The sequence below is a fragment of the Planococcus citri genome, chromosome 4 (assembly GCF_950023065.1).
Source record: "Planococcus citri chromosome 4, ihPlaCitr1.1, whole genome shotgun sequence".
In the NCBI taxonomy this organism is placed as follows: Eukaryota; Metazoa; Arthropoda; class Insecta; order Hemiptera; family Pseudococcidae; genus Planococcus; species Planococcus citri.
This window is the reverse complement of record NC_088680.1, coordinates 20,883,614-21,027,792: the sequence shown is the minus strand read 5'-3', so window position 1 is coordinate 21,027,792 and position 144,179 is coordinate 20,883,614. Positions and strand designations below refer to the sequence as shown.

Genomic DNA, 144,179 nt, shown 5'->3' with positions numbered 1-144,179 from the left:
TTTATTCCCTCGTCTTTTTCGGAAAAATACACACTACACAACATTCGCTATCGATTGATGTCTGCGTGACGTCACTCGTGGGGTGTATTTTAACAATGGCGGGTAAAGAGAAAGTGGCAACAACACACGAAATTCAATTTTAAATCCGCTTTTATATTTCATATTGTTGGTTTTGTCCCTCACATCTGCTCTTTCTACTACACGTTGCACCCTCTCCCGGCGCGCTCGTCATCCGTCTCCGTCCGTCCATCCGACCATCCATCCATCCATCCATCGTCTTCTTTTTCTTCTTCTCGTCGTACTTGGCCGGCACCCCAAACTCTTGGCGTTTTTACACAAAAACCGCCGCCGCGCCGCAAATTTGCCGCCAGCTAGAACACCGTGCTATGTGGTCCGAGAACGATGCCCTTCTTTAAAAATCATCCTCCGTCGTCGTCGTACAGTTGTCGATGTCGTCGTCTTCGTCATCATCGTTGTTGTTGTTGTGGACCTTATAAACGAGTCAACGGCATTAAATAACAATTTTTGTATCATCGCGAAACGGAGAAAAAATGGTGAGAAAAAACGTTGGCGTGAGATGTTAGAGAATAAAGAAGATCGATTTTTTTGGTCGAGAAATTTGTTGAAAAAATTGTAAAAAATATTTGAGAAAGACGAGCGAATTTTTTTTACCAGAGAAAACGTATCTAATAACGTAAAAACAAATGAATCAGCTGAGCAGGCGAGTGCGATTTAGGTACTTCGTTTAGACTCACAAAGGAATCTTGGGTATTTTGGATTTACATTCTCCTATTTAAATGAAAAACCAAACTAGATCGAAAGAACATGTCCTAAAACCCTTGCAACCAAAACTTCAAGTGCTAAAGATCACATTTTGATTTTTGAAGAATTTTTTGAATATTAAAAAAAATAATTAAAAAACAGTTTCTGGACCATACTGGAGTCGGGGGCCCGCATAAGGATCTTTTGCACCCCCCCCCCCCACCACCACCACCACCACCACCACCGTCGATCCTCCGGGACAACTTTTTTCTTATTGGGAAGTCCTAAGGAACATTTCTAGTCCTTGTCCTTAAAAAAAAAAAAAGGTGGCACTACTTACAGAATGGCGGCCATTTTGATTGACAGGTCAGCAGAAATCGCAGATCTTGCGTTCATCCAACATCGAAATTCCCACAAAATTTCACCAAATAGAGTTGGAAATTTCAATACGCTACGAAGTCAATGGTAAATGGATTTTAAGTCGTTTTGGAGCCTCCAGCGACTTTTTTTAAATTACTGGAGCCTCCAGAAGATTTTTGAAACTTGAAATTTCCCCAAAATTTCATCAAATGGAGATGGAAAATTGAAATTCATTCTGCAATTTTGATAAAATGTTGTGGGAATTTCAAGTTTCAAAAATCTAGTGGAGACTTTAGTAATTTTCAAAAAGTCGCCGGAGGCTCCAAAATGACGCGAACCCACCTTAAGTCCTCTTCAGAGGATGTTAAAATTGGAGTGCAAAGTAAATTTCGGCTTTCCATCTCCGTTTGATGAAATTTTGGAGAAATTTCAAGTTTCAAAAATCTACTGGAGGCTCCAGTAATTTTCAAAAAGTCGCTGGAGGCTCCAAAACGATTTAAAATCCATCTGCAGTTGACTTCGTAGCGTATTTAAATTAGTTTTCAGAATGAATTTTCACTTTCCAACTCCATTTGGTGAAATTTTGTGGGAATTTCAAGTTTCAAAAATCTGCTGGAGGCTCCAGAACTGCTCAAAACAGTTTGAAACAGTTTCCAGCCGATTAGGCAGGTCGAAAATAGGGTATGATATAGTGAGGTTAGCAGGGCCGGACCCAAGACCATGTGGCCCACCGAGATATCCCATCTTAGCGCCCCTAATCTTGGCCCTTGGGCTCCTCAATTAATTGGCCAAATTTTTTTCTCCCAATTTTTAATGTGCAGGACACAGCATAAAAATTCATTCAGAAATTTTTTAATCGGCCCAGTTTTTACGTCATCAGCCCAAATATGTCCAGGCCCACCGAGATTTTCTCGGTAACTCGGTGGGTGGGTCTGGGCCTGGAGGTTAGGAATTATCATTGTAAGTGGGAATGAACTTTATTATTCCTACTGGATATGGGCAATAATTATTCCCTAAGAGGGGAATAATTACCTCTTACCTGAATAGCTCAAAAGGTGGTATGAGGTTGATAAAACCATCTTAACTAATCATAGCAGTATCCTAATAATAAGTAATAGCACACACTCGTAATGACTACTAAAATGTTTTTATAATTGATTACTTAGTTACATTAAAGAAGGTATGTAAAGTGCATAACAAATTACACAATCGATCATTATTGAAATGATCAGGCGAATTACCTGCCACTTACGACCTAGATAAATAATGATAATTCAGACCATTTGCATACTAAGTGACTACTTAGTACATAACTGATCAGAATAACGTCAATAATTGAGATGTAATTACAATTATTACAAATTAACTTGAACTTGATAGATAACTTCAATGTAATTTACCTATTTCAGCTAACTCCATTAATTAAAATAAAACTATAATTAATTGAGTGGACAACTAGACCCAAATAACTATTTCTCAATACTTACCAAAGACACTGTACACTTTACCTAACCTTCCAATTGTACTCACTCAAACCAGGTATGATGATAGAGGTATATAATACACAAAGTCCGATGTATTTGCAAGAAATGCTTTTGTTGCCTGTGTTGATCAAACTGCATCCAATTGAACCATGATGATTAAGCAGAATTAATTATCATGTTGAAGGAAACACACATCACCACGCTAAAAGTGGATCAAATATGAAAAGAAGGACATTGACTTAAGGCCAATGCGCTTAATGCTTATACATTTCCTTGTGCCGAAATAGTCAACACATCTACATTTTGACTTAGCTCCAGAGAGCTCGAGATTCCGATGCTAAGTGAAGAGCTTAGCTCGTGGTCTCACCGTCGATGCCTTTAGATCCACAAGCAGATAATCCCCCACGTTACCATACTTTCAGTAGAAGGAGATAGAGCGATGAACTTTAAAGAGAGCAAGTAACGAAGCTTCTCTCTAAGAATAGATCGACGAATATTTTGTACATAAGGGGAGCTACAATAATAACCGCTAGGCAGTTAAGGCCATCTTGCTACTCATGGGTAGGTATATTTCAAATTTCAGATTTCTCGGTCAATTTGGTAAAATTTTGATTTTTTCCCTCATTTTTGGCCTAAATTTGATTTTCAAAAATTTACCAAAAATCGAAAAAGGCACTTTGCCACAACTTCCGACTGTTCTGACCTTTTTACCAATTACAATACAAATTTTCAAAATAAATTTTCCATTTCCTCCAGTCCAATTAAGATTTTCCTGCAAAGATCAAAAGTGTTTTTGGAAAAAAAAAAACACAAGAGATTCACCTTTTACCGACGCATTAGCATAACAATCTGAACAATGTCGTTTGCTCAATTTTGGAAACCCTCCCCGTCTCTAAAAAAATCAATTGATTACAGTTTTCAGCATTAAGCTTTTTTTGAATTTTTCAACTTCCCAGAGCTCAAGAAAAATTCCATAAAAATATAGATTTTAGGAAAATTGTGTTTCAAATTAGATTTCTGGAAAATAAAAAAAATTGAAATCTCTAAATACTTACAATTGGATTTTGCATTTTGGAATTCTTCTGTTTTTAAGAAATCCATAAAAATGATCAAAATTTATTTCAGCATCTACAAACTTACGCTGGTTGACTGGTCACGCTCCCAAACCCTTTTACATTTTGAGATTTTAAAATCTTTTTTGAAAAAATCAATAGAATTTATATCAAAAATACAATTTTTTCAATTCGTTTCAAAAGTGGCTTTTAAAAAACATTGCAGGTAAATGGAAAATAACCTGTATAAACGATTTTAAAGAATTATAGCTGCTTAAAATTGCGCGTTTTAATATTTCGGATTTTTTTTTTTTTTTTTTAAATATGGTCATAAAATAACAGTTTTTTTGTTCATTTGAGATAATGAAATTGACCATCAAAACGTGTTCGTTTTTGAAAAATGTGAATGGATGAAACATTTTCTGAGTTTTTCCTGCCCAATTGCTCATTTTCATATTTCAGGGCATTTTTTTTTTCTTGAAAAATTAACAGTTTTTTCCCCAGTAAACTCTGAAGTGGGTCTCAAAACTTGTGTCTAACCAAACCAATCACACATTTTGAAGTTTTAGGGCATTTTTTAAAAACCTCTACTCATGTTAAAAAGATGTCTTCTAAATATAATTGTAATTAAAATGTGACCAGAAATGCGTTTACCGGAACAATCCCCTGCAATTTGATATTCTTCATCAATTTATGCTTTGGAAAATTTTGAGGGCTTATAAACTCTGTAAAACTCTAAATTTTTCATTTAGGCTCTTGAAATAGGTACCTAGACCTACAAATTTTGATTTCTTAAAAAAGTGTCAAAATTCTTTCAATTTTAATAACTTTTGCATTGTCATAAATTTTTTTTAGGTCCCTATTTTTTGAATGAATGAGTAGGTATCTTATTAAAAAATGCGTCGTTTCTCTCGAATATTCACCAATAATGATAAAATTCATTGGCATAAAAAAAACTCCAAAACACAAAATTCATCGACAACTTTTATCGAAGTAGAAATGGAAGAAAATTTCATCACACCCCAAAAACACAGCGGAGCCATCAAGACCACATCGCATTTACTTTCAAATAAAGTACCTAAAAAAAAAAACAACCTAAAGAGAAAAAATGAGGAAAAAAATCTATAACTCGAAAGTAAATTCGGACGGGGTTATTTTTCAACGTTACACTAATTCATTCATCATTTTGAGAACGAGTGGCAAACGACGCAGGGGTGGAGAAAATCTTCAAAATGCGTATCATATCGCGTCGAGCAACAAATAAAAACCTAGCTAGCCTACGTGTTTACGTCAGCTTCGACTCGGAGCAAATATTCTTGCGGCGTCGATACACGATGACATTTCGAACTAGCGTTTTTATATAAAAGAACATTGAATTCAGGTCTTCCGCTCAAATAAATAAAAGCATTGCATCTTACACAGTTATGTACTGTAGTCCTGGTCGCAACATTTGAACGATAAAGGCAGAGAAGGCAAGACGTGTAACAGGGTACTTCCTTCACTTCTGCTTGCACACAGTGCATATACTTTACAGTCTCGAATATTGTAGAGGCGTTGATAATCGATAACACGATGGAAAATTCGCGTACAATATAAATTTAAATCATATTAAAAAATGAGAACCATACCTATACACGTGAATCATATTAGTAAAAATTGAAACAAATCCTGCCTACGTTAGACTTCTCGGAAAGAAAATTACCAATTCGGATGAATCATCGAGATGAAAAAGCCTGCGAAAGTTGGCTGAAAGTTTAAAAATTTAAAACGATATCGAATTGTTTACATTCTTATACAAAGTTCCTCTGTGGTAGTATAAGATGAGAATCAAGACGCGAATTTCAAGGTTACAAAGGTGTAAATATACCCCCGCACCGCCTTCTCAATGCTCACCACTTCCTCGTCTCTTCTGTTATCCTATTTTAAATACGGATTCTTTAATCAAACTTTGAAAAATTGAATTTTGCGCCAGGCTAATTTTTTGTTGCGCTGAAAATCTCGCCTCGGTCGCACCCTTTGCTCGGCTCGGCTCGCCTCGCCTCACTCTGTCAAATATTTCTAGCGCAAAAAAGTTTTTCAAACCCGCCTTTTAAAAAGCGTTAAACATGTCTACAATGCGGAAATAATTTTCGCCCTTAACGGGCACACTGCTTACAACATTATCACCCGTACGAGAGAAAAAAAAAACTATCCTTTCGTTGTTGTATTTTTAAGAACGAATTTTCACGTTTTCAATTTTAACACTAGAAAAACGTGAATTTCTATGGAAAATCAATTTTTGAAATATTGATATTTTTTTCATCCTTATTGTTATCCGTATTAGAAGTAGGAAGTGCCTACGTAAAGTAAACGATTCTGACCCACCTGGGGTTTTCAAGTTTCTGTTACAAAATTGATTATCTTTGAACGTCTACAGGATATCAACTTTTTTCTGAATTAGGTACCTATTACCTACCTACCTACTAATAATAAATTACAATGCAAGATATTTTTATCATAATAAATGTAATGAAACAAAAGGATTTATCTAAATAATTAACAAAATACCAGGTTGCTTTTCTCCATCCCTAGGGAAGTAGATAAGTAACCAGGGGAAGGAAAAAGTACTGGTTACAAAGGAATTGCATAGAACCCCAAAATACACCACCAGCAAAATTTTCAATTTTTCTTCTTCTTCCTCCTTGCCCATATCCGGACATTGCGACTACAAAATCCCTGCAGCAACCAGTTCCCTCCAGGGTTGTGTCATCCGCGTATTGTAAGTTTCATGATGTCTTTCCTCCAATTCTGACTCCTTTTCCCCAATTCTCTAGGGCAGTTCTCATTAGTCATTACCCATTCTCCATATGCATTGAAGAGAATTGGACTGAGTTCATACAGACTCTCCATGAGACTGACAAGGTACTTCCACTTCAAATTGTCGAATGCCTTCTAGTAGTCAATGAAGCACATGTACATTGTACACTGGCTTGTTGAATTCTCTTGTCTTTTCAATCACTTGGCGTACATTTAGGATTTGTTCTCTTGTGCCTCTTTCTGGCACAAAACCTGCCTGTTCTGGTGGGATCTGTGGTGGTATGTATGCTTTGATACGCTCATGTGTGATTGCCAGTAGTACCTTGCTTGTGTGTGATATCAATGATATATTTCTATAGTTCGAGCATTCCATCTTTGAGCCTTTCTTATGCAGAGGTACATACACGGTTGTAGTCCAGTCTTTAGGCCATTTTCCCAGGGATGTCTAGCTAGCCAATAGCCATTAGCCATTAGCCAGCCAATCAACAAAAATTTTAGCCATTAGCCAGCTTTAGCTAATTGATTTTGGCTAAAAGTAAAAATGATTGGCTAAAATTGAAAATAAATAGGCGAGTAAATGGGTTTCCTATGGGTAAAAAAAATAAAAATAAAAATTTGAAAATTCGTAATAAAATCAAAAGCTAAAGACCAAAAAAGTAGTTTGAAATTGGCGGTTCCGGGGATCTTTTTCTCAATTTTTTCAACGATCGTTGTTTTTCTATGTGTAGAAAATGAATGAGAAATCAGTTTATATGTCTCATGAATATAATCAAATAATGCGTGAATGCGAATAATTGTGATTCACGTTTGTGAAATGATAATTATTTCCTAAAACTAGAAATAATATCTATAAAAATGGGCAAAAACAGCAAAATGGGAATGCTCTCATTTAGAGGAGTATTTAGAGGGGTCACTCGATTTTTGAAAAATTAGCCAGCTAATAGCCAGCCAATAGCAAGCCAATGAAGAGACACTAGCCAATAGCCGTTAGTTTAGCCAAAGCCCTAAATTTTTCTAGCTTTAGCCGTTAGCTTTAGCCAATCCCATTGGCTAGACATCCCTGCATTTTCCCTCTTCCCAGACCTTGTTGCAAATTCTGTGCAGCACTGTTATGCTTTCCTCTTCTGCTGCTGCTATGATTTCAGCCACAATTCCATCTGTTCCTGCCGATTTGCCTTTTTTAAACTTTTTAATGGCTGCTTCGACTTCCACTCGTAGTATGACAGGTTCCAGCTCGCAATTTGGCTCTGATTTGCCTTGGTCAACCAGATTGTGAGAGTCAGCTGCCATTAATTTTTTGCAATATTCTCGCCATCTTTCTTTCACTTCCTCCTTGTTTGTTAGCACTTTACCTTCTTGATTCTTGACTGACAAAAATTTGGCAAAAAACAAGACTTTTTAGGATAATTTTGGCAAAATCAAGAATTTTTGCCAATTTTGGCAACAGGGTTTTTTATAAACATTTGGCAAAAAGTAGGAGTTTTTTTTGGCAATTCTTACAAAAGTTAGGAACTTTTTATAATTTTGACAAAAAAGAAACTTCTTTACAATTTTGGAGATTTTCCTGACATTTTTGACAAAAACAGAACTTTGCAGACAATTCTGGCAAAAAAACATAACAAGGACTTCTAAGGGTAGGTAATTTTGGAAAAAGCAGGAATTTTTACCAATTTTGGCTGCTAACAAAGATTTTTAGTCATTTCTGTAAAAAATATTGGGACTTTTTTGATAACATCAAAAAAAAGTATTTTTCGACATTTTTGGCAAAAAGCAGGACTTTTTTTGGCAATTTTGACAAAAGTTGGTATTTTTCAATAATTTTTTCAAAAAATGAACTTCTGTACAATTTTGGCAAAAATGAGACTTTTTTGACAGTTAATTCTGGCGATAAGATTTTTTGAACATTTCGTCAAAAAACATGTGCTTTTTTGGCAATTTTGCAAAAAAGTTGAAATTTTTTGATAATTTTGGCAAAAATAGGAATTTTAGAAATTTTGGCCAACAACATGTTTTTTTTGTTCATTTGGAACAGGGCCATTTCACCTATTTTACCTGGGAATGCTCTTTCAGATGCTGAAATTATTCATTTTTTAATTTTTGGCGAAATGAATAAAAATCATAATTTGATCAAATTGACATTAAAAGCCACGCGTTGATTGGAAATGATTTAGAGTCGTTATAGAGCGTTTTTGAACCCCCCCCCCAGTCACCAATTTTTAAAAAATAAATGAAATTCGGCACCTACAAATATGGATTTACTACCTTTGTGAATCCTTCGGTCAATTTAGGCACAGATTTTCAATATTTTTTTGTGCTAATCCAAAAAAATCCAAAATTTTTTTCAATGTTTATAAAGAAAAAACACATTTTACATTATTGGCGAAAATTTGGTACAAAATGTTAAAAATTAATTCGTGATTGTTTCGGTGAAAGTTCCTATAAAACTAAAATGGCAGTTCAAACCCTTAAAATAATTCATTCATTCAGTAAAAAAAAAAAATCTTGCGCAGCACGCAAGATCAACCGACTTTTCCCTATCGTACGGACCAAAAATTAGTAGAAAATTTTGGAAATGAACAAGTAACGTTAAATTTGTTTAAATAAATTTTTAATTTCTGTATTTTCAGAAATTCAACTGTTGATGACAGAAAACTGATTTAAAAAAAAAAAATTGAAAACGAGTTGGACGCGTGCCTGTGTACTAAGGCAGTACCTAAGTGAGAGCAAGGGAGTGGGGTAAAATACAACAAAGTACCATCAATTCAACGCCACTGTCACCATAGAACTATTTTTTAGAAATTTTCGGTTATCTAATGGCAACTCCTTAGGTCGTAACATGCCAATTAATTGTATGTTGTACATATTTACACTCACATACAATATACGTACATACGTGTTACGTAAATGTCACAACTTACTGAAATCTTGCAATAAGACAATTCAAATTTTACTTATTCAAATTTACCAAAAAAATTTACCAATTTATCAAATTACCAAAATTTACCAAACTACCAGAATTTACCAATTTATCAAAATTTACCAAATTACCAAAATTTACCCATTTGCCGAATTTTACCATACTACCAAAATTTACCCATTTACTGAAATTTACTCATTTACCAAAATTTACCCACCCAGAAATTTACCCATTTACAAAATTTACCCACCTATTTACAGAAATTTACCCATTTACCAAAATTTACCAAATTACCAAAATTTACACATTTACCAAAATTTACCCATTTACCGAAATCAGAAATTTACCCATTTACGGAAATCAAAAATTTACCCATTTACAGAAATTCATTTACCTATTTACAGAAATTTACCCACCCATTTACAGAAATTTACAAATTACCAAAAATTTACCAATTTACCAAAATTTACCAAATTACCAAAATTTACCAAATTACTGAAATTTACCCATTTACTAAATTTTAACAAATTACCGAAATGTACCCATTTACCAAAATTTACCCATTTACCAAAATTTACCCACCCATTACCAAAATTTACCCATTTACCGAAATTCACCCAATTACCATAATTTACGCACCCATTTACCAAAATTTACCCATTTACCGAAATTTACCCACCCACAAAAACCAAATTACTGAAATTTACACATTTACCGAATTTTACCAAATTACCGAAATTCACCCATTTACCAAAGTTTACCAAATTACCAAAATTTACACATTTACCAAAATTTACCCATTTACCGAAATCAAAAATTTACCCATTTACCGAAATTCATTTACCTATTTACAGAAATTTACCCATTTACCCACCCATTTACAGAAATTTACAAATTACCAAAAATTTACCAATTTACCAAAATTTACCAAATTACCAAAATTTACCAAATTACCAAAATTTACCAAATTACTAAATTTTACCAAATTACCGAAATGTACCCATTTACCAAAATTTACCCATTTACCAAAATTTACCCACCCATTACCGAAATTTACCCACCCATTACCGAAATTTACCCATTTACCGAAATTCACCCAATTACCATAATTTACCCACCCATTTACCAAAATTTACCCATTTACCGAAATTTACCCACCCACAAAAACCAAATTACTGAAATTTACCCATTTACCAAATTTTACCAAATTACCGAAATTCACCCATTTACCAAAATTTACCCACCCATTACCAAAATTTACCCATTTACCGAAATTCACCCAGTTACCATAATTTACCCACCCATTTACCAAAATTTACCCATTTACCCAGCCATTTACCAAAATTTACCCATTTACCGAAATTTACCCACCCACCATAAATTTCGTCACTAATACCAAAAATTTTGTCTAACTAAGAAATTTAAAAATTTAAATAAAATTGGAAGAATGAAATTAACAATAAAAATAATAAAAATTGGTAAAAAAAATTTCGTCACTAAAAATAACTATTAATTAGCGATACCAAAAATTTTGTCTAACTAAGAAATTTAAAAATTTAATTTAAATAATAAAATTGTAAGAATGAAATTATAAATAAAAATAAAAAAGTCTGTAAAAAAAAATTGGTAAAAATAATTTTCGTTTGTTGACTCACGCGGGATTCGAACACCCGACCTCCGGCGTACCAATCTATAACCTACACACCCTAACCATCCCATCTGTTTGTTGAGGGTAAACCATTTGCGAGATATAAGGGTTTACACATATTTTAGCTTATCCATAACGTTAAAATACACTTAAACGTTCATATCTCAAAAACGGCTGAATCGATTTCAACCAAATTAAAAATTTCTCTAGTTCAGTATCAAAGCAATATTTTGCCATCATCAGTTTGGACTTAAAGTTCGGAGCTTTTGAGTTCAGCGTGACACAAATTTGTACATAAATTGATATATAAATAAATACATACATACATACATACATATGTATATAAACTTATCTCGTTTGGTGCCATACGTCTTATCGTGATCAGCACACTCCAAAACGTCAAGAAAACCCACCCCCACCCAAATCCTGAACCTTCATGACAAATACAATACCTGACTTTCCGTGGAAAAGTCGGTAAAAATCCGAAGAAAAAAATTTGGGTCAGAATCAGATATTTTACATCGGTACCTATAACATACCTACCCAACGTTGCACGTCCAAGTCCACGTACCTTCAAAAAAAGGGGTAAACGATTCTCTTCGCCTTTCGTCGTCATTATTACCGTTTGTACTGAAAGAAAATTCACGTTCGACTTTTTCCCTTGTTTTATTTCGTGCATTGACTCCTTTTTAATAGCATCTTTTTTACGACTAAATTTCTGTTCTTTATCTGAAAAAAAAAAGAAAAGAAACTCTGTAATATTAAAAATCGTCGAATAGTTATACTTTTTTAAAACAATAATTAACGTTGTTGAAAAGTTGCACATAATGTACATAAAATCATCTAATGTTTTTGTATTTTAAAAGGATAAATTTTTAAACTGGACTTATACTCGAACATTTGCCACGATAAATATCTTAGTCATTACACTTCACTTCACGAAACAATATTAAACGATTTTCTTTTTCTTTTTTTATGATTTAACGTTGAAAATATAATTTAACAGACATTAATCCTTTTGATAAATTTACGAGATATGAGAAATATAATGTGCTATACTTAAGTGGTTTTCAGGTATATAGCTGAAAGTGTTTCAATCTTTGCAAAATGTAAAGGTCAATCGTCGACCAGACTTAGGTACCTATTCGTTCTTTTGTTATTATTACCTTATGGTCATTGGTCAATTTGATATTGATCGAGCATTTTGATAAGCACCCCTGGTTAATTTGAAAAATTTAAGCACATTTCGGAATAATTATACCACACTTGAAAAAAATCCAAGTAAAACAGCATTATCTACTCAAAATTTCACTCATATGATAACTTTGCAAGTTTTTTTTTTTTTTTCATTCTCATTTAATTCCTTCAAGGCAAAATATAAGTATATGGCCATTTTGTAAACCATCCGAACGTCAAATTTAATCAACTCGAGCTTTCGTCATAAATCTCGCAAAGTTAATAAATTTAAAAGAATGCATTACCTGTTCGATGAATGTAATTACAAAATGTATACGCTTTTCCTTAAAACTTTTCGTCTCGCAAAAATCCATCATTAATAAACGCTATATAACAAGAACTGCTCAAGATTAATGAACTGAATGAAATTCCGTTTTACCGAAAACGTGTGATTCTGAAATATCATTAATAATTTTATAATGATTTGTGAAAAAAAAAATTGCTATAGTATACGACGAGGTACCTACCTGTACCTATCTTGTACAACTTGTACATATATAACGCCTATTAATACGCGAACGCTCGCAATAACAAAAGCAGAAAAAAATCGACTTCCTTTTTTTTAAAAAATATTTTCGGTTTTTTTTGTAAAAAAGAGAAAAAATGTCGTTTTTAATTTAAATCCGATGCGAATAATAAACGTAATAACCGGAATTTAAATTAAATAGGGCGAAAAAAGTAACAAACTTTTTCTATATCATATAAAACACAGCTTGAAATATTAATGAGTTGAAATTTTTTCTCTTCAACTTTATAATATGCAAAATTTTCTCCGTTCTTTTCAACCGCGAAAAATATCTAGAAAAATTTAATAACGTAAATTAACGTTATTTTTTCAATTTTTTTACTATACTAACGAGCTTTTTGCATGGAAAATGATACAATGTTTGAGTAATTTTTTTTCGAAAATTTTTTAATTGGAATAAGACGTAAGTAGGTACTTAGTTGAAACGATGTAGAAATAAATATAGGTAAAGAATGGTGATTTGTTGGTTGACTTCGAATGGAAATTGAGAAGTTGAAGTTTCGTTTGTATAAAAAATATGTATAAATGAATATTTATAGGTAGCCTGTGAGCTTACCAAGCAACCTACCTGCCTATATATGAGTTTGTTGGAAATGTATTGGAATAAGCTCACATTTGATTATTCTTCGAGATATTTTACAACAATAGTAGGTTTTTTTTCTCTTGTCCAGTCGGCAATACTATCTAAATTCCCTTCTTGTCCCAATATTCGAGGAACTTCATCCCCTAGTCATCAATTGGTTGGTCCAATTTGTCTGTGTCGAAGTCACCATATAATCGACACCTGAAAAGGTGTCTTGTCATCTTGTAGCTTGCCACATTTGCATAGATCGTCATCAGCCAAGTGCCATCTGTATAGGTTGGATTTCGAGCGTGTTGTTCTGCTTCTAATTCTATTCAGCGTTTTCCAGAGGCTGTACTTCAGTTGGTGAGTGATCTAAATTTAATTCCTAATTTTTTTTATATTTCCTTTTTGATTTATTAATAATTTTTTTATTTTTAACTTAAATAATAATATAAATATTTTTTTTATAAATTTAACTCCTAAAAATACTCCTTTATTATTAATTCCATTAATTAATTTAATTGAATTAATGCAGTGTCACTCCTAGATATTTGGGCATATACAATTTCGGCACAAGATTAGTAAGCACACCAGGGGGTCAGTAATGACACATACAAACTCTGCACATAAGAAAAAAAGAACGAAAGTAACACATACAAATTCGGCACATTAAAATGAGCGAACGAAATCGAAATGATCACATACAAATTCGGCACATTAGAAAAAATGAACAAAATCGCAAAGAGGACATACTAATTCGACGATCTGGAAAATAATCAAATGGGTAAAATAGATAGAGCATGTATCCACACATTATGTTCTCAATAGATTTCATCCAAGATGTAAAGATGTACATACTTATCAAAAAAGTAGGTAAGTACATACTCTGCTAATTCATGTACTTACAATATGTACTTACAAGGGAGGTGCCTCAGGTGACATTCACCGATTTCAACGATTTTTGCACCATTGGATAGAGGACATCGGACATAGAGCCTACCCCCAAATTTTCAGCTGCTGAAGTTGATATTTCAGCAATCCCGGAAGATTTTTCGATTTCCACATGACAATTTTGAAAAATTGTCCAGAAATAGTCGGCCCAGGTCGCATACGAAATCCTCTCATATTATTTGGGCATTTTAATACATATGATGAGACTAGTCCGTGGTGAAATTTTCAGCTGCTGAAGTTGATATTTCAGCAGTCTAGGGCGATTTTTAGATTTTTGACCAATTTTTATTTCAAAATTGCAATGTGAAAATCAAAAAATCGCCCTGCACGGCCGAAATATCAACTTCAGCAGCAGAAAATTCCACTGTGGGTTAGTCTCATTATAAATGTATTAAAATTCCCCAATAGGTAATATGGAAGTTTTCGATATGCGACCTGCGCCGACTATTTTTGATCAATTTTTCAAAATTGCTACTCGTATTTATACTTATGTGAAAATCGAAAAATCGTAATATCAACTTCAGCACCTGAAAATCAATTGTGGTTAGGCTACATTCGATGTCCTCTATCTATAATGGTGCAAGAATCATTGGAATCGGTGAATGTCACCTGGGGCACCTCCCTTGTTAGGTACATGGAATTAAACTTACATCCATCCCTATTATCCGTATCAGAGTACGTACGTAGCTAAACTAGGTACCTACTTGCGTATTTATGCGTAGGTTAGGTGCGACAAATTTTTTACATTCAAGTTTTTAAATACATAAAAGTTTTAAATGCGAGGTTCATTCTTTCCTATGTGCCAAATTTGTATGTGTTACTTTCGTTCTTTTTTTCCTTATGTGCCGAGTTTGTATGTGCCGAATTTGTATGTGTCATTAGAGAGCAATTTCTAGCATTGTGCCGAGTTTGTATGCAAGAAGTGAGAATGTGCCGAATTTGTATATGCCCAGATATTTGGTGTGGTCATTATGATTCAGTGCAGTGTTTCCCCATTGGATGTTGAGCTGTCTCTTGGCCTCTAAGTTTCACAGGTGGAATGAACAGGTTTCTGTCTTGGATGGATTTGGCCTAAGGTGGTTGGCTTTATAGTATAAGTCGAGTTCTTCTATTGCCTTATTCAGTGTGTCTTCCACCTCTATACAAATGTGTCACACTGTGCTGTGAGTGCCAAGTCATCTGGATAAAGGAAGCAACGTGCAGTACCTCCAATTGGTTGGTTTGCCTTCTCCAAGTGCTATTCTTTCCATCTAAAGTCACATAGAACCTCGAGTCTTTAAGCAGTGTCTTGATGATTTCTGTAAATTTGTAGTCTCTAGTCAGTTCATAAATCTTGTACTGAAGTATCTGATGACACACTGTGTCAAACACTGCAGTGAGGTCCACAAACACAGCACAGTTGACCTTGCACTGTTCAAAACCATCCTCTATGTGCTGTGTTAAACTCAGGACCTGACCAGTACCAGATTTCCCAGGTCTGAAACCTGCCTGCTGACTAATTATAGTCCGTTTAATGTAAGACGTGCAAGCTGCAACCACGCAATGCAGCAAGAGGCGTGATGTCTGGGGAACTGACAGGGAGGTAGACAACACTAAGCAGCAATGAATGGCAAACCAGTTATCCATTTTGTTAGTTTAGCATAGTGCTCGACCTTACTTGTTTGTATGGACTATAGACACTGGACCTGCGGAGTAAGACAACCAACTGCAGGCTGAGGGGAACGGAAATGGTAAAGGAAGTTTGTGTAGGGAAAATTTATCCCGATGAGTGCTTTTGGCTGCGCTGTACTTCAATCTGCAGGCAACGGGGGAAAGGGACGGTAGTGATATTTTGTGTAGAGCCAATTTCTTCCGCTGAGTGCTCTTGGCTGCGCTGTATTTTGCATGTAGTTTGTTTAAGAAATCGACAGCAGCGCAACCAAGATCACTCTGTGGGAGAAATTTTCCCTACACATGTTTTTTTGGCAAGATGGCTGCCAGTTGGTTGTCTTACTCCGCAGGTCCAGTGTCCAGTGTCTATAGTATGGACCCTATGTTTTGCTCCTTAAAAAAGTTTGCACTTCTTAGGTGAGACGGAATATAGGTTCTTGTCAATATGCTCAGCTACTCAATTTAGGACCACCCTCTCAAATATCTTATACAGATGGCATAGTAACGACATAGGGTGGTAACTTTTAGGGTCATCTGGGTCTTTGCCTGGGTTCTGGATAGCAATGATGTGGGCCTGCCTCCATGACTGAGGTATTCTTGATGTTTCTACACAGGTGTTGTACAATTCCTGGATCTAGATAACAGTTTTTGGCCCGAAATGTTTCATCTGCTCCACATACATTTGTGTCATTCCGCAGGTAAAGGGCCCATTTGGTCGATATTGAGTTAGGGGTGGGGGGGGGGTAAAGTAGACCTCCGGAGCAATCATATGAGCTGGATAGAAGCCCAAAAAGTGCAATAAAAACCTCCAAAAAAAATCCAGAACTAAAAATTTGAAAAACTCAACTTTTGAGAAAATTGCCTTCAAAGTTTTTTTTCTGAAAAAAGCTGAAATTTCATGTAACCCGAAAACCTTCATACCTAAAATTGAAGATAATTGTTTCTGATGTCAAATATTACTACCCACCTGCAATAGCGATTTTTTTACTCAATATTTTCATGTTTATGAGTATTTTAAGCCTGAAAAACAATGATTAATAAATTTAAATTTTGCATAAAAATTCATTACTCTGTTCAAAAGCAGAAAAAAATGATTAAATTACCTACATTTTCTGTCAAAATTCAACTTGTAAAAATAAAAATCATGAAAAAAAATTTTCAAAAAATTTGTTCCCCGGGCAGGATTCGAACCCAGTCCTCCTGCTCCGCAGTCCATTATCAGTGTCACACGGCTAACACTGCACCAACATAAGTTTTGTTTTTGAATGGTATACATGTTGCCAACAACTAATTACTAGAGACTAAGGATACTTTTCGGCATCGTGCACTGTCGAGTGCTTTCGGCTACGCTCGTTTGACTTTGATGATTCAAGTTTCAAGTTCCCTGTTCCATGTTGAGCTTGAGATTTTTAATTTTAATTTAATTATAAATTTATATCTGATTCGATTTTTTCGACATTGACTTTTTGACTGATGTGATATCATATCAATCTTCTTTTGAAAAACATTCCAAGTTCTAAATGTTTGTACAATTAACAATTGTACAATAACATCACTTCTGTTAAGGGTTTTACATTTCTTCAAATTGATTTCAAAAGAATAGTATCATCACAGTCACAGCTGTTTTTTCTTTATATTTATTTGGTAATGTTTGGATCGGAAACCAAGTTGTCTAACAAGTAACAAGAGTACAAGACTGCCGACGAAATTATGAAACAGATCAACATTCAAAAGAAACAGGACTAACACGAGTTTTATCGTTAAAATACTTATGTACTTATAATATTCGTATGAATATGAAATAATATAAAGAAAGTTTTGAAATTTGAACGAAAAGGAAACAGGAGTTTCATCTTTGATAAGGAAAATATTTCACTTTCATGGAGACAAGTCAAACGAGTGTAGCCGAAAGCACTCGACAGTGCACGATGCCGAAAAGTATCCTTAGTCTCTAGTAATTAGTTTGCCAACATGTTGCCACTGGCAACTAGGTGCAGTATAACTTGTAGGGTATTTTTTTGGAAGCGAATTTACTGCTAAAAAGCAAAAACGACCAAATGGGCCCTTTATAGAAAAACTTTAGTTCCGTTTTTCTCTGCTTGGGGCGCACCTGCGGCCTTGATACTTCGACAGGAGATAGTCGGATATGTTCTACATAGAAATCCATCAAAACCTTGATTTTTGATTTTTTCAACTGTTTCACTAAAAACACAATTATCTCGATAAATAAAAACGACCAAATGGGCCCTTTACCTACGGAATGACACATTTTATCAACACCTGCTGCTTTTTGATTTTTGGCTGAACGTATAGCTGCTGTGAACTCAGAGTACGGTGAATGGTGATGAAAAGTTATTCACTTCCTCTGCATGGTTACGATTAATTTTCTTGCTTTCAACACTACCAGTTGTCTTTCCATTTATGAGCAGCTGGTGAGAAATCTGGTTTGCTGTTGTCTAAGTGAAACTGCTTGATGTTGCTTAACTTTTTTCTCCATTCAGTCTTTTGAGCAGATGCCATGCTCTTTGACTGTCCTTGCCAAAAATGAGATCTTCCACCAGTCCCTGCCAGTTCTCCTGCCTTGAATGAGCTATATACAGTAGTAGGGTGATTTTATTTCACTTTTTAAACTTGAATATAGTTTTGGACAGGAACATGACATGACCAATCTATTTTGCAAATTGAACAGACTGATTCTTGGGAGCCCAAATGTGAATGTTTAAATTTTAAAACAAAAAACAAATTGGCCAGAGCAAAGCTAGGATGAAAGTTTTTGATAATTTGATTTTGAGAGACCTAAAAAAGATGTTTTTTTTTTTAGGAAGTCGATTTTGAGAGAAAAAACAAGCCGGAGTGAAGTGAGGGAAAACTTCTGAGTACCTATTTTAAATAAACTGAGCAGCAGAATTGCATTTAATTTTTTTTTTTTTAAAACACAAAACATAAAAATTGATGATCTGAAATTCAATTACTAATTCCCTCCTCTTCACCGTTTCGTAGGCTTAAAAATTCAAAGTGCTAAAATTTTTTTGAAAAATTGAAAAAAATTACCTAAGTGTAGGTATACCTACTCATTGTAATCTTACAAGGGAGGTGCCCCAGGTGACATGCACCGATTTCAATGATTCTTGCGTCATTGGATAGAGGACATCGAAAATAGTCTACCACGAAATTTTCAGCTGCTGAGGTTGATATTTCAGCTTTCCAAGGCGATTTTTCGATTTTCACATAATATGGCAATTTTGAAAAATTGGCCAAAAATAGTGGGTGGAGGTCGCATACCGAAACCTTTCACATTATTTGGACATTTCAATACATATGATGAGACTAGCCCACGGTGAAATTTTTAGCTGCTGAAGTTGATATTTCAGCATTCCAGGGCGATTTTTCGATTTTTTCAATTTCAATGTGAAAATCGAAAAATCGCCCTGGAAGGCTGAAATATCAACTTCAGCAGCTGAAAATTTGGGGTTAGACTATGATCGATGTCCTCTATCCAATGATGCAAGAATCATTGAAATCGGTGAATGTCATCTCGGGCACCTCCCTTGTTAGTTCAATTTGATTACATAAAATCATTCAGAAAAATTTCAACAAAATGACAAAAGAAGGGATTTTCTACTTTGAAAAATTCTATCAGTAATGAGATACCCAATTTTTCTCTCAATTTAAAAAAAAAACTCCCCCAATTTGGTCCCTATAATCCGTTTTGAATCGTGACAATTCATTATAAATACTTTCAGCAAACTATTTATGTATACCTACCTAGCTGCAGTGTTTGATAGAATCTCTAGTAATAATCTCACATCCACCCATGTGATTTTTTTCGTAGTTTAATCCTTTTCCACCCAACCTTATATTTTACACTTTCACACCAAAAAATGTTTCATTATATTTTCGAAAAAATATCGATTTTGACTTATTTACCAAAAAAAAAAAAACATAATATCCTTTCATCGTAAAAGGGTGAAATAACACAAAAGATGTATTTTTCAACAAAACTGTGAAAAAAAAGAAGAAAAATACAAATAATTTTGTAAATATTACCAAGGGCTGATTTTCATTTTTTTTTCAAACTTAATGCATTATTCAAAGGGATAAAATGACAAACGGCCGTTTATTGGATTTGCAGGTTATCGAATAAAATATGTGCAGATTATCGGAAATCATGCATATGGATTTCTAACGCTAGAAGCAAACAGTGCCTAACATTAGGGGTAGGTACTATACTTACCTAACAGCTATTGTTGCGAGTGTGATGCAATATATGTATAGGGACTCTCCTGGAACTCGTAACTTCGTAAGTAGGTAGTTAGTAAGTGATTATGAAAGCACAATGTATTGATAAAATTTTACTTTTGTGTTGCATTTTGCAATTTTTATGATGTGAAAAATCACTTTTTTTGAAGATTTTTGTAACCTTATTTTTCCTGTTTTAGAAGTAGATAATTTTGTTACGATGAACAGTCTGTGAAATATGTATTACATATTTCAAGTTTGAAATGCAGTTGTGCAATGTGCAATATGTACCTACTCGTATTTAAAAAAAAAAAAAAAAAAAAAAAAAAAAAATGTGACTATAAAAAGATGCAATCTCTTCTCTCATTCGTATCATCGCGAAGTAATCAACAAAACAATATTAAAATTATTGAAAACCCATTTCTTCCGAATTAAAATTTTCAACTCAACGATGCAATTTTATACTCAGTACCTACCCACGTTGGTACCTATATATTTGTAAGAAACGACAGAAAGAGAGAAAAAAGAGATATAGAGAAGGAAAGAAAATCGAATTGAGCTCTGTAGTATAACACAATTTATCCAGAGAAAATCAAAACGAACGTATCTATCGTCAGAACAGAGCAGAGCGACGATACAGTTCAATTTGAAACTTTGCAAAATAACGTATACTTCAATAAAGCCTGATTATCTCCGTCGTTGCATTTTCACATTCATATAATATATGAGCATTGGTGAGATTAAGTTTTCACGCAAGATTTATACGTATGTATATATGGTACATATCTGCGATTGTGAGATGCGCAGTCTCTCCATAATAATATGTTAAATGTTGTGCGAAACGTCTTTAAAAATGCATTCGAGAAGTTATTTAAGTTGCTTTAGAGAGAGACAAATTGGTAATGCTGTATAATGAGTGTGTATGAAGCTTTTCATAATGTTCACATTGTGGATGATTATTGATTTTATTGTCTTTGTATTTACTTATTTTGCTGTGAGCAAGTCTCATTTAGCTTATCAATCAATTTTTTTTATTGAAAAAAAAAAATACCTACCTAATCTAAATTATACGATGATTTAAATAAAACCGAATTAGAATTAAAATTAAAAAATTATTTATTGGGTCATTCCATGCCAAATCGGCGGATTTTTGCACGAGGGGTCTTCGATTTTTTTCAAAATCAGATCATTTGTAGAGGTCATCAAACGATGACGAATGACGCAAACCGGACATTTTTTCGATTTTTTTTGACGGAGCTGTGGCGCTTCAAAGTTCTCCAAAATGGCCGAAAATGGAAAATTTCAGTTGCAAATTGCTCCGGTTGTACGTGGTATAGAATTTTGAACTTTTTTTCAAATTGTAGTACTTTGAGAGGGTAATCGACGAGTGATGTCAAAATCAGTGTTGCCACTTTCAAAAACCTAAAAAAATCGATTTTAAAACTTATAATTTAAATATAACCACGATCTCGGCGAGTAAAAAATCTGAAAAAATTCTCAGTTTTAGTCCTTTTTATGTAGAATAACATATCAAAAAATTAGACTGGCATCTTTTTTCATTTTCGAGAAAAAAAAATTACAAGTTTTACAATTGCTGCAAAAGTACCATCCGAAACCTAAAAAATGAAAATTTTTGCATTTTTGAAATATTTGACCAATGTGTAGACGATAATGTGAAAAAAAACCCCTCCCCCCATTTTTCAACGAATTGCAATTTTTCGTGCTATAAATTTTTATTTCAAGAGTGAAATTAATGCATTTTTCGTCAATTTGTCGACAAATTGGGGGGAGGGGGATTTTTTTCACATTATCGTCTACACATTGGTCAAATATTTCAAAAATGCAAAAATTTTCATTTTTTAGGTTTCGGATGGTACTTTTGCAGCAATTGTAAAACTTGTAATTTTTTTTTCTCGAAAATGAAAAAAGATGCCAGTCTAATTTTTTGATATGTTATTCTACATAAAAAGGACTAAAACTGAGAATTTTTTCAGATTTTTTACTCGCCGAGATCGTGGTTATATTTAAATTATAAGTTTTAAAATCGATTTTTTTAGGTTTTTGAAAGTGGCAACACTGATTTTGACATCACTCGTCGATTACCCTCTCAAAGTACTACAATTTGAAAAAAAGTTCAAAATTCTATACCACGTACAACCGGAGCAATTTGCAACTGAAATTTTCCATTTTCGGCCATTTTGGAGAACTTTGAAGCGCCACAGCTCCGTCAAAAAAAATCGAAAAAATGTCCGGTTTGCGTCATTCGTCATCGTTTGATGACCTCTACAAATGATCTGATTTTGAAAAAAATCGAAGACCCCTCGTGCAAAAATCCGCCGATTTGGCATGGAATGACCCATTGCAATTTCAGTAAATTATTTAGAAAATTATTTGGAATTGAATATTATTTTTATTTTAATGCTATCAATCTCAAATAAATCAATCAAAAATTCTTCCCACATAAATTTAAATTCCGATTATACCTTCTCGACTCTCGTGTAATAACTTCACATAAAACAAACCTCAATAATCTGACAAAATTCTCAGAAAAATAATTACCATACCATTTAGGTACGAAAACCAGGTCACCTACCTACGATTCGAAATTCAAAAAAATTCCTCGTACGTGGCGTTTATCACAAACGAATAAATTGTATTTTTAGTTACCGTCAAAAGCATATTTACTTTTCTTCTGTTGACAAGGAACAAATAATTTCTTCATCTTCTCTATTTTTTTGATATCATAAAGTTATTCGTTTCGGAAATACGAAATAGTTTTTACATAAGAAAATTGAAAATTGCAAAACGCTGCGATTTTAATGTTAGATATTAGGAAAGTTTTTTCTTATCAATGCATGAGATATGAGATGAGAATTTCAACGATAGATATTATTATACAAGCGGAAATTTCTTTCGAATGTTGAAAAGACTTGTTTTAGAAATCACTACGTACAACGATGAGACTTTGGAAATATGAAGTTCTCGATTGAAAAATTAATGCGAATTACTGTAATATAACTTTGTGAGAGAAATAATGAGGAAAAATGTAATTGGTGAATGTGAAAATATCTTCGGATCAGGTTGGAATTGTTTCAATATTGATAAGTTTTAATAAGAAATTATATATCGTTGGTATAAGTTCATCTTGAATACCTATATCTTGGAGAATATGAGAGTAAAACAAATACCGTAGGTAGGTACTTAATATCTATTTTATTCTAGTAGATAAGGTGAACAAAACGTTTAAAATTATTGACATGAACATGAACAAATTTGAGCTAATTTTTGTGAAATTATTAATTTAAAAAAAAAAAAAAAAAAAAAAATACCTACCAACTCTAAATTACATTAAATTTTATATTAGTTCGTTCTTCGATCACTCTAACGTGTATATTGGAAACGTACAGAAGAGGAAAAATGACCGCAAAAATTCATTCGAGAAAAGAAAAGTACACGACGTTTAAATTTTGTTTCGAAAGTTCGAGACAGCATTATTTAATTTGCCATAAACGCGAATAGAGAAAAGGCATTGGATTCAGAAAAGGAAGCTTATAATTTCATCACCCGAAGCCGAGCAAGAGAGCTCGGGTCTTTCTAAACGAACAACCAGCATGTACAGACATGAAACAATAAAAAGAAAGAGGTGAAAGAAACAGGTACCTCGTTCGTGAAAAAAAAATGTCAAAAAAGATGCCCAGCACGGTAAAGGGGAAACCCCTAAAAAAAAAAAGCAAGCTAAATGATAGGAATAAATAGATGGGCTTAATGCTAATAGAACAAGACTATCGTGGTCGTATATTCGTACAGTTAAAGTGGAAACGATAACGAAAGGGGACAAATTGAATCTTATTACGTGGTGGAAATTAAATTGTCAACAAGCATCGAGTTTCATGTTTAATTCCTTATGAAAACATTGGTAATATTTTCTGATAGAAACACCTTCGTTTCGATTTTACTCGAACGTGCGCACTTTTTGTTGCTGGCTATTTATATAAAATTATTTATGGGGAAATATTTTTTGCACGACGAAAAAGGGCGTCATCGCGACGAGCATTTTTTCGTTCATAAAAGATGAATGAACGACGAAAAATGATGAAGTTCCACGCCAGAAAACGCCCGACAATAAAGTATTTATGAACGACTACGATTTAATAACGAGATAAGCAGTATTCACGACAAAATAATTTCATACACGACAGAACATTATCAGTTCAATTACAATTATACTTTGTACAAATTTTGACAAATGATCAACTGAGGGTTTCTTTCAAAACAATTTGAGTGAAATTGTAACTCAGTAGAAGAGAACCAAATTGGCCAAAGCGAAGCGAGTGCTAAAGCTTGGGGGAAAAATGAGAATTTTGAGTATAGATCGGCGATTTTGTCGGTAAATGAACAATAATTAAATACATGACTGTAAAAAATTTGAATTTTTGAAAACAGAAACTAAAATATTGTTGGAATTTTTGTATTTTTTCTTTTTTCAACTTTCTTGAATTTCTCACAATTTCCCAAGTTTTTCCTGCTTTCGCGAAACCGAAGGGGGGCAAACTGTCTCCCCTTGGCCCCCTTTCGGTCCGTCCCTGAGGTCAAAAGAGGAAGAGGGGTCCGCCCATCAAAGTCCACAAAACATTACTTCTATAAACAGCTTTTTTTTACGTACCTACTTCGTTTTTTTGGTATCATTTTAATATTTTTTAAACGTTTATTTCTGTCGGTGAAATGCCTGTTTTTGATGGAAAAATTTTGTCGTGCATTGCCTTATATAGGAGTTGAAAGTAATAAAATATCGTGAATTTTTTAATTCGTAGTTTGATACATTATTTTGTCGTTGGAGTACCTTTTATGTCGGGGTAAGCTCTTTATTGTCGGGAATTTCCCATTTAGTCGTGGTTAAGATTTTTCTGGCGTGAAAGTGCCTATGCTTGTCGTGCTGACGCCCTTTTTTGTCGTGGTATTAAATCACACCCATTATTTATCACTTATTGTCATTGTTCGCAATTTTTCTCGTAGAGTAAAAAATGTGCGCGAAAAATTACTCACGCTGTGTTCCATGCGAATAACGATATGAAGGAAATTGCCAAATGAAACGAAACACCTGCGCATGTCTTAATTTTCATCCCTTCGCGTTGTATCCTGCGCTTCCTGTAGCACGTGTTCATCTTTATCCTTCATCAACGCATCCTTTTCCACTATTAATAATAATAGTGGTCAATGGAGAACCCGAATTTACGATTTTCTTCGAACGAAATCCCGAATCAGCGTCTTAACGTCCTAAGAAGAGGGGCGAAAAAAATAAAGACCAAGATTAGTAAAATTAATTTCAAGTTTTTAAAAAAGTTAATCGACTGTTTGAAAAGTATAGTTGAAAAAAATATAAAAAATACGAACAGGGTGCGCGGCGATTGCTCTTTTATTAATTAGCTATTTTATAAAGAAAGCGTATTTATAATTATTATTTTGAAAAAATAATAAAATCACGAGCTTATTCGTATTTCGGTAGTGTAAAGAAATAACTCCCCTGTGCGTTCAAAAGAATTAGGTATCTTTCACATAAATGACCTGTTATTATTTTTTTTTTTCAGTAAATGATGATTTTCGAGTTCGACCATCGCATCGTGGTACTAGTTACTCCCTATGTTGTGCAGGAGTGCAATTCCCCCGATTTTTTTTTTTTATAAGTACGTATATTTTTATACGCTAAATCAAATTAACAACGGTCTTCTTTATTTTCGTATCTTTTCAAATCCATATTCCATTCTGAGCATTATGATTGGCGTTCATTTTCCTTGTTCTTTTAACTGTAAATGACAGCACGTCCCTCGTGATTCATTAGTATTCTGTCTTTTCATCCCATTTTACACTCATTTTTATCAGAAAAAAAAATAACAATGAGTGAGGGCGCTGTGCTGCTTAACGTACCTAAATGTTCAATTGCTTATTTCTTATTTTTGTACGTCGTCAAAGTGATAATAATTTGTAATTTTTTCTCAGCGAACAATCACAAAAGCCGATTAGGTAGGTATTTAAGCGAGTAAGTGGCTTTGGAAATTTATTTTTTCAGGATGGAAAAAAACGAAGATGAAAATATTCAATCAATCGTCAAAGTTGTTGGAATTTTTTTTTTTTAGTACGTAGGTAAATATTGATGGGAAGAATTTTTTTTCGAATCAAAATACCCACACTGAAATTTTAAACAACCCACACGTCTCTCGTTCCTGAATTAGGAACATCTTACTTATTAAATATAAAATACCCACTCGTTGAAAAAAAAACGTACTTAAATTTAATAGGTCGAATTGAAAACTGATTAAACACTTTGAAGTTTGAATACATTTTTACGACAAAAATATCCAAACATAAAATTATTTATTGTTTTTCATGATATCAAAGATTTCCCTTTACGGTGAGAGCAACAAATGCATGAAGATAGCATTTTTTTTATTAAGTATATCTTAGATGAAAACATTTGAGTAAGATTTTTAAGTATTACTTCGGAAATAAAATTCAACGTTTAGGATTTACTTACTCGAGCTTTTTTTTATGGTTTTATAAAAAATTTAGCGGACGAAGGAAGTTCTAAAAAACGAAGAATATGCTATCGAATGAACTTGGAAAACGCAAGGAGATAACCGCATTACCTGATAACAATTCCGGTTTGCTTACAAAGGTTTTGAGAGCGATTATGGAACATCTAAATTTTTAAATAGGTAGGTAGTTTTGTTGAATGGTTTATTTTTCATTCATAAGACGAAAATTTCCAGAATTTAAATTAGATGTTTTTGAGATTATCTGACGTATTTTTCCTCATCGTAGTACAGTTTCTATAATAAGTACTTAATCGGATTCGAAATATTCAGATAGCTGCTAGATTACATAAAACACTAAGTGGGTGCATTGCATATGAATTGTCTCACTCTTTAAAAAAAATTGATAGTGTAGAATGACCGAAGTAAATGGATGCTTAGTGCATGCCTACATAAGCGACAACGTTCAACTCCAAACTCTCAACTCTCAACCAATTCAAAATATTTTGTTCTGGTTGGACGTTGAGTGTTTAGGTTGACGATTCCAGCCAATAACCGAGCATCTTCTTCCGGTTGAGCGTTGAACGTTGAACGTTGAGGCTTATGTAGGCGTGCACTTAAGCTCCTTCTCATGTTGTGCATTACTTAGTTAAAGAATATGAAAGAAAGTTTGATGTTTGAAAACGAATTTGGGAAAAAATAGATAGCGATTCGTATTCGAGTAACAATAAATTTGGTTATTCAATTTCAGTCTGTTTTCAACTTGATTTCTTCGAAAAATTCGAATGCAGCAAATCGAAGGCTCGGTATTATTAATTAATTTTAGGTAAAATAAACTTCACAAAGCCAAGCCAACAATTTAAATTTTAAAAACATTCTTGAGATAGAAGAAACTGAAAAAAAAGGTAAAACTCGAAAATTATTCAATTTGTGTTCGTTTTCCGTTTCTGTATCACTCAAAGTTGAAGCTCTTTTCTTAGTTCCTCTGTTATCTTTTCTTCTCCTATTTCAAGTTCTTACTACAGTTTTTGCTTCGTTTTGGTTAGTTTTCATCTCCCTGAACCCTGCATGTTTGAGAAGCAAAACACTAATATAAAAATAATAGGAAAATTAAAGTTATTGTCCTCTGGTTATAGATATTTATGTAGTTTCATTTCTATTAATTTCGTAATTCGTTTCATCAATAATAGAGAAATTTAGATTTATTTTCTTTCGGTTATAACTCACAGTTTCATTAATCATATTTTTCATTAATGCCGTATTTTCGAATTTCGTTTCATCAAAGTTGAACTTAAGTTAGTGAAGTTCTTTTAAAAAAATAAAAAATAAAAAATAAAAAATCTCGATGACGTCATTGACGTCACATTATAGTTCAATAATATCTACTACGGAGCGCTAACGGTGTTTTTACAATTACATTTTGCAAAAAATTTGCAGAATTTGTGATTTTGTGAGTTGTGAGTTGTGACTCATCTCATGATCAGTGATGATCTCTGAATTCTGATTCTAATCAAGTGTCATTCTTGTTTCTTCAAATGGTGAACTCTGAATTTTCATCTTTGATGATTTCAGTTTCGGCAGCCATTTAGAATTTGCACGTCCGTTCATTTTGTCCTATGTCCTATGCGTTTTCCATTTCGGTTTTGGTTTTAATTTATTGGCAAGTTTTAATCGTGAGTACTAACCTCTAATTAACAACTATCATTTGCGACGAAGCCTGAATCGCATTGATTACTTCCATCATTAATTTCGGTAACCGGTGGAGAATGGAGATTCCAACGAAGTGGAAGTAAGTTACGATTTATTCTGTAGATATTTGCATATTCATGAGCATTGAATTCGTTGGATTTTGTGAGAGTAAATAATAAATTGAATAGGTAGGTATTTTGTTCAGATCTGTATTGAAATGTGTTTTCTGTTTTCTATTTTTTCTAAACAGCGACTTGCACCGTACCATGGATCACTTTGTTCAGTTTCATTATGTGAAAGGTGAAAAACCCAACATGGAAATTGAAAACATCAGTGAATGAATACTGTATTGAACTTACCTATAGTCTACCTGAGATTTCGGTGCGTAGATTTCATTTAATTATGGAATAGTTTTCGATGAGTGTACTTATTGGTTTTATTACGTTCGGATTTGGGAATTATGTGTGTATCGTTTGTGCGTAATTTCATTAGTTACAAGTAGGTAGATATCTTAGTGAGTAATTGCTGTCGCCTTCGACAGTGAAAGAGATGAAAGAGCATGATTTTTCCAAGCCTATTTTAGTCTTCAAAGTAGATACACAGCGCCTTACTTCAATTGCACTCATTTTGTGAAGAAATCATTTACGTAAACTTTGAATCAATTATTTATTTCACCCACCGCCTTGCATCATTTCTTCGTTGAAGAACGCAGGATTTTCTTGTTAGTAATTTTGTATCCTCTTCAAACTTTGTTTCTCCTTCTCGATGGAAAATTGCATGGTGTACTCACTCTTATCTAATCTAGTTCTAAATGTTCCGAAGTTGGAGAAAATATCATTTTTTTCATCCCATCGCAGAATTTCTCGTAGTCCTGAAAAGTAATGGTACATAGATAGGTACAGTGGTACACTCAACTCGAGTATAATTTGAAAATTCTACGCTGGATATCTATCGTAAAGTGATGAATATTGAAAATCATTACCGATGATGATAATTTCATGATTTCTCTGAGCACCTTTATTTCTTCTCCGGAAATCGAACCATTTTCAATATTTTTCTCGATTAATTCTACTAAGGTCTCGTCGGAATATCTGACAGCTATATTCATCAATTCTATTGAAAATGGAATAGATCGTATTAAGTACCTACTCAAAAGATATGTGCATGATGAGCAAGGTGGTTACGAAACGAAATCGTGAGAATCAATTAACTAATTTATATAATTCGAGAGAATTGATAGGAAGCTAGTTATAGTTACCGAAAATATTTTCTGCGGTTATATTTATTACTCCGCTGTACAAGTACAGCAAAAAGTCTCTGAAGGAATCATAACTGTATCCTCTTATTTTCAATACTCTGTACAGAGAGAATGAAATATTATCATAAGTCAGATATTATGTATTAGATTTTAGATTAACTGTGTTATAAGTTTGAAATAAAAAAGCTAGGTGGATAATAGAGATAAGCCAATACCTTTTATCGTTTCCTTTCCACTGGTTTGTGAACATTTCATGAAAATGTTTAGACTTCGCTTTCAGAATTACTTTATGGGCAAAAATTTCCTTCTCTTCAATAACAATCGTCAAATCGCTATCAACCTGGAAATTTAAATGGAGTTACCTAGGTAGTGTTTGTACTTGAATAAGATCAAAAAAAGATAGAAATTATTCAAGAAGTAATCCAGTATAACGTCAATATCTGATACCTAGATGAGCATAATACGAATTTCAATTAACAATCGAGATTCAAAATTGTAGAAAGCCAAATTCCGAAACATTAGAATTTATGGTGTTACCTGTGAATCGAAAATTGATTCGAGAGTACGAGTTGATGGAATAGATGTGATTCGATCTGACTTTTCATTAGTTACTGAGCCATATGACAAACTTGGACATGAAAGATTTGTGAAAACTTCGTCAAATGACGTGAATGACGTCAAAATTGGATTGAAGAACGATTCTCCTGTAACAAAATTGAAATTTTATTTAATTTTATTACCTATGTTGATTTGCATGTAAATTCGAACAATTATCGGTTGTATTGTACATTTTTTTGAACTGTGTTGACGACTTAGACCTCTACTTGCCCTCCAACTCAATTAAGTAGGTATTCCTTTTTCCCAGGAATAAACCGAGTGACTGAGGATGAGGAAAGATGATTCGTTTAAAAAAAAAAGTCATCGAGTTCGCATCAGTTTTTGAAACTAGTTTCAGTCAGTGGCCAGTTATACTTAGTGTTTTCGAGGAAAGAATCTGTGTGCCATGACTGGGTACATCTACATATTATTTGTACATGGTTTTTGTGTGTGTGAGTGTTTAAAGCTGCTCTTGATGAAAAGTCAACTTTGGAACTAAAAAATTACCAATAATTTAGTAACATTTTTGAATTCCAAAAACTTTTTAAATTTTAGAGAAAGAAAAAAAATGATCATAACAATTTTTTTTTTCATTTTTGACGTAAAATTCATTTTCGCATTCATTTTTTTCATCGTGATTTTTTTAAATTAAAAATCATTTGTAGCCCCTTCAAATTTGCAAGTTGGACAAAAAGTCACGATAGGTAATTTTGTTCATTTTTCAAAGCACTACCGACCCCCCCCCCCTCCAGGGTTAAATTCGGATTTTGGCTCTTGGATTTTGAAACAGTGTTTTGCTCCTTCAATTTTCAAAATAGGCAACTCATCTTACGTTTTATTTTATTCGTGCCCTGTTGTATCCAAATCTGAACTTTGTACCACCATTCCCCGGACATCCTGTACACGAGTCGATGGTTTTGAAAAAATATACTCTTCTCCCCCCCCCCCTCCCCACTCTGACAAAACGTACAATTCAAATTTCTCCAATCATTTATGTTGATTTATTCCAATCACAAGAACCTATTTTTAGAAAAAATGTTCGATTCAATTCATGAATTGGATTCATTTTTTGAAAAAATGTTAAAATCTTTTTTTGGGGGGTGGGGGGTGTTTATAATAAATTAACAGATTATTACACCCTACGTCAGATTATATTGAATTTGCCAGGTTGTGTTTTTTAACAAGAGTAATAAATTTTTATACTTCGGCGGGGCTGTCAGGAATGGAGAGAAAGTTTTCATATACATATTTGAAGAGATGATCGATCTTGGTGTTATTGGGACAAGAGAATGGTAGGTGTTGAACAGATATGGGTTCAGAAGAGCAAAATTGACATGAGAGCTTGGGGGCTTTTAGATTAATTTGGCTGATCGTTAAACAGAAATGTTTGTGGGCAAATTAGCCTTCTAGTGATGGTCTAGCTATGGTGAGATACTTTGATGAAATAGGCAGGGACGGTGGTTCAATAGCTCTCAAATTTTTTTTAGACGCTCTTGAAACGCTGCATAATCCTTGTGAAAATTTTGGGATATTTAAACCTCGGCCTTTTCCTCTCTCGTCAATCGCCAACAGGTTCCAATCCAAATGTTTCTAGCTTTCTACTGATAAAATAGTCAAATCAGACGAATTTTCCTCGTTTTCAAAAATGAAGTATATGTAGGTACCTACATAATCATGTGACACATTTTTGTATTTTCAGAGTATATACCCCTCCCCCCCCCGGTCCATCTCATGATATATGTATTGCATATACAAATGTCTCACCAAGTCCTGCTTTTTTCAGAATTTTTTAATCAAGCATACCTATTCATGACGATTTATTAAAATTCGTTGCTGATGTTTGAAAAAATCCAACTTTCCCCTCTCCCTTCCCCTTCGCTATTTTTCTGTAGTCGATATTTTAAGACTTTGAAAATTGAAAAAATCAGTCTGAAAAAACAGGAAAAGTCGAGAAAAAAATCACTTCCCATGAAAGACCAAACATCTTGATCTTAGTTTTTCCTTGTTATTTAATTTGTCCTTGAAGCATAAAAATAACCAATCAACTACTCTACGTGGACGTGCATGGTCTTACCTTGTAATCCACCCCACGCATAAATTCTTGAACATACGGTCATAGCTGCAGATATATCACTGTACGAATTGGCAGCTATATCTGTAATCCTGTACAATAAATAGGTATGTACATCAAACCCACAGCTTTTGCAATCACCAATCAAATTCAGTATTTTGAAATTCATTCAATGATGTGTGGCTTACTTTTCATTAATGCTTGAAAACTTTACAGGAGACATTTGATAGGGCTTTTGATCTGCTAACTGGCCGCATTCGTTATTTCCCCAAACGAACACGGTGCCATCGTTATCAAGAGCCATAACGTGATGTTTTCCACCAATTATTTTCTTGATGTTATTCAAACAGACGATTTTTCTGTATCCAGGCACGAATAGAAATCTTTCGTTGTTTCCGTCCCCGATACATGAGATATTCATTTCGCTGATAACATCGAACCAGTAGAAAAGTGTACCTTGTCCATACACCTGTTCAAAATGACAAAAATTCAAGCCTCAAGCTTAACATTTTTTTCAGAGGACAATTTATAATTCTGATACAATGCTCTTGATTTGCTTTGCTTACTTCTCCATCTTCTGTCAAGTAAAACGATGCAGATGCAGTACATGTGATCCCTGTTCCATTTCTCGCCACTAGTTCTGGAGTGTGATTGGGGAAATTGGAACAATCTCGCCACGAATACACCTAGGTATTATGGAATTGCACAAGCGTATAAAAAGATGGACTTGTCATATTTTTGAAAGCATTCATCACAACATTAGACCCCCTGTTGACCCATTTCCAAAAAAAGTTAATCTAATCAAACCTGATGATTGCTGCACAATACTATGGCGTGATTGGGTCCACAAGCGACATCAATTACTTCTACTTGGGATAGTGAAGGAATTAAAGTAGGCACAGAAAAAACAATACTCCAGCCGAACACTTCGCCTTTTTCCGTTAAAGCCATAAAGAATTCATCACCCAGAAAGAATTCTGAAACGATGACCAAATTTCAATAGACAAGATATCTAGTTAATTAAATACCTACATTGAATTGAAAAAATCAGGGGTAATTTATGTATTTGAATACCTCCTACGAAATGTTCGTACTTTTTACTTTCTTGCGGTGCAATTCGAGAATCGGGCATAGTTCAAAAACATCATAGCAGCTTTGAGATTTCGTCAACCGTCCGTAAACTTCATCTGACTTTGTAAGGATTAATATCTTGAGACCTATAGAACACACGAGGAGAGCAAAAAAATCATTTTACCTCTGAAAGTAGGGCACCTCTACCAACATCGGAATTCAAAAGAGAAGCATTTTTATAATTTTTATCGCATTGAAATTGTATGTAATATTTTTACCTGAGAAGCACACCGTTTTAATTTCTTTGATGAAGTCTCTTTCTAAAAATCCACTAAAAGGTAAATGAGTAGAATTCATTTTTTAAAATATTTAGTTCCCGAATTCACACAACTAGGTAAAAATGATGCCACAAGATGAAGGAATGTTATACTGTAATCTGTATCTACTTGAGGAAAATGTTATGGTATCAATGTGGTTCACCAATTGCTCAAAACGTGAGATGAAGATAACTCATCGATAAGTTTTTATCTGTATCAAGAAATTTCACTCGAATACCAATGTAATCTTATTAATTCTCTTCATTCCTCCTCTCTTCATCACCGCCAGGATTTCTTGATGTTAATTAGTTAATTACCGTAGAGGCTCAGCTTTAGGTACATTATCGCTTAGTGATTAACTCCACAGGCTTAGTTGATTTGGCATTGATTAATTGCTTCATGATGATGAACGATGCCTACCTCTTTCCCTTCTGAAGTACTTTCAAAAACGAAATTGATCATGGAAATCCAAAATTTGGTTCATCTTATCCTATTTTTTGATCCACCGAAGCGATTGGAAACGGTTTCGAACCTTTTTTAAGTGTTTTAAAAGCTGAGATTTCCATAAAATTTTACATCAAATGAATTTTGGATAATATGACTCGATGGTGTTGTGGACGAAGGGCCAATCTGCATTTTTCACGATTTTTCTCTCTCGGGGGAACACTGCTCTAACAGCTGAAGTTGGAAACATAAAAGGGCCAAACTGTCTCACAGCTAAAGTAAAGTGAATGATACAGCTTGAGAAAAAAAATCGTGAAAAATGCGGTTTGGCCCTTCCACAACACCATCGAATGTCAATAATCATTTTTACGGAGTGAATATACATATATTTTTTTGATAAGGTATCCTGTAAATCGTCCAAAATGGCCAATTTTGAATTTTCAAAAATTTTCCAAAAGTTGAAAACTCAAATTTAGATGACTAAAATTTTGATTATCGGAGTTTCAGACCATGCTCTCCTCGAAAATCGTGATTGCATTCAAATCGATGGTTGTCTCATTTTCTTTCAAAGTACATAATAGAGAAGGTGTTTTGATTCGAATAACGATTCAAATCGAAAATGTCATGATTTGATTCATGATTCAAATCATTTTTTTAGAGTAATTCGTGACCCGTGATTCGAATCTTTTTTTTTAACCTTTGATTCAATTGGTTGATTGATTTTGAATCTGCAACAAAAATAAAAAATAAAAAATCAACAGGAAAACTAATTGTGAGAGGGATAGTTTTAGTAGGTTTTGAGGTTCAAAAAATTACGTAGGATTGCGACCCTTCCGTCTTGATTTTTTTTTCAAAATTCTAAAATTTTGCTTTTTGTCAGAACGTTTTGATTTTTTTGCAAAATACCTAAGTGAAGAAGTGTTGCTTTCAAGTCAAACAGTTACATTTTTTTACCAAAATGACGAAAAAGGTCAGGATTTTTTAAACGAAATTGTCAAAAACAAAGAACTGTATGGTTTTTGCTAAAATATCTTGATTTTCAGTTTTAAAAAAGTCAAAAAGTCTTACCTACTTTTTGTAAAAATTTTCAATTTTTTGCCAGAATGTCAAAAAGTCACGTCATATACGTGTTCAGCTTCACCAAAAACATACAATTCGATGTATCGCATGCCCTAGATTTTTTTTTGAAAGTTTTGCCCTTTGGAGGATGTGGTGCTCCCTCTCCATTAAAAGATCCCATCTCGAAAATTAAGTATTTCAAAAAAGCATCAAAAAGGTACATGTATGGAAATTTTTTCAGAATTTTAAATGGTAGCTCCCACTTACATTGTCATTTTGAAAGTTCAACTTTCAGCTTTTGAAAATTTCAAAATACTTGAAAAGTTTAAAATGCAATGCCCTTTTGAACTGTGAAATCAGTTTTGATTAAAGTATCATAGCTTTGGAGGTATGCGCTTCTAAAGCCCCCCAACCACCCCCTGAGGGGGCTGGGACCAAGCTGATTACGGTTTTCTTACTTATTGGGTGGGTAGACATTGTAAAGAAAAAAATTAGGTAAGGAATTTTGTGGAAATTTCAAGTTTTAAAAATCTAATTGAGGGTTCAGTAATTCTCAAAAAATTGCCGGAGGCTCCAAATCGACTTGGAATTCATCTGCAGTCTGCTTCATAGCGTATTGAAATTAGTTTGCAGAATGAATTTCGGCTTTTCAACTCCATTGATGAAATTTTGCTGGAATCCCAAGTTGAAAAAATGTACTGGAGGCTCCAGAAATGCTCAAAACGGATTGAAACAGCTTCCGATCGATTTGGCAGGTCGAAAATAGGGTATATCCTAAATTTCAGCTTTCCAGGTCAATTTGGTAAAATTTTGATTTTTTCCCCTAATTTGATTTTCAAAAATTCACCAAAAATCGAGAAAGGCACTGTAACAGTGAGAGTGGGAAGGACTGCTAGGAGAAGGAATTATGATAATTTTCTCCTAAGGTGGTTTTCTGAGAAATATTCCATTGAAAAGGAACATTTTCCAAATAAATACCTGGCTAGCTCTAGAATAGGCAATCCTTTCTACCTCAATGTACACAGTGAGAAGTTACTATACTATAAATAAAGAAAGCCTTCTCGTACCAATTACTTATGGTTTTTATTTACAGATGTTAGTGTAAAACAAGTAATTGAGCATATTATACCAACTAATTACAAGTAAACTTATAATTAATCTGTGTGTGAGATAGGTACTGATATATAAAACTACCTATCTTCTAACTCTCTGAGTAGGTGACTTAAAATACACATGGGCACCGCCCAAGAATCAACAATTAAGTGAGTATAATAGGAAAGAATGCGATGTAGTTGCATCCTTTCTATATCAAATGCTGAAGTGATTAACACATCGTCACCTAGCATTCGTTATAATGAGTTAAATAAAAGCAAGGTAAACAATGCACAAGTGCATCTGTACACTTTACCTGCCTCTCCTGTGCTGACCCCAAATATTAGTCGCATTGGCAGGACTCGTCCAAGACCCATTTTTGTAGAGACAAAGGCTCAAGTGTCCGGAGTAACCTGGCCAGTGACTAAGAAAGTACCGCGAACTTACGCAGGATTTAACGAAGTAAGCGTTATAGAAAAGAAATCAAAAAGAACTATCCATAGATAGGTATATCGCGAATCGCAAGCTGTATCAGCCTTATACATTTTTACCGAGAGCGACATTGATCTGGAGAGCTCGAGTGTCCTGGACGGAGTGATTTTTCTAGCATCACAATCGTAGCAGCGAGGCTCGGATCGCAAGTACATTAGTGGCTTATGGCTCCTCCCACAGGATTTATTAGCATAAGCCACACTCATGAAAAGATTATACGAATAACTACATAGGCGAGCAGGGCATATCCGCTCATCACAGCACTTTAGCACTTGAAATGTTGACAGGTTTTGAACGATTTAAAAAATTTCGTGCAAGTCCTATGTTGGAACGTAAAATCTGCTCTTTCGGCTGACCTGTCAATCAAAATGGCCGCCATTTTGTGAGTAGGGCTACTTTTTTTGAGGACAAGGGCTAGAAATGTTCCTTAGGACTCCTCCTTTAAGAGAAAAGTTGTCCCAGAGGATCGACGGGGAGAGGGGGTACAGTAGATACTAATTATGAGAGGAGTTTTAAAGTTCAAATAATTATATAAATTGATTGCGACTTTTCAGTCCTGATTTTTTTTTTCAAAATTGTAAAATTTTGATATTTGTCAGAATGTTTTGATTTTTCTGCAAAATACTTAAGTAAAAAAGTGTTGCTTCCAATTGTATCTCAAGTCAAAAAGTTACAAGTTTTTAATTTTTACCAAAATGACAAAAAAATGAGAACTTTTTTTCAGCGAAAATGTCAAAAACAAAGAACTGCTTTTCGCTAAAATTTCTTGATTTTTTGTGTTAAAAAAGTCAAAAAATCTTGCTTTTTGTACCTAATAATTTCTATTTTTTTGCCAAAATGTCAAAAAGTCACAATTTATCACTAAAATTGCAAAAAAAAATGTTTTTTGTTAAAATATGCCAGTATTGTAATTGTTTTACTCAAAATTTTGTAAAGTCTTGATTTTTGGCCAAATAGGTAATCATAAAATTCTATATTTTGACCAAAATTGTCGAAAGTCTTGCTTTTTGTCGAAATTTCTCATTTTTAGCGGAAATGATCTAAAAGATCATTTTTTGACTCAATTGTCAAGAACTACTGTTTTTTTTTTTTTACCAAAATGATTTCATTTTTTGCTGAAGTACTTAGTCAGCACATGTTGCTTTTTTCACAAATGCAAAAATTGTTTCCTAATATTTATTTTGATTATGTTGATTCCTTTTCAGAATTTGTTCATTCCATTTTTATCCAAAATTATGAAATTTCTTTGATTTTCCGGCAAAATTGTCAAAAAGCTCTGCATTTTTTCAAAATTGCTAAACAGTCTTAATTTTTTTCCAAATTTTCAAAAAATCTTGTTTTTTTGTCAAAACATTTTTTTTACAAAAGTTATCACAAAAGTCTTGATTTTTTTCGAAAATAGTTTCGCCAAAATTGTCAAAATAAAAAACGTTTCTTTATCAAATTATCTTTATTTTTTGCAGAAATGTTCAAAAAGTATCGGTTTTTGAAAATGAAATTGCCACATTTTCGCTTTTTGAAGAAACGTTTGCAATTGCTAAAGATTTTCATTTTTTTTTTTTCAAAAATGATGCAAAATCCTGCCTCTTGTTAGTTGCCAAAAACACGAAACTGTAGGCGGCGGCTATATATGTACATGTACATACATTGGAAAACATATTCGTATTCTCTAAGCCATTCACCTTTGATGTTCAACAGGTATTGGTGGTAAAGTAAAGAGAAGAGGGCACCGATAGACGTGGTTTTCGTTCTTCGATGTATATTAGTGTATAACTGTATACCTGGGTACTGGGTAGGTAGCAGGTACCTGAAAAAGTGTCGTGTATGGTTTAGAATGTGAATCCTACGTGTAACTTAATGAGTAAAATCGTTTTGAACATTGAAAAATCGTAAAAATTTCTAATATCTACGTACGATGGTATCTTATAAAGTGAAAAAAATCGTGTATTTTAATCGGCTAAATGTGAAAATGGAGAAATTATCGATAATGCTGACCACGAGTTTAATATATTTATTCGCTTTGATGGAACTGTCAACAGCAGAGAATTGTATGTTTAGTCAATACACGGCGTATAGAGGAGACAAAAACGTCCAGAGTGGTTTCTAGAGCCAAAACCAGGTCCTGATGCAGTGTGGATCCTAAGAGTACACTTCACTACATGGACATCGAATGGTACGTTTTTTGTGAATGATTTCTACGTCCACCCAAAACCTGAGTTTGAGAACAACAACACTATTTTGACTAAAGAAAAAAACGTAACGGCGGTGTTCCGAGTGAAAATTAAGGAGTTTATGTGGGGATCGTTAGAGATTCACCACGTGGTACCAGGGTTTAACTTCATTTTGGATACGGCTGACATTGATTTTCATCGTGTTCGTCAAAGAAATGACCCAGAACAAGATGCTGTTCTGGCAGTAGTATCTTCCCAATCGGCAGCAGATCCTTTCTCGGAAACCGTACGTGGCATCTGTTATGCCCACAAATGCAAGTTACGTCCGTATTATGTGGACCATGAGTATGAATATAGTATGCACATACATTGTGATAGAGTTCAGTCTGCATACCCTTAAGAAAATTAGAGTGTCCTTTATTCCGGAAAATATGGAAAATTCAGGAAATTTGATCAGTTTGGAAAAGTCTGCCGAATTTTTAGCATTTTTTGCTCAAAAGTCAGGGAATTTTGTGAAAAAGCAGGAGGTATTTTTTTTTTTCAGGTGTGCTGCATTCAAAAATCCGAATTTTTTTTCATTGTCACCCTAAATATTTAAGAATGATAAATTCATAAATTTTGAGATTGTTTGTACCACGTTTAATTTCTTATTTTGTACCTTGCCTTAGTACTCGTAGTTCAATAAATTTAATTTCATTATCATGTTTTATAATTCGGTTATTTTTGTACGAATGTATCTTTTTTCGTCGCAAGTGTATGTATGTGTAAATCACGAAGAAAGCTTTAGGAATACAACTTGTCAGCTCCGATTATGCTGAAATTAGGATTTGGATTGGCCAAAAAAATACAGATTTTCTAGAAATTTTAACCAAAAGAAAAAAAATTCATGGCAATTTTGACAAAAAACAGTGGTCATTTTTGTATTTTTTTTTTTTTTTTTTTTTTTTAGATTTTGACAAAACATTAAGGGTTATTTTTACTGTTTGCACTCTTTGCAAAACAAACTACAAATTTTCAGTAATTTTGGTAAAAACGTAAGTATAGATACTTATTTTTTTTACAATTTTGACAAAAAAAGTTTTTTTTTTAACAACAAGCAGACTTCCTGTGAATTTTGGCCAGAAAAAAGCGTTTTCTGCAATTTTGAAAAAAACATGGCTTTTTGACAATTTTGATTGAAACAAAAAAAAAAGTAGTATTTTGATAATTTTTAGTTTTTTACAAACAGGTTTTTCTACGCAGTTTTGAATTTTGATTTGAAAATGAAGGATTTTTTTGCAATTTAGTCAAAAAAATTAGGGCTTTTTAGAAACCAACGATTTCCAATCAACGAATTAAACTCTGATCAAAATTCACCAACAAAATTGGAATTCAGAATTTTTATTGAAATAAAAAAATGAAAATAATTATGGTCTGTCATTTTTGGAATTATTTTGTCTTCTTAAGAAAACTATTGAAAATTCAATGAATTAAACTCCGATCAAAATTAACTGAAAAAAAAATTAAAATTCAGAATTCTTATTGGAAAAAAAATGAAAATATGTAAATTATGGTCTGTCATCTTTGGAATTATTTTTTTTTTTTCTAAAAAAACTATTAAAAATTCAATGAATTGAACACGAGGCTCCTTTTTTACTTTTTCAAAATAAACTAAATTCAAGTTTTTTTTCATTTTGTTTCTTGTTTTAAAATAATTCAAAACAACCAAAAGGTTAAGTACTGTGATTAAATTCAATTTTTTACATTTTGATTAAAAATACAGAAATTTTCTTTCAAATGGTCTCAGAAATTCGCGATTTTTGCCATGAAATTTTTCGATTTTTTGTTTTTTGTAAAATTTAATTTAATTTTTCACGTTTTGATCAAAAATCATATTTGATTGTCCAAAATTTAATAACTCTAGATTATTACATAAAATTTCTCGTAATCAAAATCCTTTTTTAGAAAATAATTATTGTGAACTACTTAAATTTATTCGAGATATTAAGTACAATGATTTAATTTAAGATGTATATTTACTGATATCAAGTCACTTATGTATCTAATACCTTGTGACTGTTTAAACAATATATTAAAAAAAAAAAAAAATTCAGATATTTTTTTCCAAATATAAAAGTTATGAAAATTTTTGATTTTTTTGCAAAAAATTTTATGATTTTGACGGAGTTTTTTTTCTAAATTTTGAAAAATTGTCCAAACATTTCAATGAAAGTTTAAATCGACTAAATAAGACAAAAATGTAAAATGTTGAATTTCGTTATAATTGACTAGTTGGATTATGTATTTTGACAAAATATGGCGCTGGAAATGGAAAACTAATGTTTTCCTAGTAAATATTATTAAATCGTCGGAATTTTGAGTACATTTTTCATCAGAATGTTTGTTTCAACTGTGATTTAAAAATACAATGAAGCATTTGCACCGAGGAGGATGAATTTGATGATTGAATATTGTCGATAAACCACAAACGTTGCTATTTAGGTGCTCGTGAAAAGCCAAAGCTGAGGAAGTGTTTGTAAAACTTGAGAATAAAGGTAAGTAAGGGTTGCCTACGAACTGATGTACCATTACATATAGCTTCATAATATAGGGTAAAAAATTCCAAATACCCTTTGATTTTTGGAAGTTCCTGATGATAAATCTGAAAGGTAAGTTTGGATTTAAGAGCTAAATGATCAACAAAATATGTGGGAAATAGATAATTCTATTTTATAAGCGAACTCCCACCTTGAGTTTCATCATAATTGGCCCTCATTTGACCAAAAATGTTGGAAACCTTGGAAAATTGAGAATTTTCATTACATTTGCAATACATTAAGAAATTTGAGGTGAAATCGCCGTTCTAAGTTCACATTTCGTTTTTTTTTCAACTTCGAATGAACTTTAGTTCGATTCAATTCGCTTTTAAAATCATTTTGAAATAATTAAAATGAAGAATATAAAGATTTCAGAAAAACCATTCAAATAATTAGCGACCTCAAATCACTACGAAACCTTGTCAACGAGTAATAATAGCATAAAAATCGTGATCAGCGACTTCAAATCAGTATAAATACGCTGATTTTTTAAAAATCCGCGCAAAATAATCGAAATAATGAATTTTTGTTTAAAAATACTCCTGCAAAAATCTCGATAGGCTACCAACAAAACTATGACTAAAAGTAGCGAAAATTTCAACCGATACTAGCGCTACCTATCGAAATAAAACGGAAACTTTGTTCTGTTTTATTACAGGATTGAAAGTATTGCAAATTTCAATCGACACTACCGCTACCTATAAAAATATGATAGAAACTTTGTTCTGTTTTTAAATTGAGTTTAAAATATTGTGAAATGAGAGCTAGATATGCGCGTGGCGCTATCTATCGGAATATTTCGGAACTACGTCAAGAAGAATCTGTTTGAAACGGGTTTTTCGATGTTCTTTCTGGTGTAGTTCAGAAATATTCCGATAGATAGCGCCACGCGCATATCTAGCTCTCATTTCACGATATTTTCAACCTCAATTTAAAAACAGAACAAAGTTTCTATTATATTTCTATAGATAGCGCTGGTGTCGGTTGAATTTTTTCAAAATCCGTATATTTGTACCAATTTGAGGTCGCTGATTACGATTTTGATGATGATATTGCATTTTTAACAAGGTTTTAATATATATAGTTTTAATTATCACCAAAATGGGCCTCCACCTTCCAAGGAAAAGAGGCCAAATCTGAAAATAACCTATCACAATTCACAATCAATGAAAAAAACCATTCGAATAAATTTTAAAATTTTTTAATCATGTTTAAAGCAAGAAACAATTATACATATCTAGACCATTTATCTCATACAAAATATTACCATCTCTTATTTTTTAATGACAACATGATAAAAGTGTACAAAAAAATTCTCTAATAAAAATTATCAACTGTTGAAAAAAAAAAGAAATCTTAACCTTACAAAACAAATGAAAAGGAAAAAACGAAAAAAAAATTCCACATTTATACTGAATATGAAAGTAAAATACCACAAAACAAAAGAAAAAAAAATCGAACAAAACAGGAAAAAAAATCAAAAAAACAAACAAAAAAAATCTCTACACTTGCGTATAAAATTTACTAAAATTATCAAGAATCCTATCATAATAATAATAATAATTCCAAACAGTAAATTCTCTAAGACGACGACAAAAGAAAAATAATGTAAAAGGAAAAAATTAGGTACAATACATGAAATTCGTTCAAAATTAACTATTATGAAGAATTTATCTTTGCAACATTAACAAAAAAATTATTCTCTAAGCAAAAAACTGCCATTAGTGGTAACCGTTACTCTATAAAATGGGTCATTAAATTAAAAACTGGAATATATCCTTGGTATAGTTCACATAACATATTGAGCATTAGGGTAATAAAAAAAAATAGTACACAGAAAGTTAATTAGCGCTGCTAATTTAAAGCGATTTTTTTTAAAAACAAAAACAGAAAAAATTTCTAGCTTAAATTTATTTCATTCAAAAATAGGTACAATTTTTCTAAAACTTTTTTTTATCAAAAAAACACGTTATCAAAAAATGTAAAACATCAGGAAAAAAACAATGATTCGTCGTTTCGTAAAATTTTCTCAATATTTACGAACGATACGAACAACAAAGAAAAAAGGAGTAAAACACAAGACCGAAAACAATACAATAAAATAAATTTAAATTAGGAATGTAAAAATGGACAATGACCTATTTACCTATCGAGACATTCCCCTCAAAAACCAAAATTCCAAACGATTTTCGTACAAAATTTTCCATTACATATTTTTATCTAAAAAAAAAACAAAAAAACCACAAAATCGTTTATACATATTTTAACATGTTCTAGACAATATTTTGATAACTCCCATTCACGTACAGAATTTTTCATTGAAAAAAAAAAGAAGACTAAAATCATCGAGAGAAAAAAGAGGTGTACAACATGTTAATAAAGATAACAGTAACAACAGCGTAATTTAATAATACTAAAATTTAATAATACTAATAACGATAAAAATAGCCTAAATACAGGAAAAAACACTCGTTAAAAAACGTTACATTTTACAAACGCAAGCCGTTATTTCGCGAGTAAAAGCGAATCAATTATCAATTCCTTAAATGCTTAAAACCAGGCCCTTGCCAAAAAATTCAATACCACTGGTACAAAAAGAAGAAAAAAACGAAGCACAGCACGTAAAAATGTAACATTTTTTACACCAACGATATATACGAAAAAAAGGAGAAATAATAACGCAGCAACAGAAGAAGAGAAAAAAGAATAAATAAATCTGTCCTAATTTTAGTCAATAATTCGAAACATTTTACAAAATAAGTTATAAAATTGCATTGCAAATTTTTTAAACGAAGAAATAAATTAATTATCGTTTTTTTTTTCATCTTTTTTTCTCGTTTTTTATAATAAGTTATTTTTAGACGATTCGAAGTTTTTAAATAAAAAGTTCAAACAACGATGGACCGTCTTTGATAAAAGTATTAATTATTATTATTATTAAAAGAGGAACTGCTGGCTTTTTCGAAGTCGATCTGAGCGTAAGTCAATTTCGATTTCTCTGATAACTTAGCATTGGACGACGATTCGGAATCTTCTTTGTTGGAATTATCGTCTGGTTCGGCCGGTGGAAGATCCAACGTGGCGTAGGTGATTTTTTCTCTGTAATTAAAAAAAAATAAAAAAATTAGATTCTCGAGTAATTATTGGATTTGTAATTACGCATTAATTTATTAAAACAAAAAAATAGGGCTCATGCTCAATTAAAAAAAAAAAAAAAAAAAAAGTTGAATAAACTAAGAAGTGATAAAAATAGAACCAAAAAAAGTCACAAAACGTGAGCGAAATATGTATTTAAATGCAGAAAAAAAATCACACAAAAAAGTGAATGATTTTTTTCGGTAAGTAATTGTTGACAAAAAAAAAGGGAGATTTGGCTATTTTTGTCCAAAACTAAGACTTTGAATAATTTTAGAAAAAGGCAGGTCTTTTGACAAATTTTCAAGAAAAAATCAGACTTTTGAGGTAATTTTTGAATTTTGTTGTGAAATAACACTTTTGGGAAGTTTTTGAAAAAAAGGAGACTTTACTAGAAATTTTTGGGCGAAAGCAAGACTTCGAGAATTTTAGCAAAAGACAGCGCTATTTGGCGATTTTTAGGGGGGGGGGAGGGGAGGACAAGACTTGAAAGAGTGAGCTTTTTTTGCAACTTTTATGGAAAAAACTGAAACTTTTTAGTAATTTTAAGCAAAAAGTAAAACTTTTGGGCAATTCTGGCAAAAAATGAAACTTTTTGAAATTTTTTGTAAAGAATTGAAAATGAGCAGTCATTATTGACATTTTAGCAATTACACTGATCATTTTAGCACAAAAAGGGCCTTTTTGACAATTTCAGAGGGGAAAAAAATATCTGAGCAATTTTCAAAAAAGATGAAACTTATAGGAAATTTTTGGAACTTTTTGTTATTTTTTGCAAAAAAATAAAAATAATAAAAGCTTAAAAGTAGTTTATGACAAAATAAGAATTTTGGAAATTTTTAGCCAAAAGCAAAACGTTGATAATATTAACAACAAGCAACAGTATTTAACAATTTGATGAAAAAAAAACTGTACTTTTGAGCAACCTTTTTAAAAATAAAACTGACACGTTTTGGTATTTTTTAGCTAAAAGCAAAATTTTAATAATTTCAGGAAAATGCAGGTCTTCTTGAAAAATTTGCGTTAAAACCCGAAACTTTCGGATAATTTTATTTTAAAAATGTGATTTTTTGTTATTTTTTACAAAAAAAAGTGAAACTTTGGAGAAGTTTTTGGCAGAAAAACATTTTGTAAATTGGTAAATCTTCAGAACAATCTTTGGCAGAAAACGAGACTTTTTTGGAAATTTTAGGCCCCAAAGCAAGACTTTGATAATTTTGGCAAAAGGCAGCTCTTTTTAGCAAATTCTGAGGGGAAGAGGAAACGAGACTTTTGAAAACATGAAACAAAACTATTTTCAATTTGTTTTTTGGGGGAGGGAGGAATGAGACTTTTGAACAATTTTGGGCAAAAAGTGTAACTTTAGGACAATTCTCAGGAAAAATAAGAGACTTGTTGATTTTTTTGTAAAAAAGAGAGAAAAGTTTGAGCAGTTTTTTGGCGAAAATAGACATTACGGCAATTTTTATTTTTTGGGCAGAAGCAAGACTTTGATAATTTTATAAAAAAGCAGCTCTCTGGACAAATTTGGGGAAAAGTGAAAAATGAAAATTTTAAGCAGTTTTTGGCAGAAATAATGAAATTTTTTTAGAAAAAATGAGATTTTTCGGAATTTTTTTTCTGCAAAACAATGACAATTCTGAGCAGTTTTTGACAGAAATTATGAAATTATTTTTCAGAAAAAATGAGATTTTTCAGAATTTTTCTTCTGCAAAAAAAATTACAATTTTGAGCAGTTTTTGATAGAAATAATTATGAAATTGTTTTTTAGAAAAAATGAGATTTCTTCTGCAGAAAAACGAAAATTTTGAGCAGTTTTTGGCAGAAATTATGAATTTTCTTTTTAGAAAAAATGAGATTTTTGGAATTTTTCTTCTGCAAAAAAATGAAAATTTTGAGCAGTTTTCGGCAAAAATTATAAAATTTATTTAGAAAAAGAGATTTTTTGAAATTTTAAAAATGAAAATTTTGAGCAGTTTTTGACAGAAATTATGAAATTTTTTTTTAGAAAAATAAGATTTTTTAGAACTTTCTTTCTACAAAAAAATGAAAATTTTGAGCAGTTTTTGGCAGAAATTATGAATTTTTTTTGGAATTTTACTTATGAAAAAATGAAAATTTTGAGCAGTTTTTGCCAGAAACTGTGAAATTTTTCTAGAAAAAATGAGATTTTTTGGAATTTTTCTTCTGCAAAAAAATGAAAATGTTGAGCATTTTTTGGGCGTTTTTGGGCAGAAATTGACATTGTGGCAATTTTTGGCCGAAAGCAAGACTTTCATAATTTTAGAAAAAGGCAGATCTCTGGAAAAATTTGGGGAATAGTGAGACTTTTTTCTTTTTGAAAATTTCTTGGGAGAAGCAAAATTTTTTTAGGCAATTTTTGAAGAAAAAAACCGACCATCGAATTTTTTGTAAACTAATAAATTTTTTTTTCATCGTCAGAAATTTGACTTTATGACAATTTTAGCAAAAAAGTGGCGCTTTTCTAGCAATTTTTTTGCCAAAAAAATAAAAAAATTCCAGCAATTTTCAGCAAAAAAGTTTGGTACTAGACTTCGACGATTTTTTTTTCAAGTGAGACTTCAATTTAAAACTAGCCAAACTTCGAATTCGATTTTGCACCGAGAATCTCCAAAAAAACAAATCCAAACTAATCGAAACTCACCTCATCCTGACGGCAGACAAATCGCTGGCGGAAGCTTTAGGAACATCGACTAGGTTTAGTTTCGCTTCACACGACGACGACGACGAAGACGAGCCGACCGTCACATCTACATCCATTCTTTGGCTGGTTTCGCATTCGTTGGTAAGAGTGCGACTGCTGGAACCGCTGATATCAGATCTATCGTCCATCTCCTCCCTATGACAGCATTCTTTGCGCGAACACAGCTCCGAAAACGAGGGACTACGATTTTTAATATTCGATATGGCCGCAGGTACGGAGGTACTTCGATGTAAACTTTTGCTATTCTGTAGCAGCTGCTGGTGTTGTTGTTGCTGGTGCTGCTGATGCGAATGATATTTGGCGGATCCGATCGCAGGCGATCTCGAGTTGGTAATATAATGATGATTCAAGCAGGCTGGTTCGGAGGTCTTCCTTTGGAGTAATCCGATACCCGGTGTCATGATCGCGTACGCGGAATGTTCGTCATCTTCTGCAGCTGCTGAGGAACCTCGTTGGTGATCCCAGTTGTTCGCCATTAGGTCGACTCTTTCGCACGATCGTATCTCGTAATCGCCACCAGTCAGCTTGATACTTTCGCCGGATGCGCTAATCGCGCATTTTGAGTTCGGATCGTAGTCTAGCGAAGGTGTCCGGTCGGGACTGAGTGGAAACATGATACCGCTATTCGATCCGGCCGGCGATTCTATTTTATCGGCTTTTTTACTACTCGACGACAACGCGGCGGCTGTTTTCTTGCTTTTACGTCCCAGCGAGGCGAACGTCGTAGGAATGGAGAGGCCTAAAGGCAGGAAATTCGGTTTTGTAGACGTGCTGTTCGTCTCGTCGACGCTCTGTTTACGTCGAAAGAACCCCGAGCTGTTGCTTCGTTTGCATTTATTTTGCTGGATGGCGATCGGTTTGGAGGACTGGCGAGGATCGACCACCATCTGGTTCTCTTTGCCGCTACAGCAAGAGGCGTTGCTATGATGATTTTTGGTATCTGCGGATGACTTGTTCGAGTGACGAGACGATACCGGCGTCGTCGTCGTCATCGTCGAATTGCTATCGACCAGATTCTTGCGACCGCCTTTGAACGACATATCTACGTATCCGTCGGGCGTCTTATCCGGTATCCGAGGTATCGATTTGGTCGGCTGTTGTCGACTTTTGAACGTCATATCCATGTATCCCTCCGGAGTACCGGTGGCGACACCTAAGCTGGCGCTGGTCGGCGTCGAGATGCTGTTGTTTCTGAACTGTTTACCTTCGGTATCGATGAGCGGTTGTTTGATATGAGGCAGCGTTGTACAGGTGGCCGGAGCCGAACGACAAATACTCGGATCCAGTATCGTGAAACTTTCTTTACGAGCGTGCAAATCGGTAGCGGTAGCGATGACAGGAGTAGTGACTTTGGGAGCGACGACGACGCTGCCGCCGACATTATCGGGCACATCGCACACGCCCGGTTTCATATCCATGTACGAGCTTTCATCGTCGGACAGGCGCAGCTTCGATGACGAATTACTACTCTGCGACGATTCGGTCTCGATGACTTTCTCCAGAGCGCCGGAACCGCTGGCCGAAGGTGAGCCTTTAACGTACACCTGTTTACTCGAGTATCCGACGCTGATCGGCGCCGATCTACCCATCAGGTGTTTAGTCAGTCTTGGAGGCGATACGTTCGCCGAATCGGATGAACAATGAAGACGCGAATCGCACAAAGAAGACGACGATTCCAGCTTCGGTGACGATTTCGGCGACATATCCATGTAGTCAGTCGACGACGAGAAAGCGGCCGCGTTATGCGGCACGGTTAGTTTTTCGTTGCTCGTGTGCACGATTCCGTTGCTGCCATTGCTGCCGTTGCCGCCATTGCCCAGGCTGCCTTGGTGTCTCAGATGTGTACGCGTTCGCAAATGCTGCCGGTGACGTAGTTTATTCGCGCTAAAATCGATCTCCATCAGATCGTCGCAAGGTTCGATACTCGATGTGCTGGTCGATGCGGGCGTTCGTCGCGGAGTCGGTGGCATATTGTGGCCCACGTATCGGCTGCCTACTGAAAATGCTCGTACGCGTAGACCGTCCGCTGAATCGCATCTGTGAAATGAAAAAGAAAAATATTTAGAAATTAAAATCGTTTTCGAGGTGTACTGTACATTGAACAGGGAGAGAATGAGGAGAACTTCGCATCGAACTAGCGAGTGATTCGGTAACTAATCAATTTCCCTCATTCGAGACTATCAACATCAACAAACTGAAAAATAGCTGCATGAACAGAACTGCCCATGAACTGAACTCAGAACACCAGAAAAAAAAATTTAAAATATAGAAACATAACAACTGAAAGTGCGAACTTGAAAATTAACACTCAAGCGTAAAAAGTGAAATATGAACACAAAATTCTCCAAAATATCAACCTTAATACCAAAAAAATAGAATTGGAAAAACCAAATAACAACAAAACGTATTTTTATAAAAACGAAAACCAAAAAATCTAAAAACAAAAACTGAAAATCAGAAAACCAAAAACAGAAGTCAAAAAGTTTCGTTTTTCTTTGAAATTTCAACATGGTTTTCGTTCACATGTTCTAATCACACGATAGTGGCAAACTCACAAAAACAAAAAAATAAATGAATACAAATAAATTCAAAAAGAAAAAAAAACTGAAAAATTCAACAGCAAAAATTTCAAAATTGTTACAGGTTAAATTGAAAAAAAACACCTTGAAAATGAACCAAATAAGCCAAAATGTAAAAATGAGAAATGAAAACAAAAACTGAAGTCGTAAACAGGAAATCTCAAAAAACGAAATAAAAAACCAGAAACAGAACTGCAAAATCATAAAAACAAAAAAATAAATATAAAAATAAATTTTAAAAAAATTGAAAAATTCAAAAGCAAAAATCCCAAGTTGTTTCAACAAGGTTGATTGAAAAAAAAATACAAAAATGAGAAATGAAAACACAAAACCGAAGTCTTAAACAGGATATCTCAAAAAACAAAATAGAAAACCAGAAACAAAACTGCAAAATTTTTAAAAAATTGAAAAATTCAACAGTAAAAAGTTCAAGTTGTACATAAGGTAGAATTTGAAAAACAAAAAAAAAATTAAAATAAAACTTTAGAAAATGAACTGCATAAATACACTAAAATACAAAAATGACAAATGAAAACAAAAACAGAAGTCGTAAACAGAAAATCTCAAAAAAAAAACAAGATAGAAAACCAGAAACAAAACTGAAACACAAAACTGAAAATCAAAAAACAGAAATTGAAAACCCAAAAAAACCAAAATGGAAAAACAATTTTTTAAAAAATTGCTGTTCCTTTTTTTTGAATAATTTATACTTGAAACCCAAAATACTTGAACATTGAAAAACAAACAAAAATTAAGCTTTGAAAAAGTTGAAACACATAATGAGAAATAAAAATGGAAAATGAAAACAAAAAACTTCGAAAAGCTACACTAAAAACTGAGAACCAAATTGTAAATCGCTGAAAACCATAAACAAAAACCCAAAAAACTGCAAAAAATTAAAAAATAAAATGGAAAATTGAAAAAAAAAACACAATTCTAACAAGAGTTTTGAGTTTTGAATGATTGCAACAATTACAGAGTGTCTAACAAATCCAAAAATAAAAAAACACAAAATTTCGTTCATTTTTTGTACGACATACATATTTTTAATATTTATTTCTGAACACCTACAAATCATGAACCCGCAATAATATTCACTTTTCTTTGGTAGAAAAAAATCAATGTGCAAAAATTTTTCAAACACGATTTTTCTTCACTCGATTTTTTTTTTTCATTTTAAAAATTCTTTTCAAGATTTTGTACGAATTTCTAAAATTGTCGACGAATTTTTGTACTTTTTTAGCTTTTTTTCCAATTTTGTATTTCTTTTTCTTGTAAATTCGTAGTTTTTTCGGCCGGTGGACTCCTCGCAATAGCAATTCACAATCAGTTTTATGAAAATTTGGAACAGAATTATTCAAATTGAAAAAACAATATGAAAAATTAAAAAAAAAAAAAAACAGAAACAATATTGGAATCAAAACTTTTGAAAAATGAAAACAATAATTAAAAAAGAAAACGAGAACTGGAACTGGAAATGAAAAATAAATCTCCCTGAAACTTCACCAAAAACAAACGATGATTCCTTCAAAGGGAAAACCCAGCTACCGAACTCTCAACATTGGACTCCATTCATTTGAAAAATATTCAACATACCTGACAAATTTATTTTGATTAACATCCGGCTTCGAGCCTGTAGAGTATGCTCTAGTTGGTCGAACATTGAATATGATATCATCGTCAGAAGGAGTCAAATACGAGGATACTTTATCGAGATGGAATTCGGATAATCTGGCATCCGTTGAAGGTGTACCGGATGTGATTGAGCAGCTGCTTAGTCCAGGAGATATATCACCTGAGAAAAAAAAAACAACCAATTAAACATTTATACTCAAAATTAATAATGAATAAATAATTCCTCAATCTGTGACATTGAATATTTTTGTGGCACACATACCTGGTTTTCGACTACTCTGATCCATGCTTAAATAGCCAGTATCGACGGATAAAGGAGCCATCGGCACGTAGCCTTCAGTCAAGTCTTCGTGAATACTGCTCTCTCGACTATGATTAACCGAATCGTACGATCTGTTCAATTGCTGCCGCGTACGATTCTCAGCTACCGACTCGGGACTCATGGGAAGATATCCAGCTGCATCTAGAGGTGACGAACTGCACGGACTACAAGAGCTCTGCACGCGAAACAATACACGGGAAATTAATCCACATTCTCGATACTTATTCTCTAATCGATTCAACGGTATTCCAATCTTACACTTACTTGGGAATTAGAACTGGAGTGATGACAAATGGATTTAATACTTCTACACGAGTTATTCGTATAAGGAATGTTTTCAGCTAAGAAATTCTTATTTTGATTGCCTCCCCATTGCACGTAGTCTTCGGAATTCTCTTCCAGTATGATCTTCCTCATATACGTGCTGCTTTCCATCTCGGACCAATTTTCACTATCACCGTCCACCGATAGAGATGATCCGGCTGAATCAGTCGAGTAAGTGGCTGACATAGGACTATAAAAAACAAACACGCGGTTAATTATTGAATGCTGAAAAATACAACCAATATGGTCAAACAGGATTCCCAAAATGCTTACCTAGTAGGATGCGAACATCCCGAAGGTGAGAGAACACCTCTGGTGTACATCGAATGAGGTCTACCGCTGACAGGCGTCAAATGAGACACAGTGTTCCCACTTCTAGCGTGCGACAATGTATCTAAAGTCATTCTAGGCCTCGTTGGTAAACTATCGCAACGTTCTCGACCAGTATCTATGGGGAAAAAATTCACATTAGTTGGCTATTCGAGTTTCTCGAGAAATAATAAAAATATAAAATAATTTGAATTGAAAAAAATAAAGTGATAGAAAAAAGGTGATTCTATAAGCGCAAGTGTTCCCTCATTTGAAAAAAAATTTAAAAATATGCTTTTGTACATCTTTAACCTAGATCTAGGTAGTAACCATCAAGTACAGGTAATTTTGTTAATTAAGTACACAAAACGTGAAGAGTTGAAAAATACAGTAAAAAGTGCAAAGTCAGAAAAAAAAATAGGAAAAGCAAAGCATACATGCATACTCTATAGATAATATATTTTCAGCTATTACAAAGCTCCCTACCTATACCTATAGTGTCGTGGATCAATTAACGAATTGAATAAAATTTTGAAATGAACAAATGTAGCCAAATTAATGGATATTTTTGTATACTTGAAAATCAAAATTTTAGAATTTATTAGTTTTTTTTTTTAAATAATTTTGATTGAAATAAAAGAATATTTTGAATACAAATTTTCTTATTTCAATTTTTTTTGAAAATTTTGATTTTGTTAATTTTTTGGGGTGTGGAGGCGGGGGGCGGGCGGGTCGAGTGAGTGGAGAGCTTTCTGAAAATTTGGTTGAAAAAAATAGTGATTTTTTTTTCAACAAAAAAATTTAATCAGATACCATGATATGTACATTGAATGATTTCATCCCAATATTTTTTATGCTTACCCACCCCCCCCCATTTTTTTCGTTTTCCATCAAAAATTTACATCAATTTGACAGCAGTAAATTTCCTTTTCCAAAAGCCAACTTCAATGAGCATTCCAATATTATTCATGCAACAAATAAGCACAGCTGAGGCCAGCAAAAATATTTCAATTCAGGTTTTTCAAGGATGGGGACAAGGAAACGAACGTGTACCAACAGGGTGACTCGTAAATGAATGGAAATTACCATAGAATGTAATAACTTCTTGAAAAAAAAAATTAAATGAACATTGGTCATCTGTTTAGTCGAAGTGGCAAATGACTATTGAAAAAGAAAACATCTCAAACATGGTTTTGACCATAAAAATGAATGACCAGAGTAGTTATTTTTCCCCAGACCTGTTGTAATGAATTTTTTCAGATTTTCTTGAACAATTTTTAAAAAATTGTTATGCATTTAAAAAAAAGGAGTTGAATAAGAATACAGCAAAATTTTCAACCTTTCCCTCGAGTTAACGAAGAGTCTTTTTCTTACATAAAATTTAAAGGCTACCTACATTTAAAAAAAAAAAACTTTTTTAGGTAATATTCTTTAGGATGTCTACCAAAATTTGATATTCGAAAATCGCGACTTTTCGCGATCTTTTTTTCGCGACTTTTTCTTCAGTACCCCCCCCCCCCTTCCTCTCATTTTCAACGAAAAAATGAAGAAATAAAAAAAATTGAATTCAAAGTGGGACGATTTGTGGCAACTTTTTGGTGATTTTTGGTAAGAATCGCGACCTTTTCCATGACTTTCGCGACCTTTTCCACGACTTTCGCGATCTGTTTTCAAGACTTTCGCGACTTCAGCGACCTGGTAGACATTCTATTTCTTTCACATTTTGGGAACCATTAATTTTGTCCCCATCACACGATGGCATGTGATAATTGAATTCTCATCTGTTCAAAATTCACCCTCCCCCTCGCTTATCAAATAAGCATTATTCAAGAATTTTTCGATGTACACCAAAATTGAAGGAGTCAAATAATAACATTGGACTTGCTTTCATTTCACAAAATTATATTGCATTTCTTTTTCAAATCCCTCTCTTACCACTTCAATTCGATAAATAGGCAACGTGTTCAGTTCATTTAATGTTTTTTCTCAATTATAATCCATTTTTCCAGACTCGAAAGCCACTTACCAGATACCCTGTCTGTACACAAAGATTTGTAAATCATATGAAAATATTATGTACATATTTACAAAAATTTTAAAAGATGAACGAAAAATGGAAAAAGATAGAACCAGAAGGAAATTGGATCATTTCATGATAATATTGTCATCGAAGTCGAACTATAATCGCACCTATCTAATTACATTTAATTTAGCAAAAAAATAAAAAATATTCTCCCAAACATAAGTCGAACCTCCTCCCTTTAACGAACAAAACCCATCACCACAAATAATGAGACAAGCTTCCACCATCACATGAAACCTAGACCAAATCGCAGTCCTAAACTACACTCGCGTTTATAGAACCTCCCTTTCAAATTTCTCGAGTTGTAAAAAAAAATAAAAAATAAATAAAAATAAAAAAATACCATCACCGTTAAAACAATATACACAAAATAAAAAAAAAAAGCCCAATCGAATGATCGAGAGTGAGAGAGAACAAAAAAAAACATACAAGATGAATTTGTTCTGGCAGCAGATGACAACAATGCAGCCGGACCAGGAGTCAAAGTCACTGGTCTTGTTCCAGTACTAGCCCTTCTGATGGGAGGATAAGGCGAGAATGGGACAGACGTAAGATTATGATGATGGTGATGATGATGAATTCCGTCTGCCATCGACGAAACTGCGTATCAAAAGAAAGAAAAAAAAAACACATACATCACTCAAAAGCGTAAAAGGCAACAATTTTTTCTTTCAAATCATCTCGTCATCATACATTTATATGTAATGTACGTATTGAATTGATAAATCATATTATATACAAATTTATTAATACTCATGCGATATTCTCAGCTCATTGCAAAATATCAGCGATATTGTAGGTAAAAAAAAATAAACGAATAAATTCAAAAAAAAAAAAGCAAAGTCGTAAAAATTTATCGGATTTGTAGTCTCTCGAAATAGTACCCCGAACGAGCGAAAAAATTTCAACGTTCGCGGTTCGTTAACCATTTACGAGTACATTGATAGGGCATAGCATGGCATAGCCAGCAGAGAAAAAATGAACAGAAACGGACCATTTAATACGCGTAAACGATAAATATGTACGTTGCGAAGCCCAACGTGTAATTTTTTCTCAATTTTTATACATTATAATATCGTGTACCTCTCTAGCTATTCGTACATATTTCGGTAAAAGGTCGGCATAGGTGCTAAAAATATAACCGTCTCGTTTACTTTTTCGTCTTTCGCACGAACCAATCAATTCTCACTTCAATTCTGTACGATGATGAGGCGTTAGTCTCGGCTCGACAACAATGTTCTTTCTTTCATCTACAAATAGGTATAAGCTATCTCTATCTAGACCTGGCTACAATGTAGGATAAAGTTCAACAAATTGTACAATTTTTTCGCTTCTTTTCAATAATAACGCGCACATTTTTAACGCCTCTCTCGTACTTACACAGTTCAACACTTTGTAACGAGGTAAATAAATTTTCCACCAACGATGTCGGCTCGGCGCGGTGTAGCTCTCTCAGTTCGACCACTTCGTGGCATAAATCAGTCGCGACATGCCATAAATTAGGCAATTAGTCGCTCCTCGATGCCCGGACGTACTTTGAACTTCACAATGGAGCTTTAGAGAGAAGAAGATGTGTCGCGGAGACGATCCTAAAACTCATACTCTGAATTATGGCAAAAACGAGCCGACGTTAATTGAGAATTTTAGCAATTTACGAGCAACATTTTAACACCCTACGTCCACGAATTTGCCCTCTCCTCAATTGATAAACGGTTCTTCAAAGTTCAATCTTGAAAGAATTTGAAAAAGTTCATCAGACGACTCCCAAAATCCAATGTTCAGATGCCAAATTAGTCCCCTTCTTTCTAAAAAAAATCCAATATTCTCAATTTCGAAGCATTTTTTTGTTCAATTGCCCCCCTCTCACTTTCATTTTTGGAGCAGATCAAAATCGAAATTCCCCTCGAGGCCACGATGATTTCCAAATTTTACACCCTCCTCCCACCCTGCTTGAAAAAATGCGTTCTGAATTTCGAAGTGTTTTTTTTCAATTGCCCCTCCCCCCCATCACCCCGAAACAGATAATCTCAGATCGAACTTCCCTTCTCAAGTCTTCAGAATATCTCAAAAATGAGGAAATTGAACGAAGAACGAGGGGCCAAGCAGGGGGTTCAATTTCAAACATTTTTACCACAGAAGGACAAGGTTTCGAATTTTTAACGATTTTATGGTATCCTACGGATTTTTTTTTGAAAAAAATCACTACTTTTTTCATTACATTTTTCCATCCAAATTTTCAGAATGCTCTCCACTTGGCCCTCCCCCCTTCCCCCTCCTACACAAAAAAAAATAGTAAAGTCGAATTTTTCACAGGGAAATTTTTAAAAAAAGTGAAATTGGAAGAAAATTTGTATTTAGAAAGTATTTTTTAATTTCATCAAAAATAATTTGAGGGTTTTAGTTGATAGTTGGAATTTTTTCATTCTTTTACTACCTTTTTGACTGAATTCACTACTTTTTCTCTAGTTTCACTACCCATTTTTGATATCACTACTTCTTCACCACTTTCACTACCTGTTAGATACCCTACATTTATTGAATTTTCAAAAATCATAGCATCAAACAAAACTCGGATCTGAGTTGGAGCACAATTTTGCTCACATTATACTCCTTCCTCCACCCTCCATATTTTTGTGATGGTTCTTCAAGCCTGGTTTACCAAATTGAGCTTTTTTGCAGCTTTTTGAGCATCAAACTCTCAATTATTCATAGTCTAAAATAATGAATCGAGAGGTGGAGACGAAAGGGAATGAATTTTTCAATTCCTTTGGAAGCCAAATGCTAATGCAGACATTTTCATCATTTTTTCGTTTTTTGGTGTCATTTTATCGAATTCATGACCTTTTTTTTTACTTGTAGGACTTCAAGGACTCATTAGACGTCCTCAAATTCCAAAAAATACGAGTATTGTAGAATAAACTACAAAAACTGAAAATCCGAAGGAAGGGGGTTCAATATTTATGTAAAATCAATCTAAGATAGGTACCTTCAAATTCGGGGTCAGAATCAATAGGTTTCTTCGAGAGAATGATTTCAATCTTTCTTTCTTGGACGATAGGTTCCAAAATCAAACAATTCTTGAAAGGGAGAGGGGAAAGGGAGGCTGAATGATGTATGGAATCAATTCGATGAGTTAGAAAACATTTACTATCTCCAATACGGACGAAGCAAAGGGCTCAAAATTAGATTAATCAATTAGCTAGGCACCAAAAAAATGAGTAAACCAAATTTTAAGCATGGGGGGGGGAGAGAGACTATTGACAAAAATTCAAACGCAGGACGAAAAGAACGGGGTAATCCTCTGTGTATTTTTCAACAAAAGCCAAAAAAAAGAAATAAAATTTCAGATTAGATATCAATTCGACTTTCTCTGTCCTTCAAGCAATGACCTTGGAAATCTTGAGCCAACTCCTACAGTCTGTTTGTAAAATAAAATCAGGAAAATTATGAATATTTGTGTAGGGGGACTCTAGTTCAGGTTTCAATAGCCCAGCCTTTTATAAATCCCCTTTCCTTCGCATTCAAAAAAGCTTGATAATTGAAAATTTCGTACCAATTTAAATTTTTGAGTTATTATTTTGAAACTCGTTAAATTCAACCGAAGAAACTTGAAAAAATTTGAATTTTGAAACTCGATGACTAAAATCATCCTTAACTTCTATTCCACACAAGTTTTCATTTTTGAACCAAATTTTAAATATTTTCTATCCCTTCCCCTCCTTTCACAGCAGAAACTTCGGTTACTTAAATGATTAATTCAGAGCCAAGAAAAATAGTACATACAAGAAACAAAAAAAAAAAAAAAAATATGAAGGCTAAAAATTGAGAATTTTTTTTTGAGAATTAATAGTTCTCGAGAAGTTTTAGTGCTCAAAACAATTTTTTTCTACTCTGATAAATCTGAAAAATTGAAGATTTTTCCTGACGCCTGAAATGAATGGTAGGTACATTTCTAAAGGTTTAAATTTCATCTGAATTCATTTCAATTTTCTCAAAACTTGATTCTTCTCATGTGAGTGATCATTTACCGAGATGGAGGGAGGGGGAGGGGGTTACAGTCATCTTCTCATAAAAAATGGTTACACAGAACACAGATCGTTCTAGTAAAACTTGAAATCCCAACACAGATCATCCCACGAACAAAAATTTGACCAATAAATCGCACAATCGTCTCTCAATTTTGCCACAAAACGATCTCAATCTCAACTCGACACCCCCACCTCCCCTCATAACTCCTCTATAGACGATTTTCCATCAATTTCCTGCGATTAAATTACATTACGCCACGAAAAATCAGAATCACACAAAACCAGAAACCCTAACGATAATGAGACGAGAAAATTCGGCTAAACAATTACCAGCCAGCCAGCCAGTCAGTCAGCCGCAGCTATACACATATTTCCATTGATTCGCGATCAGCCCACGCGAGTAAACACGTATCTCGTATTACATCATTAATCTGATACCGTAGTCCGCTCACTCGTACGATATCGAAAACAAAAATCCGATAAATTTTAATCGTCGAAAGTTTCCCCTCCCCCCTCCCCCTTCTAGCGCACAAATAAAGCGTTATATTATACACATGTAATCTCTGCAACTACGTCAAGCTTTTTCGTTACATATTAAAATCAGCACAGTAACACACGTATCGATCTACCAATCATAACTCTACGTTATGGTAAAGAAATGGATATATCGAACAGCGGCGGCTATAATTTTACAAAAAAAAAGTAGTATGATACGTAACGTAATAAGAGACACAGGCGTTTTGAAAAAGGAAAAAAATAAATAAATTTAAAAACAGAAAAAAAATAATTAAATAAGAACAAGGCACGCGGTGTGAGAGAAAAAATATACTATAGTTTATAGCGATTGCTAGAAAAAAAAAGAAATAAACCCAGAGACTCTGAGAGACAACATCATTTTTTTTTTTACCTGACACTGAATGGCGACGTCTTTTTAAAGAACGTATACTGTGAAATAACGAATGAGGACTGATACCATTTAGAGGGAAGCTACACGCCATCGTTAACACTGAAAAAAATACTAGACGTCAATTTCTTTTTTCATTTTTTAATTGGTCGGATGCCCAGACCTGTACTTATTATTTTTTTGCTTGGAAAATTTCTCCAAAAAATTTGATATTTTTCCGCTATTGATTCGATTTAAAAATTTTTTTCATCGATTTTTTGTATAATTATAGCAAGCTTGTTAACAGTATAGCGAGGAAGAGCTAACGATCGCATATACGTATAGGCGATCAACAAAATACGATCGCCATAGAACAAAAAAAATACTTAATGTTTACAAATCAAATCAAAATACAGTAAATTTCAATTTCGCATCGGTATAGGTGAATACATCGTCGTATACACGTACTCAGCAGTGTATCGGTACGTAAAATAAACAACAACAACGACAAAATTTTACGCGTATACGACCGTTTAAATACGAGTAAATAGTATATACGTAGAGAGGTATGTACTGTAATGTAAATCGTAATAAAAAAAAATATGTACACACGCGCACACATATGCGAAAAATTACATTCACCGTAATAATAATTATATCGAAAGAAAAAAACAACAACGTCAAAGCCATCAATGAAATCAGTATCAAAATAATGTTCTTTTTTTCGTAATAAGTGAAAAAAAACCGTAATGTAGCGTAAGGTAAGGGGGCAAGGGGCATGAAAAAATATCAGAAACTTACCAGAATGGCTGACAGAATTCGGACTGAGGGTTTGATGCTCCGAATGGCATTGCATTTTCGATTGAGATAATATCGACAGAGTGTCATCTACATATCCAACAAATAATTACCGAGTAATTAGTGGTCGTCGAGTGAGAACTAATCAGAAATAATATATTTATGTCTATGTATAATATCATGGGAACTTAACGAGAGAGAATACGTCGCCGTTGTTCAGTCATCGCTGAAGATCAACAGTCAATTAATGAGGAGACGACGAGACTTTGTCTGATTTAAAAAAATTAATACGCGTACGAGGTGAATGAAACAATCGAAAGAAAAATCCTCAGGGTTTAAGAGGGAAAGCTAGGGTGTTTTGGTCTTCTTGAATTGACTGAACTTCGAAGAAGGACGATTTCCGACTGGGACAATACACAGATGTGCAAAAATAATGAGTTAATTGCTGGAGTGTCCAGGACGTCATTTTGGCTGGCGAAAAGCTTTGCCCTGGTTAAGGAAATTCGTGAATTTTTCCTCTCTTCATATACATATATTTTTTTAAAAATGAAAACAGAATTATCCATATTTATTAATTTCATTGTTGAATAAAATACCATATTTCAAATTTTTTGTTCAAAATATTAAATTTTTTCAATATTAAAAAAAAATTATTTCATTTCACTGAATTACGAATATGATAGGTATTGGGGGGGGGGAGGGGTTGGATTTGGTTTATGAGGTTGGTGTTCTTTACATATTAGGGAGATGAATTTTGGATTGTTCAACGTATTTGTGAGCATACATATTTGTATCATTCTTGTACCAACTCCCTCAGCCCGTTTACTCTATGTAGGTAAGTTTTTTTTCTAATTTCCATTTCAAGAAGTGAGGAGATCAATTGTCTGTAGAAAAAAAAACTTTTACACACATCACAGAATCCAATGCCTTCGAATTCTTATTGATGTATTAAAAATAGAAGTTTCCGAACTAATTGAAAAAAAAAACATTCAGCAGTTGAAACTTTACAGCTGATGTTTTTGATTCGGTCACATTGCCATTTTAATTTTATTTTATCTGGTTTTAAGAAATCCTATCTGCAAGAATATTTCATTTGAAAAAAAAACAGGAAACAAAAAAACAACCATGAAGATGAAAAAATCATTTTTTTAAAACAGTGAAAAAAAAATTAAAAACCTGAAAACTCAAAAATTAAAAAATGTTAAAAAATCGAAGTATTTTTCTCACTTTGAAGCATTGAAAAAACTTAAAAATACAATTTTGTTTTCAAAAATAAAAAAAAGAACAATACAAAAAAAAATAGTTGAAGAAATAATAAAAATTGAAAATTTAGTTATCATTTTTTTTTTTTTGAAACAGGAAAAAAAGTTTTAAAAGTGAGAAGCCTGAAAAAACAAAAAAATAAAAAACCCAAAAAAATGAAATTTTACAAAAAAAAACAAAAACATAAAAAATTGATAAAATTCTAATTTGATTTCTTGCAGGGCATCCACTCTTCGAGCAGAACAATTTCCCTGGTTTTTACCAGTTTTTCAGAACGATTTTTTTTCCAGTTTACTAAAGAAACTGTGAGTGGCCTTGGGAGGGGAGACGAAGAGAGATCCATATCTACCTAACTTGTAATGAAACGAATTAAAAACTGCATAAGAATAAATCAAAATATCCGCCAAATTTTCAAAATTACTCGAATTTTTCTCGAACTTTCCTCTCTAAAATTTCAGTTCTGCAGCCCCATACTCCCTTGCTCCCTCCTTCACAAAAAAATCACTCGAATTTTTTACGGGGGAAAACATGAATCGTGACATACTCATTTATAAAATTACACAATTTTTTGAAAATTGTAAGTTTAAAAACCTAACTACCTACTTCCAACTTTTTGGCACAAAAAAACGCCCTCTTCAAATATTTTGGAACTATTTCTCAACTTTAGACAGAATTTTGAACAGATTTATGGATTTTTTTTCACCCGAAAAATTTTTACAAGAAATTAAATAAAAACTGCAAAATTTTCTGACATTTCATCCTGACTTTTCCAGATGGGGAAATTTTTCTTGATTCTCCACAGAATGGGCTCCTTATTTAGAATGCCTCCCCTTCCCCCTCTCCCTCTCTAAAAAAACGGTTTCAATTTATTTCGTCAATTTCACTTCGAATATTTTCTCAAGAAAAAAAATCCATACTAGTAAAAATCATACCTAGTTTTACCTACAAAAAATAATAGAATATTTTGTGAAAGATTTCAAAAATTAAAAGGATTTCCTGCCTGATGGAAAAATTGAGAAAAAAAATGAAAATAAAACAACAAACAATTTACAAAATATTAAATACTTATGCAAAATTCAAAAAAAAATTTAAAAATCTCAACACGAAAAATGTCAAGAATTTAAGAGGGGTTTAAATTCTATTAGCCAAATATTCAGGTTGATTTGAGAAATATTTGGAGATCCATCAAAATACTCAACAGACCCATTTACACGAGGTTTCTGAGACAATGAGAGTAAGTTCGAAGGAACAGTATAGGGGTAAGGGGAATCGTTCCACATATAAAATGAAATTTAAGATCCTACCGAAATACTTAACGTATAACCATTCCCTCGCAGACCTCTGGCTTATGAGAAGATTGGTACATTTTTTATCTTCAAAACTGCATACGAGAGAATGAGAGCAGCTTCGATGCAACATTGTCGCGAAAATCTCTCCCACCCTCTATAGCCTCTTTCCCCACATCCCATATGGTAAATCAGCTAGAACAAAGTTTCTTACCTCCGTTACTGGGCCATCTGCGAGGTTTGGACGCCTCATTAGCGGACGACGAACGACTTCTCGATTTCGGCCCAAGTTCTTTCTTCGGGCAATTGGTACAGGCGCTGAAACGAACGCAGAGAGAAAAACCTTCGTTAATTATCGCCGTCTTCTCGATTACATCACAATACGTACATAAGTATAAGTAAGTAAAGTACGATGAGTATAATAAGAACGTTACGTCTACGTCCGTCGTCGCCGCAACGCTACCGCCCGCCGCCGTCGTCGTTGTGCCGGACGTCTAACACGTCCGTGTTTGCGACCGTGAGGTACGAGTACGTCGATTAGGCTCTATTGCCAAAAAAAATTTCGTCCGAAACCGCACACTCACACTAGCACAAATATCGGCGGCGCGGCGCTGGCGCTTATCTAAAAATACTCGTCGTCGTCCCATTCCTCCAAGCAGCTTCGCACTCACACACACACGCAGACAAAAAACAAACCAACGTCATCGTCGTATACACCTATTATGTAGTAGGTACCAGTCGACATAATAATATAATATTATCTACACACGTACACTGTACAGTACAACATTGTAGGTAGGTAGATAGAAAAGTACACGTAAACCAATACTCACTTCATGATAATCGTATGCATATGTTGAGCTGTGTTCGAATCTTCAGCCTGCATCCATAAATTACCGGCGCCCAGACTAGACGCTTGTCCTAATTCCATATAGACGAACGAATCTAAATTACCGCATCTTCGAATACTTTGTAACTGCAGTCCCGCAAAAAGTAGAAAAAAAGGAAAACAGCAACGAAAACAAAAAGACAAAAAAATACACGTTAGACAAACCGCAATGTGGTTCGGAGAAAAACAGAATTTGATATCTACTTATTTACAACTACCATGTTCAAAATATACACACATTTATAAAGACCTCAATACAAAATGTACTCGTAAGAATACAAATCAACTAGAATATAATGTGCAGGCGTTATCGATAGGGGTAATAAATTTCAAATACTTGGATGCATCGCGTAAATTACGATAGATAAAGTGTATACTCGTGAAATGAAATGAGTCGATACGTTGAGAATCTGCTCACATAGACTTTAAAACGAGCATCGTCGCATCTTTTGACGAAAAGAGCATTTGAAAATCACCTGCAATGCACATCGTTGGAGACCCAACACTTCCCCTCCCCCTCCACAAACCACTTGGAAACTTCTCGAAATTGGACTGAGCCAGCTACACAAGCTTTTTCTCATCATCTAGAAGAATCGAGTTTTTGAAAATTGAAAAATGCAAAACTTGACTGCTGCACGATTTTAGAACTTGCCAAATCATTCAAAGGGTTTCTAGATTAGACAAAAAAATGAGTGAATTCGATTTAAATTTGGCTAATTCGAAGTTGACGACCAAATTAACGTCCACTGGAAGTTAAATTTCCAATTTTGAATTTTTTTCATCAGATACAGGGTCAATAGAAGAACATAGGGTTACGTAAAATCAAGCGAAAAAATAATTTTTTTACGGAATTGTTTTGAAGACGAAACCCAGCATGAATAATTTTTTTGAGAAGGAATCATCCAGCGTGAAATTTATTAATTAACTCAGGTTGTCTAATAAAATCTCAAAAAAAAATCCTAAAAAGTGCTTCAGAAAGACATTTTTAGAATGAAAAATTGGCCCACTACTTGCCTCCGCCCTTTAACCCCCCCTCCCCCACCCAAAAATATCATCTTCACAAAATCACATGGGGAAATGTTTCAAAAAATTAAAATTATTTGAAAATTCGGGGAAAATGACTTTTTCCTGACCTTTTTGACAGAGAAAAAACATCGACCAAGAAACAGTACTTTTCCTTCCTCAACATGGGCACAAATCACAAAAAATATAAAACTTATGCGACTATTACCTAATTTTCCTATTTGTTTTACAACTTTTCATTCAAATTTTGACACGAGCTTAATTCACCTTTCTTCGCCTGTCAGACTTTTGTAGGTTTGAACTTCAATCAGAATTTTGGAAAAATTTGAAAATGAACTTCCTGGCTTTTCCATTTCTGGTTAAAAAATTCACAGAGGGAGGTGGGATTAAAAATTACCACCCCAAAAATCAGTAACTCGCACAACGGATAATTATTGAAGTGCAGGGTGTCTAACAAAACTCCCAAACAAAAATTCACGACTTTTTCAATAACAATTTTTCACATTTTTACCGCACGAAAATGCCCCCCTCCCACCTAAAAATATCCAAACAAATGAATAAGTAAATAACTTAAAACTTCGAGAAAATCGAACAGGGCTGCCATTTTTTACAGATCAGAAATTAGGTACCTATTTCAGTTTTTTCATTTTTATGATTTCTTGAAAACAAGTCTTTCATTTTTTGAGCAAAATTCATGACTTTTCATGACCTATTTTTCACATTTTTACTCCATGAGAATACCTCTCCTCTCCCTCCCTCCCTCCCTCCCCCCCAAAAAAGATTAAATAACTTGAGACTTTGAGGAAATTGAACAGGGTTGCCATTTTTCACAGGATCAAAAATTAGGCATTTCAATTTTTCATTTTTATGATTTTTTGAGTTTTTTTTCATTTTAACGGCTTTTTAAAAAATTTTCAAGTGTTTTGAGCAAAATTCATGACTTTTTCATGACCTATTTTTCAAATTTTTACTGCATGAAAATACCCCTCCCCCCCTAAAAAATTAAATAACTTGAAACTTTGAGAAAATTGAACAGGGTTGCCATTTTTTACAGGATCAAAAATTAGGTATTTCAATTTTTTCATTTTTATGATTTTTTGAACAAGTCTTTCATTTTTTTGAGGTTTTTTTTCATTTTATGGACTTTTTAAAAAACTTTCGAGTATGTTTTGAGTAAAATTCATGACTTTTTCTTGACCTATTTTTCAAATTTTTACTGCATGAAAATACTTCCCCCCCCCCCAAAAAAAAATATTAAATAACTTGAAGCTTTGAGGAAATTGAACAGAGTGTTGCTATTTTTTACAGGATCAAAAATTAGGCATTTCAGTTTTTCAATTTTTATGATTTTTTGAACTTTTTTATTTCTTGATTTCTTTTTTCATTTTATGGGATTTTTAAAAAAATTTCAAGTGTGTTTCGAGCAAACTTCATGACTTTTTGATGACTTTCATGACCGTTTAACATCCTGAAGTATTTCATGGTGTTTTCGTATCTTTTCCGTTTTTTTTTTCATTTTTTAGAGCCCCCCTCCCAAAAAAATTCAATTTCTGATTCTTCTTTAGTCATAAAACGAATTCCCAATCTTTCTTAACGCATTTTTTCGAAGCCAAATCACAGCCCCTTTCCTCGCCTATCTCCTATCATTCGGTATTTCATTCATTTCGCATTTGTTAATTTTTTTTCGAAACTCAAAAAATGCATTATCCAACGATTGATTACAAAAAATTCATACTTTTTTGACCCCTATTTACAAATTTTCGTACTTTTCGAACATATTTTGTTCACACACCTTTCACTACTCGAGTTGAGTTTCACGTTTCTCAGCTTAATTTTCCAATTTTCGACTCATTTCGCACCAACGAACACCCTTTCTTTACACTTTGCGAACAAATAAACATCCTCGCTTTATTCCGTCTAAAATAATCAACCCCTACGCATAAATAGTAGCTTATGTACGGAAAAAACCTCGAAATACGAACCGAAAACTCGTAATATTTCGTTTCTTGTTCTTCTTCGGTGGCGTTTTTCACTAAAGAAATCGTACAATCGGTCAAGCAGAGCAGAAACACTCCGTGTAGATTATGCTTGATGGCTAGTTCTTTCTTCTGCATGGTAATTCTCCATACGTGTTCTGTAAAACGAGAAAAACAAAAAGAAACCAAATAAGTATCGAGTACTCGTATAATGGGCTACAGTCATAAGCAGACAGACAGACGAATAAAAAAAAAACACATACATACATACATACGTATATAAGTAAACAATTTCTTAATTCTCATTACACATTATCCCGCACCCCTTTACCTTATAGGTGCATTAAGTAGATACTATTAACATAAGGAGCTATACCGGGAAATCTTGTCGCGTCAGCGTTACTGACGCGACAGACATTACGTAACGTATTTTGTTTACTAATGGCGTGGGATGTGTTATTGAACGCCAGTGTGATTTGATAAAAAAAAAACGGCAGAGAGAGGAATGGAAAAAGCGTGACAACAATCTCATTTTCGAGCCGAAAACTCGAAATACGCCGCAAAAATCAGGCCCGGAAAACCGCACCGTCGTCTTTGATCGTTATCGTCGTCGTCGCCGAGCTGTATGGTACAAAACTTTCACATTCGATAAACCGGTCTCAACAGTTGGAGCCGATTCGCGTACGTAAAATTTTTCGAAATCTCGATCGACCTTCAATTTGGATAAAATATGAATGTATATCAAATAAAACACATAAGTAGGAAAAAAAGGTTGCTCTTTTACGATCTTTTTTTCATATCGAGATAATAAACACAGCACCTTGTATAGAATTTCACAGACAATATAAACAACCTGAATTCGATGTTCATAATCGATTCGAAACAGAAAACGATGATCGATAATGATTTTTCAACTTCGATCGAAACTGATCACTACACTGATGGGAAAAGTTCAATTTTACGAAAATTTCCTCAATTCATTCAATTTCTCGATATCGAAATAAAATCGATAATCGATATTTCGAAATATTGATAATCGATAGTTGCAAATTTCGATTAAAATCGATAATTTCTCGAGTGGGAAGGACAACAATGGAAACTGACACCATATCACTGGAAAATTCATCAAGTTTCAGAAAAACCGATTATCGAAATTTATCGAAATCGAACAAAATCGATCATTTTTTGGATCGATAACACATTACTGACATCATGAAACGTGCTGATAATCAAATAACTCAAAAATTGTCAAATGTTAGCAAAAATATCGATAGTTGAATGAATTATTTAAATCGATTTTTGAATCGATGTCCAAATGAAAGGTCAACCATCGCATTTGGGGAACAGGTGCGATGTCTGACCTTATATCTGAATCAATTTCGACGATCGATACGCGAATTCAATTCAACATTCAGGTTCGTTTTCAGTTCCCTTCAACACCTTTATTTTCAATCAACTTTTTTATTGTTTTTTCATCACTCAAAGTACGTTAACCTTGATTTACTCATTTTCAAAATATTCGAAGAAATTTTGCAAAAAATGTTTTAATGAATATCGACTCGATACAGGTATTTCACGTAACGCGGCCATTCGAGGTAATTTTTCACCTTTCTCCCTTTCTTAAAAGAGGCATGAGAAATATTATCAATAATCAGCTGCTGTTTTTCTTCTTACTACAGCAAAACTGAATTTGAGAGATAGAACTGCAATTTCAATATCTTTTCTTTGACCACAGTCTTTTCAGGCAAACTCTGTCAAATTTTACAAACCAGAAAAATAAAGAATTTGTTGATTTTCTAAAGTGAAAAATTTGATAACTCACAATAAATTCTGCTTCTTTCCGATTTTGAAAATTTTCAAATTTTTTATACAATTTTTGAAAAAAAAAACTATGAATTTGGTTTTAAAAAATGAAAAGGAGCAATATTGTAAATGATTAAATTTTCCACCAACCGAACACGATTTTTACTCAAAAGGATCATTTCTGAGAAATTTCAAGTAAATATCCGAAAACTCAACATGATTGAGAAACTTCAGACACGGGATGGGACACCCTATCCATACATCCAGGTCGCTATCATACCACAAAAAATCAGTTCACCTCTGTAAGTTCCAAAATTTTAAAAAAAACCTCACCCCCTCCCTTCTGCTTCGATTTCCCTCAAATCGAGAAAAAAAACTAGGCCAACGAAATAATCACTTCTTCGACCTGATAAATGGTTATCAAAAGACTAAATTGGTTCATAGATAGCACAAACTCTCTCAGTTCCTTTCAAAGTGGATTTAGAAAAAAAAGATCTACACTGGACCATCTTTTTAGCCTACAAAATGAAATTAACACTGCTTTTGAAAATAAAGAATATGTACTTTCAGTGTTCTTTGACCTTGAAAAAGCATTTGATAAAGCTTGGCGTTATAAAATTCTCAGAAAATTACACTCCTTTGGAATTCGTGGACACTTGGCATACTTTATTCAAAACTTTCTAACAAATCGTTCTTTCAGAGTCCGCCTAGATAACACTTACTCAAAATCCTTTGAAATTGAAAATGGAGTTCCTCAAGGTTCTGTTCTTAGTGCAATCTTGTTTCTGATACAAATTGATGACATTTGTGATGTTATAACTAAACCACTCTCTTTGAGAATTTTTGCAGATGACTTAAACATCTCTCTTAGATCTAAAAACCTCAACCTTATTGTAGAAAAAATTCAGGAAACCCTAAACCAAATTGAAAAATGGGCTGAAACAAACGGGTTAAGTTTTTCAGAATCCAAAACACATTGTGTACTTTTTTCTAGAAAAAATCAAATCAACCCAAAACCCACTCTAAAATTTAAAGGTCGCTCCTTGGAGTTCAAATCTTCTACCAAATTTCTCGGACTTACGTTTGATGAAAAACTAACTTGGACCCCCCATTTTCTAAACGTAAAATCAGAACTCTTGAAACGTATCAATTTATTAAAAATAATAAAAAATCCTAAATATAACCCTTCACGTAAATTATTAATCCATCTATATAAATCTCTCATACGCAGCAAAATTGACTATGGCAGTCCATGCTTTACAAAAATTTCCAATAAAACCGCCAATATCTTAAAAACTATTCAAAATTCTTCTTTACGAATTTGCATTGGAGCTCTTTACTCCTCACCCATAGATAGCATCTACTGTGAAGCTGCGGAACTACCCTCAGATTTCAGAAAATCACTAGTAACAAATAAATTCATTACATCAGCCTCAGCTAATCCATCACATCCCCTCCAAAATCTTATCTCAATATTCAGCTTACATCATTTCCAACAAAATGACAACCCACTTGCTAAGTTCATCTCAGAAATAAAAAACCTTGAAATTGATCTCAAAAATCTCATCCAAAAACCCATAACATACCCTCCTTGGCTATTAAAACCCTTACAAATTGATTTTCAACTGAGAAATTATCCTAAAAGAAACCATTCCCCATTAGAAATCAAAAGCCACTATCTTGAAATCATATCAAACTACACAGAATTCAATTTATGCTTTACTGATGGTTCCAAAATCTCTAACCTACATACAGGATATGCTTTTTCAATAAATGAAAAAATTTTCAATTTTAAAATTCATGAGGTCTCTTCAATATTTACTGCCGAACTTCTTACAATTTATCATTGTCTTTTGAACATATCCACCACTCAGCTTGAAAACAAAAACTTTTTAATACAAAGTGACTCTCTTAGTTCCTTGATATCCATACAAAACATTTTTTCAGATCACCCTATTGTTCAAAATATTCACAAAATTCTGCTAGATCTCCAAAATTCAAACCACACCATCCATCTTATGTATACTCCTGGTCATGTCGGCATTGAAGGAAATGAAATTGTTGACACCTATGCAAAATCAGCCACTATCCCCCCTCCCTTCACCATTCTCATCCCTGACGATATAAAATCCTTCTTCAAACAAAATACTCACTCTAAATGGCAAAATTTCTGGTCATCACAGACATCAAACAAACTCTTTCAACACAAAAAAACAATCTACCCCTGGAAAAATCTTGATCACCTAAACAGAAGAGAAGAAATAATTATAACCCGTCTAAGAATAGGCCACTCTAAAATCACACACAATCATCTCTATCAAAAAATTCCGAAACCCCCCTGTCAATTCTGTGAAAATGAACCTATATCCATCCAACATTTACTATTCACCTGTCCTAAATTACAGCAAACAAGACTATCTCTCCAAATAGACCCAAATTCAATGACCATTCCGGATAACCCTTCTGAAATCCAAAAATTTATAACCCTACTTAAAAGCACCAACCTAATAAACCAAATCTAAACCCTTCTAGCCACGGGTGTAATAATCGCGTAATTATAAACACCCAAAACAAAAAAAAAAAAAAAAAAAAAAAAAAAACTTCGAACCGTGTTCTCCACTTCCCTTATCATATTTCAGCCACCATACCCCTCTCACCGCTCCTTCTGTCCATTGTAAATAAAACTTTCACGACACTTGCGGGGAAAAAAACAAAACCGCGTGGTTAAGCTCGAAAATAGCGCAAGGACGTTGAGAAAAAAACACTCGTACATGTATTTTTCATAATGAATTCACCTCGACAACAAATAATCACAACGCACGGTACCTACAATCGCAACGATGCACAACACACACATATACGGTACGTAGACGACGTTTACACCGTGTACCTCGCCCCTTTCCTTTCCAACCCCTCTTCCACTCTTCACACGTCTTCTCACCTCCGAAGAAAAGTAATAATAAATACAAACTGTAAACGTATACCACACATAATAATAGTCGTAAGGTATGTACGAGTACATAAGTAGATGTGCACAGCAGCGTGCTTACATTAGAGAGAAGAGACATCGTGTTGTTTTGTTTTAGTACGTAGGTACTGTGCAGTATGTGTACTCCAACTTCCGCCCTGTTCCCTCGACCCCACCTCGACCCTTTCTTATTCCTTCTCCTTTGGCGGCGACCTTTCGACATACTAAGGAACTAAATACCAGGTATGGAAATACGCCATCTTTGGATATAGAAAAAAAATTTTAAGGACTCAATTTATTAATAATACCGCCAATTTACATTATTTTTTTACTTCATATTCATTTTAATACACAAAATAAACATTTTCCCACCATTTTTTTGATTTCATTTCTTTATATGACTGAAATGAAAAAATCACATCACCGTCAAAACTACGAAATCTATATCCAAAGATGGCGTATTTCCATACCTGGTATTTAGTTCCTTAGACATACTGCACTTGATTAAGTGCATGGCGTAGTATTTGGTCGCCTGTGAAACGACATCGATGACGATGTTTACGACCACTACCACTACCACCACCGCCATCATCATAATCATCATCATCATCATGAGAAAGCTTTCGACTCACACATCGAGAAAATAATACACTATACTTTGTACAATGTACATGATAAATACAACAAATATGTAACGTATGTACTCAAGACTTCGATATTATGCACGATAGTTTATTACCACAACAACAACACTATGTATGTAGGAAGTGCACACTACACATACACACACACTCAATTGCACACACTTTCGTATCGAAAATATTGTACGACATAAAATACTGCGTACAAAATATAATTCTAAAGCGTAAATACGCGCGTATTTTGAAATCGTCAATCATCGTAGTCGACATCGTCGATCGATTGATCGATATAGCCCTTTACATACATACGTACGTAACTACGTAGTACGTACATATGTGTGTCAATATTGTGGTTCGCTTACGTTCTATTCGTCTATATTTTACTATTTTTTCGTCGTATTTTTTTCTTAATATTTTTCTTCGACACCCCCCCCCCCCAATACATTGCTACCTAACAAATATCGAGACGAATTTTCGTCAATGTCCGAAAAAAAATGAATCCTATTTTACACTTTCTCGATGACTCACACGAAGACCACAACCAAACAACTTTTCAAAATGATCATATCGTATAATTTTCATGAAAATTTATTGCTCTATTCTCTTCAAAACATGCATAAACAAATTCGAATAATTTTTTTCAGTAAGTTTCAATTCATCTAATACGAGTACGAGGGAGGACTGAAAAAATATTCTACGAGGAAAAAAAGAATAGCTGAAGTGATCAATCACCTAATTGATGTTGCAAGGAAAAAAAATTGGAAAATTATCGAAGAAGTATGAGCATAATCTATTAATGGATAAAACGTGTAAAATGGGAAAATCCAAAATCGATCGTAGAAGCTGAAAAATTGACGTACTGACTGCTCAATCAACCGTACATGAGAATAGAAAAATATTGAAAAATTACCAACAATTGACTGATTCATCAAATACTAGATAAACATCCTGTTATTGTGGTAAAATCCAAACTGCACCCTTTCTTGAAAACCCAGAGAACCTCAAACCGAAAATATTTGATCAACTATGACTGTGCTGAGAATAGAATAATCAAAGATTCCATATAACAATTTTGAAACAAATGATCGACTAATCGACGAATACAGGACACGAGAAAATCAAAAAATTGACTACATCGTAAAAATCGAGAAAAACCTCACTCCTCTCTTTATACTGCACTTGCTTTCAGAATACTCAGATCAGATCTTTAGACATTTGCACTCTGATTCCAGTACAAGTTCTTGATTATTTGCAGGTCTTTGTCATCGACATTGTATTTCTTCAGGATTTTCAACATTTTTTCATGGTTGACACGATCGAATGCATTTTCATAATCTACAAAGCATGTCAAAATTTCCCTGTTGACATTCAGTGCCCTTTGGGCAACTACTTTTAGCAAGGTGATTGCATCTCTAGATTCAATTTTGACACAAAGTTGCACTGGGTTTCACTCAGATTCAAACAAAAGAATAAAACATGCGAAATGATCACGTAGTTCCTTCCTTCCTTCATTCATTCCTTCCTTCCTCCCTCCCTCCCTCCTAAAAAATAGAGGATTTGTTCGCAGAAAAAATTGATCTTTTTTAGAAAACTAGAAAAATCTGAGCACCAAAAAAAAAAACCGAAGTCTCCATCACATTTTCCCCACTTCTCTCCAAAAATACTTCCACTTGTTCATGAGCCAACCACTTTCTCACAATCACCATTCTGCGTCAAAAAGCTACCCACAAGCACAAGTCATCAATATAAACTCGTCACTTTTCGGAAATGAAATGAAAAATTCTTCGAAGCATTATTAGTATAACGAAACAAGAAAACCGAAAGCTTTCTTAGAAGTTCAGCTACATACATTGCCTAGAGCACGTGATCACAACGCATTGCGCAATAAGTATCATCATAGTAGGTAGCCACTTGAAGACTTTCGACAAATGATGAAAAAACGAAATAACTTCCTCGCCATTAGAAAACAGCTATGTACAAGGAAGGGTTATTTTGACCGAGTTTCACCAACATATGTAACCTAAATGAAAACCTACATCTGTCAATTACCTTCGTTTTTTTTTTGGCGTCGATTTCGATTCCGATTCCTCAAACCACCGAAAACTACTGTCTTTTCATCCCACCTGCATTACTTTCCAACCACTAGATTCTACATTTAATCACATGCTATACACCAGTTCTAAAAAAAAAAGGCGAGTAAAAAGGGGATAATTAACCTACGACTGACGTGACGTTGACCGAAGGATCAGTCAAAAAAAAGTACACCAGTGCACCTTACCTTACGCTGGCAATACCACACCGTATAAATTTTCGTTCATTTCACGACAAAGTACCTCATAAAATTATAATTACCACTCACGTCCGTCAATTAAATACTTGACACGTACACCGCATCATCGAAAAACCATCACCACACAATGAACTTTTCTCCAAACGACACCCCAAAGTTTCCTCCATTTTTCACCCTTTTCCAAGCTCTTATTTCTAAATTCTAACCTCTTTAATTACACCGATAGAAATTTTCCAACCAATAAACATATTGTTTTTGTAATCGAAATTGAGAGCAAACACACGAGTCGAAAGAGGGAGAGAAAAAAACCACAACAACTCGATCGATACCTACATTTCTATAATAAGAATTTGGTTATTAATAAATTGACGACCATTTGGCACTGTTTTGCGGCGCATCACCGACAAAATACGAGCAACATCGCAATATATTACCTCACCATCGGTGACGGACCGAACATAGATGAGCACAATATGAGGAGGAGGAGGAGGAAAGGAAGGAAAGAAAAAGGAAAATCAATTTCCGCTTTATACTTATACGTTCAAATATCGTAGTACACCTACAATATACGTACAACTTTTAGCGGAGGTGTATCAGAGTATAATGTGTACTTAGAGGAAGAGAGAGACCGGTAAGGAGAGAAAAGCACTCAGCAAATATTCCAGATTAACGGTAAGACCACGCGATACGGAGAATTAATTTCATTCGTATCGAACTTTCTTCGCGTACTTAAATACTTATAGAATGCTTACATTGTGCAAAATGTACACACTATGCATCTGCTTACAGACTACAGCAGAAAGGTGGTAAAGGTATATCCAACTCTTCTCGTATACGTAGGTACTTCTTCCCGTTGTTTCGTTATACAATTCGTAAATGTACGAGTATTATATAAAACAAAGCTTATAATACGGAAAGCTTCGTATTAACATATGAAAAAGCGAGCATATAATCTCATCGTTATAATACGTATACAACTTTAGATACACCACTCCACACAAACGACTCTATTGCGAAGTTCAATAATCTTGTATTCTGGAAATTTCGATAAAAAATTATACCGATGTTGTCGTAAAAGGATCATTTGTTTTGAGATTCGAAATGAAAGCAATGAAAATAATGTAGCAACTAGCAAACTTGAAGAATCCAAAAAGGGGTGGGTGGGGGATGTTGATGTACATCAAGTAAAATCAAAGTAAAAAAGAGTTGTTGAAAAAAAAACCTTTCGAGGTCAGATTTTCTCCAGGGTCGTTCCAAGATTTACAAACATAGTTAATTTTGGATTTTAAAAAAATTCACTAAAAATCGAAAAATGAATTTGGGCAGCTCTGTGAGTTTTCAGCAGCCTTTTTTAGCACGAAAATTGAATCATGTTTACAACACAGACAGTAAATTACTAGATAAGAATGAATTCTCATCGAATTATTGATTTTAAAAAATTCAGGATTTTTGATCTTATCTACAAAACTTTTTCAATTTACTTCACCACTTCGCCGAATTCATTTCAATATTTCGAGTTTCAAAAAAGTTTCCAAATTCGAATATTTTGAACCTCTGAGGCTCTTTCAACAGATGGAAAATTCAAACCAAAAATTCAAAATCTCTTCTACTTTTCTCTGTCATTATCTCGTCAATTTTTTTCAGAATTACCCTTCAAATCCCCCCCCCCTTTCGTCCCCAGGGAATAAATTTCCATTGAATTCTTGATTTTTAAAAATGCAGGATTTTTCATCCTAACACCTATGTATAAAACTTCTTCAATTTACTTCACCACTTCACCAAATTCAATACTTCAAGTTCCAAAAAATTTCCAAATTTGAATATTTCGAACCCCCGAGGCCCTTTTAACAGCTGGAAAGTTCGAATCAAAAATCCAAAATTTCTTCTACCTTTTTCTGTCACCATCTCGCCAATTTTGTTCAAAATTACCCTTCAACTCCTCCTCCCCCCTCCCCTCAAAAAATCTTCAAACAATCCAACTGCCATACGCTAGTTATTAATATTATCCATGTACCTGAAACTTGAAATTAAATCGCGAAAATTATGGTGCAATAGACGCAGCCGACTAGTATGAGAGACTGTGAGGACCGACGAGGACACGAAATACGCGAGCATAGCTGAGGCATGGCGGATGGAGGTGGCGTTTCGCGTATACTTTTTATACATTGGTGTTGCATCCGGTGATGATGTCATTTTAAAATGTTTGTTTACTAAATTAAAACGTGTTTACCGTTTGTTTTTTTCCCTCTATACCTGTGTAGACCACGCGATTCATTGCCATATAAGAAAGTACGAGCCGACACGACGACCGACGACGTGTCTCTCAAGTCTCCAGATCTACGACGAGTACTACCTTCTCTCTAAATTCTCTAATATGTACCTAACCTACGTGTACGTGAACGCGTACGAGCTACATATAGAGGCGTATGTACGTATTCTGATCTATTTGTCGAGCTCGAGGTATTTTCCTTGCATTCTTCGTCGCGTCCTCTTCTTCATCCACCACTCGTAGTTCGTGGCCACAATCCACATTCTCTCTATACGTGAACTGCTGACTGCTGTCTGCTCTTCTGCGTACATACGTAGTATGGTCGTTGAGAAAAATTAAATTAGCGTTGGTTGCAAACTTCTCAGCTTGGAGAGGTGTTTTTTCCTCTTATTTTTGATACGTACGATACGGGTACTCGCGAGAGGTGGGCGAATTGTTTTCGTAGTGGGTTTTTAACCTCGCGTCAAACATACCGAATTCGAATCAACGAGGTAGAATGCAGGGTTTCCGAATTCGTCGAAGTATTTTTTTTTACATACAGGTTGTTGAGCTCGTGTCAACTTCGTCGCCTCGCCCACTGGTGCTTCTCTATTTTCAAAATAGTCCTTCAACCCCCCCCCCTCCCCCCACTCTCGTACACTTTAAACTCCGAAATAATCGAACCAAAATTCAATATGATTTTTTGAGTTCTGTCTATTTTCACAGTCAAAAACTAGCTCGAAATTGGTAACTATTCGCAGTGGTCAATGGTCATTTACATTTTCAACTACAGAAACGAATAAAAAGCCCAATTGCTCACCAAATATCCCAATTTCCTAGCTGTAAATACATTCAGCAGACACTCCGGACTACAATTCTCGAATTTATGGATAGCAAGAGAGCAGCTGACATACGAAAACGTGATGTTATTATTACAAATCCAGACGAAAAAAAAAGAAAGAAAAAAAAACACGGTCCATACGCCAAGATTTCATCTCCCTGCTCCTCTTGCTCGTTACATCTTCAGCAGCCGTCGTCGTGTCTGGCCACCGTATGCTCAGATATGTCGCATTTATCGAGATCAAGTATAAGCACATAATGAACACTGCGTACCCATAGATCGATGTTCACCTGGTCTTTTCCTTCAGTTCGTATACGTATTTCTTTCTCCTTCACACGTCTGGGGGCCTCTTATACGAGTATGTAGTACGATCAAAAGAAAAACATATAATACCATTTAAAGGTACATTAAACCGGGTCTTACGAGCACGCGTACGCCATCGCCACCAGCACCGCGCCGTGCCATCTTGATTTGAAATATAGTCTACGTTAGCTGGCTTGTTTACGATATAAAAATATACGACGACGACGACGAGTACGTAAGACATCACGAGCATCGTTCTGACCAACACACCTGTCCATATACCCGCGTCTTTCCGTATACTTATACCTGCTTTTCGGGACTACCTTTGGAAAAAAAAGAGCCGCCGAACTACATGAAAGACAGCACGACTACCATCATCTCGTTGCTGTGTGCGCCTTCTGTGTACCTTGTTTTCTTGCTCATGTCTACCTAATCTTACAAAAACACAGGTGATAATCGAAACACCTTGATTTTCTTCCCCTTCGAAGGCCTTCTGTTCTTTCAACTCTATATACCATTTTTTTTTTTTTGCTTTTTCTCTCGCTTAGGTACCTATTCTCATCTAGTTATATCGAGCACGAGATCATTTCAAAATATCGAGGTATAGGTACTAACTTTCCTGTGAGAAAAAGTCTCTTCTGATCCTTCGGGGTACCAAAGATTTAAGTTACCCAAACCCAATTTTGTAGACGGTGTACTTGGCTATTCAGAGAGGGATGAGAAAGGGAGAGGGTGGATTTATCAACCCAGAAAAAGCATTATTGCTATATCGATCACACATGGTAACATTAACACTTTCATTGCGTCGATGAGAATTTATCCAGATGTGATTTACCCATCTATTATGTACCAAAAAAGTACCACAGGTGAAGGTGTGGTAAGTACCTTTGAACGAGTGATGGTTCCTCAGCACTTGTGGGAAAATAATATTCTATCATCCACAAAATGGAGGAGATTAGTTCGTACATCATTTTTCTTCGAAAGTTGACGAATGACGACCCCCAGTGCAGCAAAAATCACTTTCAGACATCAAAACAGCAAGTTCTAATTCTTTGACTCAATACTCAACAGAACTAACTATAGATCATGATTGAATTGGAAAAATTGACTACATTTTTTCAAAAATAATTCATCTGAATTTTCCCAAATTTTTATGACTAATTTTGAAGAAATTCAATAAAATTAATGCATGAGAATTTTTCAACTAACAAAAATTCCATCTTCAGGTGCAACAAAAAAATATCAAATTTTTTCAATTTTCCTCCCATTTTTCAAAAAAATCTTGAAACTTGGATCATTCAAATTTCATTATTTGACGTGTTGTTGAAAACACAAAAGAACGGTTTTCAGCATTCTTCGAGTCAATTCCAGTGAGTATCAATATCGATCAGAACATTTCAGAAAAGAGCTTGCCCTAGCCCTCCTTCTTCCTGAAGTTGTCTAACTATAAGGAAATCGACCGATTTTTTTCTCATTTTCTCTAATTACTCCATAGTGTTTGCCCCCCCCCTTCTAAAATTGGTCGGAGTTTCAATTTTTTCAAAAAAAGTTCTTTATTCGAATAAAAAGTCAACTAGACGTGGATTTTTCTTGATTCGATTTTTTATACAACTAGACATGTTAGACTTTTGCATTTTCCATTTGTGTGATGGTGGGGGGGGGGGGGGGGTTGCGGAGAAAAATAGTATGGAGTGCATGAAAGATATTCAATTCTCTTCGTTTCATTTCAATCTTCGAAATGGTGGTAATTTTCAAAAAATATTCGTATAAGGTTCACTTTTATAAAAAAATTTTCAAAAAAATTCGATTTTTTACAATTTTGAGAATATTGTAATTAGAGCAGTAGTTTTCAGCCACAAATACAACTTTTTATCGATGCAAAAACAAAAAACAGTTTCTTCAATGTGTTTGACTAGTTACATATTGGTACATAAAATTTCAAAATTCAAATCTTGAAAATTTCCCAAAAAAATGTTGCTTTTTTCTATGTAAGAATTCTTTTCTTCCTTTAAAAAAATTAAAAACCCGTAAAGAAAGAGTGAGAGAAAATTTTTAGAACACAAATTCTCCATTATCCCAAAAGGGGTAAATTTTCCAAAATTTATCACTTCCTCATTCGCAATTTCGTCAATTTCGCAATAATCTCGTTCCCTATCACAACACACCGCATATTTTATCGTCCAATCACCGACCAAAAATAAGAAACCGACTCTTCATTTTTCTGAAAACAAACCTCTCCAAAAATCGACATTATCATTTCCCAACAAATTCTCTTATCTCATCTAAGCCATGTTAGTCGTACGTATTTACAACGTAATAATTCGGCCTTAAACTATCATACTTAGTCTCTTTTACGCGATCAACAAATCTCAATCGTCATTTCTCATAATAAACAAACCGGCATGGCGGCGACCACCTAGTAGTACGCCTTTCTTTATCTATCTATGTGTGTGCTGTGTACTCATTGCCGCACTCAAACGACCCTCGAACCGGTCTCAAAATATCGTAAAATTCCACGAAAAAAACATACGCTTTCTCACAGCTTCGTGTACCTAATGCTCTCAAATCTTCTACTTCTGACCATATAGTAGCCTAATACACACATGATAATATACGTACAAACGTGTGTGCAGAACAATAACATTGTAACTTATACGCCGCCACTGCCTATCAGCTTATCGTGATGGAAAATCCTTCATTTTAAAAGCTTAAACATCCTCGAACCGTTCCACCAATTTCTACACATAAACGTATCTAATCTATACGAATATTTTTTATACCTCCAAAACTTCATTTTTCGAGAGTCAATATCGCCAAATTCGATATGACGACAAGTACGATACATGTAGGTAGTCTTAGCCTGATGTAAATACATCATAGGTACACTACACTCCAACTACTATGTATATAACATATGTACAATGTAGGTGTACGTAAAGTACACGTATGTGTACAGTTTACATAATCCTCGTCGACTCGTAAACATAATTAGCAATTTCCCATATGGTTTTACACACATATTTACAATGTAAGTAAATTTACAAAAACATGCATCCAAAATCTAAATACAGTAGACTTCCGCTTATCCGAACTAACTGGGGAATTTGGATGTCCGGATAAGCAAAAATCCGGATAATACGGATTAATATGTTTTTGGTTGAATTTTTGGCCAAAAATGGCTGTTTTTTTATGATATTGGTAAATTTTTGTAATTTTAAATGAAAAGTGCAAAAGATGAATTTTATTTCTTTACAAAATAGAGAAAAACAAACCAAAAACAAAGATTACAAAAATTTTTGAGTATATATTCGTATGTAATTCATGTATACTTGTCCGGATAGTACGGATTTTGTCCGGATGATCGAAAAGTCCGGATAATAAGGAGAATTTCTTTTCGTCCGGATAATACGGCTGTTCGGATAAGCGGAAGCCGGATAAGCGGAAGTCTACTGTACTCACACAAGCACACGACCTCATCATCACATAAACGCCGAAAAACAAAACCCAAAGTCGTCCATTCGAACCGGTTTCCCTGAAATTCGATGTAATGTACAATTTTTCAATCACTCGAGTTCGCTCGCTCAAGAGGGAAAAAACCTCTCATACGGTTTTATAAACATCCCCCTCCCCCTCCCTCCCTCTCATCAACACCAGCACCGCCCGTGCCACGTACTCGTAATATGCACATTACACTCTGTATAAAAAAAAAATGTAATATGTGCATATAAAAACAATACTCGATAATTGGCCTTCGCAAAAACATCCGACAATTAAAACTCGCCGCGACTAATAAATTTTTCTTATTAAGTTGGGCCTGCTTCGAGTATACGTACAGTATACAGTACATTTAAACGCGTACAAGTGTTATACCGCGAACACATTCTCTCTCTCGGCTCTAAAAAGACCAAAGAGCCGAAAAATCCATAAAATGCAAACGAGGTTAGCATCGTATTAGGGGGCAAGAGGGGAGGAAGGGGAACGGTCGTATGGAAAAATTAAACTCTTTGCAATGGTGTGCGTGTTTTTTTTTGTTGCAAAAACCGATCGAAACCAGTTCAATTAAGGTTGGAAAAAAAATTTCTTACGAGGCTGGCGAGACGCGACCGTCTACATACATATTTTAAGGAGGAAACGTACGCATTCCTTTCGTCGTAGGTCGTTTTTCTCTTCGATTCATCGTCGTCGTCATCTATTGTTCTCGGAATAATATACTACTTAATTTGTTTATGCAACCGAAAAACAAAAAAAAATATACTCAATACTGTTTTGTTTACTGAACTCGCGTGTAGTAGTAGTAGTACGTTCTCAAAATCGATAATATTTATCAACGGGTATCACCGCGCCAGACTTGGTAAACAATTCTAGTAATTCATGGAATTATATAAACGCGCGCGCGGTTTACGTGTCTGCACGTCTTTCTCTTTCGATACCTTTGCCAGATTAATACCTGCTGCACTCTTCATTATATATGCTACATACGATGATGAATATATTATACATGAAGTTATAGGCACAATGAGCGGTATTTCGAACAGAAACTTTTCATTTCATTGAAATATTACTTCGTAGAAACAGATCCGATCTGCTCTATTCTTTACATTGGCTCAAAACCGAATCATCAAATTCCTTGCACAGAAATGGGAGAAAAACGAATAACATGGTTTCTAAATGAATCATTTATTCAATTTTCACAATCATTTTTCAACCTTTTAGATCAAAATTAGCCCCCTCTCTTCCCTCTCCCAGAGTAAATGATAGTTTCGCAATGAAAAATTTCCAATTTTTACGATCAATTCAACCATTGAGATCAAATTTAGCTCTCCTCTCAGCCAGAATTGGAAATCGAGGTAAACAACGAACATTTCCTCTCATTCTTCATCCCTCCTCTCTCATCTGTTCAAAAGACAACCCCAACAATGGGCAATTTTCAGCAAAAAAAAATTGAAATTCAGTTTCAACTCAAATTTGTGACAAGCCTAATCGGCCATCAAATTTCAAAAAAAAAATCCCCCTCACCCCCACCCCTTCCTCCAACAAAACTCGAACAATTTTCAGCAAATAAAAAATTGCAACTCATCCTACATTCAACTAGCAAACACTGAACTCGATCTCAACCAAAACAGAACACTTGACCTACATTTACATAGAGAAAAATCTGTCGTCTCGATTCGATCATTTCCATCGCAAAAAATTCGCATCCACCCACGAAACCGTGGCACTTCCGCCGTCTACCACCTACGAGCATCTTTACGCCAGGCTGGATATGCGACGATAACGTACATCATACGATAAACGTACCGGAAAAAACATCTCTCCTCTTCTACATATTTTTCGACTACGAAAATACTCGTACATCTGCACCAGCCACATCTCTGATTACATCATTCCTCTCGGTGAATATGACTAAACCTTTGGAATTCCACAATCTACATCGACGGTCTCGATGAGGCACATTTTCCGATACCTTATCTGCAGGAGACCACATTTTTACGCGATAAATAGGCTTATTTTCGGCCCACGTTCGAAGATAAGGCGCGTAATCGTTACCATATCGCTCGTCTTCATCTATCTCAATCCGAATGCAATAACAAACAAAGTACCGTATGGTGTGGCATATGGTTTCATCTCACAATCAGGCAGACCAGAGAATCTGGCCGAGTTGTTGAGCAAGCCGCAATAGTGACGACCGAAGGCGACGACATCCGTCGTCGTGGCAAAACCAATCATCATCATCATCATCATCATGAACGGCAGCAGGCGCTGAGTTGTGTGAGCTGGTGCACTTGACCACCGCGTCGTCGTACGCCATGCCAAGCCAAGCCAAGAGGTACGACACAACGAGATCGCGAATACCATAAACAACAACAACAACAACAACATCAACATCGTGTATAATCAACGATCCGATCATATTTTACTACGCCTCCGTTATGTAGTAATAAAAATCTCGTAGCTGCGATTCCGGAACACATCGTTTCTCAACACACTCGCCTCTGCCTTCTCACACACAGTACACATATAATAAGTCAATTAATGACAACGTTAAAGAGATATAGATACATAGAAGGATACAGAAAGGTAGGTACATACGAGACGAAGCGAGCAGCATAACTTGAGATCTGTGGCCACCGCCCCACAGCCCCAATCCCATCCCAGCCCTGCAATACTAGCCGAAGAATACGTGTACAGTCTGTATGTGTATGCTGTCGCATGCACATATGTAAAAGTATGTAATGTACGAGTACGTATAGAGAGAGACGTACGAGTAATTCATTATTTAGGACAGTGATTCTCAAGTTAACCAACATTCCAACGGTAAAGTCGCTCGTACGAATGGAAATGATGGGCGAAGTGGAGGGTCGCGGGTACTTGAACGAGAGAAAAAAAATTACGCTCATTATCGACACCGTATAGTCCGTAGTCGTCGTCGTCGTCGTCGAGTAAGTAAACATGTCCTCCGTCGCACCTCGCCAATCGTCTGGTTATGACCGCCAGAGCAACGATTACTAAATTAGTCGTACGTATGTGTGTAGTATATGGCATTAGTCATTATATGCTACAAAGACAACTCTCAGTGATATCTTTCTCTTTTTATCGAACGCGAACACGGCCGTACGTACTGTACGTGTGTACCTAGACCTACACAAACGAATGTATACGAAATATTGTTTCTCTATCTCTTTCTATCGCCATTTATTTCAACGTAACGTATGTGTAGGTCTAGGTAGAGGTGCTACATTACATAGTATGCAGACGTACAATGTACATACACATACATTTGTACACGTCCATATAGTGAAACCTACTCTCTAAAAACTCGAACCAGCGCGGATCGCTGATGAAATAGTCAAAATTGAGGTACCCAACAGTCGAAGAAGTTTCACTGTCAATCCGATGAGAAAATCGATTTGAAAAAAAATCAGCCATACAAAATCACTGGATCGCAATAAAAACCTCCACCAATTAATCAATGTAAGAGCTAATAAGGCAAAAACGCTGGAAAAATGTTGAAGGAAAACATGAATCAAATTGGATTAGACACTCGCCAAAACCGGTTCAACGATTCACACCTGAATAAAAATATGAACCCCCTACCCCCTCATGTCATGGCCTCATCTCAAAAAAAAAAAAAAATACACTCCTACAAAAACGATTACCTCTTTAATATTGACAGAAATCTCAAATTTTACTATACATTTTTATGCCTTGAAAACCTGTTGAAACCGGTTCAAAAAATTGGCAATTTTGATAAAAATTACTTTGAAAGCACAATTTTTGAGACAATTTATTTCCTTGCAAGAGTAACTTCGAGAAATATTTGTAGTTCCAACCATAATAATTATCCAAAACCGGTTTCAAGAGTCGATAAACCGGTTTCCTGAAATTCTAAGCAGGCAGAAACTGGTTGAAGCCATTTAAACCGGTTTTCAAACATTACAATGAATTCAAAACCAAGTTTTGTGAATTTGACGCCAATTTGAAATTGTAATTTTTTGAAACTGGTTCTGATGCCAAATGAAAACTGGTTGCCGAAAATGCTTTCAAAATTGAACTGTGAAACCCATATTGGATGAAAAAAAATAATCATCTAATTCTTAATCAGTGTAATTTGGAGCACTCAAGCACTCATCAGCATCATCCCCCCACCCCAAAAAATGCTAGAAACTGGTTTTAAATCATTAAAACCGGTTTCAAGACCTCCAAGTAGACTGAAATCACTTTCTGATGCATAATTAATTATAGACTAATTTTGTCCATAAGATGAAATGAAAAATAGTTTCAACGAGTCGTTTTCCAGAACTGGTTCCACTGCAGACCAGTTTCAACTGGTTCTCAATTGACAACCAGTTAGCCAGCATAATAAACTAGAAAATGAGCAATCGTGTGGTACTTTTCGGAGTTGAACAGTCTCCTCAAAACCTACAATTTGAGGTATTTAACGAATTTTTTAAAAATGGGAAACCAGTTTCAACCGGTTCTAAATTGGTGATCTGTCCTCAAAACTCCCTCAAAAATGAATAATCACGGGCACATTTTTGAGAAAAAAATGTGCCCCCTCAAAAAAGCTTTCATTTGAAATATTTTATCAACTATAAAATTGGAAAAACCAGTTTCAAGCCATTGAAAACCAATTTCAACCGGTTCTAAATTGGTGATCTGTCCTCAAAACTCCCTCAAAAATGAATAATCACGGGCACATTTTTGAGAAAAAAATGTGCCCCCTCAAAAAAGCTTTCATTTGAAATATTTTATCAACTATAAAATTGGAAAAACCAGTTTCAAGCCATTGAAAACCAATTTCAACTGGTTCCAAATTGGTGATCTGTCCTTAAAACTCCCTCAAAAATGAATAAGTAATCATCGGTACGTTTTTGAGCAAAAAATTGTACCCCTGAAAACAGTTTTTATTTGAGGTATTTGCCAACCATAAAATTTGGGAAAACTAGTTTCAAGACATGGAAAACCAATTTCAACCAGTTTCCACATAACATTTGATCAATAAAGATCCTTCAAAAAAGTAGTAATCGTGAGAAACATTTCTGAGGGGAAAAGCTTCAAAAACTTCATTTGAGGCAGTTGACAAAATATATATATAAACCAGGGAAACCAGTTTCGAGCCATTGAGAACCAGTTTCAAAAATCCACCCGCTTACATAATGTAAAATTTCAGCTAATTTCATGACCTATACTGAACTGAATGAATGAAACATTTGAAAACATCTTAGTGAAAATGAAATGCTCAGAAACCGGTTCATGATTCATCAACCAGTTCTCAAAACTCTTCATAAGAACAAAATACATACGATCCATAACAAAAATTTTAAAAAAAGTTCAATTTTCAGCTCCGACTAGCTCAAGAGAAACATCATCTGAAAATTGATACAAATTCTATTTTTTTGCAAAGTTGTTTTTTAGGAAGACATTGGCAACCGATTTGAACCAGATTCAAGAAATACCATCAAAATCGCTTCTAAAATTGGCACATCAGCTGTCAATACGTTTCGGAACACTCTACTCCACTTGAAATCAAAACTTTCAACACCGATCACTCTGTTTAGTCTACATCGAGTCACAGACATATCCTCTGCGCAGTATGCACCTTGTAACTTTGACTACACCGCACTTGCACTTCACATACCAGCAAGTCGAAAATCACAATAGTAAATTTCCTTTGTTTTCGGATGTTTATTTACATTTGGGAATTCCGACAAGCTACCATCTTCTTTGTAAAATTTTCGGCAGCGGTAACACGATCGCGTAATCATCGCCGACAAATACATATCTACATACAGTCGGTACATGCATATTTGTACATATTATTACTTCACGAGCATCTAGAGACCTAAACAGTGAGACGTAAAGAGAGAACCATAAGAAAGAACCCGTTGCAAACGCACAATCACACATAATATTACAAACAAACAAACAACCAGGGAAACCTTGAACGAGGCGTAAGTTCTCGCCGTGTACTCTCTTATAGACTCGAGTCTCCTAAAAATTTTTATCCGATAAAGATTTTTTTCCCTCCATAAACATTACAAAAAATATTTAATCTTCTAGTCTTTATTCTCTAATTGCGATATTACATAGAGTACACAGCTAATTAGGACGAACGCCACTGACAAGGGGCATAAACTCGCCAAGAAGAAAGAGATTACCGACCAATAAATCCTCTCTATACTGTACGAAACACGCCTTAGTCGAGTGAATCGTTTATAGCTCTTTAAGGCTATACGTACAACCATCGATACAAAGTATCGTTAACTTACTAATTTGTAAAGTACTACTTATTCTTTGACCTGCTAAAAATAATACCTTTTACCGAGAAAAATTCTTATTTTTTACACGCCAACTGCTACCTCTTTCCCCGTCGTTGTCGTTTCTTCATACCAAATCATCCACCTATCTTATACTAGATACCTTGAAAGCGCCACACCATAACTAGTAATAATATTGCGAAGATTGTATACCTATTACCTACCTAAAAGTCCCACATGCTCGCTCGCATTAACACACATAACCTACCTATCTCTAGACACACGCACCTTGCAGCTAAATCAATGCGTTTCTTTTCTGTCTGTCTCCGTGTCTCCCCCCTCACCCCCTGACAGACTGCTCAAGGAGTACGACAAACGACCCATTATAATTGTTATTGTTTTCTTTAAATTGTCAGCTCGTTTTTTTTTTATTCTTTTATTTACACTTTTTATCTTTCTCTCTCTCTGTTCGCGTCTTTCTTTTCTTTTCTTTTTACGAGTAATAAAACTAAACGAGGAGAAGAAAATTATGTCTTTTGGTCTTTGATGTAATAAATAATGTATCCTATGCGAGAAGTCCAAGAAAGCACCTTGATCTTCTCTTCGGTTAAGCCGAAGCCGAAGCCGAGCACGCGATGAATGAGTGGAGAGTTTACGAACCTTCTTATTTTACGAGGAATTTCTTCTGCTAACATTTCAGTTAGCCGAAAAAAATACCCATAATTTTGTTTATTTATTCACATTTTGATGACCAGGTTCGACGAAAAAAACATTCGAACACCAGATGATTCATTCATTGTCGTATTTCGCGCCATTTTTTTCATTACGTTCGACTGTTTCTTTCATCGTTCAAATAACAAGCTCACGTGTTGTATGGTCCTTTTCATTTCCGGTACTAATGGAATAATTTTGAATTTTTTTGATAGGGGCAGAGAATTTCGAACAACTTGAAAAGTGAACAATCAATTTTCGATCGTGGAATGAAAATTTGGAAATTGGAGGAAGAGGAGAAGAAAAAGAAAGAGAAATATACTGAACAGGGTGTCCACTCATTTCTGGAAATGATTTTCCCTGACTTTTCCAGGTTTTCCAGACCAATTTTTCTATTTTTCCAGACCATTTTTCTCAATTTTCTATGCTCACCCCATACTTTAATTAAACATTTTTTTTTTTGGGGGGGGGGGGGTAATTTTTTTCATAAGCTTCTCTTCGAACTGGATACTTCTTCGGATATAAAAAACAGCGTAACTTTGATTATCAACTTTTCTAATAATTAAAAATGCATCAAGTTTGGCCAATTGATAAAATACATGTATTCATAATAACTTATGAAAATTTTTCTTTTTTTTTCTGATTTTTGAAGGCCTCGAAATGTGAAATTTGTTCATTTTAAAATGAGAGGCAACTTGACCCGAGCGAAGCGAGGGCGAGAACTTTCGAAAATTTGCATTTCAAAATGCCTGAAAACGAGTTTTTTTTTTGAATGCAAAGAGTGTTTATTTTTTGGTTTTTTTAAATTTTAATATTGGAATGGATGTTTTTTTGAAGGAAGTTTACTCTTGAAAAAGAAAAGAGAACAGGCTCGAGCGAAGCGAGGGCGGAAGCCTCTGAGAATTTGAGTTTCGAGAGGCATAAAAACGAGGTTTTTTTTATGTGAGGACGAGTAGTTTTTTTTGGCTTTTAAAATTTTAGAATAATATTTGAATTACGAGTATGTTTGGTTTTTTTTAGTGAGGACGAGTAGCTTTTTTTGGCTTTTAAAATTTTAGAATATTTGAATTATGTTTTTTTTTTTTTTTTGAAAAAAGTTGATTTTGAAAAAGAAAACAGAACAGGCCCAAGCGAGGGCGAAAGCTCTTGTAAATTTGTATGTACATTCGAAATGCTTAAAAACGATGTTTTTTTCGTGAGGAGTTCATTTTTTGGCATAAAAACTTGATTTTTATAATCTAGAAATATTTCATGTTGTCTTTGAAAGAGAAACGAAAACAAGCCCGAGCGAAGCGAGGGCAAAAGCTTTTGAAAATTTGCGTTTCGAGAAGTGAAAAACAGTGTTTTCCTTTCATCACAGGTCCTTATTCAAAATTTTCAATTGCTTCGTTTTTTAAAAATTCCAGGGATTTTACGTGAAAATTACGAAATTCCCTGACTTTTCCCTGACTTTTCCAGACCGACCAAATTCCCTGACTTTTCCAGGTTTTCCAGGTTTTCCAGACCTGTGGACACCCTGGAGAAATATACTGAAAAACATGAGAAAAGTTGAGAAAAATTGCAGTAAAAAATTCCAACAAAAATTCTAAAAATTCATTACACTAAAAAAAATGTGATAAAAATTGGAAAAAAACTAATGAAAAAAAATAACAGAAAGAAAAACAAATTAAAAAATGAATAAAATGAAATTTTTCAAGAAATGACAAAATCGTCGACGAAAATAATATTGAAAAAAAAAGTCTTCAAATTGAAAAAGTAAACAAAAATAACGAGACAAAAAATTGATTAAAAATCCACAAAAAAATCAACGAATCCAATCCACAGATTTCAAAATGGAAAAAAAATTAATAAATTAGAATACGTGAATAATAATTTCTCAAGAAAATGAAAAAAAAAAACGTCCTACACGCATCAATAACCACATCTCAAGGCAATAAAATGCAACACAATAATTAGAAATTTCTCAAAAATAATAATTCAACATTCGATGGAAAAATCCGACTATAAAACACTGAACCAGTAGGTAGTAGGTACATATCGTTAGAAAAACATGTTACGACTATGAAATTTTGAACATAAACCTACTTCGAAGAAACACTAAGTACAATATTACAAGCCGAAGGAAAAATCAGGAAATACATAGTTAAGTGTAGAGGTCATGCGGGGGAGCACCGGAGAGGAGGTGTTAACATTGCATTTAATTTCAAAACGCCGATGCAGAAATTAATACAGGAGAAAGAGACGGTCTTATTAATATCTTCGACTATGTATAAGCTTCAGGATGTAACGAAAAAACAATCTACCTACTTAGTTGATGCCAATAATATGTGTAAGGTTGGGCAAAACTATGTCAGACGAAGAGAAAGGGATTAATTCGCCAAAAATGAAGAAAACCAAGAGCCAAGTGCATCAAATTCGCAAATGTTCACCCCCTCCCTCTTCTTGGTTCCCAATTTTTTGAAATGAATTATAGCTCGAAATGACGTATTGTGAAAAAATCAACGTAGAACGACGAATTTCAAAGCTTTATCGCCATTCAGCTGACAACCTTTCATTAGCTTATCCACTGGACTGACTATTGGCAGGTATGGAGGTCATCAACATGGTTTCTAGAGCCACTAGCGTCGATGGAAGTAATCCCTATATCAAATTCTGAAATCGTTTACCATTGTCAAAATGTCAAAAAATGCACTTTTCACATCAATTTTCAACTTCCAGAAGTCTACGAAAACATTCCCACGTTCAATTAGCACGTGTTTTGTTCGGTAAAGGGTTCAAAAAACTGGCCCCCTTCGGTTTGCGATCAAATTCCATCCCAATTTCTGGTACATTTCCATTCATCCGAATTCAGCATTACTCGCAAACACGCCGTTTTCCTTTCTATTTGCAGTACCTACAAACAAACTCTCGAATTTCCACTCGACACGGACGCACCTCCGGTGGCGGTAGGAGAAAGTCGCCGAGGTATTTTTACGGATCAACACAAGTCGATGGAACCCGTTACAATTGAATTTTGATCGTAAAATGCATTACTATACTCTTGGTCAACAAACACGATCGCGATCACGTCCACATCCCAAGAAATGCACGTTTCGGTGCAACAGACAAACCGCCCTCGCCCCCGCCCTCCCAGCTCCAAACTTCGATCCTTATACGACTACAACGACTTCTTCAACTCTTTCATTAAAATCTGGGAATAAAACCACCAGACAAACGAAAAAAAAAACCTAACAAAAACCAATACAACGATGAAAAAAACAAATCGAAGATGTTATAAATGTCGACCAGATCCGTTATGTAGGTACTGAACACGACGAGCAAAGCGTCTATATATTCGAGCTTCGAGGTTTTTGAGACGATGATGATGAATGGTTAAAAACCTAAGTAAATCAGCTCCACGACACGTAAATGATCAACAACCCGATGGCAGACTTCACGTGAACTGTATTTGGCTTTGGATCGTCGTCATCGATTGGTACCCTACTCTATAAAAATCTTCAACTTGCAAAATAAAAAGAGTCGTGCGGAAAAATTTTTTCCTTTCGTCGATTAACCGGATTAAAATAACAATAAAATCTCTCCCGCGTTATCGACGATGACGACGACGTGTTGTATAAACGATAAATATACCACTTTAGAAAAAAAAAATACCTAGGTACACTCGAGTCGAGTCGACTCGAGACCTATACGTAAGCGAGCTGAAACTGTCGATCGGTAATTTTTTTTTTTTGCTCATTTTACCTTCACTTTTTACACACGTTGAATATTCCTCGTTTAAATTATGATTACCTAAACGCTCGAGCTGCTTTTTCCATTTCTTTCAACGAGCCAATAATACGTACAATGAAACGATCAAAATAAGACTCTCAAGTTCTGGAAGCTCGTACTCGTAAAATCAGAAACAGATCCAGCGACTCTCCAGAAACCGAAACGGAATCCAAAACATGGTCGTGGTCGCGCGCAGAAAAAAAACAAAACAAGACCATAACAACATGTCCAAGTACGAACGTCTTCTCGAAGGTCGACGACCTAATAACAATTTTTCCAAGTACCCCCGACTCATCCTGATCCATCGTACGATAAAATCTGATCTGGAATTTCTTCTCTCGACCACGCGTTATAATTTTTTTTTCTTCTTCTCCATCTTTAAATAGTCGTTATCGTATATACGCGTTACTTATAGGTTTATAAGTAGATTTGTCGCCGCGACAATCGTCGTCGTCCAAATGAGGATGTGAACTTCGAATAGTAGTTTTTTTCCATCCCAGTTAGTGTGTAGAGTAGAGATTCTCTTCAATGAACGGTATAAACGAGCGTGATTTGATGATGTAATTTTTCTCCTTCTTTCTCACTCGGTCGCCGCCGCGCCGCCTCCTCTTCCTCTGCATCTCGCTGTTAGCTGCCCAAGCCCATACGAGCAGAGAGCAGAGAGCTACATTCAACGAAAGCCGAAGCCGAGTCGACAGTCGATCCGTTTCAACATTTTTTCCTTTCTTCACTCGACTAACGTCATAATTCTTCATCATTAATGAACAATTTAATCTGTTTACAAGCTCGTAATCACGTGTTCGTCGCGTACCAGCGTATAGCACCAACGCATCCGACTCAGAGACTCGACAAAAAAAGCAAAACAACTCGCGCCTTCGATAACAATAACTACTCTCGTGTGTTAACTTTGCTGCATTCGTAGTCCGTACTGAAAATTGAAGAGCTATTTAGAGAAACCGAATCAATTTCAAAAACAAAATTTGTAAAATTCTGATGACAAACTTGAGGTTCGAAAATTTAAGAACTGGACATCGGTTCGAAAAAAATCCTATGAAAACTGTAAAAAGTTTGGGAACCCTTGCGAAAAATTCTAATTTAGGATGATTTTTGACCACTATAGCTCCTCCAAGATCAAGTCAAGGGTTTCCAATGTTTTGGAATTCTCCAACTTAAATTTCGTTAGAATCTGCTTGCACGACCTCACTCTTCCTTCAGCACAAAAATCGTTTCAATAGACCTCCTACTAACAGAGAAATTGAAAGAAAATACCCACGAAGAGGTAAAAACGAAGCAGACCTACATCTCTCTCACTCGAAAAATGATATTTTACACGTATTTCGAGACGTTTCAAGTTACATACTTAATGAGATGATTTATTCGCTTATTAAAGGCTTGAAAATATTCTGATCACTCACCATAAAATGGCTTTATGACACCGCAATCCATCATATCTTCTCCTTGCTGATACATCAGAAATAATTTCAGCCAATCGAGCAGATCTTCTTCGCAATCGAAAACGATTCCGAAATAATCGTTACCGGTGAACAGAGCGATAACGTGTTTATGTTTCGTATCCGTTCGGCGATTGATGTTGAAACAATTCCGTAAAATAATTCTCCTGAGGAAAATAAAACGTACAAAAAAAGATTAGTAATCGATAATCAGGTAAAAATTCTTTTCAAATTTATTGGTTTCGGGATTAACGCGAACTGCTCGAAATATTTTAAAATTCAAATATCATAATCGTAAGTAATTATATTATCACGAGAGACTACCTCTAAATGAGAAGTGAGAGGAGACGAGGGGAAACTAAGGAGAGCGTCAACACATTAATAGCAATATTGGGGAGCGGAGAGAGGAGGGGGAGGGGAGTGATCCAGACAGATTAGATTGAAAAAATTCAGGAAAATTTGAACTCACAGCCGAAAAATTAGCAACAATCGATATGGCAATGGCACTTGATTATTATCAACATTTGTTTTAATTTTAATCAAAACAAGGGAAGAAACCCCCCCCCCCGCCTCCTCAATGTTATGATCTCATTTTGAAAATTAACTTATTGAAATGATGGTAAATAGAAGGTTTTCGCTACAATTCTTTCAAATCAGCAAATAGTTGCTTTCACAAGATGCCTATAGGAATTTGTTTACCGAAAATCACAACCTCTTCACTACTTTTTCATTATACCTTTCAAAAAAAATCACTACCTTCTAAAATATTTTTAACCCCCTTACCCCCTTTCCACTCAGATCGGTTTTTTAATTTTTTAATTTGGATTTTGTAATTTTTTAGATTAGAGTAGGACGTTTTCATCAAATTGAAATCAATTCAATGATTATAAAACCATCGCTAAATTTATTCAAGTTGTTACAATTTCTCATCATTATGTGATGTACTTACTTACTTACGTATTAAAAATACAAAACTAAGTTGAACGAACTCGAAAAATAAACAAAATAAAAATACGTAGAACCATTCAAAAAAATATACATAACAATGAATCAATGACAAATTGGCAAAAAAATGAGGATCTTTTTGACGATTTTGACCAGAAAAGTGAGGCTCGAGGGCAATTTTGGCCAAAAAAACAGCATTTTTCTCAGTACCTAATTTTGGTAAAAAATCAGAACTTTTATAAATTTTGACCGACCAAACAGAAACTTTTGTAAATTTTGACAAAAAAGTAGACATTTTTGTCAATTTTCTCAAAAACAAAAAAAAACAAGATTTACTCGTTTATTTTGACAAATAGGCTTTTCAGAGAAAGGAAGAGGAGGAAGAGTCGTCGATTTTTTGAGAATTTTTTTATTCGTGAAAGTATCATTCGGGAAAATTTTCAGGAACTCCAGTCGACTAGGAATGGTTTTAAGCCAATTTGAAGGCTTCGGATTTTTTTTGGAAATTTTAGTTTTCCAAAATGTTTTATCAAGAACTGTTCAAATAAACTTCGGCACTTATTTTTTCAAATTATCAATCGACTGGAGTGTTTTCAATTTTTTCATTTTTCACTTCTTTTGAAGCGAAATTGCCGAAAATCACAACTTGAGCTTCGAATTTTGATGATCGATTTTGAATCTTCTGTTTAAGCTTCGAGTTAAACGGTTTCGTGATATGGACCTCTTAAAGTTGAAAAGTCGCAAATGCGTGAAAATCTCTCCCTTCACACTCAGGATTGGAACTCAAACGTTGGGTGACGATATTATTTATTATACTAGTTCAGCAAGCGAAAATTGCGTTGAAAATTGAGAAAAATTCAAGTAGCTGACTTGATTTCAAGTTCGAGTTGAATAGAATAACTCAAAAGCATTTTGAGAAGGAAATGAGTGGCTAAAATATCCCCTCTTTCTCCAATAAGTAGATTACTGGTGTTGAACACTGCTTTGGGATTCATTTTTGTGTTTGACCAAAAAAAAAACTCAAAAAATCGAATTTGGTTTTCGCAGAAATTTTAACCCATTTTAATGAGTCTCATGAGACGATTTTCAGAAACCCCGAAAAAATAATGATCCAGTTTTGGGATGAAAATTCTTCAGAAGTGCTAAAAAAAAGTTTTCATAAAATGCTTTCAGAAACCCCGAAAATCATTCATGATTGTGATCCAATTTTGGGATCAAAATTCTCCAAAAAAAGTTTGATGGAAATTTTTGGTTTTCTGCCGAAATTTCAACTTATTTTAATAGGTCTTTTATTACCTTCTGCAAAAAATCTTGAAAATTATCACCAAATTTTGGCTCAAAAGTTTTAAAAAAATGCAAAAACTCTATTTTCGTCGAAATATTAGAATTTCTCACGAGATTTTATTCTATTTTGATAGGTCGCAAGGTAACTTTTAAATAATTTCATAACAGTTCATTTTCACTCGAAAATGGGTGAAGAGAGGGGGGAGGGGAATGCAACTTGGACCTGGAAGAAGCTTTTTTTTATGAAATTGATAAGAATTTTTTTTGGGTCCTAACTTTATGAAACCTGTGTATGAGTGTGTAATCATTTTGGTCCTGAATTTCCCTAAAAATCACACCACTATTGAAATTTTTTTCCTTCTTGGTTTCACTCTCTTGTACAACATTGAAAATTCCAAATAAGTCATTTCTGACACTCTATACCTACATCTACAAAAAGCCAACTGAATTTTTTGACTGCAAAAATTTCACATTAAAATAACGTGAATTGAATGAACTTTGAAGTAAAAATTTCGATCAGGAAAAATACTCAAAATAGAGCACTCGATTCCAAAATGAAAATGAAAAGAAAAAATGAACATAAAAATCGAGTAACAGTATCAAACAAATCATTTTGTTTCAAAAACAATTTTCCTTCGCTTCATCAAAATTCTGATTTCCAGACCAATTTTTTCAACATACCAATAATAGAAAACATTTTCACTCAAAAAATTCAGTAAAATCCCATCACTGAACCAAACAACCAGCACAACTCGCACGATTTTTTGAAAACCTCCTCTTCCTCCGTTTCTTCGAAGCCAAAACTACCCAAATGATCTTCTCCCAATCACTCAAGGTGAAAAAAAAAACACCACGTCTGGTGTAAACCACCATAAACCACTCCATTCAATTACACACCACGCCAGCGAAGTTATTTTTCCAAGAAGTGATCATCGTTGCAACGAGTTTAATTAGTTTTAGGAAATTACGGCGTTTCAATTTTCAACATTTGCGAAAACACATTTGACATTAGAGAGACTCGTACGGTCGAAGAAGAAATTTCCACCGACAACACGACACGAACAGTGAACAGTCAACGGCGACATCGATGAATTGCGACAAGTTGAAGTTTAGTAAATTTTAAACGACGACGAAAAAATACCACCCAACGTAATAATTTTTCTACTTCGGAAACCAAAACAACGTGCAAAAAAAACCACACACCATGTGTTCGATATATTCAGTTACACTTTCCTCCGATTAATCTCTCATCGACCCAGAAATGAAAAAAAAAATTAGTTAGTTGGGAAAAACAACGAAAAAATATAATAGAGAATAGTATGACTATATAGTATACTACTACGAGCGAGGCAGCAGCAAGGTCGCAATACGAATATTGTTTTTCACGCCAAATAATTATTTTCGCTTTATTTCGCTTCAGCAGCGGTATGATTACATTATTGTTTTCATTTTCACAGTCGAGTAAATTTCGATATACGTATGTTATAAATATAGGGGAAGAAATTCGATCGAGTGAGTCAACAAACTACTGGTCCATTTGCATAGATACCTAAATGAGATAGCAAAAATCAATCGTAGTATCAACCAAAAAAAACACACACTCATATTGTGAGATGATACAACTCGACCAATCGATTAATCACATTAAAATTATCAATTTTTTCACAACATTTCAGAGCCATACAGCATAATAATGTAAATAGCCAGTTGGAAAAAAATATATCGAGACGAAAGAAACATTCGCGAACCCATAATTTGCTTCGCGATGTTGTTAACATCGTCGACGAATAAATTATGGAAAAAGACGGAAAAACATTAAGAAACAATTACAAACGATGTTAACGAGGCACGAGAAATACATACGAATACGAATTCGTCGAAAACGAGCAGCGTAATCTCGCGTAATGACAATTCTAAAAATTGTTTACCTTTTAGGAGGATTATTATTTTTCCATTTTTTGCCCGAATCGTAGTATTCTAAACACGCCTGAGTATTCGACGAGTCTGCTCGTAAAACGAAGAATTTCTTTTTCATAGTCTGCAAAAAAAACAACAACAAAATACATAATTAATATCGATGCGAATTTTTTCGATATGGTTGACTCATTCTGAGATAAAATCGTTCTAGAAATTTCATTTTTTTAAAAAATAATATCACGTGCTAACATTTGAAAAAAAAAAAAAAAATTTGAAAACAATTTTAAATTTAAATGATAATTATTGAACATTATTTTACAGCTGTAACTCACGTGGAGAAATACCTCAAGTTTAGGAACTTGAAAAACCACTCGAAATAGATAAAATTAGCAGCTCGAGAGAAATTTAAGTACACTCAAAGTGGAAACATTTCTTCCCATGTATTTCAGGAAAATATTCGTTGAAAATAATTTGGGAAAAATTAACATAAAATGAGTATTATCGTCGCATAAAAAAATGCAGCAAATTAATCAAAAATGTCTCCTCGTTAAAAACGAATTTTTTACAGAATATATTCTGAGAAATACACTTCTTCACTCATTTTGATTTGTTTGTGAGAACTTCGTATAGCTTCACATTACTTTACAGCACATTTCACCAGTTTACCAGCTCTTGAAACCCATTCCCTTATCTAGAGTAAACGTAAAGCTCGTAAATTGAGTAAAAAGATGCAGCTAAACTGGCGAAAAATAAGCAAACACGAATGCAACCTAATCGAACAACACAAAAAAATCAACGATCAAGTATCTCAAAACGATAAGTCGACCACAGTGGAGCTTGAATTTCATCGTACAAAATGGAATATTTTTCTGGATAAAATTTTTCATTACTTTTAATTTTTTCAGGTATCCAGTCTTGACGATTTCTCCGATTCTGCTAGAGTTGCTGCTTTCGCTACCTTCACTTCCGACTGACGACATCGTGACGTTGGCTTTTCTAATACGTATCAACTGTAACAACAAAATATACGAACACAAATTGGTAAACAAATTCGAAAAAAAAAATTATTTTCCATCGTTATTATCACTACATAATACACTGAGGATGTTCGTATATAACGTTGGTCGTTCATTACACACACTACACACAGTTTAAACATTCGCCAAATTTACAACGATAAGGCATTTTAACCTGATAAGTTATCGTTACGCGTTAATTTTTTCATACTTTGGTACGTCACGATTTAAAAAAAAAAAAATCTCCGACCGTAAAATTATCAACTCGACGAAATGAATTTTTCATCGAATGAAAATTTTTTCACAAATGACTCGAAAAAATAAAATACTTAGTAGAAAATCGAAGAGTGTAAAAAAAAGCAAACTGATAACGTAGACTGGTTATTCGATAACAGAATGGTTTTCGTGTAATTAGAAGGAAAAAAATACACAGACAGGCAGCAAGCAAAATTCCAACGTATTTCATTTCACATATTTTCACTCGATGAATGGAATGAATGCATTTCCAATACGCGTAACCTATTTACAGCCAGCGAATTCATCATTGAGAGAATCAAAACAAATACAACGTAAACAAGGCGAACGTTACATCGACGGTGGAGTATTTTCACTCGAATAACATTGTAACTTGTAGGTTGTTTGCGAATAATAATAAATGTAGAAAGGTTTATTCGATGTAAAAAATAATATATTAATAAGGAACTGGTATTAGAGAAGATGAAGATGTTTACCAAATGCAATGTTGAACATCAGCATGTCCTATGTGAAAACTCTAAACTAGGCGTTGCACCACGAGTTCACACACATTAATACACACATCGCGTGTTATTCGATTAAACTACATTTATTACTTTTAACTAAAATATTGGAAAATATTAAAACACATGGTAACTGCGAAACACGAGGACGAAATAACTAAGAATAATGATAAAATTCGCGAGAAAAAAAACAACAACGACCAAGAATTATCTATATCAAAACAATGCGTAATAAACGCGTATACGAAGGAAACGATATCGCGTGGACGAAAAACGTTATATTGGCGACATCGACACTCTCGTATTTTAATACACAATTCGCGAAATTAAAAATTGAATAACTAAATAATTATCTAAAACGTTAAAACAGATAGTCACGTTGTGAAGTTCTGCACAATAATAAATGTTCCCATAACAACTGAAACGTATTTGAAATTGTTATTTTCATAGCGCGCACTTTGATAAAACTACGAAAATATGTAACCATCTTGGAAAAGGTCATGTGAGAATTGTACACAAGACGTCAAAAGTTGTAAACAATTTTCGCGCATGCGCATTCCGTACTGACGCGACGAATACAGCGCTGCCGATCAACGTTCGTACGATGAACGAGGTTACGCCACGGAGAAGAATAGGTAGGTGGTTTTGAACTCGCCCGTCGGCTGATGTGACGTCACCTGAAGGAAGTTGGTAAGTACGAAAGTAGGTAAGCCATGTTTTCAACCCTTTTTGCATGATAGAAATTGCGTTTTGCAATTTTTTTGGCGAAACGAAGGGGTTTGGGTGAAATTTTATAAGAACATAACTTTAAAAATATTGAAATTTGCTATTGATTGGTATACATTTCATTTAATTTTGTGCGGTAATAACGGTTATATGATTATTTTTATTTCCGGATTTTCGGGATTTTCACTATACGCGAAGTTCAAATTGAAATTACTCGAAATTTTCAAATGAACAGGTAGGTGTTTTAAAATACCAAAAAATTCAGAATTTTATACCCTTTAATATGGTTTTTTGTTCGAATCGCTAGCTTCTATCGTTCAAAAGTTATTCAACTTCAAAATTACAAAAAGTGAGCTTGCGAAAGATACATTGCAGAATGATCTTGGGGTCAGTCATTCCATGTCAATTGACTGAAAAAAAATGCAATTTTGAAAGACATGTCTTTCGATTTAGCACAATTTTTTTAAAAATGTCTACCCACCCAATAATTAAGTAACCACCAATCAGTTTGGTCCCAGCCACATCAGGTGGCGGGTGGGGGAAGCTTTAATTATTTTCACATTGTCTCGAGGTACTCAACTTCAGCAGCGCATGCCTCCAATGCTATGATACTTTGATCAAAACTGATTCCACAGTTCGAAAGCGCATTGCATTTTGAACTTTATAAATATTTTGAAATGTTCAGAGGCTAAAAGTTGAACTTTCAAATTGAAAGTTAAAATTTCGAAATGGTGCAGTAGTGAGAGCTATGTATCATTTAAAATTCTGAAAAAATTTCCATATGTACCTTTTGATGTTTTTTTTTAAAACAGAAAATCAAATAAGATTTTACTTTATTCTTCATTGAAATTGCAATTGAGGGTCTTCATGGAAGAGGGGCCTTCGTCAATTTTTTTCACTGATTTTTATAAGTTCAAAATGGACTTGAAAATTTTTTCTACAAGCTAACATTTTCGGTTTTCCAATTCGTTTTTTTTTTTTTTTTTCATGGAAGAACAGTTCAATATCACCGAATATGGTGAAGTGAAATCAATAAAAAAAATTTAATACATTCAAAATATTGTTAATGAAAAAAAACAAACAAAAAAAATGTTCAAGGCCCCTTTTCCATGGAACCCCTCACTTTCAAGCCCCGAAAAGTCCCGGAAAGCCCTGAACACTTCATTCAAGCCCTGGATACTGAGCCCTGAAACTCAAACCCAAAGTTTCCTGGGCCCCAATCCAAGCCTAAGACCTAATAAATTTTTGATTGAAAGCCCAAGCTTCGAAACCCAAAACCCGAAAAAAATCGTTCGGGGCCTCATCCCTGGGTTAAGGTTAAAGTTACGGTTTTTGGTGGCAATTTTTCCAGTTGAGCTTAAAATTTTGGTTAGTGGTTAAAACAATTGAAAATTTGAAAATTTCGGAAAATTTATAAAACTTTTCTCTGAGTTTGAAATTTTGAAGATTAAAAATTGAAAAACTGGTAACATTTGAATCCAAAATTTAACAATTTTTTCAAGAAACAATTCTCAATCATCTCTTATTATTAAAATAGGTATCATTTAAGATCGAGCCTTAATAGTTCAATGACTAATGAGTATGATGCAACTATAGTTTGAGTTTCAAATTTTTTAAACTTTCTATTCACCATTTTTCATTTCATCTTTTGATCATTTTTTTGATTAAGATTTCAAATCACTACAAATCACATTGAAAAAAAACTAAAGATAAAAAGAAATGAAAAAATGGTACTTTTCAATTTTTTTAAAAATTTCCAACCGGTTTTTTTCTAAAAATTTTTTGGTCAAGATTTCGGTTATGGTTCATTTGGTAAGTGAAAGAGGTTTTTTGGTTGAGGTTAATTTTTTTCTGGTTAATTCCCCGCTTAATTTGCGGTTACGGTTAATGTTTAAAAACCGGTTAACAAGCCTGCTTTTTTGAAATATTGAATTTTCGAGATGGGATCTTTTAAAGGAGGAGGAGCACCCTCTGCCCCAAATTTGGGCAAAACTTTCAAAAAAAAATCTGGGGCATGTGACATATCGAATTGTATGTTTTTGGTAACGCTGAACACGAAAATGACGTCAGATTTTTGATTGGACTCTATCCACGGCCTCCAGCACCTCCCCAAAGGGGATAAAAGTCAAAAAAAATGGTTTCTTTCGTGTGGCACAGGAAATGGTATGTTTTCGATATCGCTGAACTCGAATATAGCCTTAGTTTTTCAAATTGACCTCACCCATGGCTCCCAGAACCTTCCCCAATGAGTAAAAGTCCAAAAATATTATTGAGGGATCAGGGGTGGCAACTTGAATTTTTTCAGTGTGTAGCACAAAAATTTCGGCACAAAATTACTATTATGATATAACCTCCTCGCCCCCCTTCCCCCGCTTAAACCGATAAAAAGTCGATAATTTGAAGAGAGAAGACGAAATTTATTTGGTAATTAGGTAGGTAATATGAGTAGGTATACGTCTTATTTTCTAATTTAGAAAGTTGAACTTCTTGTTCCATTTTTGGAAATTCAGGGCTTGTGCTAATTTTTTTTCCCAAAGAAAAGTAACTTTTTTAACCAAAAAAGCGCGAAAAAGTAACCAAATAGTAACCAAAAAAAATACAAAAAGCGAGTAAAATATTTTAGTGCAGAAAAAAATCACCAAAAAAGCCAGAACTTTTCCTCTTTAATTAAAAATATCTAAAAATCAAACTCAAAAGAAACTTGTATAATTTTAGCAATAAGCAGGATTTTTTGGCAAGTGTGCAAAAAGTGATACTTTTTTCTCAAATTTTGTCAAAAAAACTTGATTTCATAACAGAATAGTTGCCACCAATGGGGGGGGGGGGATGTGGATGGGATCCAATTAAAAATCTGATGTGATATTCGTGTTCAGCGTCACCAAAAACATACTATTTCATGTGTTGCACGAACAAAACACTTTTTTAAACTTTTACCCCATTTGGGGAGGTGCTAAGGGCCATGGATGGGGTCCAAACAAAAATCTGACGTCATATTCGTGTTCAGCGTCGTCAAAAACATACAATTCGATATATCACATGCCCCAGATTTTTTTTTTAAAAGTTTTCTCAAATTGGGGGGAGTAGTGCTCCCCCTCCATTAAAACATCCCATCTCGAAAATTAAATACTTTGAAAAAGCCACAAAAGGTACATCTATGGAAATTTTTCAGAATTTTAAATGGTAGCTCCCACTTACAGCGCCATTTTGTAATTTGAACTTTCAACTTTTGAAAATTTCAAAATACTTGAAAAGTTCAAAATGCAATGCCTTTTCGAACTGTGAAATTAGTTTTGATCTAAGTATCATAGCTTTGGAGGCATGCGCTGCTGAAGTTGAGTTTGAGTACCTCGAGACAAATGTGAAGAATTATTCACAATGACACAGTGCACTCTCTATTTTCAAAACTTTGAACTTGAATAACTTTTGAATGATAAAAGCTAACGCTTCAAATAAAAAATCATATCAAAGGCTCAAAGAGTATAAATATTTATGCATTCACTAAAAATTTTGAGCAAAATTCAAATTAAAGTTGAATTTTACTGGGCTCAGTATGTTTATACAACTTTGAACTTTCATTACTTTTGAACGATAAGAGCTAGAGCTTTGAATAAAAAACTACATCGAAGAGCACAAAATTCAAAACATTTTGGTATCATAAAACACCTACGTATTGACTGAAAAATTCGAGTAATTTCAAATTAAACTTCGCATACAGTCAGAATCTGGAACTAAAAATATTTGTAAATCGTCATTATAGCACAAAATCAGATGAAATTTATATCAATCGATAGTAAATTTTAATACCTTCAAATTACGTTCTCATAAAATTTCACTCAAGCCCCTTTGTTTTGCCCAAAAAATTGAAAAACCATAAAATATCATTCGGTTGTCATTTCTCATTTGATTTTACTAAGGCAAGAACTTCTTGCAAGTGACGTCACAAGCCTGATGCGGGAAGAGAGACGATTGATTTCGCCCGTTTTGGTTTCGGTATAACCTCTTTCAGTGTATAGACGTTGGCTGCTGACGCGTAACGGGTGTCTCGTTTACTACGGTAACGCCGTTTACCAGGTACGGTACGAGCTACTAGATTACGTTATTTTTCATTTTAAATCGTTCATAACGAAGATTTTTCAATTAATTCTTCTTAATTTAGAATATTCATTCGGTTAATTACAAGAATATCTCGAAAACGAACCATTCCAAGAGTTTACGAACGTTAGGTTCCGGCTACAAATCTACTCATTCGTACGTTACTCGTAACGTTCCGAGTTGCGTTTCTTCTCGAAACTTGAAAGTAACACCGCCAAACACTAAAGGCGTTTTACGCATGATTCATAGTGATCGTTGAACCTCCACTTGAATTAAATTACATCGCAAAATAGAATGGAAATGGAAACAAGCACCAGTAGTAGTAGTAAATACGTCTATGTAATCTTCGACTAGCATTGCGTATACTCTCTAGCTCTAGAACTTCGAATCCAACCGACAACAACTATTTACTCTAATGAAAATAATAATCGCACCGTCTACATACCTCTCTCTGCTCTCAACTTCACTCTTCATTCTTCAAGTTGCAGTTTAACAAACTTTAAACCTCTCGGTACCGTATAGAATTACAAACAAGTTTGCGTTTCATCAATTGTAAGAAATGTATAGCATACCAATGCTCGTAAATAACTCGCATACCCTAATTAGAGATTTTTAAAAATAGAACGTCCATCGTTCATTTCAGCCATCATCGTTTACTTCTTGTTTTTCGACAAGTTTGTATGCATGTATCGCAGGATACCTAATACCTATATATACCATTAATGATTCCGTGAATTTTGTTCGCAACTTGATTATAAAAAGTCTCTGATTGACTATTTAACGTGTGTACGACTAGGAACGTTATCGAATCTAAGTAATTAATTAACTGATAAATCTAATAAACAAGGTTAATTTTATTATACCAATTACCTATCTATTCTCTTTCTCTAACTATCTACCTTGATGATTCAACATAATAATGTTAACCAGGTTTCAATAGTAATTATCTTTAACAGGTGTATTAGAATCTACCTACTGATTGACTTTGATCACTCGCTATTTCACATTGAAAAATACATTCTTATTCATAACCTATAGCTAACGTAATTCTCATTTGAAAAAATAAAATGGGAAGAAAGAAAAAAAAAAGAAAACGAAACAAAATTACCTATTGGAAGTTTTGAGAATGTTCAAAATTTCACATCATAGTAGGTACCTTGTATTTCATTTTTAATCATTAAAAAAAAAAAAAAAAAAAAAATATTGAATAGTTTTCAACATTACCTCAGCCTACTTAAGTTAAGTTGTACACTCAAAACTGGAGAACAGGTGTTGTTTCATACTCATGTCCCATAATGCATTCAAAAAACAAGAATGATTCAAAAAAGTTCATTATTAAAAAAAAAAAAAAAAAAAAAAAAATACGAATTAGGTAAGTAGGTACCTTAGAATAGAACATGATAAAAGTATTTTTTTTTCAAACCCACTCAAAATTATATTCATGCTAAATATTATTGATTACTTACAATGTATGATCTTTGAAAATACGAGTAATAAACCTTCACAACAATTCATTTAGTTATCATATCCCATCAGAATTGAGCTTTCGGCCTAGCCATCAACTTACACATAAAATTTGTTACATGATTTCCTCTCAATTCAAGTTCATAACCTTACAACCAGATTGAGATCTTCTTATCAATGAATGAAACACGTTTAATCCTCAAAAGCGTACCTTCGCACAAATATTTGATCTTCGAGCTGTAGATAAACAACAACAATAGGTACATATTACACCTATCTACCTTCCGTACCGCGACTTCTCGCTGACAACACACATTATTGAGCTTTGCATCCATACATTTTATGTACCTGTACCTACCTATACAATACAAAATATAAATCGTACAACGAAAATGATATTCCCACAACTTTGTACGATATATACTCGTTATTATTGCATCATTTTGATCATCGCACAGTGACATGTCAAATTTCAAAGTTTTCTGTGATTAAAAATATTGTCAAGTGGTGTTTTCAATTATATACTCGAGTGATTTGCGTATTACGAAATGAAATAAAAAAAGAAAAGTGCTCCAAATTTCGCAGAAATGCGTTCATCATGATGTATGATTCATTTGACTAAAACCGAATATGACTTTTAAAAACTCGGTCACACTGGTTATCTTAGCTTAGTTAGATCATAGATCAAATTTAGTTCGCTCGAATAATACCGTTTTGTAAATAACAACACGATGAAAAATTACCACTAGAATAAGAAATCACAATTCACAACGGAATTATCTAATGTACGAGTAGGTAGTTCATATCTCATATGTACTGCATCCAATAGGTTCTCTATTGTTAGATGTAGGATGCACTTGCAGTAAATTCCATGAAATTTGAACTACCCTTAAAACAAGCGGAAGAGAAAGTAGTACCTGCTACTTATAACGATCAACTTCAAAGCACTCGTATTATAATACTCGTCGGTAGGTATATCGTATTATTTCACCATTAATTAAAACACATCGAGTGTTTCAACGAAGAAAACTGTGAGAAAAACAAAACAAGCCCAAAAAGAAACTCGAGTTTTAGCTTAAAATTGAACAAAATTTCACCATCGTGTAATTTTTTCCATCAAATTCAAATTTATCGAAAAGAAACCATGACCTGAGTTAAGGGTCACGTCTTGCTGTTGCTCTCTCTCTTCCTTCAGTAATAACCTTCTGATCAGAGCTAGCCTATCTCAGGCTGAATTTATTTTAGTGAGATGTTCATTCGTATTCATTCATCATCACTATAAGCTCTGGGTTATAGACTAGTTATTGATTGGTTTGTTTATAATAAAACTGAAGCCATCGCCCTGTTTGGTTTCATCATTGACCGTTAGGTTAGATACACGTTTGTGAATGGAACATGGGGATCTTCTGTTATTTATCATTCATATCTTTACGTAATTATCGACTGGTAACAGAAAAAAAATAAATGTTTAGTCATAGTCTTCGTATTCGTACGTACGTGGCGATTGGCGAAAAACCATCAACGAAGAGCTACTTTCCAAAATTGTTGACCTGGTTCTCGAACGAAATTTTACACTTATTCATAAATTCTCCTTGTTGGGTAGGTCTAGGTGACAGGAGTATAGGAACATGGGCTATTTCTTTGACTTTAGGTACATAAACCAATCAACATATTTGAACTCTTGTACACTACTAGTTGTTGTATTTTTTTTTACCACTTAATATGAGAACTTGAAGACAACCAACGATGGCTGGAAAATACCAGATGATTTCCGCGTACATTCGCGTGAAATCATCATTGTTGTTATGATACACTATGATGGCGCTTCACGGGGTAATCGAATGTGCTCAATGCTAAAAATACTCGAGATGAAGGAACCAGTCTATTAATTTATACGATTCAACTCTTACGAACATGTATTTATACATCGACATATGTAAGTATTGTAAGTAGCAAAGTTTGAGAATCCTTTAAACGATCCATTCGTCTTGTTTTTTATTTTTTTTATTTGTCGTCAACCGTCAACTATTGTTGTCGCAACATAGCCTTAACATCAATGAGTGGAATAGGTAACATATCAAACATTCGCATCTAATCTACCGTTTTATATTGTGCTGTGAAACATTCGTGGAATTTTGTTATTATTTTATCGATATATCAAACAATAAACGTAGACGTAGGTACGACGTGTACTTGGACTTACTGAGTAGGCCTAATCGTAAGTTTTGCTCACAAATTATATACCTATTAAAAGGTTGTGAGATACTATCATGCCGACATTTGGTGTACGTGTGAAGTTCAGGAATCACTGGCTGGTGATTTCTAAGTACTTTGTCAACAACATCTGTTGTTGACAAATACTTTTTTGGTAAGTATCGTTTTGAATGCGCAACAAGACGATACGTTCTCGCTTAAAAATATCTTTCCATTTCTCCGGTTAATGTTTAAATCTAACAAAATAATCTTATAATTATTTTATCGCGAAAGTTCTTAACATTTTTATAATTAATTTTGTTTCAAGAAGTTTTCGTTGTTAAAACTATAAAAATAAACTTTTCAATTCGTGAACTTTGTGTTGACTACATCTTTCGCGAATTCGTATGTGACGATTATCTCCAGCAGGTAAGAGCTGTGTATTATATCCTGACGACTAAAGTTTTCCCAGGCAATAAGTTTTATCCTTATTGCAACGTGTTCATATATCTTACATTACCTGAAGGATCTCTAATCAGACACCTCACAAGGTCGGACTCGAAGATGAGTGAAATATTTTGATTTAAAAAAGACAACTTTTTTGTCAATGATGAGCAAAAAAGCGAAACTTTCACGAAATTAGTATAAAGCGAGAAATTTTGTCCGTTTTTGGCAAGAAGCAAGACTTTGACAAAAACAGAGATTTTGACAACTTTGGTCTTTGACAAGAAACATTTTTTTTTTTAGCAATTTCTGCAAAAAAAAAAAAGCGAAACTGTAAGGCAATGTAAAGGAAAAAACGAGACAATTTGTATTCTTTTGCTAACAAACGAAAATTTTTACCAATTTTTCGCCAGAACTAAATGAGAGTTCTTGTCAGTTTTGGTGAAAAGCAAGATATTCTGCTGTTTTGGCAAAAACAAAGATTTTTGGGCAATTTTTGAAGAAAAAAACAGGCATAAGTAGTTACACCAATTTTTTGCAAAAAAATGTCAATTTTTATCAAATTTTGGTTATATAATCGAAATTTTTTACGCTTTTGACAAAATGCGAGACTTTCTACTATTTTTGGAAAAATAACGGAGACTTGGTCAATTTTAGTGAAAAGTAGGTCTTTTCAGCAACTTTTACCTCAAAAAAAAAGTTGTTAGCAATGTTTAGTAAAGACGTGAAACTTTATGGTAATGTCCGAGAGAAAATAATTTTTTTGGCAGTTTTAAGTAAGGTAGAGTGGGGTAATTGCAAAAACGGGGTAATTGCAAAATTGTGACCTCATGCTAACAAATATCAATTTTCTGGTTGTGCCAACTAGGGGGTGTCGAAGCAACAACCTTTACCGACATATTCACCTGGCCACAACTCGCGGGGTTCAACTTGTCGATCCGTAGCAAACACTTTTATCAAAACATGTTGAAACCACTCATAAGTAAAGTGAGAGGTGTTTTTTTTTTTAAATGCATGTGAAATAGAAAAAACTGTCGATTTATCTGGAATTTTCACGATTTAGGGTCATGAAGGATTGAAGTTTAAGGTAAGATATCGCAATTTGAATTTTTTTTTTCATTTTGGCCGTAAATTGCGTTTTTGCTATTACCCCAGAAATAATCGACTCCGGGTAATTGCAAAAACGATTTTTTTTCATTTTTGCACTTACCACAAATATTTTTTTGCCCTAAATAACTTGAAAATGGTTCGAAATTACAAAAAAAATAAACTTCCACGGTCACATGATGAGTTACACGTTAGAGAAGTGATTAACACTTTTACTGAATTTTTAAATTATTGCTCCTTTTCAATGTTTTACTAATATATTTGACGAAAAATGTATTTCTATGACGAGTTTTTTACATAAAAAACATCAGAAATGATCAATAGTTGATTTTTTGTTCATTTTAGCGAGTTTTAAAAAAAATAATTTTTCAACATTTTTTCACTCCCCTAAAAATTTTTTTGGGAAGTGGAAAAGTTATCGAATTTTTTACCGAATCAAGACCACGAATACATCAAAAGTTAGCAAATGACACGTAGAATACAGTGAGTGTGTTGAAAATTCAAAAAAATAAAAAAAATATTGCCCACTTTTGCATTTCCCAACATGGTGTAAATGGAAAAGTCGATTTTCAAATTTTCAAATTGCAATTTTCTCCACGATTTGCGGACCAAATTGTACCAAAATTTCACCATTGATAGAGAACCCCCTGAAGTATAAGTGGTACAAATTTCAGCTTCATCCGTGCAATAGTCTTCTCACAGCGCCCTCTCAAAGTGTCACTAATCAAAAAGTGCTTTGCAATTACCCCACTCTACCTTAATAGTAAAAAAAATCCGTTTTTAGTAAAAATCACAGAAAGTCTCGTTTTATATTAAAAATTGTCTGTTTTTTCGCAAAAAATTACCCAAAATAAAAAAATTGCTTTGTTGTTAAAAATTACCTGAAAGTCTTTTTTTTCTTTTCATTTTTTATTATCACCTGAAAATTGCAAAAATTCTCGCTTTTCTAACAGATCAATACCTAGGTAATTACCAAAAAGTCTTCTTTTTTAGTTAAAATTTTCAAAACCTAGTGTTTTTTCATAAAAATTTTTGACTTTTTTCTATACTAAAAGTCTCATCTTTGTTTTTGAAATATTACTCAAATGTTTCTCTAGTTTGACAGAATTGTCAGGTATGACTAGTGCCGAAAATCGTCAAAAATTCTCGCTGGTCCAAAAATTGACAAAAAATTTTTCTGTTTAGAAAAATGGTTAAAATTTTTCGTTTGCAAAAAGCTTCAAAAAAATTTTACTTTTTTCCAAAAATTGCCTCGATGTTTCGCTTTTTTGTCCAAAAATTGTCAGACATTCTCGCTTTCTCCAATATTGTCAGAAATTTTCGTTTTTTAGAAAAATGGCAGAAGATTGCCCTTTTTTCCCAGAAAATTCCAAAAAAGTCCAATTTTTTCTCGAAGTTTTACAAAAGTCTCGCTTGTTTGGCAGAAATTGGGAATAACTCAGCAGGCTTTTTTTGTATTTATTTTCTGAGGGGGACGCTAAATTGAAGTTGCAAGTCCCTAATTTTCATACACCCCCCCCCTCACCGCACTGTACATAATTTGAATTTTATACTTACTCAATTTTTGAATTCTTAAAATGTCTGAAAGTAGTATTTTGAATAGCCCGAGCGAAGCGAGGGCAAAAGCGTTAGAAAATTTCTAATTCGAAAAGTAGAACAACATCAATTTTAATGAAGGATTCGATTTTTCTGATCCCAAAATTTTTCAAAATTGATGGGATAACTTCAATTTTTCAGAGATTTTTGGATTATTTGGAAATTCTCTTGCTTTTCTAAGGAATTTTTACACTATTTTCTTGCTTTCTTGCTACTTTCTTGCCAGTATAGACACTCTGATACTGAGGTACAAACTTGAATGCTAAATTTTAGATTCAGAGCAATTTCCAAATTTTCATCGTAAGTAATTCTGATCTCGGTTTCGCTTTTTACTATTCTGATAATTCAAAATTTTTTGAAAAAGTTACCAAAATTTATTCATTTTTTCTTTTTTTTCAAATTCGTTCACTTTTTTAATTTTTATGAACATTTTATCGATACTGTCGAACTTTCCGTTGGGGGGGGGGGGGACTGAGTCCCCCTGAGTCCCCCCACAAAAAAACCTGGGAACAAGTATAATTTTTTCCCAATAATTTACCAAGAAGTCCTGCTTTTAGGTTGAATTGTCAAATTCTTACTTTCTGACAGAAAATTCACAAATATTCTCGCTTTTTGAGAACATTGCTGAAAAAAAGTGTACTTTTTTTTTAAAAAATACTTCAAAAATTTATGTTTTTTTAGCAAAACAAAAGAGTTACAAGATGTACAATAATTGCGAAAAAATACTAGTTTATTTTCCCCCAGTATAGTTACTAAAAAGTCTTGCGTTTTGCTAAAATTGCCAATATCTTGTTTTTTGACAACAATTTTCAAAAACTCCACCTATATCAAAAATTGACAAAAATTTTCGCTTTTGTAAAAAAATGGCCGAAGATTGCCTTTTTTTGCAGAAAATTCCAAATCTCACTCCCCCCCCAAATTGTCCAAAAGTTTAGCTTTTTCTTACAAAAATTGCGAAAAATCAAATTTTTTTCGTCAATAACGTATTTATCACTATTCCCAGTTTTTTGCTAAAATTGTCAAAAATTCTAGATTTTTTAAAAATTTCACAACTTTGAAAAGTTAAATTTTTTTTCAAAAGCTTTAAAAAAGTTTCACTGTTTTGCCAAAAATTGAGCCAAAAAGCCCTCCTTTTTTCAAAAATTTGTCAACGTTTTGCTTACTTATTCAAAAATGAAGACAATTTTCGTTTTTCAGCGAAATGGCTAAAAAGTGTTGTTTTTTTGTTTGTAAAAAATTCCAAAAAGTCTCGCACATCTTCAGAAATTGCGGGAAAATGTTGTTTTTTTGACACAAGATTACTTTTTATAAGGTAAGCTGATTTTTGCTAAAGTTTTCAAAGTCTTGATTTTTGACTTAAATTCTCGTTAAAGTATTCCCGAAAAATCACGTTTGTGTGTGTTTTTTTTCATTACTCACTCATCATCGAAAATTTTCGCACTTTGAAAATTGATGAAATTTTTGGATGGCTACCTTCTAATTTTTTCAAAGAATTGTCAAAAGTTTAGCTTTTTTATCAGAAATTTTAAACAGCTCCTCTTTTTACTACAATTATTAAAGTTTCGCTTTTGGCCAAAAATTGTTTTTTTTTCAGAAATTGCAAACATTCTGCATTCTTTTGCCAAAAAGTCTTACGGGGGCAGCAAATTTCCAATTTTCTAGGGGCGCGAATATGTTAAATCCGGTCCCTGCTTTTTCAGCAGTCTTTGTACAGAGTGAACATTTTTTCAATTTTTTGCAGAAAAACAGGACTTTTTGACAATTATTATGAAAAACATTATAATTTTTGCCATTTTGGAAAAAATTGAACATTTTTGACGATCAAAATCTGAAAAGCGAGTCCTCTACTTCCATTCATCGAACTAGGTACTCCATAAGTAAAAATCATTAATTTATTAATTTGAGTCCAGCTCCTTCACTTATCGAACCGGTTCTGATATTAGAGGCTACTTTCGTTCATTCATTTACTCGGCTGCAGGTAGATTACATACCTAATAGCTTAGCTACCTATATAACTACACCTGCGTTTATTCACTTTCCACAAGACTAATAAACCAACAATAGGTAACCACCAGCGATAAATCACCAAGTCATTAATAAATTGATTACGGGTGATTGATCTTTTACATGTGTATAGTACTGGGTACCATGTTGAAGTGGTATATTTTTCAAAAACACACACAACAGACATACTCGACTATACCTGTGTGTGCGTGAAGTTTTCACGAACTTTACAAACCCATCCAAAATGTACCTATTATATTATTATCGTATTACACCATTTTCTCTTTATTTTTGCCCCTCTACACAGCGAGTCACGATATATTTAAAAAATTGATTTAAGATCTTTGTTCACGAACAGAACAAAACGCGCGATTATTTAGAGGGTAAAATTTGTATTACTTTGATTAATCATTAATACGTCTTATCAACAATGTGAAATACATGTGGCGCCTTGGATTTCGCTAAATTTATATATCGCAGAATCGTATACATTTTATCGGTTACTCGTCGATAATCATTCAATTTTTTTTGTTATCGATACATACACTATGCTGACGAAAAACAAGTTTTTTTTCAATTTTTTTTTTTCGAAAACATTTTTGTTGGTTTTTAAAAAAGAAAATGTGCAACGTTATCAACGTATAAAAGTACACGATGCACGAAATCGAAAGTTGGACCGAGTGTTGAAAAAAATTTACACGTTGATAATCGAAATTGAATTTAAAAAACAAATTTTCCAACTTGACTCACCGAAGCATCAAGGTAACCCTTATGATGGGCTTGTTCTTGTTCTGTAAATTCAAACTGAATAAGCAAAATAATGAATTATTTGCTAAATAGGTTTCCTATAGTAAAATAAGTATAGTACATTGATCATTCGATATGTTAATTTGAGAAAAATTCGAATGAATGAATGAAGTAATAAACCGTGAAACAATTCATTATAGCCATATTAAGTATAGTCAAGTATAATGATGTATACCTAATTTCAATTTTGAATATAAAAAATTAGTAATTTTTAAATACCCAGGTATGTACTTTACTTACATTTAAGCGCATATTTTGCATAATTTCTTTGCGACGATGAATTGGTTGTAAAATTTAATCAGTGTTGCCAAAATGAATACCATTCAAAGTACATGCTTCTGAAAATCGTCAAATTGAAAAATAGGGAAATGTTATTTTATCGAGAGAAAATTCCCTCCCCCCTCACTCCTTGAATAAAAAATACAATAGGTAGGTAGGTAGGTAGGTAGGTAGGTAACTTCATCATAATCCATAGGTTAGGTAGGTAATTTGGAAAAACGTTACCACCAATCATTGAATTACCTAGATAAATTTTACTCCGAGGTTTCAAACGGAAATGCCTCCGTTGTGATGAATTGCTATTATGGTTCATAGGTGAAAAATTAAGCCTTAATACGATCGCACTCTCGACAGACTAGACGCAAACGCGAATTATTTTTCATTTCATCGAAACAGTCAAGTCAGCGTTTCAAGCAGTCAAGATACCTAATCTTTCGTAATCACTCACAATCGCCATCGCTGCAACTATGTGTATGTCGTTCCACGACGAGCTAGCAGAAAAATAATCTCTCAACTTAATATACCATTAACCTATGATCTAGCCGTATGAGTATGAGTAAAAGTACCTATATATTTTTCTAGCATCGCATAAATCAACTTCTCTCGTATTTGTATCATGTATTTACGCAATGTCGTTATTGAAAAAAAAAGCAAATTAATGTTTTAACGCAGTTTTCTCGCGATAGCATATTTTATACAAGGTGTCCCACCTAACAACACCCATACCTACTATAAAACTGAGCACACCTACTCCTACCCATTCAATAAATGGCACCCTTAGTGCTCACAAAATTGGCTTATATGTATGAGCATTGAGCAGCTTATACCGAAATTAAAAAATGAAACCTTCAAAGACTGAGCAAAAAAGTGAGAAAATCCATACCCTCGGAGGCCTGTCTAGTTCTTATGAAAAGTTTCACTTTCAGGAGAATTAAAGAATAAAAAGTCTGACAGATGACATTACATACAATATTTTCATAAATAAACCAACATAACTCCAATTTTTGGATCAGACTGTTGCAGAAAAATATACATAATTTTTACTAAAGATTAAAACGTTCAAAAATTGATCAAAATTCATGAAAAAAACGAACTTAAGCTTCTGAAAATTTGAATCAAAGGATAGGAATAGTGAGAATAAAAAGAAAAAAATAAATAAACACAACAAAAACAGTCATTTTCAAAAAAAAAAAATTGAAAATCGAAACAGAACAGAACTTTGCTTTAACCAAATTAACAAAAATTGAACAAAATGAATCAGTAAATGAGTAGGTACCTAATCAGAAATCATTCCTAGAACAGAACAAACCCACTTAGGTATTTACAGAGAGAAAAATCAATTTTTTGTTAAAGAATAGAATCTCAGAAAGCAGATCCTAAACAAATCAGAAAACGATAAGGAACTTAATTAAAAAATAAAACAAAAAAAAAGTCAAACCCACACAAAAGAGGACAAATCAGAAAATAGGTCACTCACTATATGAACAGAACAAGAACTACACAATTTAGATTTTTTTTTCAAAAACAGAACAAATCACACAAAAAAAACAGAAACAGAATTGTTCAAGAAGAAAAGAGACATGCTCAGAAGAATTCGTTTCAACTGATCAAAATCAGATCAGAGAACGAATTTTATAAAAACAGAACAAAACGAAATTGAACAAGACGAATCAGAAAATGAATAGTTCCCATGGAAGAAAATAACCTGAGTAGTGAGTACCACTACTAACAAAACAAAAACAAATAAAATCAGAAAAAATACAATTGTTCAAGTAGCAACTCAACAAGAACAGAACAGCGAACAAAATGAAATCGAACAAAACGCGGATCATAGAGAGCAGAACCCTAAACAAATCAGGAAAGAAATTGTTCGAGAACAGAACAAAACAAAACTGAACATGTGGAATCAGAAAATTAATTGGTTGTAAACAAGCAGAACAGAACTGAAACAGATCAATGCTTAAAAACAAAAAACGAGAAAAAAACAAATCAAAACACAAATCTTTCACAATAAAGAACCAAAAAAAAAAAAAAAATGAAACAGACCAAAACCTAAAACAAATCAAAATGAAGAAACCAGTTGAATCAAACACTGAATCAAACCGATTTTTCACGAACTTAACAGAACGAAAAAAAATTTATCAATCTGTTCACAAATTTCTAATTTGAACAAAAACTCATTTCAGAATTCATCTTGTCGATTCAGTTTCTAACAATGCAATGCAAGTACCAATGTAAAAAATCTCAAAAGAGGCCAAATTTTCAAATCTGAACATTTCTTTTAAAAATTGATATGAAAACCCCAAAATTTTTAAATGATTCCTCAAGTACTTAAATAATCGATATCATGAGGGAAAACGTTCATTATTCTGACGAAAACATTCAAAAATATACAAAAAAAATTTTTCAGATGAAATCATTTCAGTTTGAATAATTTTTTTCTCAAAAGAAAATATTTTTATGTCACAATAAAAATGAATTGTTGAATTATCGTCACAAAGAATTTGTTCATTCAGAGCATTTTTCATTTTACCAGCACTTTGAAATCATATTTTCAGCAATCGAAGCAAATTTTTCAATTTTTGAAAATGGTAAAACAGTACTTTTTCAACATTTCTATGCTCTAAGAATATACCTACGAGGAGATTGATTACAAAAATTACGAGCATCATAATTATTTAAAAAAAAAAAAAAAAAAACGAATTTTTTGGGAACGTCTGCACTAGTCAAAAATGATCTTACGTGGGAAGGGACAGAAGTGATAATCGCCGATCAGAACGCAAAAAGCCTAATTTGGAAATTGAAGGGGCAGGGGTATAAGGATTTTCGTAAATCCAATTTTTGACCATGTATTCTGGAATAATTTTTCAAGACGAACAAAAAAGGTTCTCTGAAAAAATTGCCTATCTCTAAAACTGAAGGCTCCACAGGCAACTGAATTTTCAAGAATGTCCCCAAAATTTTTGTAAATTTTTTTCAACTTTTGTTTCTGGCCCCTTCAATTTCAAAGTTGTACAATTTCACGACATGACATTTTTTGCTCGTCTTGAAAAGTTACACAAGAATTTACCTTCAAAATTGACAAAAATTCAACTTTTGAAAATTTTTGAAAAACTTGGAAAAAATTTGTTCTATGTATTCGAAAAGTATGGTTGCCCGTAGCGCCTTCAGTTTTAGAGATAGGTAATTTTGTCAGAGAACCTTTTTTTGTTCGTCTTGAAAAATCATTCCGGAATCCATCATGAAAATTGGATTTACGAAAATCCTTATACCCCTTCGTTCTGATCGGCTATTATCACTTCTGTCCCTTCCCACGTTAGAACTTTCCTAAGTTATGAGGAATCGATTGATGAAATTTTAATTTTTGACCAAAAATAAACTAATTTGACTTATGAGGGGTTTGCTTGTTTCATCATTTTGAAAAAAGTCTGAAATTATAGACTTTAGGATGTCGACTGTCTAGGTGTCTACTTAACAAAAAATGAAAAGTTCCTGTAGCTATTTGGCTTGAAATTTCTGAATTTTTCGTGGAAATTTTGCTTCAAAATTCAGTTTTTCCAATTGAATGTTGAAAGTACATATGTCTACCTTTAAAAATTTAGAAAAATAATTTCAGTTTGGGGAGCAAAGCTATATTTTTAAGTAGAGTGTAGGTGTATAAAATCTGAGAAACTACGAGTCGCTTTTAGATTATTAGTCATAAGTCATAACTCTTCCTATTTTACAGAAATGTACTTAACATCAAACTACAAAGTCAGATGAACGTTTATACTAGCACACCTTGTATGATAGAAAGTGATAGGTACCTAGATCGCGACTATACGAGAGTCCGAAAGCGCGCGAAAACAGCATAATTTCAATGTAAGTACTTTCCAAGCATAATCCATACAATATACATATTAGAAAAAAAAAACTAAAAAAAAAAAACGTGTAAATCTACGTACGAACATTTCATACATGTGCACCGGATAAACTATATGCGAAATTGTTTGACTCGGCTAAAAACTTAATTTGTATCATTTTAGGTTAATTGAAATCGTTCGCCGTGAATAATAATTAATAAAAATTGTTTAGCTTGTTTTTTAATAAATGTAACTACACATATATGTATTTCTGTGCGAATTATGCATAATTCCCGCTAAAAATGTCGTAACCATGCAGTATAAAGCCAGTGCGATATAAATTGGCACGTTTTTCGTACTTTTCCTTTCGCACTCGCTCATCAGTCATCTTACTATGGTATACTACATATAATACCCTTTACTATACAGAACACAGAGAAATGAGTTATCAGATGTGAAGTGTTTGATGTTGATTTTTTCCAAGTATGTTAGGTATAAATGAACAGGCACTCGAAAAGACAATGTTGCTTCGCTAATGTGATAACCGAGTGCCGCGAGCACGAGTTTATTGATAACAATTTAATGGACTTCACAAGTGCATCTTGTTCAATGTTGAGATGTGTGCTATAAAATACTAAAAATAAGTATAGAGAAATATGGCAATATCGTATAATAGGTACCTACACAACAGGCAATCAAGAAATCGACTGGTACGAGTAGGATATGTTTTTTTTCACCTTCATCGTGATCATATTTTCTAATTCCAAGAAAAAAATAATTATTCGCAAACAAAGGAAAAGTTCCAATTTCCAAAGTGACAGGTTCAAAAGCACAAAGAATACAAATAATTACAACAATCTAAGTACATATGTATTTACGAATAGCACTAAATAGTTTTATAGGTACTCAGAATTTTAATTCCTAAAAAACAAAATGGATAAGTATAGATCCTCAAGCTTAAAAAAATGAAAACCAAACAACGAAGCTCTAAAAATTAACATTTCAAAAGGCAAAAAACAAAAAAGGACTGACGTGAGAAGTTTGAATTGAAATCTCAACAGATTTTAATGGCATAGCTTACTTATTTAGGAAACGCCTGTTCATTTCATATCCCTGATTTTGGCCTCTCTCGAACTTCTTTGGATGAGCACTAAAGATAATGTAACTTTGACCTTCATGTAAGTATCATGAGATATTTCAATGTGACAAAATAAAAAAGAGGTCAAAAACCTTAATGAGTTTAGTAATAGATATTTTTCAACACTTTCTTAGAATAAGTATCCAAAATTGAACGTAAAGTTTTATGTGCTATATTTTACGAAAAAGTTGATATACTGGAGTACATAATTATGTGCTTTTCCAGGTCAAAAAATTATTGGAGAGGAGAAAAAAAAATTGATGATTATTCTCATAAAACTAACTTGACATTTGTGAATTGGCGAGTTGATTCCCAAAATACGAAAAATGGTCGAATTTGATACTCAAGAGTCAGATTTTGGCTCTCAAGAAGCACTCGATAGAAAAAATCAAAAACGACCTGGGAATCAATTCGGACGCCGGAAAAACAACGCTAGGAAATCAATTCGACAACTCCTGATTCTTAAAAAACCACTTGGGAATCAAATCATCTACAGCCAAACGTTAGGATCAACTTTATCAATTTGAACTGGAAGGGAATCAGAAAGTCTCTAAGTATATCTACAATAATTGATGATCAAAAGTGTTCTTTTTCCTCAAGATTTCAATCATTCTGACGATAATTTGTAGGTACCTAGAAATACTTCATTAAATTATGAATGATTTTCACGGTTTTTCAATAATTTTTCGGAAATAAATTGCAAACTTAGATATTTTTGGCAAAATTGCAGGATGGTTTTTGCATTTTTAAAGCGTTTCTAGAAGAAAAGTTCGTACATTTAGAAAAATTTAAATACATTTTTCGACTTATTAAAATTTTTTAATGATGTTTACAAAAGTTTTTCAGAATTTTCCTTATTTTTAAGCTGTATTTTTTCAAATAAAATTCTAATATTTTTTTCAATTTTTTAGAATTTTATATCCACTTTATTTATCCATTTTATCAAAACAATTTGGAAAATGTTCATGACTTCAAAAAGAAAAAATATAATTTTATTCAGTTTTAGACATTTTTGGAAGAATTTTGGTAAATTTTTAATCTGTTTTTTTTTTTTGTTTTTTTTTTCAAATAAAATTCTAACAAATTGACAAGTTAATTTCAATCAACTACACACAAAATTTTAAAATTTCAAACCATTTTGAAGAATTTCAACTTCTTTTTTTTCAATTTTCTAGAATTTTATGTCCGCTTTATCCATTTTTTTTTTTTTTTTTTTTTTTTTCAAATAAAATTCTACCAAACTGACAACTTAATTTCAATCAACTATACACACAAAATTTTAAAATTTCAAATCATTTTGAAGAATTTCAACTTCTTTTTTTTCAATTTTATAGAATTTCATGTCCACTTTATTCATTTTTTCAAAACAGTTTGAAAATTTTCATGACTTTTCAAACAGAGAAAATTATAATTTTATTTAGTTTTAGACATTTTTGGAAAAATTTCGGTAAATCTAAACAATGTATTAACAGATTTTCTTAAAAAAAAAAAAAAAAAAAAACCATGTCAAATTACAAAATGTTTTGCATGAATTTGAATTTCAAATAATTTCATTGAACACTTCATCCAACGAAAAGTGATTGCCTTTGATCAGATCCTTACAATCCATGGATGCAATTTGACCGACCATGTTCTAATCAAATTTGTTCAAATCAAAGTTGGTATAAATCGGATTAAATCTGTTTAGATCTGATTATCAGGTCCAACAGGGGAGACCTGATTGGATCTGACTGAATCTCATCAGATTTGAGATCAAATGAGCATTCTTATCGGATTATCAGGCCTCTTCAAACCTGATCAGAAAACCAATCATTTTCTGCTGGAAATTTTTTCAAACATCAATTTCAATAATTTATATCGGTATTCATTTCACTTTCTTTTGGCCCAATTTTTTCAAGAAATTGGCCCAAAATTTCGAAATGTACGATTAAACAGCATGAATTTTTAGGAATCTTTCAAACATTGTATTTTGAGAGTTATTTCTGGCATGGGCGAAAAAAAGTCTATTTTATCGATATTTCGCAAATTTTTTTGAAAAATTTAGCCCCAATTCTCTTTCTCTAGATATTCCTTTTTCTATTTTTCTATTTTTATTTATTTATTTATTTTTTTTTTGTAAAAATTGAGCCTTTAAACGCGATTGCAATTTAAATGGTAATTAGAAATAGTGTTCCAAAATAATTATACTGCCGCCATTTCATTTCTTCATTAATTTATGTAGTTTTCGAACAATTTTGGACAATTTAGAAGCTCGTAGAATCCTCTATTTTCCATTTTTTGTAGACAGCTGTGATTTGTTCTGGAAAGTGGAAACACTTGGATACAAAAAAAAAAGAAAGAGAACTTTGAAATATCATCGCGTGGTGCAAAACTATTCCTACACTTTTTTGTTTCACAATGACCTTCAAAATCCCAAAACCACATTCGTGTAAACAAAAATATTCGTTAAGCTATCGCTTACCTTTCTTTTGAATCTTTTCAGTGGTAAAATTATAACATCTCGTAAACATCCCATAACGTCCGCGTTCGTTCGAGCGAAAAAAAAATAAACAGACAGGCCTTATACGAGTAGGTCTAGGTAAGTTACGCGTACGTAGGACGTATAGAAATTCCAGAAAAACAAATCTTTTCCACGTACCCGCCACAATTAAATTATACGATTCGTAAAATTATATCATTTACGCGTAATTAAACTTGTCATTTTAGTACAAAATAAAATAGCCGGCGATACAGATTTGAATTCCGATGTAAACATTCAACTTTATCGTTATTAGCGCTCGTGTAGCCTATTTCATAAAACAATAATAATAATACGAGTATGTATGTACTAGGCTAATAATGAATCATACTTTTAAAATAAAAACTCGTCAATTCTCGGTACAAAGATGATAATAACTAAATCATGCAGTTGGGAGAATTCGTCAGCGTACGACGAATTGTTTATGTATGTACTTATTATACTCGCGCAGCTTCCTATGTACAAAATATAAAATACATTTTACTTTGATCTGATTACATTAAAATACCTGTTCAGTTTTTACGATGCAGGTAGGTAAAGTAAATTCCCAAAGTAAGTAGTTTTTCGAAGAAATTGATTTTATTAGGCAGTATACGAGTAGTAAGTACTTCACAACAGAGTTGCAAAGTTATACGTACGTACGTAGGTAGGTATTTGTCGATAAAAATTCAAATTTTCCAATACCAACGACCGAGTACCGAATTTATAATTGTTTTGAAAATCTCTTCTTTTCGTTCGAGTAATTAAACGAATTTTATCGCCGTTAATTGTCACTATACAATACAATGTCGATGGTGATTTATTATTCAAACGCATTTCGAGGAAAATTTCGGTAAAACGATGTAAACACGAGTTCATAGTGTGACTTTACTAAGTACTCGTAATCTTTGGGTGTACTAATGCTACCTAGTACCTACCTAACTAATTCCACGCATTTAAATCATTATTCGCGTTATTATTCTATTTACCTACTCGATGTAGAACCCGACAATACTGATTCTATTGTAAGTTGTTTTTTTAAAAATACATATGTATTTGTATATCTGCTATTCTTCGCACATATTGTACGTATGTCTATGTAGGTAGAGGTACAATGTACAGTTGCACATGCACACGCATTACCTTCTTGAAAAGAGAACGTACACGCGCCTTTGACATATCTCTCTCAACAACGGAAGCAATGCAATCATTGGAATAAGCAAATTTTTCGTCCATCCTGTTTAAGAAAGAGCAGCGTGTAGCGGTACAGTACTTCCTTTTAACCTAATTCAATATTTAAATATCTATTAAAGAAAGATTCTCGAAAAATTACTTCGAATTGTGCATAAATTAAATAAAAATGACATCGAATTAGTTTTGTGATTTGTTCATATAATAAAAGCTTCGAATAGCTTTTAAATAGGTAGGTACCTAGTTGTTTAATTATCTGTTTATGGGTCTCGGTTCAAGTGTTAAAATATAAATAGTTGATCAAATTAACAAAAAAAAAACATATTTTGAATTTTTTTTAGTTTGCATAAACTTTTAGAGAAATGACTTCCCTTCACTTTTCCTAGGTTTCCAGATTACATATACTCCATTTTTCCAGATTATTCAGCCATCAAAGGTCAATGACCTTAGGAGACCCGACAGACAGACAGACAGACAGACAAATAACCTCGTGAAGCCAGACAGACGGGTCAATGACCTTAAGATGCTAGACAGGCTGACGACCTTGAGAAGTAGCTTAGGTATGTAGATACATTACAAGCAGACCACTTTGAGAAGCTAGACGAGTAGGTCAGTCACTGCGAGAGGCCCGACAGGCGGACAGACGACCGTGAGAGAACGCACAGACGGATCAATAACCTTTGGAGGCCAGACAGACAGACGACTTAGAGGCCGGACAAACGCGGGTCAATAACCTTCAGATGCCAGACAAACAGACACACAGACGACCTTGGGAAGACAGACAGATGGGTAGGTAAACCTTAAAAAGACAGGACGGAAGACAGACGACCTTGAGAGGCCACATAAACGGGTCAATGATCTTCGGAGGCCAGACAGACAGATAAATGACCTTGAGAGGCCACACAAACAGGTCAATGATCTTCGGAGGTCAGACAGACAGATAAATGACCTTGAGACGGTGGCAAAGAGACAGCATCAAAAATAACTTTATAGGTACTATACCTACATACCTATTTAAATTTATCGTTGGCGGGACATGAATCTTTTTGGGGGGGAGAAGGATGAAAGGGGTCAAAATTTTACGATTTTTTCCGACCTTTTCAATAAGCAGGGTGTCTACAGGAATCTGTTGAACCAAAAATCACTACCTTTTCATTATCTTTTGAAAAAAATCACTGCCTTTCAAAATAGTTTTAACCCCCCCCCCCCCCACAAAAAATACAATAATTTTTTTTTTGTAAAATTAGGTTTGATTATTAGTGTTTTATGGTTAACGAGTTACCATTCAAGTATTTCGAGATTAAAATTTTTCCAAATTACGTACGAAAGATTGAGATTTTTTTTTCATTTTTAGCAGTGCATGATTTTTATAACTTTTACTCGTGTAAAGTCAAATTTTCCACCCCCCCCCCTATTTTTCACTACCTTTCAAGCAAAATTGCTGAAAATCGCTACTTTTTCACTACTTTCACTACCATGTAGACACCCTGATAATGTTTTCGAATATTCCGAACATTTTTGAAGAAGGGGGAGGGGTTGAAATTTTGTAAAGCTGTTTTTTCGCTGCCGCAGTATTTTTGAGTAGGTACCTATTCTAAGCCTTTTTGGTGAGAAGGAAGAAGGGGAAGGACATGTTAACAATATCTCAACGATTTCAATTCATTCGTTTTTAAAATAAAATTCTCAAAGATTTTTTTTTTCGTTACACTTTTTCAACAATTTTGATCTAAAAAAAAGTAAAAATACTACTGGTCCTAAATTTTTTCAAAATCACTTCTGATGGTAATTTTAGTTTTAGAAAATCATCAAAACAATCATTTTAATCCATACTTTCAAAAGATACGAGTAATATGTATCTTTGAAAATTCAATCTTATATTTAAAATGACATACCTATTAGTCTACATGCAATGCAACAGAGCGAAAAAAATAATATTTGAAGAAAATTTTCGTTATTTTCAATTCGCTAAATAGAAAGCTCTGAAAGTCTGCCACTTACGAATAGAAATGCGGAGAGTTGGCAAATCATAAAATTTTGAAATGAATTTTTTTCGAAATCCTACAACGAGAGGATACGAACGTATAAACTGGAAAAATATGTTATTTTCACTTTCTCTAAACACAAATTTCACAAGCTTTGTTTGATTTTATTTTATTTTATTTTAAATCGAAATTTTTAATCAAGTACAGTCATATGTACATTCAAATTCTAAAATTATATTATCAAAAAAATAAACTCATCTCAAAAAACATTCTTTTTTACCTTTTGAAAATACGAATTTTTGACATTTTTTGCCATCGCTTCGTTTGAGCATTTGTGGTTTTTTTTTTCAAATTGAGATCGAACTTTTATAAAAATCTATTAAGTAAAGTATACGTATTCAAGTTTTATAAAAAATGTTCAAACCGACAAAATACACTTTTCACCTGAAAAAAATGTCGTTTTCATTTCCTACTTCTCGAAATTAGCTTTTTTCTCACTCAACTCACAATCAGACCGGTTTGCTTTTCATTTTCAAAATTCAAATTTTTAAAAACATGTAATTGAAATTCTAAAATTTTGAGCTAAAAAAGTAAACAAATCTTCAGAAACATTGTTTTTTTATTCACCTTTTGAAATCCGAATTTTTCAAAGCTTTTGTCTTCGCTTTGCTCGAGTCAGAAAAATGCATTTTTCAATCTTCCATAAATTCAAAAGGGAAAATAACAATTTTTATATGAGCCCTAATGCAAATTTTATCAATTGGAAAAATATTCATTTCATTTTTTATTTCACTTTAAAAACTCGTCATTTTATTCGGCAAAATTGGTTGGTATTTTTTTTCTCGAGGCAAATTTTTCGCCCCCCTCCCCCCTCCACACCAAAAAAAACACCTCTAGTTTTGTTCATTTCAGGTCGACTAATTTCTGGGAAATTTAATAAAAGACAACAACAAAAATCAATAGTCACAACTTGCATTCAAATATACGAACCTGACAATGAGAAAAAAAGAGAACGAGAAAGATTCTCATAAGGGAGAGGGAATAAAATTTTGAGAGCCCGATTCGGTGCATCTTCCAGGAGCCTCCAACCAAACCAATCCGTCACTACTTCGATAAAAAAAAAAAACAAAAAAAAACATGACTTTCTGGCAGAAATCAAGACACACAAGTGAAAAGCAGGACAATGCTTCATTGATATTCTTCAAGTCACATTCCCGTCAAAAATGTCAAAAACAAACAAAATTCGCTCAATTTGACAATTATTTCAAATATGTATTGACATAATTTTCAGACTTCACTCCAATTTTATTCGCCCCTCTTTTCAAAAAACCACCACTCTTTGAACTTCTTCCTCGTGTTTAATATTTGAATTCTGAAAAGAGTAAAAAGAATAGCGAATCGAGTCACGAGCAAAAAATGCAACAATTCCCGAATTCTGTGAAAGTGTAATAGAAATGTCCAACTCAATTCGTATTTCGTGTTCGCTTTATTTGGCAATGCGTGTGAGGTCTTCTTCGAAAAAATCTCCGACAGGCGACAGGTTATCGGAAATACCCAGGTACATTTAATGAAATGTAAACATGATTTACAAGAACTGTTCAAACTATTATAAAATCAACCATACTCGTACCTACATCGATAATTTCCTACACTACTTATATCTTTTTTAGACATGTTGTAATTTTTTCCGAGTATTTCTTTTCTCCTCTTTTAATTAATTGGTTTTCCATTTGCTCCATTTCGACTCGAATATCGCCATTATCACCTATATTTATGAGCACATCACCTGTTTTGTTAGCAGTTATGCATGACTATCTACTCTATTAGCTGTATAGTTTGCATACCACTGGGCCAATTCAAGAAAAAGAATTTCGATTGTTTCCGTCTACGTCTGTCTGGTCGTGGTATCGTAGCATTTTACTTATGTATTTATGTAGAGGTACCTTGCTATACTATACTACGAAACAGATCGAGATATCATTTAACGAAACTATTTCTGGAAATTAGTTTAAGACAATGATTTGAATTATATTTAGTATGGAATGGGTTATTAATAGCGACGAGTAGCGACGACTGGTATACGTGTAAAATGGCTGTTGCTCTATGAGCATTATGTACACTAATAAGTGTCTTTGTAATGGTATCTGCGGTAGGCTGGGTATGATGGATACCTTGAACAGCGACGTAGAATTTAATTAACTCGCTCGTTTGGGACATTTAGCCTACGTGCGCTTAGGAAAATTAAAAATTCGCCGAATTCATTTATGTATATTAAGGGTACCTTTGCAGTATAGTACCGTAACTCATAGGATACCATTTAAAGGAAGCCTGATTATTTTTTTTCCTGCAGGTGGATCATTACACGTCAATTCGACCAAAAAGTGGTAAGTGGGGGGGGGGGGTCGGCGATTTGTTTTGAAATTTTTCCTGTGGAAAGACCTTCCGAAGAGATGACCAATGGCACAAATTTCAGCCCTCTAGCCCTTTTTTAAAGGCTGCTAGGGGGTGTCAAAGTTTTCAGTAAACTTGAAATATCATCCATTTCAACAGTGGATTACTCGATAACCGCGATACCTACCAAAATGGGACCTTTTCCAATAGTTGGGGCTTTTGAAAGACTTTCTGGTGATATCATAAAAATCAGTGTTGCCACTTTTTTTCGTACAAAAAATTAGCTCGAAAAGTTTCAAAACGTAGTTTTCATGTCGTTCCGACTCTCAAAAATTCTGAAAAAAATATATTGTGGACAACTTTTCATGCTGAACAACATATTAAAAAATGGGGATGACATTATTTCGTAAAGTCGATTTTAAAAAATTGAAAGTTTGCGGAAAAATGCGATTTTTTCATTTAAAACATGAAAAAAAGTTTTGATTGGTAAAGTTGACCTATTCAACCCCTATTTTTACATATCCGTTCAAAAAGTTGAAAACCCCCTTTTACTTGATGAATAAAATCATCACAAAAAAATCAAAACTCGAAAAATTTCAATTTTCAATTCCACACATCAAAAACGTTTTTTATTCAGTTGCCTTATTTTGACCTCTTTCTGATGTATTTCATGAAAAAGTTGATGAAAATTACATTCATAGCAAAAAAATTAAAATTCATTCATTTTTTAAATATTTTCGAATTTTGATTTTTTTTTTGTGTTGATTCAGTTGATTGAGTTCATTTCATCAAGTGTGTGAAAAGGGGGTTTCAACTTTTTCAACGGATATGTAAAAATAGGAGTTGAAGTCAAATGGGTTTATTTCACCAATCAAAACTTTTTTTCATGTTTTAAATCAAAAAATCACATTTTTTGCAAAATTTTGATTTTTTTAAAATCAACTTTACGAAATAACACCATCCCAATTTTTCAACTCCCGACATTCAGTGACCACATCTACATACCTGCTATGCAATACCTGGTGCTTCGTGGAATCAAAGAGCGATTCTATGCCCCAGTCAGTGCTGCCAGTGTGGGGGATCTTCTCCCATACGAACAATGTCTTGACATGCATGAACCAACTGACTTGTGATGTCAAGACACTCGCGAGACCTGACTCATCTCCTCTGCTGCAGAAATAATGAGGCGAAGAAGCTTGGGAAATATGGCTTTAACAGCGGTCGAATCCAATGGCCTACTCGTGCTGGAGGAAGCCAACAAAGACATGTTTCTACAAGGGCCCTCCTTTACACTGGCACACTGTGTCAGCCTAGACCTCATAATGTCTGCTGGGATAGCGAGGGACTTCATCCGCCACTTTGGAGGTAGAGAGATGCTGCTGACCCAACCACACAATGTGGGGGAAGTGGCTACTCTAAAGCATAAAATTGAAGGAATAGTGAGCCAGGGTCACCACATAATATTCTGCATCATCACAAAAATCCACTACTACAACAAACCAACATAAATAAGAACTTCTCCCTTGGCATCCGAAATCTTGCTAGGGAATGTACATACTAAAAGAAAAATCAAAAAACTTGCTATCCCACGGATCGGATGTGGGCTGGACCAGCTTGACTGGGGCCAGGTATGGTCAATCATAGTGAGAGAAAGAGAATTCAAGGAGATACCTATCAACATCAAGGGGTGTAATTGGACCTCCCCCAACACCCGCTCTAAAACTAATTAATATCACTTGTAAATAGCTAAGGTGCACCGGGGCAAGTCAGAATGATTTTTCGCAATTTCAACTTTAACCAGCTGTTACTCCCCTTCTAATGAACCAATATGGTTCAAATTTATTATGTAGGTTCCCATAAGGGTTCTTAACCTATGGTGAAAATTTGAGCGCGATTAACACAGTAGCTTTTGCTCAGTGGAATAAAATATAAACTGTTCTGACTTTCCCCAATTAGGGGAAGTCAGAACAGGCTAAACTTTGCAGAGGCGTAGATCAGAAACGGAGTGTCCTACAAAAATTGCATAGAAACAAAATTGTACAGAATTTAATTCTCTTTGAAATCACTCTCATCAGATTTTCACTAGGACGCACGTTTCGTCCGCTATATGCGAAAAACTAAGAAATAGAAAGTCTGTATTTTAGACCAAATTCAAAACAAGTTCAAAACAACAACAAAATACAATTGAACCAAAGACATCTAAAATGAAACTGAATCGCGAAAATTTTTATGCCGTGATGAAGTAGGGGTAGTACCCTCAAGTCACCTTTAGTGGCACTTTGCCAGATATAATCCTCTAGGCGCTACAGCAAGTTTTCTAACTTACCCCGAATTCCAACTTCCCCCAGTGCACCTTACATATAACAGTGTAACAAATTATCAAATATTCTCCCCAAATATAACTTATTTACATACTTAGTACAATGGATGTATATGTGACCATCTGCGATAAAACCGACTATCTATCGCAAAAATCGAAAAATGTTCTTTCGCCTATTTTTGGGCGTTAAATGGTTTAGGAGACAAAAATTTGCGAAAATTTTTTTTTTGATTTTTTTGCGACGGATGGTTGGTTTTATCGCGGATGGTCACATATGTGTCCATCCTCGGCATCCAAAATTACTCCAACTTTATCCACTATGTAAGGTGGAGCCAAGTGTTCCCACTTTCACACACAAGAAATCATATCCTTTTGGACAATTCTGCTCTAGGAGATCTCTTTTTGAGGTAGTTAAGTGTACAGTGGTGCCCAGAGACCTCCTAGGCCTACCCCCAAATGTGAGACTGGTCGGGGGTCGCTCCAAATCCGCAGAAAGGGGGAATGGGCTACATCCTAGGGTGACCACTTCCTCAACCCTGAAGTGGTGGGAGCAATTCTGGGATACTGCCTAAGAGCTCCGGGCCTTTGGCCTAGTATGGGGGGGAGGGTCCAGCAGTCCCAACCAAAACTGGGGCCCCCACTCAACGTGGCTCCAGGACCACTGGGTGGCCAATTCAATTCAATTCAAATATTTATTGCAGGTCACAGCTTTCGCTGCATTTACAATGTCATATAAAATATAGGTACTAATACAGATAGGTATCAATAACATGTAGCATACAGGCCATTTTTTCAATGTTACATACATTTATAGAAGGGTTTAAAATGATAAAAATTATTGAAAATGGAATTAAAAAAAGAAAAGAAATACATAAATGAAATAAAATAATGAAAATAAATGAATAAAAAAAAAGCAAAAAGAAAACAAAGAAAACAAGTAAACTTATGCGTTTAGCTGCAGCATTTCTTCAACATCATAGAACGCATATCTCTGTAGCCAATTTTTTAGTTTCTTTTTAAAAAGGTTTTTGGATTGTATATTTTTTAGTTCTTGTGGTATTTTATTATAAATTTTTGAGGCCAAACCCGTCCCCTCCCCTCCTAGTTTTAAGCAAAATTGAAACACTCTCAATCTTGGCTTAGCTTAAGTTATACATAGTTTTTATAGCTAAATTTTAGTATTAAGTTTGTCATTTACCTAGTATTAGAATTTACATCACCCTCCCCCTAAACTTAAGATTGTACTGGTATTATTCCTGCAGAAGGGGCCCGCCCCCTCACCGCAGGAATAAGTAATTGTAAGATGTAAATAATATTCAAAAATAAACCCTTTTTTTTTAAAAAAAAACCACTTCTAGGTTGAATTGATGTGGAATGACCCAGGTACAAAATAAAATATGTATACAAGATAGTATCTCTTTGGATTTAACGACGAATCGACCTCAAATTAACCATCTACCCTGTGGAAATAAAATTTGAAGAAAATTTCAAAAAAATCGGTCCAATGGTTAAACCGCGAATCGACTCCCAAAAATTCACCTTCTCATTTAAACAATTATGTACTCAAACAATAACCTATGGCTAATTATTTTCCTCATTCTAAATGGAAATTCGCGATAACGAGAACAAAAATAACACGAAAGACCCGCCGAATATTTCAAACCACACTCGCAGACTTTGATCCTGCCTAAAAAGTAAACAATATGTATTGTCGCGATAATAAAGTAAACGCGTGCATTGATTCATACGAATTCCTGTACTAATATGCTAAAATGTGTGTCGATAATGAAGCAATTTATAACTTTATAAGTATCAAGCAGTACTTTGTTTTCACGTTCGTCTTCTTTTCCTTGCTTCTAAAGGACCGTTCATATCGACAGTAACAAAGTTATAAAAAATTTCGTTATTCTTATTGTTATTTTTTTACCTTTGATACAATGAGAAATACTGCTCTATGCTCTTTTCTGTTTTGATCATAAAAGTCATCAGTGCAAAGTTTAAGTAGGCAGACGGTGTATTTTTCCATTTTTTATACCTACTCGAATAAATTCTAATTCTGGTCGAGTATTTTGTTCCAAATTCTATCAACCTTATCATTGGCAATTACGATGAAATCGAGAAGTACGAGTATCAAGTTCGTTGAAATTACTCACCACGATTACGTAAAGTTGGTTATTAAAGTTCTAATTTCGATGTACTATTTAGATCGCCTCGTTTACTTTTCGTATACGTTATGAATGATTTTATTGAAACTTTTTTCATTTCTCGATTGTATTTGTATATTAGATTTTGGAAAACAAATCAGATTCAGATGTAAATATAAATCTATCGAGGGAGGTAGCTAGGTACATACCTCTACCTACCTATAGAATGTTGTGGAGTGGAATATTTTCCAACGTGTGTGTATTTTTCATCTGCAAATTTCAAGTTGTTTTTTTCGATTTATACACCGAATTCGATTACGGTGTTTTTTTCTCTTGTGACTCATTATTAGATTTTCAAGCAGTTCTCAGAGTTGAAGGGTGTTTTTCTGTTTATCAAATCGATTTTGAATGTAAAGTTTGTCGGAATTTACGTAGGTACTCGCTCAGAAATGAATTTCTCTTTGAATTGCGTCGAGTTTTGCATCGTTCAATCACCTTTTTAACCCCTTTTTCGACGAAAAAGTTTGTAAATAAGGTTGTATATTTGGGTATTTTACTCTTGAGTACTAGGTACTTTGACGAATTTTTTGTTCCTCGTTTCTCTATCTCTCTCGCTGACCAATACTGAGCAAAATATACGAGTATTTTTATTCTACTTCTATTTTTCCATGAAAAATTTACGTGATTGAAAATTCCCCACTAATTTTTTCGAATGCTAGAAGGTGTGATTAAAATATATTATCAAGAACGAATTTAAATGATTTTCAAACCGAAATATCAAATTTTAAGAGATAATAGCACGAAAGATTCACATGAGGCTATTATCAGTTGTTACAACATACGAGGTAATTTAAGAAGAATGATTAGAGAATTGGCAGGTATCATTCAATTTCAATCAAGAACAATTCATTCAATTTTTCAATTTCAGTGTTAAAATGTCAGAAAAAATCACATTTAGCCAATTTTTCTGGTTTACCAGGTAAATTACTCAGAAGCGACTTCGTGACCTATCGAAATGGGTTAGAATTTCACAAGAAATTTGAATATTTTGACGAAAATATTTTATGAGTATTTTTGAAGAATTCGGAGCTCAAAATTGGGTCACTTTTTGGTCTTAAGATTAGGTATACAACGTACGAGTAAATATGTATTTCGTTAATTTTCAATTGCAAAGCTAAGTATTTAATAATTTATTGACCTTCTCGCATAATAAAATCAACCTGCTTTTGACAGGCTGGGAAACTCAAAAGTCAAAACCCAAATGTATGACTTTTGTATGACCTTTCCTTTCCTCCTGAAAAAACATAAAAATAGAGCATTTGACACCTTCCACCATAAAAATGGGTGTAAAATCTCTTCTCCAAGGAACGTTTAAAATCATGGATGTATTTTGATCAAGTTAACTTGATGCTCGATCACACGATCAGACATGAACATTCGGACGGGTCTTCAGCCTGATCCTTACTAAGCCAGAGAGCTCTATGCTGAAATCTTCCACAACCTGACGCTCAGCTCCAGGGCAAATGTGTCTGTATGGACGCTGGTCATTAATCTAAAATTTTGATCTGAGCAGGTCGTTTGTACATATAACTGTCTGACCTCTAAAGATCATTGACCTTTCAATATGGCTTCCCATAGTGTTGTCTGGCCCCTCAAGGTCATTGACCCGTCTGTCTGGCTTCTCAAAGTCGTCTGCCGGTCTGTCTGGAGTCTTAAGGTCATTGACGTCAATGACGTCGTCAGTATAGATCATCAAGGTCATCGGTCTGTCCAACTTTCTGATCTCGCAAGGTCATTGGCCTGTCAATATGGCTTTCCAAGGTCGTCTGTCTACGTAACTGTCTGACCTATTAAGGTCAATGACATGTCTATGCGGCTTCTCAAGGTCATCTGCGCACCCTCCTGACTTTTAAAAGGTCATTGGTCCAGCAGTTTGGTTTTTCAAGATCGTCTGTCTGCCTGTCTCACATATTAAGGTCATAGACCCATCTGTCTAGCTTCTCAAGGTCGTCTATCTGCGCAACTGACTGACCTATAAAGGTCAATGACCTGTCTGTTCGGCTTCTCACGGCCATCTGCACACCCCACTGACCTTTAAAGGTCATGGACCCATCTGTCTGACTTCTCAAGGTCGTATATCTGCGTAACTGTCTGATCTATTAAGGTCAATGACCTGTCTGTGCGGCTTCTCAAGGCCATCTGCGCACCCCACTGACCTTTAAAGGTCACAGACCTAACTGTCTGGCTTCTCGAGGTCGTCTATCTGCGTAACTGTCTGACCTATTAAGGTCAGTGACCTATCTGTGTGGCTTCTCAAGGTCGTCTGTGCTCTCATTTGGTCTTCTAGGTGATTGGCCCGTCTATTTGGTTTTTCAAGGTCGCCTGTCTGTCTGTCTGTCTGTCTGTCTGGTCTGTTGAGGTCATTGATCTGTCAATATAGCTTCCCAAGGTCGTCTGTTTACTTGTCTGGTCATCTGGTGCGACAAAAATTTCAGATAGACACCCCCCCTGTCCCTCCCTCCCAAACAAAAAAAAAACATGTTTATGTCAAAAATACGTGGGTGGTAATTTCTAGCGAGAAAAATGAGTATCACTTTCTAGTGAAAAAGTGGCATTTTCAAGTGAACAAAACCCATAATTTTAGTAGCCTAAAAAATCAAGAGACTTTTTCATTTTTGGATCTTTAGAGAAAAGGGCGACAATTTTAAATGGGAGAAAATCACCATTAATTTCTAGTGAAAACGTGTTTATTATTGTTGAAAAAAATGTGGCCATTTGAGTGGGAAAAACTATTTTTGGCGAAAAAAATGGCTATCAATTTTTAATGGAGAAATGTTCGGCTTTTTTTAAGGGGGGATATGACCATCATCAGTAAAAAAAATTGAAAAATTTTCATTTTAGTGGGGAAACAGGAAACATGCTACTTTCAGAAGAAATGGCAATTTTTAGTGAAAACATCACAATATATGTGAAAAGAAAATAATAACCACAAACAAACTTTTTTTGTGAAAAGTCGCAAATCATTAGTGAGCAAAATGTGGCCACTTCACGTAATAGTACATTACATTACTAGATTAATAAAGTGGGTGATTATGAACGAGTGCAAAGTTACTGCGCGAGTCGAAGACGAGCGCTGTAACTTTGCACGAGTTCATAATTACACACTTTATTAATCGTGTAGTGTAAGGTGCTTTACATAATGAACACTCGTAACCTCACCATTATTACACTTCTGTTGTTTAGATGCAAAAAATGTGCGTCTATGAGTGACCAAACTTCACCGGTTAAATTTGTTAAATTATGTCCAAACGTAACGCGAACGTAATGACGAGTTTCGCGGCGTTGCCACATAACACTAGGGATATAATACGCTCATTATGTACGTGTTTGACCCGACGTAGGTCGCTCATAATGACGTACATTTTGCATCTAGCGACAGAGGTGTAATGATGAGATTACGAGTGTGTATTACGTAAAAAAAATTATGTTTCCATTTCAGCGAGAAACTAGTCGTATGATATTTTAATGACAAAACTGATTTATTTAGATTAAAATATTTCATGATTTCTTTGTTTTTTTTCTACATTTTTTTTTTGGCAAATTCATGACTTTTCACATGGCATTTTTTTGAAAAACCCAAAGATTAAAACGAAAGTATAAACCCTAAAAGTTTTCAAAATTGTCAAAAAAAGTTTTGATAGAAAAATTTTATTTTATAGTGCAATTTTAAGCCATTTTGATGGGTTAACATGTCACATTTTTCAACAATCCTGAAAATCATCATTCATCACCTAATTTTGGGCACAAAATTTTTCAAAAATGCACAAAAGAAGTTTTCGTTGAAATATTTGAATTTCTCACGAAATTTTAACCCATTTTGATTGATCACAAGGTCACTTTTGAATAATTCTACTACAGTTCATTTCTAAAAATTTTGAACTCAAGTCATTTTGAAAATTGAGGTTTTTATTGTTTTTCTTCCGCTATTGTGCAACTAGGACTCATATACACAATTGGCCAATTGAATTTTTTTTCCTTTAAAAAAGGGCTAAAAATTGATAGAAATCATTTTCAGTGAATTTACCTATGTCCTTGAAATACTTAGATGAAGAATTCAAAGTCATGTCAGACTTTTTTCCAATCTCTAAATCCAAATCCTTCTCATATTTAAAAAAATCCTTCAGAAATTCCCCATCAACTTCTAGGATAGATAAAGAACGATCCTGATGAATTTTTCAATTCGTTGATCAACATTAAGATTTCTCATGAATACCTACAAACAAGTGCTTACAAAAAAATATTAAAAAAAAAGAAACTCACCCCGGCCTAGGAAGAAGATACGAGTCCGTCTATCCCTCGTCGCATTGCCCCTCACATAGATGGTTTTCTAATCCACAAACAAAATCTTTCAGACTAGAGGAATCTTCTGAACGACAATTTCTTCCAGCCTCTCTTTCGATTTCCAAATCGGATCAAAACAAATCCTGAAAAACAATACACACAACTTACAATATCATTTTCCAAAAGATAGTTATTCCGCTACGGGAAAGACATTGACTAATGACATTTCATCGTATATCGGAAACGCGGGCGATTTTTCCTTAAAAATATTTTTCCAACATTTGGAAGAGAAACGTGATCGCAATTAATTCGAATAATACGTAAAATCTGGTAAATATTTTCAACAACAAAATTGAAAATAAAATCAATAAACCTGAAACGATTCGATTTATAAATAATTCGAGCAGCGTATATCCGTCTTGTTTATTCGATACCTCTACCTACCTATACTTTTACAATTGGAAACGAAAATATAAAACTAAAGGGGAAACTCGTAAAACTTCTTTTTTTAGGGAAAACTGACCTAAAACACTGTACGTATTTTGCGACTGCGACGTCGGCGTCGTCGTAAAATCGTAAAAAAAATATGTTTATGAAGTGCAAAAGTTTGAAATACTAAAAAGAAAACAATAACATGACAAAAACACGACCATAATATCGTAAAATGCCAACGAAATGAAAAATACGATCGAATTCATTCACCGAATTGAGATAGGTAAGTAAAGATACGAATGTCTGGGACATAAGCTTGTTTTTCACGTGAAAAACTCGGTAATTTTCCTATCATTTTGATGATAAATATTACTAAATCGAGAGTATAAGATTAAAGGAAAATTCTCAACGTAGGTATATTGATATCTTATTTCTTCATTATTCATTAACAACATCGATCTAATTACGAAAACGTACATATTAAAATACCGGAATAAAAATAAACCGGAGTTATATTTCATTGACCCCAGGACTAAAAATACTTTCTATGGAGGGTATAAAATTGAAAGAAAAAAATCGCCTCGTATAAGCTATATATACGAACGAATTGATAAGTTTTATCGAGAAGAGGAAATCAGACCAAACAATTAATCGTCTACATCTATTAGTTTGATTACTGATAATAAGTATTAAACTATGCAATCAGTCTGATTATTACTGACGTCCCATTTATGTATATAATAATTAGTATATGAGGAGTAAACATGATAGTGATACCACAATATATTAGCCATAATATCGACAAAAATAACTATTTCATTTCCAATGGTGGTACATACTTATTTTTCTATGAAAATTTTACATTTGATAACAACATGTCGATTCCTTTATTCGTAGAATTTGCGTACGTACCTATTTGAAATCAATTAAGACTTTGAAAACCCCTCGGCGAAAAACTAACTTTCACGAAATTCGGTCAAAAAATCAAAGAAAATAAGAGTCAAGTGCAAGGAAAACACACGAGCTAATACGGATTAATTTGCCCCAGTTTGACCTTTGTTCTTATGATTTTAATTTGATTAATTTTTATTTTTTACACAATTTTATTTTTATTTTTTTTTTTTTTATTTTAAGATTTAGGTCTCTTCAACAGTGAATCGGCCAATTACAGGAGAGGCCGTTTATAACTATAAGAGATAAAATTAAAATATGATCAGTAAAACTGTAACTTATAAAAAACAAATAATGAAATGAAGTTTATTAATTTTTCCAAAATCTTACAATCTACTCAAGTAAGTACTGACGACCCCTCTATGCCCTAAGGCGAAGCGAGGAGTCGGATTATTATCACCATACAATCCAATTAAAATAGCAACCAAATAAAAAAATAAATACGAGTAAATAGAAACATGAAAAAAATGTCATAAAGTAATAATAATAATAAAAAAAAACCAATCATACATAAGAATTCCCCCATCCCCTCCGAGTAGACAACCGCTTAACATGAAATATAAGAAGAGAAAAGTTTTAAACAATGAACACAACGGGTGGCTATTCGAGGAATGGTAGCAGCAAAAGAAAAAAACATAACAATAAGTACACAATAATTGAGAAAATGTGAGCACATAACACCTAGACACGCACCATGACACCTACCAGGCACCAAACTTCAGCAAAATTGATCAGGGGGGCTCAAAAGTACCACCCAGCAACCATATAGCCTCAGACACTTCCTAAACTTACGCCTTGGAACATTCCATACATGCACAGGTAAGCCCAGCACAAAAGCAGCTGAGGTATAGCAGAACTGATTTTGTGAGTGGTACTTTTTTCAACTTGGAACACTGCAGTCTCTCCCCCTCCAACTCAAAGCTCCACACCCAAGCTCAAGAGAGTGTAACATGTCAAAGTTCAGAGCACCGAGGGATAAGAACACCAACTTTGATGGACAGTCTTGAGAAACCCCCACAACAGTCCCAGCAGCCCACTTACGCAGAACTTTTATAGGATATGTAAAGTAACTGGCACAACCAGCCCAAATGGCAAGCCCATATCTCAACACTAATTCATAGATTGCAACGTAAAATTTTTTAGGTGGCTGAGACCAATAAACTTTGACAGATAAAAAAGAAGATACAGTAAAAGCTCGTTATAACGCTTCCAGTAATAATGCTAATTTCATTATAACGCTGATTTCTTCTGGTCCCTAGACAGCCCTGTTCACAGTCACACAAAAACTTTCGCTTATAGCGCGCTTTGGCAGACTTGCGGAACAATAAAACAAAACGGTATTGGTACAGGGTACTGGTATTTCAAATGCAGTGGCTAAAACGCTATTGGTTTTCAGTATTTTTCAATTTTTACCTCACAATTTTGGTTTTTGGTTTTGGTTTTTACAAATTTACATGAATTTTATTTTGGTATTTGGTTTCGGTATTGGTATTTTACTAACATGAAACCAAATTGAAAATTTCAAAATACATGCTAATTACAGAACACTTTGCCTGAAAATTCAAAAATTGAAAAAGTAAGAAGTGTAAAAGCTAAATTGAGTATAAAATCAATAAAATGAGAGGGAAACAACTCATTTTGTTTATTGTTGGAATTGTTTCATTTGCAGAAATCTATACCAAAATACAGATTTTGAAATAATTTTGGTATTGGTTTTTGGTATTTGTACCAATTATAAAAATCTAATTGGTATTTTGTAAATCGGTTTCTCATTTTGTCAACATATCGGTATTGGTTTTTGGTTTTTTAAATTTTTTTCAAAAATTAGACGGTTTTGCCGGTATTGGTATCATTCCTCAACCTTGCGCTTTGGCTTATAATGATCTTTTTCCAGTCCCTTGAGAAGCGTTATAACGAGATTTTACTGTAGTTTCAATCTCCAGGGCTTAGCCTGCAAGTATTACCTCTGTGGCTCCAAACCAGTCCATCATCAATAACCAATCCCATATAATGGTACTCCCTAACTCTCTGCAAAGCAGGACACCCACATCCAGCTTCTTCCTCCTCACAAGAGTGGACAACAACTTCAAATTGCCAGTTGTACACAAGTTTATATGTAAAAAAAAATCACCTTAGACTTATCTACATTTAATCTAAGGGCATACCACTTCATCCACCTGACAATAGGCGCTAAGTCCGCTTCAATATCACTCAGAATCTGAAGAGGGAATTTAGAACAGAGCACCAGAGCAAGATCATCTGCAAAAGAATAGAAAGTTCCATTCACCCTCAGTCTCAGTAGATCATTAATATACACTAGAAACAATATCGGCCCCAACACACTTCCCTGTGGCACTCCAGCAGTTATATCAAACCATGGACCCAGCACACCCTGAATTTTAACAGCTTGCTTTCCAAAGTTTTTTCAGAAGTATCTCATGACTCACAGAGTCAAACGCCTTTTTACCATCTAAAAATGCAATATATAAATCTGAGATGTGAAATGGCTCATAAACAGTTCCTACTGCACCCACGCTCCTATTCCCATGCCATTCCCACCAAATGCCTGAAAGTGGACCTACCCATTCTATAGATGTTGGCATCTGCACACCTACAGAGGAAAGTGTCAGAGATGCCCAAGATGTTATTCATAGGGGACACCTTCATCCTAGATTGATTATAATCGATGCTACATCGATTATTTTTCTCAAAATGATCGGGAATAATCCGCCGATGATGTCATGCAGGGTGTTTGGTACCATTGACCAATCAAAAAGCCTGAAATACAAGATCCGATTAATCGACAATGTCCCAGTTATTTAATTGGACCCAAATAATCAATTATAATTGGTACTCGTTCCATCTCTGATTGTAATTGTGTAGGGAGAATATATATATTTTTTTGCCTAGAGTGGATGTCTGGGGCCCAGAAATTAATTGTTCCCAAAAGGTTACTGTCTTTTACATTGCAGTGGATGAGATCTTATAGGAACATTAATGCAGTTGTCTCTCTTCTTTTTACTAACAAATCTACTTCAAACCCATCTAAAAGCTCTTTTTGTGATAGATTAGGGGGGATAATATTCGAAAGTTTTCAAGGTGAGTTCTTACTCTCCATTTGTGGGACTTTGACTCGCGACTTCGACGAATAAACGAGTCAGCTCTCTCGGCTCTTTGGATATTATGACCTTTTTAAAAATGTTTTTTTAGAAAGAATTGCACATTGAATTTGTTTTTCAAGTTGCGTTTTTATTGGAATTGTGAGATATATGTACTCGTACATCTGATAATTTTCAATGTTTTTTGTTGTTCCATTCTGTAAATTTCCATTCGCTTTGTCTCCAAGTTCGCGACGTAATAAACAACCAATCGTACAGCATTAGGTGGTAGGTATACTAAGTCATCTCCGCGTCATGAAAATTGAAAAAAAAAATGTGGAAAAAAAATACTTTTTGAAGTCCACCAAAGCTCGTATATCACGATGTTATTGCCTAAACGACGAGGTGAACTTTTTATTGGCGCCATATCCGTAAAGTTACGCCGATTTGTGTAATTTTGCGACAACTTGCAACACGAGTTATAATTTTTTTGCCGCACATTGTATGTAATTGTTGGTTGTCGTAAATTGTTCTACTTTCAAATGATAAGCGCAGGAATTATCAGTAAAATTTATGCAATTGGTGGCGCTCGTAAAGAACGATACTTCTCATTCATTAGGCAGACACTGGCACTACATCGCGTCATCTCCTATCATATGGTATGCAATGTTTATCTCGCGGAATGTGCTAGACAAATGCACGAGTATACGAATGCACCTAGACTTATGTGCGTAGGTAGGGTATATGGTGTGTAATTGTAGTACTCGTATTATGCAATGCAGGAAATATCGAGAAACTCCTATTATCTCGTATCATAGGAGAATTGTTCCTCATAAACAAACAAACACGTGCGCTGTAGTGCGAATAAAACTTTCCATCATTGAAATATGTACCTGTATGCGTATAAGTAACAGTTTTCCACATTATAAACGTTGTATGTGTATTGGTAATTTGGTATTAATATTCATGTACTTGTACCCCGCACCCTACCGTACTATAATATGTATAGAAATATGATAAGATTTGTTTTCAATTTACGGGGTCATGTGTCGATATTATTGAACTAGAAGATTGAACTGATAACGATAAGTAACATGTGTGTTTGTATTTATTGAGAAAACGTGACCGACCCGTTCATTATGTTTTTACAATTGAGAGTTTGACTCGTTTCGTGACAGTTCAATCAATTTTCTGCCATTGGTCCTTCAAATTCGGTCAATTTTTCAGTTTATATTAGAATCAGTCATTTCGAAAACCCCATAAATCACCATTTAAGGGGTTTTTATGTTTTTCACTGATTCTGATGGTGCTTTGCGAGCTCTATCGGATAAAGTTGGAAGGTAGCTCAAAAGTGCATATTTCAGCGTTTGTCATTTCGAAAACCCCATAACTCCTGCATTTACAGGGTTTTTGAAATCATTTTTTTATAAGACAAATAAAGAACATTAATTTCATGAACATCAACGTAATTCAATTTTTTAATTTATGCCGTGAAATGGATAACATTTTTGTTGCTTCTTTATTACATTATATTAATTGAGTCGTAGATTGCAGGTAAAACTTCAATAAATGAATGAAAATCCATACCCAATCATTTTGGGTATTGTAGTTACTGGATTTTCTAGGATTACGTGCCACTTTTCATTAAAAAAAAGTCATTTCGAAAACCCCATAACTCCACATATTTCACAATGGAATTGCTCGCAGCCTACAAAACTTCAAGCTCCGGTAAAGGTACAGAAATATTTGTAATCATAAGACCTATCGATTACTGCACAAGTTTACTGTTATACCATGAAAATAAAGCGCACAAACAGTTTTTTTCATTTCCTGAAAAATTTTAAAAAGGTTCAGAATGGGGTTTTCGAAATGACTGATTCATTACTGATTGTGAGCCATCGAGCGGTGCGGAAAATGGGTGAAATTTTCTTCATAATCGCTCTTTTTGAGGCTGGGAGAGGTTATTTTTTCACCTTCATTAAATCCACCTAAGAAATGCGCAGCCCAGTATCGTCCTAGCTGCGCCCACCCAATTTTTTATGGATTTTTGAATAATTTTTGATCGACATTGTGAACGCTTGTTCCCCTCTTAGATGTTGAGATCACTTTTTGAAAATTAGTCCGTTTCAGAAGAGGGTTAAAAAAAGTCCTTGTATTTTTTCAAATTTTTGATAATAATTTTCAAGTGAGTTTCGAAAATTCCATTGGAATTGGTGTCAAATTCACGCACTTTAAGGTTAAAAAAAATCAATAAAATTTTTTTTTAAATTTGATTTTAAAATTTTTTTAAAGGCACTTGTCTGCGATTCTTTCGGTAACTAATTTTAACGAAAATCTTATTTTCGAGCATAAATTTAGTTTTTTGGTTCGACTCCCTCATCCTCTTTATGCATTGCATACCAAAGTTTGGTTTAAAAAAACAAAAATAACGTAGGTATATTGCGTCATATGTACTCGTACATGAAATAAGACCTTTTCGCAATTTGTTGATAAACACAAAAAAGGTGGGAGTTTTTTTTTAGCAAAAAAGCAAGTCTTAGGGACTATTTTTGAATAAAAAAGACTTAGCAAGTCTAAGGGAATATTTTTGAATAAAAAAGACTTTTTGAAATTTTTTTTCAAAGAAGCGATATTTTTTACCAACACGGAAAAAAAAATTATGGATAATTTTTACTATTTCATACAGTAACCGGATCCCATTCAAAAATATTGCGATTTTTACTATGAGATTAGTAAATTTTACTATGAGATTAGTAAATTTTACTATGAGAGTAATAAATTTTACCTAATTCTATAGTAAAATGTATTTTTTGGCTGAGTAAAAATCACTATTATTTTTGGATTGGATCCGGTTACTGTACTGAAATAGTAATTTTTATTGTTTTTTTTTTTCAGTGAATTTATTGATAGAGTGGAATTCCTGAGTGTCTAACAAAACTCCCAGACAAAAAAATCAAAGATGACCTTTTTCATGACCTATTTTTTTACTTACATTTTTACCGCATAAAAATACTACCCCTCCCCCTAAAAAAATGAATAACTTGAAACTGCGAAGACATTTTTTTGTAGGCAAGTAAGTATTTCGGTTTTTTCATTTTTCTGATTTTTTTGATTTTTTTTTCATTTTATGGGCTTTTAAAAAAATTTTCAAGTGTGTTTCCAACAAAATTCATGACTTTTTCATGACTTTCATGACCGTTAGACATAGACACCCTGGATTTACAGAATTTTCAGTCGATAATTCAAGATATCGGGCCTGAAACCGAGGAAATATTTTAGTACGCCGTGGTGCCGATTTTTTGATCATTTTATCTAATTATAGAATAGAATAGAATATATTTTTTCCGATCTTTTTTTCATTTACAAATAATTAGAAGGCAATAGCCCCCTCTGTACCAAAAGGTGAGTGAGGAGACTTTACAAACAAAACTGTTGAGCACGCCAGTAAAGAAAGAGAAAACAAACAAAACCAATAAGCAACGCAAATAAAGAAAGGGAAAAAACAAAAATTTAAAACACAAAAACAAAAATAAAATTCAGATACAAAAGTATAAAAATATAAAAAGTAAAAAAGAATATAAGGCAAAAAAGAGGGCAACCACAATAATAAAATGAAAAAAGCATCACATT

At 33.9% G+C, this 144,179-nt stretch overlaps 2 protein-coding genes across 9 annotated transcripts; both read right to left on the bottom strand.

Annotated features, from left to right (window-relative positions):
• Positions 1 to 29,049: 29,049 nt before the first annotated feature.
• LOC135843941 (RCC1 and BTB domain-containing protein 1-like) lies at positions 29,050 to 33,871 on the bottom strand. 2 transcript variants are annotated; one of them, XM_065362010.1, is made up of 11 exons: positions 33,678 to 33,871; positions 33,423 to 33,545; positions 33,136 to 33,305; positions 32,895 to 33,014; positions 32,517 to 32,797; positions 32,332 to 32,420; positions 30,198 to 30,364; positions 29,876 to 30,000; positions 29,661 to 29,758; positions 29,385 to 29,515; positions 29,050 to 29,273 (listed from the first exon to the last, which is right to left on the bottom strand). In XM_065362010.1, exons 1-11 carry the CDS (start codon positions 33,754 to 33,756, stop codon positions 29,199 to 29,201), a joined length of 1,458 nt encoding a protein of 485 aa, XP_065218082.1. In that variant the 5' UTR covers positions 33,757 to 33,871; the 3' UTR covers positions 29,050 to 29,198. The 2 variants fall into 2 exon arrangements, with proteins under 2 accessions (XP_065218082.1, XP_065218083.1); XM_065362011.1 differs by having other exon boundaries at positions 33,403 to 33,545; positions 33,678 to 33,854.
• An 8,864-nt stretch (positions 33,872 to 42,735) lies between these two features.
• On the bottom strand, positions 42,736 to 121,889 carry chico. Of its 7 annotated transcripts, none has more exons than XM_065360109.1 (16): positions 121,664 to 121,889; positions 98,627 to 98,746; positions 97,748 to 97,857; positions 93,555 to 93,757; positions 66,815 to 66,966; positions 63,754 to 63,896; positions 63,135 to 63,238; positions 60,375 to 60,461; positions 59,598 to 59,696; positions 55,092 to 55,262; positions 52,544 to 52,718; positions 52,211 to 52,460; positions 51,887 to 52,121; positions 51,586 to 51,784; positions 47,351 to 49,447; positions 42,736 to 44,649 (listed from the first exon to the last, which is right to left on the bottom strand). In XM_065360109.1, the coding sequence occupies exons 1-16, from the start codon at positions 121,715 to 121,717 to the stop codon at positions 44,472 to 44,474; spliced, it is 4,377 nt and encodes a 1,458-aa protein (XP_065216181.1). In that variant the 5' UTR covers positions 121,718 to 121,889; the 3' UTR covers positions 42,736 to 44,471. The 7 variants fall into 7 exon arrangements, with proteins under 7 accessions (XP_065216181.1, XP_065216182.1, XP_065216184.1 ...); XM_065360110.1 differs by lacking the exon at positions 121,664 to 121,889 and adding an exon at positions 99,484 to 100,010; XM_065360112.1 differs by lacking the exon at positions 55,092 to 55,262 and having other exon boundaries at positions 121,664 to 121,884.
• Positions 121,890 to 144,179: the final 22,290 nt, after the last annotated feature.

Bases quoted from the DNA above. Each gene is read 5' to 3' on its own strand.
- chico (XM_065360109.1), bottom strand. From the start codon at position 121,717: ATGGGATGTTTACGAGATGTTATAATTTTACCACTGAAAAGATTCAAA. The intron at 63,897-66,814 runs GTTCGTATTTCG...GCGGGACTGCAG, and splicing joins CGAAATATTACGAGTTTTCG to TTACAAAGTATTCGAAGATG. The intron at 60,462-63,134 runs GTAAGAAACTTT...TTGGATATGTAG, and splicing joins CAGATGGCCCAGTAACGGAG to ATGACACTCTGTCGATATTA.
- LOC135843941 (XM_065362010.1), bottom strand. From the start codon at position 33,756: ATGAATTCTACTCATTTACCTTTTAGTGGATTTTTAGAAAGAGACTTC. The intron at 33,546-33,677 runs GTAAAAATATTA...TGTGTTCTATAG, and splicing joins TAAAACGGTGTGCTTCTCAG to GTCTCAAGATATTAATCCTT. The intron at 29,759-29,875 runs GTATTGGCTTAT...CTCTCTGTACAG, and splicing joins TGGAAAGGAAACGATAAAAG to AGTATTGAAAATAAGAGGAT.